Source organism: Centropristis striata, chromosome 9, assembly GCF_030273125.1.
Source record: "Centropristis striata isolate RG_2023a ecotype Rhode Island chromosome 9, C.striata_1.0, whole genome shotgun sequence".
Classification (NCBI taxonomy): Eukaryota; Metazoa; Chordata; class Actinopteri; order Perciformes; family Serranidae; genus Centropristis; species Centropristis striata.
In genome coordinates this window covers 33,391,980-33,536,158 of record NC_081525.1, presented here as the reverse complement: position 1 = coordinate 33,536,158, position 144,179 = coordinate 33,391,980, and the positions used below count along the sequence as shown (strand labels likewise).

The 144,179-nt window shown below is 39.9% G+C and overlaps 6 protein-coding genes across 10 annotated transcripts; 3 read left to right on the top strand and 3 right to left on the bottom strand.

The window, feature by feature from the left end:
• The first annotated feature begins 38,569 nt into the window (after positions 1–38,569).
• On the top strand, positions 38,570–54,219 carry ncln (nicalin). 5 transcript variants are annotated; one of them, XM_059341750.1, is made up of 15 exons: positions 38,570–38,837; positions 41,092–41,282; positions 42,230–42,371; positions 42,521–42,615; positions 45,283–45,363; positions 45,626–45,729; positions 46,574–46,662; positions 47,073–47,212; positions 47,403–47,629; positions 48,188–48,275; positions 48,366–48,404; positions 49,447–49,610; positions 50,002–50,055; positions 50,290–50,368; positions 51,456–54,219. In XM_059341750.1, exons 1-15 carry the CDS (start codon positions 38,663–38,665, stop codon positions 51,516–51,518), a joined length of 1,731 nt encoding a protein of 576 aa, XP_059197733.1. In that variant the 5' UTR covers positions 38,570–38,662; the 3' UTR covers positions 51,519–54,219. The 5 variants fall into 5 exon arrangements, with proteins under 5 accessions (XP_059197733.1, XP_059197735.1, XP_059197734.1 ...); XM_059341752.1 differs by having other exon boundaries at positions 42,227–42,371; positions 47,403–47,581; positions 49,450–49,610; XM_059341751.1 differs by having other exon boundaries at positions 42,227–42,371; positions 47,403–47,581.
• Positions 54,220–54,231: 12 nt separating this feature from the next.
• cers1 (ceramide synthase 1) lies at positions 54,232–88,905 on the bottom strand. Its single transcript, XM_059341754.1, has 7 exons — positions 87,661–88,905; positions 66,355–66,514; positions 62,902–63,082; positions 62,133–62,294; positions 61,854–62,001; positions 61,560–61,720; positions 54,232–59,509 (listed from the first exon to the last, which is right to left on the bottom strand). The coding sequence occupies exons 1-7, from the start codon at positions 87,907–87,909 to the stop codon at positions 59,467–59,469; spliced, it is 1,104 nt and encodes a 367-aa protein (XP_059197737.1). The 5' UTR covers positions 87,910–88,905; the 3' UTR covers positions 54,232–59,466.
• A 205-nt stretch (positions 88,906–89,110) lies between these two features.
• On the bottom strand, positions 89,111–97,312 carry cope (COPI coat complex subunit epsilon). The gene is made up of 10 exons (XM_059341755.1): positions 97,167–97,312; positions 96,933–96,995; positions 96,713–96,813; positions 95,807–95,959; positions 95,067–95,120; positions 93,934–94,015; positions 93,334–93,489; positions 91,840–91,908; positions 89,782–89,856; positions 89,111–89,399 (listed from the first exon to the last, which is right to left on the bottom strand). The coding sequence occupies exons 1-10, from the start codon at positions 97,266–97,268 to the stop codon at positions 89,346–89,348; spliced, it is 909 nt and encodes a 302-aa protein (XP_059197738.1). The 5' UTR covers positions 97,269–97,312; the 3' UTR covers positions 89,111–89,345.
• A 1,293-nt stretch (positions 97,313–98,605) lies between these two features.
• On the top strand, positions 98,606–116,143 carry tnfaip8l1 (tumor necrosis factor, alpha-induced protein 8-like 1). The gene is made up of 3 exons (XM_059341756.1): positions 98,606–99,293; positions 111,546–111,825; positions 113,633–116,143. The coding sequence occupies exons 2-3, from the start codon at positions 111,554–111,556 to the stop codon at positions 113,919–113,921; spliced, it is 561 nt and encodes a 186-aa protein (XP_059197739.1). The 5' UTR covers positions 98,606–99,293; positions 111,546–111,553; the 3' UTR covers positions 113,922–116,143.
• Positions 116,144–123,768: 7,625 nt separating this feature from the next.
• LOC131977189 (uncharacterized) lies at positions 123,769–140,294 on the top strand. Its single transcript, XM_059340389.1, has 3 exons — positions 123,769–124,863; positions 128,200–129,283; positions 137,204–140,294. The coding sequence occupies exons 1-2, from the start codon at positions 123,769–123,771 to the stop codon at positions 129,142–129,144; spliced, it is 2,040 nt and encodes a 679-aa protein (XP_059196372.1). The 3' UTR covers positions 129,145–129,283; positions 137,204–140,294.
• mydgf (myeloid-derived growth factor) lies at positions 132,997–143,577 on the bottom strand. The gene is made up of 6 exons (XM_059341312.1): positions 143,350–143,577; positions 140,822–140,872; positions 140,652–140,713; positions 140,302–140,383; positions 136,864–136,936; positions 132,997–135,225 (listed from the first exon to the last, which is right to left on the bottom strand). Exons 1-6 carry the CDS (start codon positions 143,509–143,511, stop codon positions 135,146–135,148), a joined length of 510 nt encoding a protein of 169 aa, XP_059197295.1. The 5' UTR covers positions 143,512–143,577; the 3' UTR covers positions 132,997–135,145.
• Between the last annotated feature and the right edge of the window lie 602 nt (positions 143,578–144,179).

The following is a 144,179-nucleotide window of genomic DNA, read 5'->3' as shown; positions in this document are numbered from 1 at the left end:
TCAGTCTGATGGGAATCGTCTGCTACAACACTGAAAATATACAAACCACTATCATCACAGTGGTGAGGATTTTTCACACTTAGAACATGAGTCCCTCGTCCCCCAGTACATTTCGACCAGACAGCATACTGTAAACAGTCTCTTTCTTCTATTGTTTGGATTAAAAATAAAATAAATCTACTCAGTAGCATAAGCTAAACACTAAAAAGTCTTGTTTTCAACCTTTGAGAAGGGAATTACTTTCTCAGCCCTTAAACAAACAATTCATCAACCTGCATTGATTCATGTAAGGGAGTAACTTATGCATATGTGAGAAAAAAAATTGTGTCAAATTATGTCACTCAAAAAATTCTAAAGGAAAAATATTTGGATTTTTAGAAAGAAGTGAGGCTGTAGTTTCTCATCTCTGTTTGAGGCTACATTAGGTGCTACTGGCACATCCTGACCTCTGAACTATCAGCAGTTGAGTGGCATTTTGGGTTATGTGGGCACTATTTTTTAACGAGTAAGAAACATTTGTGTAAAATGATGGTTACGCTGTCTGACAATATAAGTAATAATTTTATGAGACAATATTACGTTTATCTGAAAAATATCTCTCGTTTTCTCAAAAGATCACCCAAAATACCCAATTATCATAGAGAGGAACTCTAAAAACAGGCATCATCGTCAAAATTTGAACTTTCCAACAGTCTTTATATGGATGTTTTTCACAGAGCAGAGAGGAGAGGACTGGAGGTTGTAAAAATGCAAATAGTTCTTTACGTATAGGATGTGTAGACCGAAATCCCCTCCCTTATAACATGACACCTGTGGACACTTACTGTAAAAGTGCTGTTTATTTTGATTCCATTTTCTTTCCTATTTTTGTAAAATAAATTATCAATGAAAGCCAACTTGGGCTTTTTCTTTCTTTCTTTATGATGTATGGCAATACAACTGTGTAATTCTGCACAAAAGACATTTTTGAGTTGTTCCCACTTGATTGTGCTGATTACATAGAGCTGCAGGATTTATATATTACAGTGAAATAAAAGGCCACAGTGAGTAAAATGTGAAAAAGAGCAGAAAACAGCCTGAAACAGCTTGTTGAGGTTCAGAGGGTTAAACACCCAAATTGACCTCACGACCTCAGTTTCCTCAATGGCCACTTTGAACCTGACTGGTAAATCAACAGGTCCTCCATACGACCACAAACAGGAGGTCATTTGTTCCTCCCATCCATAAGACCCATAGGAGCATTCCTTAAATTAGTGACCCTACTGATGGCAGGTCAACACTCCCTCATACCTAAATGGTCCCAGTTTAAAGCATGTGGCTATCCTATTTACAGTCTGTGTATATTTTATTTTCTCTTTTATTCTTTTTTTTTTCTCTTTTCAAGTAAATATATTTTCTTTGTACCGTTGTCTATGAATGAAAGTTTATTTGTATATAATTTTGAAATTCCTTCTTTAATTTAGCTGTGGCTGTTTGATGTTGTCTGGGTCTCTGTACTGTTACTTGTTTTATTCATGACTGACAACTAATAAAAGCCCTTGGAAAGAAACACACAATTAACGTTGTGAAATGCTCACCAAAACCACTTGGATAGCTTTAGGAAAACCTTTGGATTTGGGCTAAAATAAGTCTGTTAAATCACTCTGCATTCATGCCAAAATATCTGATTCAAGTACACACGTGCTGTATAACGTAACATACTGAGGTGAGTTGTGTAGTTACATTAAGTAAAAAAAACCTCAGTGTTGACTTTTGGCTCCGCAGAGGACACAAACCTTGATATCCTGAGCGATAAGCTGCTTGTATGGAGTTGATTTTCAAAGGTCAGGCTCAGAATGACAAACCCAATCTAAACTATTCAGTTGAGTGGCATTGTGGGTAATGTAGGCGCCAGATTGTGACAAGGAAGGAAAAAGATCATTAAGTTCTCCAACATATTACATGATTATAGGAGACAATATAATGATAACCAGAAAAATATCCCCCCCAGCAACAAACGTAAACCTAAAACCCCCAAATTGACCTCATGACCTCCATTTTTTGCAATTAAAATGATTTATTTCATAATGTTTCAGCACTACCGAGAGAATTAGAAAGACAATTACACATGTACCTTCATTTCAGTGATTTGTTCCACCATGGCTTGTTGATGACCTTTTTATTCTTTGTTCTTCCCTGCTGCAACATGTTTCCCTCTCTGGGATGAATGATGTTATCATGTGTTAAATAATGAAACAAAACAATGCTAGAATTCTTTTTCGGGCTCATTTAAACTTTATTACATTAAATAACGGCTGGATTAGTCATGAAATTAAACATGGGAAGCACCTGTAAAATCAAAATAAATGAATGCTCCAAATGAAAGTAGTTAGAAACTTACTGACATTTAGAATAATGCACTTCATGCATCATTGTCGTCCACATTCAGGTAGATTAAATGCTTACACAAATCATAGCTAACTTGTCAGTGGTACCATTTGGCTGGAACAATGCCCTGCAGACAATATCACACCGCTGACACAATGAAAAAACAACTCGCTAACCTTTCTTTGGGTAATCTCCTCAAGGTTTAAATGAAACATTTATCTGCAGAAATTCATAGTTAACAGAAATATAATTTTATGGTGCCAACCACGATCAGTGGAGTTGCTGGATAAGAGCAGATTCATCACGCTCGCTAATGAGCTTTCATTTTCCCGTGGGTATGAAATCTTCGAGATGAAGCGCTTTTCCTCCGGTGGCTGCGAGTTATCTGGAAAGTGGGGAGGAAGCAGCATTGCACACATTCCCAATCACTGATAATGGGGACTGCTGGGTGACATCAATTACACAGACATAGCAGACATTTCACTGGGATTACCTGACAATGAACTCCAGTCTCAGTCTGGCCTTTGACAGCACAAAGACAGAAAAGAGAGAGAGTAAGAGAGAGAGAGAGAGAAAGAGAGAGAGACATGGGTGAAGAGTGAGACGTGTTTGCAGCTTTTTCAAGGGAAGAATGCTGAAATAAACATGAAGGCTGAGCAGAACAACAAGACGGCATCAGTATGTAACAGTATTCACACAGCGGCTCAGGACGCCAGGGCCTACCTATCAAGCAAAAAATGGTAAATTTGCTCATGAAACATTCATATTCTAGCAAAGAAAGGGACAGTCATCTAAAACTCTCGCTGCAGCGCCTTGCATACACTTCAGGGTTCAGTGCCGTCGTCTGACAGGTTGCAGGGCTCGGGTTTGATTTCATCAGGGCCAATGACTCGAGGCACACAACGCACCACAACGCACCACAACGCTCTGTGCTGGGTGTGGTCAGCTGAACACGAGAGCAGACATGTTGAATCTGGGCAGGGCGTTGTTGCTGCGTTGGCGAGGTAACACTGGGAAAAGATCCTGCTAGTAGGTGGACTTCACTCCTGTTCCTGCTGAACTGAGCCAGTTTTTAGGTCAAACACTGATACCAGTTCAGTAGGCACGGGAGGGCACAGCCCAAACATCGTTCCCTGTTGACAATGCAGTGTGCCTTTCTTTAAATCCAAGAAAAAGAATATAATTATATGCAACATGCAGTGTAGGAACAGTGACAATCAACATGAGCTGTAGCAGAATTTACTGTTCACTAACAGCTGCTACGGCTGTCAAGCTTTCCCTTTATCTTAGAATGATAGTTTGTAAACTTTATACGACAAGAGAGAAGTTAAAATTCAGCCTGCTTTCTCAGCTCCACACCTGAACAATTACTGTATGAAATGGGAGTTCCTGTTGGATTAACAGTTTTGGAAAGTAAAAGGGATAGTTCAGAATTTTGGACATTAAGTTGTATGAAATACTTACCAGAAGTGCAGTGGTTGCAAAGCTATTAGCTTACTTTCTAAGCTCCAGTATCGAAGTTCTGGCCGGTCAGATCGTAGAATACGCGTGCACTAAATGTGCATATCAGAAACCAACTTCCCTTGGCACTATTTTGTTTGTTGTTTTTACTTTTGTTTCTTGAAAATGCCAGTAAATTCAATGACAGCACTGCAGCCGGCCTGTACGCTGTACCAGCTGCAGCATTGTATATATTGTAGCATAGCTAATAGCTACCGGCAAGTATTTCATACAACTTAACGTCCAAAATCCTGACTATCCCTTCAGCCTGCCGACTGGAGATTTTGCTGGCTGAATTGAAAGAAATGTCATTGATAGATCACATCAAATACAGCTACCTTGTAAAAGGTCAGCTTATTAAAAGGTGCTGTGCACAACTTTTAGAACGAAAGTCAGCCCGAGCAGGGTGTAACAAGCAAACATGGAGGTGGCTGAGCCAAAATGGCTGACAGCTGACATGTGTCAAACACATTCAAAGCTTGACACTTGTGCCTTAGTTACAGCTGCAAAGCTCAGACGATCTCTGCTTGGAGAGGAGGGTATCAAAGGTGCATGCAGGTTTCTTCTCCAACACTTAAGTCCAGGCTTCTGTGTGGCACCAAAAACACTGGCACACTCAGCGGACTCAGTTGGACATGAACTGGGCATGCCCCAACGGGTCTGACATTTAGCACCGCATTCCTTAAATCACAGTTCAACCTGTGGTATTCTTAAATCCACATTAAATCTGGGTTAAACTTAAATGATGTCAAATGTATTTGCTATGCATGATGATTCTTGCCAGATGCAAAAGGTATGTTGGACAGTTGTTGCTTCAGGCAAACACAGTAAAATAAAACCAACTTGTCACACATTTGGATTGCATTGCACAATCAAGACCTGCATTTGATCCACAGCAACTTCATTAACACTGTATGACTCTTACATGGGACCACAATCTTTTGTCTTTATGTCTTCCCACCTCGCTCCCTCCCTTACCACCTAATTTCTCGTCACTCCTCTCCTCCTCCCTCCTCCTTTCTTCATATCCGAGATCATCAAGTTCTTTCCATTCACCGGAACAAATCCCCTCCGTCGAATCAACTATTTCACCTCAGGCACTGAACTTAGCCACTGTGAACAACACATAGCAGGGATCAATGCTCACCAATTAGCTAAGCTCTGTGCCTTTAGCAAGTGGGTGGCTGGCTTTTGAGGGAACAGAGACTCACGCAGACCTTTACGTGACTGCTCGGTGGTAAAGTTAGGCGGGTTTCAAAAGCCTGCAACCGTAATGAGGTTGAGGTTTGCTTTGCTTTCAACGGAGCTCAATCAGATTATGTTTCAGAGTGTGCTGCCAACGGAAGATCCTAGCCTTCATTTGATACATCAAAATCATCTCTTTGTTTATAAATCTAAAGTTCCAAGAGCTGAAACTTGATCAGCCTCCAAAAATGTGTTGGTCGTGTAAAGCTGTATGGCTCTCATATGCATTTACATCGACTTCCTGGCTGGTTTGAAAGTGGAGAAAAGTGAAGACAGTTTAAGTTTCAGACAGCTGCACATTTAACTGCAGCCTCATTTTGCAGATCTCCGTGTGAGAAACTGATTCCACAAGTTAACCTCTTGAAGTCCATTGAGAGAGCTGATCACAAGATCCATCTAAACCCCTCCAGTATTTATTGCTTCGACTCCATGGCAACATCCAGTGTCAGATAATAACGGAACAGCCGAGAAGACTACACAAAAGCGTCCCACTGTGGAAATGTAACACGGGCGGGTCACCTGCTGAGCTGTGAAGGAGTGGAAATCCCTGGCAATGTGATTTTTGTTTCTCTTTGTGCATCAAATCACGGTGCCAGGAACCCTCCCCACCACAGCCAGGGCAGAGGCTGGATCCACCCTGTGCATCTTCACCATCATCCTCCTGGGCTCCATGTGTCTTCAGTAGCTGTGGAGCACCTGTGAGCGGAAAGAAAGGAAAAGAGAGATGTGGAGAACGTTACTTGTCTGAACTGCTCTGAAAATAATCTATAGTTATGTTTCAATCAACAAATTTTTCTGTGCATTTTTGATGATTTGCATGAGAAAAAAGCTTGATGGAAAGACCAAAATTGGTTAGAAATATTTTATGCTTGCCTGAGGCGGTTTTTGTCTTTTTTGATTTAAAAAAATAATGTACTTAATGTGAGACAGAAAAGAAGAAGAAGTAGAAGCTGTTTCAGCTGTCAGCTTCTTTGGCCAATCACCGACCTTTTTTTTATTGTTTTTCTCTCGTGCACACAATTCAACTTCTTTTACTGTGTACTGATGGATTAGCCTACAGCAATAAATTACACTGCCATCTTCTGACCAAAGTACGTTCATGCAGCTTTGTTTATTTGCTCTAAACCAGTTAATGGAAACATCCCTAATTTGCAGTTTTCATTAATGCAACATTTTGCTCAAATTTTAATTGAAATATGGTACTTCAAACCCCACGCATAACCCTTGAAAGAAAGATGACACAACCTATTTTTAAATATTAAGTTCATGTGATGTGAGGAATGACTGTTAGATCAGCAGGATGCAGCAGATGTGGAGTCTGGTTGGAACATGCAGAACCAGTTACCTGGTCAGTTTGCAGCTCAGGGGCAAAATGAAAACAAGGCTTGTTTGAAATGGCGAGGGCAATGCAAACTGTCTGCTGGTGCTCCTGGATATCAAGACTGTCAGCCGAGGAGAACGTGCTCTATAAAGAGATCTGTGTCTTGTTTTTGGAAATTATAATTAAACTATGACAAATGGACATGGTTCTGTTTTGTCTCTGTTTCCCATTAAACCAGGCTGTTTAAGGTCAGAAAACTTTCTTTGATTTGTTTTCCTGTTGTAGTTGGTTTGACGTAGCTGGGTGGGTCCACAAGGGGAGACAGAAAAAAACTAACTCCTTTTACAACTTCCCTCTTGTAAAAATTGGAGCGCCACAGTGTATTATCATCTTTTGTTGTTGTTGTTTGTGCTGTTTTGCAGGGAAAATTCCAGGCCCACCCTGCTGGGGAAGGAATAATGACAGGATTGTTGAGCAGTGAGGAGGAGGTCAGGGCTGAGTCTCAACAGTCTCTCCTTTAACACTTTTCATACTTCGTCAGCATCTCCTCACACCTGATTTAACAGTTAAAATGGCTGCAGAACCACATCTGGATTTCCTTTTATTACAAAAAGGAAATCCAGATCAGTTTTCTTAATAAATATTAGAATCTGTGATTCTATTTGACGAGCAGTTGTTCTCATGCTACATGTAACCGTTCTCTTTAAAGTGGACCTATTATACTTTTCCTTATTCTCTGTCATATATATAATGTTACATGTTGTCGGATGTTCGTATTAGACTTGGCCACAGTTTCAAATACTGCAGTAAACTTTTTGTTTAAGTAAACCATGTGAGTAAAAACTCTTCTGACTGTTGGGAATGCTTCATTTCCAATAGTCTTTTCTGTTCTTGGCTCGAGCAAACGTGAAGCACTTCTTTATATGGTCATCTGTACCAGGCAAGTTACTGCAAATTTTAAACTAGATAAACTGCTATGTGTAGTTACATGCAATCTTCAGGGAAACCTGTAATTTTGGTTACAGATGTTGTTAATTTCTCCTCAATTTTGGATCACATTCCAGCTGGAACATGTTCGATAGGTGGTGATTTAGAAGCTTTTCTTGGTGATTTTACACGACAGAAAGTGCAGCTGCTTTACTCCCTTACAGTCATTCCCCTGGACAGTACAGATACGGGAGACAACTGATGGGGAAGACTCAGAAAAATTCCAACTCAGAATTGGCTTTATCGGGAGGAGGGCTTAAAGAAACAGGTGCTAAAACTGAGCATCTCAGACAGAGGGTGCATAGAAGTTCAGCAGTCATGGTCAGCACAGGAAAAAAAATATTTTCTAAACATTGAAACATGTTATAGCAGAAACCCCAAACCAAAGAATGAACCTGAAAAGGAGCACAATGGGTCTCCGAGTTCGTTAGGAACTGCTCAGGGCCAAAAAATATTCCATCTGTCAGATAAATCATCCCTCCTTTTTGATTTAATTATCAATTGTTGTGATTTAAAGCTTTTCTTTGTCCATGTTGGTTATAGAGTTCATGCCAATGATGAACAGATTACAGCAACAAATTGTGAGGAGTTGATGAACGAGATTGAGGCACCATCTATAATCAGCGCTGCAAGAGTACAGATTGCACCTGAAAGCACTATCATCAGTGCATTTTGAAATCTTGATAATTACAAAGAAATTTCACAAGACCGTAGAAGTCAAAGCACGACTCTTGTCTACACACGCAGGTGCATAATAAACATAACAATGTCTGCCGACAGGATCTGATGGCATGTGTACATCATTTCATGAAGGAACTCCGTGTCCTCCGCAGCCCTTCTGTTTATGTGCAGAGCCACAGTACATGTTGTACAACCTAACGGAGGCGTGCAAAATCCTTCCAGACAGAGAAATATGTCTGTCCTGTCAAGCAGCGTTAACAGTCCGTCCCTCCCTGCACAGGAATCATGAATAAATATGTTTGTCTACGTTGTGAGATGTGGAACGCAAAGTTGTGCTTCACTGAACAGTTGTAGGAAAGTGGAATGAGGGATTGCCTCTGTGTGTGTGTGTGTGTGTGTGTGTGTGTGTGTGTGTTGTTCATTTGCATGCATGAGCTGGAGTGTGTTGAGTGTGAAAGAAAGGAAGAAAAATGTTGAAAGAGTCAGTGAATCAAAGGGAGTGGTCATGCCCTCTGACATGTCTGTGAGTCAGTGTTTGTTTGCAGGGTGTGAAAACTCAATATGGGAAATAATTGGTCGCTGACATTATTGTGAGGCTTAAAATAATGATCTGATGATATGACAAGTTGTTGGCATGCTGGGTGAATTATAGGGTAGCAGACAGAGGTCGGATGTGGTAATGAGTAAAGGGACAGTTCACCCCAACGTCAAAAATCATATTTTTTCTCTTACCTGTAGTTGTATTTATCTATTTAGATTATTTTGGTGTAAGTCGCAGTGTTGGAGATATCGGCCGTAGAGATGTCTGCCTTTTTGAAATATAATGGAACTATACGCCACTCGGCTTGTGGTTCTCAAAAGGCAGAGAAATACATTTTATAAACTGAACAGCAATGCCTCTTTCAAGAAATGATGACCCAGTTACTGAAGATAATCCACAGACCTTATTGTGAGCAGTTTCATGCATGGCAGAAAGGAAACAGACGATGACTCGACACAAAAGCATCGAGATTGATAAATAGCACTACAGGTAAAAGGAAAAATGTCCCAATAAAATAAAATGTATCGAAACAAAAAATCATTAGGGCACAGAATCGATGACAACTTTTTTCTCCCTCAATGAATTGATTTATTGTTTAGGGTTGATGGAAAAATGAGTGGGTGAGAATTTGCCCTGGGCGCCACAAAAAACGCAGCTGGGTGGGCTGAAATTGTTCCAACTTGAACAAGAAAATTTGCGCCTATCCCAAGGCTCGATGCATGCGCTTCGGAAAAAGAAAAGGTGAGAGAGAGGTTTAAGGTGAAATCAGTTTGATTTCTATACATCCACAGCAACTAAACTTGACTTATGTCGTCATTTGTTTAGCGGTTTAGCATGTCTCGAGTTTGTGTGAGTCCAAATGAGCATAATTTACAGTCTGATGGAAGTTATTATTTTACACGAGGCTGAAGGTGTGAACAAGTCACCACATTTAGAAAGTGCGACGTTTGCACACTCAGCTGAACAAAATGACCTCATTCACGCAGCACTGGAGGAACTGCTTGACGGGCAAAAGGCCGAAGGAGAGAGGAAATAATACGAAGCTCAAGTGGCATTCAGTAACCGAACAAAATGCTAAATCAACTTAAACATTTATGTACAAATAATATCCAGAAATATCTCTTTGAGTTGCCTCTTCTTTCATTTTATGTCAGAGGTGACAAAGCCGCACCATTTGCTGGAAAGAAGTTTCTCATGTAACTTTACTCTGAGCAGTTGGCAGTGTTTACACTGGAGATGTTGTGATATATGTGGCGGTGACCACAGGCGTGAGATTCACATAAGAACCAGAGCTGACGTCACCCTGCATCTCGCACATTGGTGTTGCGGCCATTTGTCACCCCACTCTCACAAAACGTAGGCAAAGTGTTGAGAAGGAGAAACAAGAGACGAAGGGACGTATAAGTATGTGAGGATGTGTGTGTGTGTGTGTGTGTGTGTGAGAGAGAGAGAGAGAGAGAGAGAGAGAGAGAGAGAGAGAGAGAGAGAGAGAGAGAGAGAGAGAGAGCAAATACAAGTTGAAATGCATTAGAGAAGCCTTGATTTATGGATGCCACTCTGGTGCTCTGTGTGCAAAGCTCCTCTGAAACATGAAGCTGTGTTAGAGAGACAGACAACATTACACCGTTTTACCACAATTTCAATGTCTCTATATATGTATACCACCCCCATAAATGTAAGTATCCAGCATTCACGCCCTTGCAAAAAATTAGTGTGACACAAAAAGTCACATCTTGTCCCTCTGTTAGGGACAGCTTTGAAACACGTTTGTCTTGTGGCGCTAGTTTTTCCAAGCATACCTCTGCTTTAAATTCCCAGTGAGATGGAAGTTAGAGCGGCTTAAGGTTCTGTAATGTGAAGTATTCTCCCAGTGAAACGAATATTTGAGCCGTATGCAGTTACAAGAGGGATTTAAATCAAATTGCTTGGACTACTAAAAATGTTTAGTACAACAGAGAGCTATATAGGACTGTTGGCTACACATATGCACTGTAGATTCTTGGACTATGGTACTTTTTGCCCACTGATATTCAAACATGCATCTCTCTCCATATTACTGTTAGCTGCTACGATGACGACTGTGACCCACAAACTGTGAAGTGCAGTTTTTTATGACCGGTGTGGCTAGTTTGTTGCCCAAAGTCTCATTTGATTGGATTATTTTTTCAAACACACCGTTTTACTTGGTTCCATGAAAATTTATTTTTAAATTTCACTGGAATTTTAAAGAGGTCAGTATACTTCAAGCAGAGCAGTTATCGGACAAACAAACAGCATCTGAATCCTCCACTTAAAGGGATAGTGCAGGATATTGGACATTAAGTTGTATTTAAAAAATTCTTGCAAATAGTGTAGTGGATGCAAAGCTATTAGCTTACTTTTTGAGCTTGGTGTCAGATTTCTGTCCATTCCGATCGTAGAACAGCAGTTCCTGCAAACTACAAGGTTAAACTACGTGTACAGTAAAAGGTCACCCATTCCAACACAAAGCAATGATCCTCGTGCATATCAGAAACCAACTTCTCTTGGCACTATTTTGTTGCATGAAAAAGCCAGTAAATACAATGTACTGGCTGCAGCGTGTAGTAATATGTTCAGAACCGGACAGAACTCCGACACAAGAGCTTGGAAAGTTATTATATATAGTTATATCTTTGCATCCACTACGCTACTGGTAAGTATTTCATACAACTTAATGTGAAAAACCCTGAACTATCCCTTTAACTTTCCAAAACAACAAGAACTCCCATTTCATACAGTAATTGTTCAGGCGTGGAGCTGAGAAAGCAGGCTGAATTTTAACTTCTCTCTTATCATATAAAGTTTATAGAAATACACGTGGGTGCGAATTTGCCCATTTTGCCACAAAAAAAAATTGCAACTGTGTGGGCTGAAAATGTTTTTCACCTTGAGTGAAAAATGTGCACTTATCCCAGGGCTTAATGAATCTGCTTCAGAATCAGAAGGGAAAAGGTGAGCGTGGAGGGGAATAACAGAGAGAACTGGTGAGTAGGTGGTGAATTGATCAGTGAGATAAAACATGAGGCCCCTGTCTCAACCAATCACACCTCTGTAGGTAACTAAAGACCCCAGGAGCATTAAAAAGTCATTAGCAGAGCTTGTTGGGTCTGAGCTTCATTATTTAGCTCATTAGATCCCTCAGTCCTGATAAACCAGTGCTGCCATGTGACTGATGAAGGGAGCAGGCATAAAGCAGGAGCTTTTTCTCATGTCCCATTAACAATAATCCACTTTGCATTGCGTTAATGTAATTTTGACGGGGATGTAATTTCATGCGAAATCAATCACTACCAACCTTTTCTTAGAAATGAAAGAGAATAAGACACATGAGACTAACCAGATTTGGGAATTTCATGTCAAAAAAGGTACTTGATGCTAAATCATTTGAATGTTATCTTTATAGAGGCACTGACTCACCTCTTATAGGAACAATGGAGAAATGAAAAAATGATCTGGGCCTCTGCGCTGACAGGAACATGATCCATTATAATGCATGAGGGGAAATGGCACAGCTGCATTAAAGCTATCTCTGAATCTGATAGTAGTAGCTATCTCAGCTATTAGCTAATAGCCGTGGCCATGCTGATAACATTATGACTGGAAGGGAAAGACTCTCAGAGAAAACCTGGGAATAAAAGGAGGCGGTGTAGTAGAGGGAGGGACGAACAGCAGATGGTAAAAAAATGAAAGATATAGGAGATGACATGCAGTATTGGTGTTCGAGGGTGACGTAGCAGTGGAAGAAATAAACTCAGACACAAAAACATTTGACTGTCGGTTCATCTGAGGACACTGATGTACCAGTGCTGCTATTAGTTGAGCTAATAACTCATATGAGACACAACTAACAACCAACTGCCTTTTTATTTTATTTGTGACACACCCTGAAAGTTGCATTCTTGAACCTTTAAGGACAAAAACTCACTAGGAGTCCTGATTTTTTGATCTGTATTATTCCAAAAGTGGTCCCATAAAAGTTGTAAAATAAAAATGTAAAAAAAAAGAAGCAGCATCAGACTCTAGCGATAGGTCTTATTAAATTCAGATAAAGGTAAGGAGGAAGTGAAGGAAGTTCGGAGGAGATTCCTGACTGACTATTGAGATGCACCCGTCAGCATCGCGTGTGAGAAGGCCAGGAGGAGTTGGCGTGTTCGGATCGTGACCTCCGTGACCGGCAGGCTCCCTCCCACTCCAAGCATGCAATCTCTCCACAAACTGAGGCCTGTTTTTCCACCACACATGGCTTCAATTGGAGGCTGCTGCCGCTGCCGCTGCTGCTGTGTCTGCAGCTCCGAAAAACAAAAAAATAAAACAGCCAGGCGTAGCTCGCCAAACCTGATTATGAAATCAGAGACTGGCAAACAGATTGGCAGCGTCATTTAAATATTTCTGTGGTGTTCGCTGAATTGGCAAAAGAAGAGATGGCTGTAGGGTTTCTCACTTCTTGAAAAGTGTTTGTCTGTTTGTTTGCATGCATGTGTGTTTATGTGTATGTTTGTGCATGAACAGGCCTGTATTTAAAGTCTCGCTCCAGCGCCAACAAGGCAAGCTGTTTACTACTTGGTTGGTCGTAAAAAAGTAAATATGCATCAGTTGGGGCCTATCAAAGGCTTCCTTCATTTGGTCCCTGGCTAAGATGGCTTTGGATGTGTGCTGTAATTGCTTCGGCTCAGACAGAAATTCTCTGTGGTAGACGCATGACCGGCCTGAAAGAGCTGAGGGAAACCATGCTGTCCTGTGCACTTAAACACTCTGCAGCTGATCTGAGGGGAACCAGCGGACACACACAACCATGAGAGAGAGGAGAAGGCCGTGTGGCTGCACACAGGACACCGACAAACACACAGGAAACTACTGTAGAGTCACACAGGTGCACCTCTCCTCTTGCAGGAGAACACACACCGCACACACACATGTGCTCACACTCACATAAACTTGATTGATTAAATTAGCATCTAAACCCAAATCAGAAACATCTGTTCCCCAAGACAACGCCCTTGTCAGCATCTGCCACAGATAATGGGTATGCAATGCTTGGCCTATTCTGAAATAGAGATTAAAGCTGAATCAACTGATATTTGACCACTAGGGGGCAGAAAGACTGAAAACAGAAATACAGAGTTATCATTTTATCAAGTTTAATTAAAAACGATTTAACTGTTAACGGACAGAATTTTGATAAATTAATATGATCAGAATGAAACGATTTTTTAAAAGTGATATTACTCGTAGGGGCAAACCGCGTCTTTTATTGGAGAGCTAAAACATTTTCTACTAATTTAGTAGCACCAAGTTGCATTTTAAGCTTTTAGCTACACAGCCTAGTAGATTAACTAGCGGTAAAGATTTGAGGAAGTAGTTGCACGCAACATCGTGGCCACGGGGCCGATACAACTTCACTAATGTCTACGGACGTTAAAGGCAGAAAGATGTCCGAGCCAAAACCCTCCTGGGCGGGTTAAGTGGGACTCGGTTGCCTACTTGTTGTTTAGTTTTTAAAATAAAATCTAAATTAGCATCCCTATTGCTTTCTTCAACTTTGTAGCAGACACAGCAGCAACGTGGGTATCCCACTGGAGTCTTATTCTTGGCCACCTGACAAATCTAAGTGCATTATTCATCCACAGTATTCATTGTGTGCATGTTGGCTTTGGTTTGGAGGAGGAATTATCTAGGTCGTTAACTTGATAAATGTTCAACTTTCTTCAACAGTCACTTTGGCTTTAGCTCTTTGCCATTTTGTGTTTGCCGTGTGTCTAAGCCTGGTTCCTGTAATTACATTATATCTTAATGTGAGACTCCATAGAGAAACAGTATGTGTAAGCAGGGAAACCAAAAAATATTGGCAAAAAGGTGAAAAAAGAAGCTGAAAGATGAATATAGCTTCAGAGTTGGTTGTGAACTGTAGCTTTACTTATTTATGTTATATTACAGTAAGAAATTATTTATAACTATTTCTATTAAACCTTTATGTTCCAATGTTAAACATTATCTTGTCCATACTGCTGTGCTGGATATAAACACTGTGTATCCATAAATATAAAACGCCTCTTAGAGCACTAGCTTTGCCCTTAACATGTCTCTCACATGGGAACAGCACTCTGATTTAACAGACCCTGATAAAGCCTTGGAGCACGCTCAAATATTTGAACTATTTGTCCAAAAAATGTTCTGTGCACTTGACTTTAGGGTGAATTTATCAAACCAAACTCCTTTTCCAAACAGTGGCGAGATTATGTCGTTCTACAAAAACCCCCCACAGTCATGAGTTTGCTGAGAAAAAGTGCTGGTACAGCAGCCAGAAGTCATGCAGGTGTGTGTGTGTGTGTGTGTGTGTGTTTGTGGAATACTACTGCATCTGTTTTTCTGTTCACACGGATCAAAATCAAGTACAGGTTAATTTAACTTTTATAAGGTTTTTATTGATTTGGCATTACAAACCCCACTCTAAAGTAGCCTTGAGTAAATAAAGATTTTATTTTCTCATCAACCCTCACAAACAACAAGATAAATCCACCCGTGTGAAATGTCTTTGGTGAGCCAATGAGGGCTGTAAATCCGACTACTTGTTTGTCATACAAACAGATGCACTGTCTTCCCAAGTGCCATCACACAAAAGATCAAAGCTAAACTATGACAACTGCACAAACTCCATAACATCAGACCGAGGCTTTGATCCTATCTGTTGTCTTGTGCTGTCAGCTGCTAAAGCATGAAAAACAAAATAAAGGAGAGGCACACAACGGAGCAAAACTAATAAAATTTGGAAATGGAACACTACACCCACATAAGGAAAAGAGTCAAAGGAAAAAAATGTGTGTGAAAAAGCATGTGAGAGACATAGAGGGGTGTTTGCCACTCACCGTGCCCACAGGTCCGTTTTTGTTATTCGGTAAGTCTGAGTCACCTCAAGAGTTCAGATGAGGATATGCACAAAGTGGAAGAGTTGACCCTACGGGGAGGACCCCACTGACCGATTGACTGGCTGACTAACTAACCATCTGACTGACTAATGACTGACGAGACAACTGCACGCCTGCCTCGCCGTGCCAACTGTGCCATCTCAGATCCAAGAATCAGTCGGCACTGAAATCCTCAGAGTCTCCCGATCAGGTCTCGCTGCCAAAGCTGTCCGTGTCATGTCCCGCTCTGTCCAGGGCCACTTCCCAGAGAGGCAGAGAGGCAGAGAGAGAGAGAGAGAGAGAGAGAGAGAGAGACAGGGGAATCTGTCCCTCTTGTTCCCACAGCCTGCCAGGAGGAGAGGGGAGGAGTGGAGGCTGCTCTGTTCCCATAGAGGTCAGATGTGGAGTTAACACACCCAGCCGGCAGCAGGCTGGTAACTGCTGCCTGCCTGCTACCGGAGTTGTCCCCCCTCCTCTCTCTCCCTCTGTCTCTCCTCCCTGCAAACCTGACAAATCACTCTGGAGACACGGCAGACCCACTCAGCCAGGAGTAACAGTAGAGACAGAGAGAGACTTTCAACCAGTTGTCCCAAGAGATCCACTGTCCATATGAGAGTCTGGAGGCAGAGCTGCCAGTTCTCCTTCTTCCCTCCCTCCTGCTCTCTATCCCTCCCTCCATTCTTCCCTCCCTCCCTTCCCTGCCTCTCCTCTTTCATTCCCCTCTCTAGTTTTTTTTTTACAGCCTCCGCTGAGACACTCTTATTGTGGCAATTGCATTAGCCTTTAGCGAGCGAGGAATGGCTCTTAGTGCCTAATGCAATGTTGTGTCTCTCTGTCTTTGTCTCTCTTTCTCCTTATCTCTCTTTCCTCTCTTTCTCTCCCTCTCCCAAGTGTCTATCAGTTTGACATGTACACGTACACATACACACCTCCTCTCCTTCCTTCTTTGCAGCTTTTCTTCTTCCTCTGTGAGTTATCCCTTAAAGGGACACTGTCTCTCTTTTTTGCTCTTTGACGGAGGTGCTGAGGTACTTTGAAGGAGTCCAGGTGCAGGATCATATTTCTGGAGGCTGAGAGGCATCGATTGTGTTTCTCTGTTTGCCTCGCGATTGTCTCTAGTGTTTACCCGCTATTGCAGAACTAATGGTCTACTGTGCCTCTGCGGGAGATATGTATGTAGAATCAATAAAACAACAATGGGCACAGAACACATTTAACCTCTTAGTTTATGGCCATAATAACATAGTAAGAAGGATATTATTGCTATATATCATGATAGAAATGTAAGTTTCCAACCTGCAGCTTTTTAATTTTCATACATGTTACAGTGTCCCATTAAGCCATTATACTTTTATTTCTAAATAAGGAAGATTTGACAGCTCCCTGATACAGAGTCTGATCAGCATGCGAGGGTCCAACTGCTGTGTTGCATCGCGTATCGTGGGACACTCTCTGCACTTCAGCTACGGCATGTAAACAAATGGCCCACCTTCACCTGTGTGCTTGAGTTCAGACTGGATATCTAACCCACTTTCTTTTAATGTTTGTACAAGTTTTACACGGAAATTACATACAATATAGTCAACAGAAAGTAGGTTATTAGCGATAGATTTTTACCCTTATAAGGCAACTCCAGGTTGAAGAAGTATTGTACAAATAACTCCTCATTTAAACTTCCTGAATCAACTCTCGCTCATCCATTGTTTTGCTGCTTTTTACAGCTAGTGGCAGGAATAAATAGAAACAAGGTGTCCAACAAATGTTCAGCTCAAAGCGAAACGTCATGTGTACTCCTGGTTTGATTATAAAGCTTGACGACACAACCCCACAACTGAGGCCAAAACATCTCGATCGCCCCCTGGTGGCAGGCTGCAGTATAGGTCATAAATCCTGACGCTCTATGTTAGCGGATGGGACATGAGCCAAACTAAAAACTCATAGCTGTGTGAAATATCGCTTTTTATCAAAGAGGGTTTCTGTTATTTACTCATTCTGTCACGCTGATGTTCATTGAGTTTGACTTAAAATAGTTATTTAATTCATGATTGACTCACGATTGGTCGAACGGATGTTTGGGCGGGAACTCAATATCATTGTTTCAGGAATATTTTAGCTAGGAAGAGTAGATGTATCATCCATTTTTTATACAGAATATGATACATAGCACTACAGGTAAGAGGAAAAATGTATTATTTGATTTGGGTTGAGCTCTCCCTTTAAGATTTAACAATCTGTGTTCATTGGAGGCATTTAAGCAAACTGAAAACCACTTTAAGAAATTAAATTTATGGACCCAAAAGTGATGTGTCACATCCAAAAAGCATCTTGCAGCACAGAATGTGTGAAAAAGTAAATGTTAAGAGGTGACAGTCACATCCACTTGTGTCTCTAAAGCCCAGACATCAATATGTTCAACCCCGTAAATAAGTCTGTCAACAAAGCCAGCAGAGGGGTGACAGTGTTTCATCAGCAGGCTCGATGCAGCAGTTTTGGACTTGGCCTTAAAATCTGACACTGGAGAGTGACAGCAGGCCCAGCGGAGAGAGCGTCCCGGACGTCATGAATTTTATCCCCACAACAGTGTTGCCAAAAACTATTTATTCTGTCCTACTGAGGTGCAGTTAAAAACTATGCTGAAATCCTTGCACAAAGTCAGCCTGGGTGAAATAACTCATCTTTGTTAAAAAGTAGAATTGAGTGTAATTAATGCACAGTTGAACGTGTGAACAACAAGTAAAGAAAACACTCAGCAGGGACATCCTAATGATGTCCCTCCGAGGTAGAGGCATGGCCGCCGGTGGCTCCGACTGCTCCCTGCTGTAAATCTAAAATGATTAGAGGGCAGCAGCTAAGATTAGACTCTATTTCAAAGAGTATTACATGTCCAGACATAACATTCATTAATTAAACTCTTGTGTGCTGTTTGAAGTTAGATAATATCTTACAAAAGCAGTTTTGGGGACGAGAACTGCCGGCCCTGCAATGTTCTTGGAGCCGTCTGTCCATCTCATAACTCACAGTTACTTTATCAGTGCCATCTATCATTTCCACTGCACAAAATTAGACTTCAGTGTCTTTTTCCAGGCTGGCTTTTCTAACAGCAAAGGAGGCTACTGATGCATGGAGTCTCTCCGAAACATACGACCTGGGTGTGATAGGCACAACACCAGATTTACTTAAATTCAGAGCCAAAATTAAAGGAATGCCACAATGAAAATGTTGAAATCTAGGGTGAAAGGAATGCTATTTCTGAAAACAGAGTTGGAAATGTAGTTTTCAATGCTGTGAGAACCAAAAATAAAACTCCATTACCTTCATTGTGTTGGTGTCGAACCAGAAATCTCAGAGATGGATATCTCAAAACTCCAAGCAAATAAAACCTGACTGAAAGAAATTACTGCCCACTTTGGAAACTACAGAAAATTAATCAACGCTTATGAGGGAAAAGCTTCCCGGGATGAAAACAGACGCGTCACGACATCATTAATCACAGATCATGTAGCTGATGCCGCCTCAGCACAAAACAAGCCATCTTTCAAGGCGGTGATTGGGCGCTTGCTGCTGAAGCCGAGGTGCTGATGTTTGCCTGTGTTTCTCATATTTTCCCCCTTGGCTTATTTGTTTGTTTAAGCTAGTCCGAAGCATTCAGACTTTCCAGCAGAACGAGCCAGGATAGAGCAGAGCAGGCTGACCGACTGGGATCAGCCCCTCATTTTCAGTGACTGAAACCAAACATTTATCAAAACATAAAGCAGAGCGGCTTCACTGCATGCTATGAGTTCTGTTCCACATTACTATGTTACTGCACATAAATAGTGTCACTCATTGTTTGTGTGATGGAGAGTTGTTTGCAGAGAGAGAATGCTCCTTTGTTTATATTTACACCATAAACCATGTGCTGTTTCCAATGTGACTAAAATTGAGTGGCATCACCTTTGTACTGGAGGAGAGGTCTGCAGAGCTGGTTTTATCTTTCGGAGTCTTAAGTCCTGTCTCCTAAACCTGACCTGTCTCCAAGTCCAAGTTACAAGTTAACATTTTTAAAATGCTTGACAATTGACCCTTAATACTAACAGTAACATTTGTCACATTTTATATTTATTTTATATTTGTCACCCTTCTCTCTTTGCCCCCTTCCACTTGACTTAAACATATTTTACTGTATTTTTGCACGTCATTTGTATCTTTTCTTATATTTTCTTGTTTGTCTATGCTGCTAAGACAACTTCATTTTACTTCGGGGATTAATAAAGTCATCCATCCATCCTATCTATCCTTATTCTACGTCCCACTCCTTGAATGCAGACTGGCCAATCATCAACCAGCTCTGGTCTCGGTCAGACAACATGGCACAAAAATTTGATAATATTTCTTCAGTAAGTGCAGCTAGTGACAGATTGGGCTCCATGCTAGCTCCAAAAGTCAGATGGGTTGGCAGTGGCTAACAGCAAAGGTGTGGGGCTTGGCCAAGCCAAGGATCAACTGGATAGAAACACAACTATAGAGACAGAGCACACTGAAGCCCCGCCCCCATCGGAGGAAAAACAATCCCTCATTCTCCATTGACTTTGTATTAAAAGGTGCTGCCTCGTCAATTCTGTCGGTTAGCAAACAACAGAAAAATGTCTAAAAGCTGCTGTGTGGTGAAATGCACTACCAATACGGTGAAGAATGCATAAATATGTTTTAATAAGCTGACGAACCGAAAAAAAGGTGTTTAAAAGGACAAAATGTGAGATAAATCAGAAAGCTACAGCATTATGTCTCCATGTGCCTTAGCTTGCTAACACATAGCTAACATTAGCTTGCTAACAGTAAACTGGTCCTCTGGTAGACATAGAGTGCTAAAATAACTATTTGACATGCTTAAATCTCATGTTTTTAGCTAGCCACAGGCATTTTGTTTGCCTTTCAGCCCATGGTTGTGTATTGGGGCACCTATGGTTTTCCTCTCCAGTGGGCGTGGTCTTCAGAGTATGACGCGTGGCGCTCTGTCTCTGTCTCTGTTATGACTTCTTTAGTAAGATTTTTTTTTTTTTTACATTTTTTACCATTCATTACTAAACAGTTGTTTTTGTTTCATAGAAATATGACACTTGTAGGAGCCTGATTCATTGACCGGTTAGTGGTAAATATTTTACAGCATGTTGCTCATGTCCTAATCGTCTTCGTGTTTTGATATTTAACCACACACTGTCGGAGCGGAAAGATCGAGAGGTGAGGCTGATGACAGACTGAGGGAGTCAGACAGCCTGTCTGCCTGTCTTTGACTTTTCCAGGGTGGGCTGAAGACTGTGCCAGCGGGGATGCCATGCATGGTGCTGTGCCGGGAAAAGAAGCCTACGCAAGACTTGGGGGAGGGAACAAGCACATACACAGACACACATTTATGCACACACACACACACACACACACACACACACACACACACACTTCTTATATACAAGCATTTCACATAAGAGGGGGCATGGACCCAAAATTTACAAGTATACACATGCACAAACTGACAAAAGACAAATACGCAGACACACATGCGAGGATTTCATTGGACACCCGGCTACAAACCAAACACTTGTACAAACACACACACACACACACACACACACGTACATACATAACCTATGCAAATGAGCTCCAGAGGCTCCATGGCATGTGGCAGATGCCCAGTTCTCCTGCCCACATCCTGTTTCCAGACCAAACCAGAGCTCGCCTCTTCACACAGGGCAGCAGCACAGCCACAGATGAAAAATGACACTGATGAAAGAGAGTTTTTCAAATGTTTATCATTTCTGTTTCTCTCTCTCATTACAAAATTTAGATCGCTCCCAGTTGCTTGTAATTCAAGCGCGGGTCTCTACATGTGCACGTCTGCTTCCATGTGAATGAGGCTGTACAGGCTTACAGCCATATTAACAAAATCTTCATCTCCTTCGGGACTAAGTAATGCAGATAAACTGTACTGAGTCAAAAGCAAGACACAAAACATTTTGGCTCATTTGTACCCACTTTAAAAAATGGAATGCATATATACTTAATATTGAAAATGTTATGAATATTGGGAAATGCATGTTGCATGTTTATGACCTCTACCTGCATCCTCGTGTCCTCTCCTCTCTGCTCTGTGTAAACAGCCTGCAGTCATTTCTGATTGAATATTTGTCAGATGATCGTTCCTCTCAGAGAAATCAATCATGGCTTCCCAGTTGCACCGATGAGCACAGAATATCCTTAACGGTATCTAGTTATTCCAAACTTATTATCCTATTTTTAGGAGAATAAAGAGATTTTGGCAAAAATATCAAAATTTTAAGCTTCGTTTTGGGTACTTTTTCTTACGGAAACTTTCTTAACCTATAATCCGTTCAAGGAAAATTTCGACAATAATGCCTGTTAGTTTGTACGATAAATGGTTTTAAAAAAACATGGGATTCAGGGGGTTAAAAGTAAATTTTCATAAGTTCATCTTACATCCGCAAGGATTTCATTGGTCAAACATCTAATTCTGGAGGCAGAAATCTGCTGACATCGGAGTCCCAAAAAAGATCCCCAAAAATATTTTATACATTTTTGTGTGAATATATTGGGCAGAAAATCAATGCTTGGTCTGAAATTGCTTTGACCCTAAGCCTAGCCACAAGCAGTTCTCTTAACCCTAACCTTTACTCTAACAATGGACCCAAAAATCCAGCTTTTTCATAAGAGGGGTCACGCTTTTTGTTCAGAGTTGGACAAGGCGCCCCTAGTTAACTTGTTATTAGTCTGAAATGAATCCTCAAAGTTGTACAAAGTCAGGAACACACACACACACACACACAGACGCCTGCTAGATGACTCTTTTGAATGAAAATAGACACATATGTTCCCTAAAGCTCAGTGACTTTTTGCTGTAAGCCGTTAAAGAGAGGGATTGTGTGTGATGCATGCTGCCTGGAGGCTCTCTCCGTCAGAGTTCTCACTCTGTTCTTTCCCATACTTCTCAAGCATCAAGGCCATCTGTAGCTTGGCTTATAACAAACCGTACAGCCACATGTGTGATCATTTGGTTGGAATACACTCTCATTTCTCCACTCTCTGTCTAATGCAACAGATTACACACCTTATTTATATTTTATGAGATCCGTTTCAGATTCATTCAATCGTTTTTTTTCCTACAACAGAGATTTTGATTTGTCATAGCAGGAGAAGCACAGGTGTAACTAATAACATTACCGACGGCTCAGTTACATTTTAATGTCTCAGTGAGCCAGCACGCACAACACCAGGGCCCTGGGCATTATGTTTGTTATTAATTACACCTGTACTTTTTCTGCTACAACACAAAAAGTAAAAAGGGCAGCATTACGCACACAAAAAGACACACGTGTGGCTCTTCCCAGCGGCCCTGCCTGTGCTAGGGGCTCAGGGGGAAAATCCCCAAGGACTAACTGAACTCTTCAAACCTCTGCCGCCACATCTGGAAGACACACCACCGCCCTGCATCAAAGGAAGGGACGCAGCGGACGGTCGGACAGGTGGCAGGGCGGTACGCCTGGGACACACAAATACAGTGTATATACCTGCACAAACAAGATGTTAAACACATGCACAGAGGTATGCATGTGCATGTACACACATATTTACACACATTTACCTGACATGGTCGTGGCACGGCTCCAGGGATGCCAATGATTGTCTGTCAGTCGTTCCAAACTGAAATAACTCAACTATTTGATGGATTGCCTTGAAATTTCATTGAGGCATTTATGTTCCCCAGAGGATGAAGCCCACAGACATTAATCACTCTCCTAACAGTGCCACCAAAAGAGGTTGACATTTGTGTATTTGAGTGAAACAGCTGTTGGGTGGCTTGCCATGAAATCAAATGTGGTACAGACATTAAAGTCTCCCTGTGGATGGATTGCAATAACTTTGGGGATCTCTCAAAGCTGCAAAGTGTGTGATTTTTACATATAAATGAATGTCCATTACATTTAAGCCCCAAACTAATTCAAACAAAGCTGATTAAGCCTATTGCCACGATGGAAAGCCCTCTTTATTTTTGCAATATACCAGACTTGATGTGAACCAGCCAGGGATAAACCAGACAAGAAGAGACCGTAGCGACAGAGCAGCAGCTAGGTGTATTGCAGAGGCTATGCAATTCTTAAGGAGAGTTTCCTAAGAGAGACGTCCCAGTTACACAAAGTAACTCTAAAAATGCAGAAGCGCTGAGCCCTGCCATCTGCTTCCCTCTAAAGTACTGGCTTGAAACTTAATGCCAGTTTTTTTAATGATGTTAGGCCAAATAAAACCTTAGATAAAGTCAAATTTATTTAGTATAAAATAAATAAATATCGACAATGATCCCATATCAGTCAGGCTCCAGTAGAAAAAATGTAGCACTAGAAGTTACCCTCATTTTACCTCTTATATGTAACATTTGAAACCTGTGTGTGAACACAGGTTTCAACTTTTAAAATTCTTTATTGAGCATGATTCTGTTTTTTGAAATAATAAAAAAAACGCAAAAAACATGTTTTTAAAGTGACATATACAGGCAGAAAGAAAAGTATTCAAAAACAGAAAAAACAGCCCAATACTCTCAAAGGGGTTACAGAAAACTAAAGACATCCCCATCAAGATGTGGAATGAGGTCGACATTAAACCTGCTGAACATCAGCATGTTAATGTTTACAGGGTGAGCATGTTAGCATGATGCTGTTAGCGTTTAGCTCAAAGCACTACTCTGTCAAAGAACAGCCTCACAGAGTTACTGTTAGTGTTGCTCTCATTTTATGACAAGAATTACAATAAGTGTCCTCATGTTTTATTCTGACAGGATGAAATAGTCCTTATACATGAGAAGCCGCCACTGCCAAAATTGAATACATCAATCCTGACACATACACACACACACACACACACACACTCATATACATACTCACATGCACACACATGCATATTCACACTCATAAACCCACATATTGCCATGTTAATATGCATAGATATTGGCCACTGTATTCTTTCTCTTTCTCCTCCATCACTTCAAACATCTCTTCTCGTCTTGTGGGATCAAAAGTTCGATCATCAAAAGACAGAATCATATCCAGTAATCTCCTTCCTATAAAATGTAACCATACGATTCATGTCTCACACCTTGGATTCATATTACAGTGGCTCTTTCTGCTGGTGTGATGGCATTAATAGATATCCTGTAATACCAATCAATCACCTCAACACGCGGACATTGCACAGGCTGAACTAATCACTGCACTGCACTACAGGAAGCTCTCTGAAGCACACGCTGGACCGAGCACCCAGTTGGGCGCTTGGTAGCAGAGTGCTCCCTGTACGCTCCTGGGCTGTCACCCCGCCTCGTGCTCCTCCTCTGCCTGCCGCTGGTGATGGATGACCTGTGAGGAATGATGAATCGGCTCCTGTCAGGTCCCCAACACATCCTCATCTGGGATTCAGCCATAAGGAGAGAAGAGCGTTGCCATTTTTCTACATTGTACTTTAAAATACATGGCCCATATTCCCTGGGGCGAGATGATGATTAACACACAGTGCGATGTGTTTGAGATTATGTAGTCGCTCCTAACTTATATTGTACTGTTGTAGTAGTAGTAATAATAATAATAATAATAATAATAATAAGAGATGTTTTCAGACAAAATAACTTTTTCATAGTTCAACCCTTTTTCACCGCTTTTTATTGCATCCACACCGCATGAACTACTCCTATTTCCTATGAGGCGCGCAAGAGGAAGTTTCTTCACAATATATTAGATCGATTAATTGGACAACGATATGATATTTGCCAATATAAAAAAGCCCACCACTGTACGACTTTGATTCGGTTTGAGCCAGTTAGTGATATGAGAAGATATCATAGGCCATTTAACACAACCTGTTAATTTCCTCGTTTGTGATTAATAAAGTATATTAATCTATTTATATCAACTCACAAAAAACAACTGAAATATGATTTTACCATTTTATTTCTAAAGTTCTTCCAGACATTTGAATGAAAAACAATAGACTTTTCTGAATACAGAGAATAAAAAAGACCTGTTCACTATATAGTGACACATTGCATTTAAGTGCAAAGGTTTTTTTTGTTAACTTAAAGAGCCTGTGATGATCTTTCAATTAGGGAAACAACTTCTCAAAACAAAATGGGGAGATTGTCAAAATAAAAGCATATATTGAGACGAAATTATGCATCGATGCAGTTCGGTTGTTCACCGTTGAAACGATATTTATGGATCTTTATTGATGCATCGTCACCAGGAGGAGAGTGGACAGCTCTGAAGATGGCAGGCAGGCTAGTTAGCTAGATAGCTTGTCTGTCTTTGGAGCAGCCATCCAGTAGTTGTGTAGTCTCCTGGCAGTGGGGAGTGAGGTGCACTAGCACAACTAATTCTTGCCTAATTTTTGCTCTGACTAACATGAAATTCATTTCGTCATAAGGAAGTGGGCGTGGTTTCATCTGTGAAAACAACAGATAGACCTAAAGTGCTTTACAGTAGAGTGCACAGTAAGAATGTTACAATATTAATGTAGGATTAGTTTTTTCTTTGTGATGATGGTGGTATGGATAACAAATTACTTTAGAGTGAGTATCAAACCATAGATGCATTTTATGGCATTTTTAATTTCCCATCTGCCTACTGTACTGATTTATCTATAGTTTCTTTGTCATGTGTTGCACTTGTGTAGTTTCCTTTTTATTTGGATTTAAGTTACTACAACTGTGGATGGCATTTTCCATATGTACAAAGCAGCACGCTCTTGCTTATGAAATTGACTTTCGAAATAGTAATATTGAGAAACAGATGACAAGCCCCGTCATTTATCACTGAGCATTACGTTTGATGAGCATTACTTATTTCATGTTTTTGACATTCTTGTTTTCAGTTGCTGTGTCCCAAAGTCAAGGATCCTTCCTTCGGAGTCGGGTCCTCTGGAGGCGAGGCCAGAGTCCTTCCTTTCACTGGTGTAACACACAAATGGGACAGCCTTCAGCATGCAGCTGTGTGTCATTGCGTAATTGGATGTCCTGCTTAAATTCAGCACCGCAATTTCAAAATCAGTTCACGACATGGATGTGGCTTTGGCATTGGCACTCTGACACATATTTGTGAAAGATGCTTTAAGGTTGAATCTCCACGATTTAGCAAGTAAAAGCCACAAAGTGCATTAAGCCTGAATATTCAACTGATCCTGGCTGAATTTGGCCACTACTTACTTTCATAAAAGCAGCGGAGCATATTTATCATTTATTTTAGAGAACAATAACAGTTATTTATAAATAACAATAATGGATAATAGCAGACTTTCGGCCCCTGTAAACACAATAAAGAAATGTATAACTTTCTGAATGGCATAGCAGCTTATTAACTTTGCACATAGTATATCATCATCTGATGCATATATGAATTAACTTTTGCGACTGAGACAGCTGTAATTAACTTAACTGGCAGTTAATCAAGATGATATTTATTATCTTTTAGCTAAATATTGTGGCATTTGTTTGTGCATATGTTTTGCTTGACTTTGAAGACAAGTTTTGTAAGTTGTGTGATAACAAATATTCAGTGTAAACTAAAAATACTTATATATTTAAATTCATATTGCGCCGCCGCGTCGCTGTTTCTTCGCTCGCCATTTTTAAATCTCCGTGCGCAAGGCTTCATGGGTACTCGGGGCGCACAGAGGATACACACATGCATCCTTGGACTTTGGACAGAAGGAGGACTCTGTCCTCTGGAGGATCCTGGACATTGGGACAGTCATTCAGCGGATGTTGATGATGTAATATCCTTCAAATTCAGCAGTTTGAGGATCTTTCCTTGACATTGGGACACAGCTATTGTGTTGTGATATTTTTGTCTTGTTCATTTAGAAGAATAGAAGAAAAATACCTTAAAAGACAGTGGGGTAACTGACTCATCATCAGTTACAGAATAGAAACAAGAACATAATTTAATTGTTGTTTAGGTAGTGCTACACTTTGATATATTGTATTATATAAAATATAAGTCACTGCTCAGCCCACAGCTGGCAGTAAGCGCTGGTTTTACTGTTTGAACTTCACACTCATTGCTTTCCTCACTCATTTCATCACGTTTTCTTCATTTCCTGTGTGCAGCAAGCAGATGGATCTGAGTTTGAGTTAAGGCCTGAGTGTTATCTCTGCGGAGTGAGAAAGAGGCTTCCTGGTAGCTTCAAAGCCAGCACATTTTGAGCTCCTTCAGACCAAAAAAAAAAAAGAAGCCTATCTGCTATCGTGAACACAGTTTCTCACTGAGGCGGTCAGTTGGATTTATGAGAGTCAGCAGCACAGATGTTTTGTGTTTGTGCGGAGAGATCAGGTTAACGCCCCACGCTGATACGGTGCAAGCGGCGAGATCGATAAGCTGTGGGTCGGTACTTAGATATCCACAGAGAGAAGGAGAGTGAGACATGTGGCGAGGAAGTCTTACTTCACACAAATCTCAGTGCGAGTGCAAACAGAAGCAGACGGAAACCATTCCCTCTCTCCTGCGTGCCCCGGTCCAGATTACTTCCTGGAGGTTCACTAGAATTTCAATCATGCCCCCCCTCCTCTTTCCTCCCTCACTCTCGTGCATCTGGCAAACGCCAGTCGATATTTATATTCATAACAAACAATGAGTCCAAGCGGAAAAGAGGGAATGATATAGAATAAGTCAGGCAGCGCGGCTCAGGAGGCAGATACAACGCTGTAACAGCCACCCTGTGATGAGCTGCTGGCAAGATATCGGACTTCCCTCGTAAACCTCCTCCAGCAGGCTGAATGGAAGAAAGCCCCCCAACAGTCTGCTCAGCCCTCTGCATCATCCTTACAGCAGCACGGCCAATTACAAACCAGATGTGGAAAAAGCCCGGGGATCAGGCCTCCCTGATTGAAGCAGATCAGCATCTCACGTTTGATTCTGGCTCTGTTCTGCTCAGTGCATGTGAGGCCCACCATCCTGTCCTCAGGGTGCACTCTTTTAGTCAAAAACAAGTTACAATAGACATCAACAGATGAAAAAAAAAAAATGAGTCTGCTGAATGGGATGATCACCAAATTTAATGCCTATAATTTTAAACAAGCTGGCTGATTGTATATACTGTATAAAATATACTTATTTGCTTTTTACATTACTGTTCTTTTTATCTTTGTGCATATACATATGTTTTATTTAATATATTTTATTCTTTTTTCTGAATATTATGGGTATATAATTTATTTATGTTACATTTTAGTTTATTTTTAATGTTAAAGGGTTTTTTTCTTCCTCTTTTGCTGAGGGAGTTTTTTTTAATGTTTGTTTTGTCTGTTTGTTGAAAATGAGCAAAATTCCAATAAATAAACTAAAACAAAAATATTTTTTTGAGGGACAAAAAAAAATCAAACTCTCACCGCCTTGACTCCTGTTTCTCTCTCGCCACCTGAACAACTTAAACCTGGCTGGCAATCAGTCAGCAATCAGGCCAATCTGGCCGGCAAACAACCAAAACAAACAGCAGGAGGGTGAGCGATGGTCGCACAACGCTCCCGTAGGCCCGGTGTGACCTCCGAGCGAGGCGGCCTCATGACTGATTGGTGTTTAAGCCCAATCACAGTCAGCACACTTCCTACTCCTGTGGGCCAGCTAAATGGCTCTATTCTCTCTGTCAAACCCCCATTTCTCTCTCTCTCTCTCTCTCTCTCTCTCTCTCCCTTTTAGCTCTCTCTTTCTCTCTCCCCCTCCGGAGTCTCTGACACCCCCCCTTCAGTCTGTCTGTCTGGGCCGGAGGGAGGCACCGTGGGAGTTTAATTGCCTCGTATTTCCATGAAGCCAAGTTCATTACATTAACAGCTCCGGCCCACGCTGCATACTTCTAACCTGCTGCAATTTGTTTTTGTATTTATTAGGCTGGCAGTAGAGGCAGCTTCCCGCTCAGCTGGGTGAGGGAGAAGGTCAGGGGAGCTCGGCAGGCACAGGCATCCATTGTGATGCACCAGCCGGGCGGATGAAAACATGACAGGGAGGTGCAGGCGAGGAACGCAAGGCCTGCTCGCTCCAGGAGAAATCAGGGTCGCTCTGGTGAGGATGCATAACGCGAAGGAGCGATGAGGGGAAGGTCAGCGGCAGTGTTGACTCAAAAGTGTAAACATCGCCGTTGGAGGGAACTTTCAGAATACATTTTCACAGATATAAGGAGGTGAGCACAGGAGAGAAAACCTTCATCATAAACAAAAAACATTGGCTTCCTTTATATATTATCAGCCACAAAATGACTGTATTATTTGGTGTTTCATTCAGGATAAAGGGGTGTGCTGAATGTCTGATTTTACACAGCTTGCTTGGTTCCTTCCAGTAAATCATGATATATAATACTATACATATTTTGGTTTAAATATTAGCCAATTAATAATACCCTGCTGGTGAATATTGGCCCATTTCAGGCACTAGTGGTCAAAAACACGACTCCAAATGAAAGATAATGTCTGTGTGTCTGCTGGATGTTTAAATAAGCAGCTGTTTCCCAACAAGTTTGCCATTACAACTTTATAAGGTGATAATATGTCAGTGTTGTGTTAACAGCTTGAGCGGTTGCCCCCAAACGGCTCCAAATTTATTGGATATATAAAAATTAACACGTGTTGTGCCTCCTCTAAAAGTTTTTTTTTTTTTTGTCTAGCTGCTATAAAAACAGTAACAGGAAATGCCAAAAATAATACAAACCAGGGCAGAGAAATTTAGAAGAGCAGGTGCTCAAAGTAAAACAAAAAGGGCACATTGAATAATATTATAAAACTTTACAAAACTGTCAAACTCTTGTTTTAATAGTGAGACTACTTGTAGTTCTTGATAGTGTTTATAATTATGATTATTGTAAAAACTGAAAATCTCCAATTCAAGCCGATTCAACTCAGTTGATTATGAAAGTAACTAAACACGCCATGATATCATGAATGAACAGGTTACAGAATTAATATTGTGGATAAAAAGCATACAATTCTTTACCTCAACTCAAAACCAGCACATCCTGTTCGCTGGTCTGCCCTTTTGTGGCATAAAAGATACAGTATGCCAAATATGGGATAACCTAAAATATTAGTACCCAGCACCTGTTACAGTGACTGAATCATGTTGTGGTGTTCAGTCAGCTGTTGATCTGTGTGAGTGAACTCTAGTGAAGTTTAATAGGTCAGTATCTGTTATAAAACCATGCGTTTGATACATGAATCGATAGTTTTTAATCTGGACGGAACCTTAAATCTGCTTTTTGTGTTCAGTCTTTTCAGTATTTGTTACTGATTTGTACCTCTCAATCAATCAATCAGACTTTATTTGTACTGCACTATTCATACGAGAGATGTAACACAAAGTGCTTTACATAAGAATGGAGAAAGTAATAATAATAATAACAACAACAAAACATAGAAACAAGCAAACACCCTCCACCCTGACCATCCATCCCATTAAAACAAAGCACAATCTGAGGAAGCTCCATCTCAATGTCGAGCAGTGAGGAAACACTGGCAGGTTGGAAAATTTTTGGATTTCATTTAAATCAGTTATTGGATTACTCACTTTTGTATCAGTGCCTCTTTATCTGAGTTGAGTTTAGAGACTATTGATCTGGTGCAGGGAGGTAAATAAGTGTTACATTACCATATCAGCAGCAACACAACAACTTCAGCATTATACTAGCATCAACCGGTGCACAGCGAGGAGTTAAACTCAGGTGAGTGTCAGAAGAAGCAGCAGTCAGGACGAGATTATGTTGCATAATGCAGATCTGAAGGTGACGCTGAAACTATAAATAAAACGTCGTAATCAATAACACAAACTCACCATGTAAACGATCCCGCTGTGTGTCTGCAGCTGCACGTTAGCATAACGGAGGTCACGTCACATGATGACCTTTCACCTGCCGCAGGTCATCATGTGACGTAAACTAACCGACGGCGGTCAGGAGATTTTATTTACAGCTAAATTATTAATATATTTTTAAATGTCCTTAATTATGCGTGCCACCAGCAGGCCTAAAGTAAATTATTTTTAAAAATTTAAAAAAAACAAAACAAAAAAATCAAAAAATAAATAAACTTGATAAAAGAGCAGTAAAAGGCAGGTGCTCAGGCAGTCTCAGGCGCCCCCTCTGCATGCACCAGATACAAACTATATGCACAATGTGAACACAAGGTAAACTAAAATAATAAAGCTCTGGAAACTAAATTTTGACCCAGGTCCCCACTAAAAAACTGGACTACAAATGATCTGATATTATGCGACCCACTTCAATTTATATTGCAAATAAAACAGCATTTAATCAAACTACTGAAGAGCACATGACCTTCAGTGAACCCGGGACACTAAGGCCTCTCACAGTATGGGGAAATGGGAAGACAGACAGGAAAGCATTAGACAAGACCCTGCTTACATTCCCAGCATTATGTAGAAAGTGATTGCCACACACACACAAACAGGCACACCCTTGTCTCCATTCATGAATTTCTCTCTGTTCCGCCCACTAAATGTACAGTTCACACAGTACGAACATGTGTTCCTCTTTCACAAGGCCGGAGTTCCCAGTTTGCCCCACATGCTGCGGCGACATGTTTGTAAAGCATTAGAGAAAGTGCACAGATTCAAAAATAAACTGAGAAATTTTTGAATTGCAAAAGTGCGAATTTACCGCAAATCCCTCGTGTGCATCGATTCAGAGACAATATGTACTCTCTTACTCTTGTGCAACGACTGTGATGATACTGTCAGAAAACCACCAGCTAATCTAAAGCAGCAGCACAGAACTGGATCCACTCAAACCCTCCCAGGAGTCATGGAGAGGAGACAGAAAGAGAGGAGTGGAATATGAGTAGAAACTAAAGGATATACTGTAAGACGCCGAAGGAAGTGGACAGTAAGACAATAGAGGGAGAAAAGAGAGAGAGCTCCGCTGGCCAGCATGAGTGAGCGTCTCTGAAAGTGGATATGAAGGCGGATGAGCCACGCCAACCGCCTCTGACCGCATTAAACAAAACCTAATGGAACGGCTGGCTCCAAGAGGCCTCGTCATCCATTATCTGACTGTTGCCCCTCGCAACCAAATAGGCTCATGGTCTCGGTGGCTGCAGCTCAGCTGTCATACACTATGCTCTCCCCTTTTCTTTGTCTTATTTCCACTGGCCCTAATGAAAATGATTGGTAAATCAATTCCCTCGATACGTAAAGAAGCCAGGGTAATATTGCTTCTACCAGGCCTGTGGCCACAAATCAACTTTAAATCAGCAGGAGAGGAAAAAGAAAAGGAAAAGGATGGTCATATTTAACATTGAGAGGCATCCATCGTCTCAGATCCATCATTACCAGGTCCTGTTGAGAGAACAAACACAGCTCAGACTCTCACACAGTTCAAGCACTCACAAATACATGTTTTATCTTGCAGGTTTCTTTGAATTGACTCATAGAAAAGATTTGTAAAATGAATATATGTTATTATATAATGTCCAATATTAAGGGGAGACCATACAGGTGAATGTGTTTTTCTTTTTTACTTATAGATATCACCATGAAACTTCCCCAGTTTGTTACTTACATTATTAAATTTTTTCTCAGTACAAGTTTTCTGACATTTTACATTTAGGTATGCAAATTAGGTGTGAAATATGTGGTTAATTTGCATATATTTCCAGGACAGAAATCTGAACATACTGGTTATTTTATTCTATTAATATATTAGATTCAACGTTTTTTTACATAAGGAAATTGAAATATCCCCTTTTATCATTTTTATATATCAGAAAATACTGTCAAAAGACATTTTAAAAAAATCCATTTTCTACATGTTTTTAGGAACAAAATGTTAAATAAATCAGGGTATAAATGATATATAGACAAACAACTCTGTAAAAACCTTCAGAATAAAGTTAGGAATAAAACTGGTCTGTAAGTGTAGCTGAAGTTGGGATTTATGGCTCAGAGCATGAGAAAAAACTCATTTTGAGAAAACAGCCTTTAAAGATTTCATACATTCTTAATGGAAATGATTATTTGAAGACAAAATATTCTATCTAATTCATAGTAATAACAATATAGAACATCTAAAATACATAATTGTGCAGGAGAGAACAAAATATAGTTAAATATTCATCTAAATGTTTGTTTTGGAGGGTTTCTTTCCACTACTCTGAAAGAAGACATGTTATTGGAGAAAAATAGCCCAAAACCTCAAAATTGCCCAGTGCATGAAAAAACAGTTTTTACCTTAATCATCATATTGACCAAAGTGGTAAGAAACTCAATACATTTACCCAGGCCCTGTTTTAAAGTTCACATTTTAGGTATTAGTGCTTCACATGAGCCTTTCCCATTTATAATGCTCCACTACGTTTTATTTGGCAGCTGTAGTTCCTTGTTTCTTTACAGCAGTGCAGTCTGCTCCTGAAGAGCTACTGCCCTGCATGTTTTAGTAGTCTCCCTGCTCTAACACACCTGATTTGAATGATCTGCTCGTTATCAAAATCAGCTGAAGCCTGTCAAGGGCTTGGTAACGAGCTGGGAATTAGAATCAGGTGTGCTAGAGTAGGCAGAGATCTGAAACATGCAGGGCAGTCTCTCCAGAAGCATTACACATTCAGATTTTATACACAAAACAATAAGATGAGCTTATATAGACATGATCATTAACACAAAACTACCCCGACTAGATAAAATTAGCTCTAATTCAACCAGCTACAAAATGAAATATTAAAATATGAAACACTGCTTATACATAAATACATCATAAATAATAACCAAGTGATGTACTATATAAAAATATAACAATGTCCAGAATTAGTAATTTTCCTTTAGATGCTTTAAGTACATTTTGCTGATAACATTTGCACACTTTCAACCACAAAATGACTGCACTATCTGGTGCTGTTTCATGGCCATGAAACAAACGATCATTTCATTCAGGATATATGGGAGTGCTGAATGTCTGGTTTTACACAGCTTGCTTAAATACTTCCAATAAATCAGGATATATTCTGTTATAGATATTTTGGTTTAAATATCATCCTATTAAGAATACCGTGCTGGTGAATACTGGCCCATTTCCGTGAAACACGACACCTTTTTACTGAAGAAAAATTTAAATGTGTTTCTACATGATGATGTATTTTTAAGAAAGCAAAAGATCTGAATACTTCACCAATTCTACCAATCAATAATCAGTAAATTCTACCAATCAATAATCATTAAATTGTTTATTTTTCACAATTCTGTTGTTTGACATTTTTTTTTGTATTTTTATGTATTTATTTATTTAAGGCCTTACTGTATTTTTATTTGCTCAATCATATGCTTTTGTCTTTCTGATCTCTTATTTATCTTGATGTATGTTTTGATATTTCATGTTTATTAAAAAAAAAAAAAGCAAGCATCACCCTGTTCAGATACTTGTGTGAATAATGCTTGACAATAAATATATATGAAATAAAATAAACATGGTTTTAATTAGAGCAAACGTATAATGTCTTTCACAAAAAAAAGTAGTGAACTATTGTGAATTTACACTTTAACAACAGTCAGAGAGTCTCCTCTGATCGGCCTTCATATCAAGGACGCCCTCGCTCATTCTCAGATCTTTCCATTAGGCAGGACCTTGTTGTTTTCATGCTTCTGCTCATTAACAAGGGGATTAGAGCGGCTGGTGTTTTAAGGAGTGAATGACTCAGAAGACCTGCTCCATAGGTCTTGGTTAGAAAGACCGCCATTGTGTGCTGACAGTGGTGAAGTCTGCGAGGAGACTTCATGCCAGAAATCACTCCCTCTTACAGTATATGTTTGGTATTCTGTGATTATGACCTTGTCGTCGGGCGGTTTCTGCACTTCAGTGTGGCCAGTGTTTGAGCAACCTTCCAGTGTGGTGAGAAAATGACAGCATCCTCTGAGAATGGGAAGGGGAGCAATAAACCCGAGGGGGAGCTACTTACATAGGCATGCTACACAGAAATTGCTTACTTACTGCTAGGTAGCTAATCTCTCGTTAATCCACGGTACTTACCCACACACACACTGACTGCACCTTTTGTGTGGTCGTACAGAGAAGGTGTTTTTCTGTGGCCGGGGGTCAGGAGCAAAGGCTGGTCTGATTCAAGACATTCCCAGGGAGCACTGGAAAGAAATGAGGACACTGAACAGCTCATGCATTGTGTGTGTGTGTATGAGTGTGTAAGTCTGTGTGCCTTTGAGTCTTCACTGCAGTGTGCACACAGTCCATGTTTGGAAAAAAATGTTTTTTTGTTTTTGGACAAGGCGACATCAAGTTGAAAATGTGACCTCGTGCATTTTTGCTGAGCCACTGTGTCGGGTGATCCTGTGATAATAAGGATGTTTTGAGGAATTACATTCATATGACTCATGCCACCGTCCACACAAGAACGTTATTTTCCTCTTGAAACAATTGTTCTTTTCTACTCCTTCTTCTTCCGTCTTTATGTTCTGCAGTATGTTTCCCTTCGCCCAGACAGACGGCGGGTCATGTGAGCGGATCTCCAAATGATAATTCCTCTGTAATGTGAAATCATTACAATGAGTTTCAACGTCCACAGCAAATTGGTTTTGTGCTTTGTTTGCTGCTTGCCCTGCTCTCACCAGCCCGGGCATGGATTACTCATACAAGAGGAAATAATGACGCCAAGGTCCATTAAGTGGGATGGCAGGACATCATATCAGCATTAATCTGCCACTTAGCAGAGCAGCCTCAGGAGGGAGAAGAGAGAGAATATGATTTTCAGCTCCTCCCAGCTGGACTCAGGCTTTTAATTTTTATTACTGTTTTTTTTCTATTATATAAAACTTTGCTCAAAAGTTCTGGTTGAAATGAATTGATTTTGCTGACCCCATGACCAGGCCAAATTCTCTGTTTCTTTTTATAACCCCGTTACGTTTCCCTTAAAGTCACAGTGAAGGGTTTTAATCTGATTGGATGAATTTGTTCTGGTCTATAGGCCAAACAAGGACAAGTGAGTCATCAAAAATATTTGACTCACACAGGGAGAGAAAGAAATTGTCAAATGTGTGTCCACATATGTAACTTTATACTTCTACTCCACTACATTTTAGAGGTTAATATTGTACTTTTTTCTCCACTACATTTAGCCGACAGCTTTAGTTACTTTTCAGGTCAAGATTTAACATGGAAAAATAAGATCAATTTAAAATGGTCCATTCTGCATAACAAGTACTTTGACTTTTGATACTTTAAGTACATTTTGATGCTGATACATTTGCACTTTTACTGAAGTAAAAGTTGAATACTTTTTTATTTGAGGACTATTACTTGCAGTGGAGTAATTCTGCAGTGTTGTATTACTACGTAAAGGTAAAGGACGTGAATACCACATACTACCATGCAACGTACAGTACTGATGGAAAGCAGGTGTGGAAATAGTCCCCTAGGGTAATGATCGACTTATATTTCAAAATTTAGGCCTGGGCTCACTGTCAGATCATGTGATGGACAACAGTAGGACACAGAACAGGACAGCAGAACCACTTTAAGTGAAGTTAGCTACAAATGTCATTTATAGTTCATAAAATAAAAATAACCTAGCCATCAGTGTTGTTTCAAGCGCCCTTCTTTCTTCAGTGCACACTCTCCTTTTTGCAGCATTAACATTATACGAATGAGAAGTGCTTTGATATTGTGTGGAGAAAAAACATGACTTATTTGATGGATTTATCTCTGATACACTTAAGTTTACATTAGTGATGCTCAATTTATAGCCTGATAGGGCGCCAGTTCGCTTGCTGACCATTTCATTATTCACAATGAAAATAAATTGATTCACACTGGGTATGTGCATAGGGTGCCAGTGTGCATTGAAATAAAGCTGCATTGACATAAAGCTTGTGTATATTAAAGAAATAACAGGGGAAGATCCCCCAGACCCCCAACAGAGGTCCAGGCTAAAAATGTGTCTCATTCTGTCCTTGATAGGAGCAGTTTATGTTTTATGGTTTTTATGGTTTATTTATGTTTATGGTTCATAAATCATACCAACATTTGAGTGAATTCATGATGGAAGAGCTTCCAGCTAAGTTTAATGTTGTATAAAGTGTTTTTAAATGTAACCAAAGAATGCACAACAATAAAATGCCGTGGCAGCTACTGAATGCAGTAAAATGTCTTATTTAACTGTCACAATGGGCTAGTGTCAAGGAAATTTTGTTAATAAGTTGTGCTTATTCATTTCAGGCCTATCTTATAAATATTATTAAGGTTAACTGGGCCCTGGAATTTTGCAAAAGTAGCTACAAGGCAAATAAATTGAGTATCTCAGGTTTCATAATGAAAATTAAAATGATAAATGCAGCTAAAACTTTAACTAAGGTCTAAACCTTTATTGTAAACAGATATCAGTATATACAATATATAATAATATCATAATTCAGGTAATATAATTTAAAGGATTTCTACCATGGTAAGTTTCTTCTTTCCAATGTATTTTTATTAAATAATTAATCAATCAGAAATTAAACAGTTAAGTGCAGAAAATAAATCATTATTTTTTACAAAATAACACACACAACCTTGGTACAATCCATCCAACTACCCAGATGAAAACAAACATACAAACAACTACAGCTGAATCATGAAAGGCATTTCTAAATTATGGACAAACTTTAAATTATACACAGCAGTACAAAGAAAATATCTTAACCTTGAAAGAGCCAGGAAATCAAAAGAAGTTTCTATGGTGTACAGCGCCATCTAGTGTCTGCAATAATACAAAGCCCTTCGATTATAGCTGTCCTAAAAGTTGCTTGAAGGACCCTTGATCCAACACAGCTTGAAATATTTAATTATAAGATACCTTTTATACACAAACACGTACTTTGTAATACAATCACACTGTATTTCCCCGTTTCTAAATCTGACACTAATGTTGAATTTGTCCTTGCCTCAGTGTGTAGAGTACCTGGTCGTCCCGCTGAGTGCCTGATCACAATCACCTGTCAGTTGGTTAGCGGTTGGTTAGCTGGCTAGCTGAACTGGGTCCCCGGCTGTCACTACCTAATATATCACTTTATCCTTAGCTGTGTGCTCGATACAATCGCCAAGATGTTTGAGGAGGCCAGTGAAGTGTTCGATAACATGTTTAAATCATCGTTTCCCCTCACCTTCATCGTGTTTATCCCGGCGGTGTTGATCCTGGTGTCGCCGCTGCCGGCCGAGGCTGCTCATGAGTTCACGGTGTACCGCATGCAGCAGTATGACCTGCAGGGACAGCCCTACGGTGAGACAGCTCTCTATTCTATACAGTTTATACAGTACTTATTTTATAAGTAGTTACACATTAACTCAAGTTAGACCCGACGTCGCCTCCAGCTAACATTAAATTACCATAAGTAACATTTCAATGGGTAGTGCTAGCTAGCTAGCGAGCTGCTAATGTAGCTTAGCTTTGCTATAAGGAGAAGTCAAGCTAGCTCATTTCATAATCAGGATCATTTCTCCTGTAAAATGAAATCTGAGCGTCACTCTTTAAGTGTGTGTACCCTTAATTAACTATATCCTGCTCAGGTGACTGGCGAGTGAGTTACGCTTGTAAACATAACATTTGAAGAAACTGCTTTTAGTTTTTCTGCTGCACACAATTGAAACATTTTACAAAAACATTCACATTTATCCAGTATAAACCATATACAAACTATTCTGCTGTTATTGTTTTTGGTGTTTTTGGTGTTAGCTTCATTGCATGTTATGATTTATTTATATATATATATATATATATTTTTTTTATTTTTTTTAAGGGAACACTTAAACAACACAATGTAACTCCAAGTCAATCACACTTCTGTGAAATCAAACTGTCCACTTAAGAAGCAACACTGATTGAAAATCAATTTCACATGCTGTTGTGCAAATGGAATAGACAACAGGTGGAAAATATAGGCAAATAGCAAGGCACCCCCAATAAAGGAGTGGTTCTGCAGGTGGTGGTAGGAGGGCAACAACCCAGCAGCAGGACCGCTACCTCTGCCTTTGTGCAAGGAGGAACAGGAGGAGCACTGCCAAAGCCCTGCAAAATGACCTCCAGCAGGCCACAAATGTGCATGTGTCTGCTCAAACGGTCAGAAACAGACTCCATGAGGGTGGTATGAGGGCCAGACATCCACAGGTGGGGGTTGTGCTTACAGCCTAACACCGTGCAGGACTCATGGCATTTACCAGAGAACACAAAGATTGGCAAATTCGCCACTGGTGCCCTGTGCTCTTCACAGATGAAAGCAGGTTCACACTGAGCACATGTGACAGTCTGGAGATGCACGTGGAGGCCACACACACACACTACTGAGCCTCATTTTGAGTTGTTTTAAAGACATTACATCAAAGTTGGATCAGCCTGTAGTGTGTTTTTCCACTTTAATTTAGAGTGTGACTCCAAATCCAGACATCCATGGGTTAATAAATTTTATTTTCATTGATAATTTTTGTGATTTTTGTTGTCAACACACTCAACTATGTAAAGAACAAAATATTTAATAAGAATATGTCATTCATTCAGATCTAGGATGTGTTATTTTTAGTGTTCCCTTTTTATTTATTTATTTATTTATTTATTTATTTATTTATTTATTTTGAGCAGTGTATATATATATATATAGTATGTGTATATTGCAAAAATACAACAAACTCAAATGGGACAGAAATGAAAAATTAGAATTTTTAGAAAACCTCCTTTGTAATTTGTACTGTTTGTGGGCTATTTTTAAATCATCCATATCTTTGAGTAAATACAGAGCGAGCTGAAGTTTAGCCCAAGCTATGTGAGGAAACATTTTGACAAGGAGAAAGTTTACCATTAATCTCCTCAGCAATCCACATAGTGAAACAAGGGAAAGGAATTCCAATAGGAATGCAACTGCTTTCAAATGTTTTATACGTCTTAAATGAAGATTAATGAAAGCGGCCACATGTAACGAAGAGATTAACCAAACCCAGCCCTGTTGTTTTTGATCTGCGTCATGTAAGGGGTAGGTATGGGATTCAAGAACTGGCTTCAAAATGTCTGCTCTATCAGAATCCTATGCCTCCAAGCCTATCAATTCATCTTATCAATGCCAGCATCTTTTTCTCATAGTTGGACATTGCAAAAACAATGTCGTGAAACTTGTGTATCTACGTGGCTGGAAACTTGTAACAAGAAGTAGAGGAAGAAATGGCCCAAAGAGTGGCTTGCTTGGCAGACAAGGAGCTTTTTTACACTCTATGCTTACTTTTTCACCACAGAAAATTGATCAGGAATTGATAAAGATAATAAGCATCAAGCAAGAATAAGCATCAATAATGGAATTGATATAAATTACATCAAATCCATTTCTCTGCTTTAGCTTCAGCATCGGTTTGTCAGCATTTGACTTACCTACTTCTTTTATGCCAGTTCTTGTGCTTCAAGAGCAGGATAAGTCATTCTTGCCCCTTCCTGGTGATACAAAGACGGGAGATATTTTTTCATAATTGATGATCAGTGTGTCTCGTCTCCTCAGGTACCAGGAATGCCATCCTGAATACGGAGGCTCGTACTGTGGAAGCAGAGGTACTAAGTCGTCGCTGTGTTATCATGCGGCTGGCAGACTTCTCCTATGAAGAGTACCAAAAAGCCCTGCGCCAGTCAGCAGGAGCTGTGGTCATCATCCTGCCCAAGAACATGTCTGCTATGCCACAGGACATAGTACAGGTAATAACACACTGAAAAGCCACAAATACAAGAGTTGTGCTGTATCCTTTTTTTCCTAACCCTTCAACTGCTTTGATTATGTTCAAGTAAAACCCAAAAAGAAACCTCCAAAAGCGATCTTTAAGTCATGCATTTGGTATTGACACGTGTTAAGCTAAAACAAAAATTGTACAGAGGAAGGTGGTGATTTGAGATCGACAGATATACAACTAAAATTCAAAGTAATTTACATTGTTGTTCAGCCTTTATGCCTGGTACACGTCATGAATTGAACACCTTATTTATGCTTAATATAATTTGAGATAACCGAGCACTGCCTGTCATCTGCAAGCCTATCTGTTTTGAGTTGAATTTGTTTGGGTTAGTGCCTTGCTCAAGGGCATCCCAACAGAGAAAAGATCACAAGGGCAAGCAATGTCCCCATGCATGACTGATTTAACTCGACCTTCCTACTATTTTTGAAGGTTTTCAGCTCAACTTTTCAAAGCTTAGTCTCAAAAATAAAGAAAAAGGGGTTTGGAGGGGGAATTGTAGAAAAACCCTGAATTTGCAGTGTTCCTAATCCTTCACAGAGATTGGATGTTATCTCACTAAAGCACACTGTGACTAATTTTATGAGTGGGATATTACATTATTCTTTCTGGAAAGTAGAAGTCATAGGCATTTGATTTGTTACTCATTTGATTATGTAACTTATAATTCCATTTTAGGTGAATTATTGTCGGGACAAAAAGTCCATTTGTCATTCAGTTTCTCTCCTGTTTGCCACTGTAGCTCTCTCCCACCTTTAAATCACTCTAAAATGTGACTTACACTGAACTCGCTGGGTTGAAGGAATTAATCAGATTTAGGTCTTTCAGTTTTAATCCGGCAGCATTTCACACTAGCAAACAGAGCTGTGAGTCTTAGCTTGTTAAACACTCTCCTCTGTTTATCCTGGTTAGCAGTTCATGGAGCTGGAGCCAGAGATGTTGGCAACTGAGACCATCGTCCCTGTGTACTTTGCCATGGAGGACGATGAGCTCCTGTCCATCTACACCCAAACCCTGACCTCCTCCTCCTCACAGGGATCCTTATCGGCAGCGGAAGGTAGGAGGAACTGTCTGCATTAAACACTGAATTTCATGTACATTTATGAGAAAAAGTCATCCTATTTTATACAGATAAGATTGTAATGTTGGACGTGCCTCCTGCAAGTCACATAATTCTCATTTTCTATTTTCTGTTTATCTCTGTAGTGCTGCTTCATACAGCCACAGCCAACGGATTTCAGATGGTGACCAGTGGAGCTCAGAGTAAAGCTGTCAGTGACTGGGCCATCACCAGTTTAGAGGTGAGAGACCTAGGTCGCTTTCACATATAAAGTCTAGTGGACTCTCGGGGACAAATTTCCGCCCAAATCCAACTCAGAATGTGCTGTGTTTTGGTATGCTTCATTCCTTTGGTTCGGACTGTGTTCTCACCTGCACAGAACCGAACTCTGGCACACTTGGAAGTAGGGTTGCAAAGGGGCGGAAAATTTCCGGTAAATTTCCGGAAAATTTCGGGTAAATTTCCATGGGAAGTTAAGCTTGGGAATTTTGGAAATATTCCATATTGGAAGCTTTCCATGGGAATAATGGGAATTATGGGAATTAATGGGAATTTAGGAGAACTAATTGGGAATATATTATATATAAGCAGAAGTCATAAGAAAACATCCATAGAAAATGTTTTCAACAGATATTTCAACAGATTTATTTGTAAGTAGAGTAGAACACGTTCTAGTTACTTGTTTCATGGATGAACAAAAACAGGAGTGCACTCTTCCTGCTCCTCATCAACATCCAACAACATGTCCCCTTCCTCAACATCCAACTCTGAGTCTTCCTCTTCAGTGTCACTTTCCAGCCTTGTTGAGTCTTCTAGAAATCTTCTGTACATGTGATGGAGGCATGCACAGTGCCAGTAGGGGGTGTGGTCTCAATAGCCATGCAGTAAGCAGTGTGCTCTGTGCATGTGATTGAGGAATGGCATGGATATTCAAGTTTATTTGAATGGCATCTGTTTGTTTTAGTCAAGATTATGCTAAAATATACTTTCCTCAACTATATTTAAATTCCCTAAGAAGAGCCAACCTTCAATTTTGAAAATTCCCAGTTTATTCCCATAAATTCCCGTTAATTCCCATTAATTCCCGTTAATTCCCTTAAATTCCCATGGAAAGTTTCCGTTTTTGAAAATTCCGGAAATTTTGCAACCCTACTTGGAAGCGAACCGAAACCCCCCGTTTTTTAGAGGGCGGGTTCTTTTGTCCATACCAGAGTTCGTTTGAGCATTCACACCAGCAAAAATCAAATGGTCAATACAACAATACACACCAGAGTTCGTTCAAGCGGACCAAACGGCTCAGGTGTGAAAGTGCCCCCAATGTGAAGACTGCTGTATCTGAATGACACCAGTGAAATGTAGTGAAATGTCTTCAAACCAGACGAGTCATTTTACTACATTCAATCACTCTTCAGTGAGTAAAATGTCTTTCAAAGCTCTCAGTTTCAACTTGAATTGGAAAAGAAAAGTACTAGCAGTTTTCTGTGCACAGAAGTAAACCTCAGAAGCACCAGACAGCGGGTTGCCGTATAATGTTACAGTAACATCAGGCAGCACAGCGGCTTGCTGCTTAGGACTGTTGACTCACAGCAAGAATGCCCTGGATTTACCTCCGCCTTGGTCCTTTCTGTGTGCGGTTTAGTTGGCGTAGTTTTCCCTCTGGGTGCTTGATCCAGTTTCCTCCCACAGTCAGCAGGCCTGAAGCTCAGATACACTGAAAACTGAACTGAATGTCGACACGATTAACTGTTTGTTTGTATGCTGAGGTCGTAAGCATTTCCAAAATGTCTAAAACACTACTCATTGTTCGAAACTTGGTATGGTTCAGTATTAAATTATATTTCTTTATTTTTTCAAACAAAAGGCAGGATTTTTCGTACATAATGTCAATGAATGATTCTCTTAATCCTGAAAGACTGCCTAAAACACATTTGATAAAGACTTTCAATTCAAATCTCAAGTCGGCTGTTTGAGAATCAAGTTAAAAGGCTCTGTGACTTTAATGTGTTAGTGATGCATGAAGGCACAAACTGGGACGAGGTCTCCTGTTGTCAAGGCAAATAATATTAATTGGGGCATTGAAACTAGATCTGTAGGCTTTTTTTTTGTTGCTTTTTAGTCCAGTTAATATACTGATCATTACAAAAGGTTCTTTTTGAAGCATTTAAAGCAGATGTGCTTAAAAAAGTGTTTCACAAATGAGCTCAGTCTCCAAATTATGGAGGATCCACTTGTGAGGTGGACGGAAAGAGTCCTCCTGTACCGGTGACAGTCCGTCTGTGTTATTATACCAGAGTGTTTTTAAATGTGGGTGCCCATTAATCCTGGAACAAAGCCTTGAATTTTGAAATCTTGATGGATTTGAAATCATGTGCAGAATATGCAGTTTCAGTTCAAGTTGTCGTCAGACTTACCGGTATTTATATTCACACACAATTTCTAGCCTGGTTGCCTGGCAGGATTTAAACTTTCTTGATAAGATTTTTCTCTATTTTGCTCTCAAGCTCAAAAGAGAAGCGATTGTTAATGCTCAGTGTAAGGGCATATGAATTTAATTCTTCTCGACTAAGAATTGATTGTTGCTGTACTATTGTCACTTCATGTAATTTTTTGAAGCTTTTTGGATGGCTTTGAACATTGTTGAAGATATTTTTAGATCAAACAGTTTAAATCAGAACGGGAGCAAAACAAAGTAGCAGTAAAGTGTTAGTTCAGGACTTTCTAATCTGAGCTTTGCGTTAAAACCAGAAGAAAAAGTAGTTTAGTCACACTGCAGAGGATTAAGAGACTGTGTGGACAGGAGGTCGGCTGTGACTGTAACGCTACCAGGCTGACAGTTCAATTTGCACTGTGCCATTGGTTCAGCTGAATCTCATGCTTAAGATAATCTGTCTCTGTTTTTGTTCACCAGGGTCGTCTGGCTGGTGTTGGAGGAGAAGACCTGCCCACTATTGTCGTAGTCGCTCACTACGACTCCTTTGGTGTTGCTCCGGTATGTTCACTGCTTCTTTTCTATTATAAATAGCCTCAGATTTGTTCAATACACACAGGGAATTTGGCAGCTGAAGAAATATTTTGTCAGCAAATATCTGCAGGATTTTGTTAAATTTAGTCTGTAGGGTGATTAGTCAGCGTCTCTTTATAACTCTATACAGTAGTAGTTCAGGAAATGACACAGTAATGCAACACAATTATCAGTAAAAAGAGAACAGGCCAGGAAAGTAATCTGACGCTGTTTGTGTGTGTTTGTCCAGTGGCTTTCTTACGGAGCAGACTCAAACGGCAGTGGGGTGTCCATGTTACTAGAGCTGGCTCGTCTCTTCTCGAAACTTTACACCTACAAGAGGACACATGCAGGGTGAGTAATGATGACAGCACTCACATTGATTATTTGTTTATGGATCATTTTGTGTATCTACTGAAGCTACGCTCCCTATATGCACTGTGCATTCCTCCATCACATGTTCGATTATATGTTTACATGTTGAATTGGACTTTTTTTCATTTAACATTTTAAATGGGACTTTTTGGAGGGAGTCAATTTACTTAATTATTCAGTGGGTGGGGTCGGGCCAGACGAGTAATATTTAACTCAACGTTCATGTTTTTTTTCAATGAAAGAATTGATGTTCAATAAAAAAAGAACTTGATAAAGTCATACTTACAAATAAATCTGTTGAAATGTCATGTTTTACATTTTGAATATTTCCATAAATTCCCAAGCCTAACATCCCATGGAAAGTTTCTGGGAATTTACTGAACTTTTCCACCCCTTTCCAACCCTAATGATGAAACAATAGAAGTAATATTGATTTCTGACCCAGTGGTCCATCTGAACATAAGATGAAGTCTATTTGTCATGTTGATCACATTTTTTACTGTTAGTGTCCTGCCCCAAATGCTTCTTGAGAACTACATTGAACATTATCTGTGCACTCTGCCGGCAGTAAGAATCACAATGGACTGTGTTAAACACTTTAAGTGGTGAATAATGTGGGACAGGCTCATTCTTATGTCTAAATGTTCCGAGTGAAGGGCTCACTTCTTACAGAGAGTGCTTAGTAAAGGAGTAATGGACTTTACTGTAACATGCTTTGTGGAACACAAAGTTGTTTGTGTAGTTTCAAAATCAAGTATGTGTTACAGGAGTTTTCCATGAAAATTTGACTGCTTTGTAAATCATGTGTGTTATGTGTGTTTAGGTACAACCTGCTCTTCTTTGTATCTGGTGGGGGGAAGTTCAACTACCAGGGCACCAAACGTTGGCTGGAGGACAATCTGGACCATACAGGTACTAGACCCTAATGCTGACAGAAGGGAATAAAAGTGTTCATGCAGCTCGATTCGATTCAATGTACACTTTCTGGACTATGACTCAACTTCAGAACAATAGTCAAAATCTAAATGCAAACAATTCATGACCAGTTTATTCCCAAACCAGTCTGAAATTATAACTAAATAGATTAAGATGCGCTACATCTGTTAACCATACAAAATGTCTCACTAGAAACATGACATTACATTTTAGGACTTCTTGTTGAAGCAGATCGGGAAAAAATAACAACAATTACAGCTGGATAGAACCAGTTGCAGTTATATCTGTGTTTAAACATGTGCCCTTTTTATACCCCTCACCCTTTCAGTATTTTTAAATGTAATTATTAACTTTTCTTCCATACCTTCCCCTCCCTTTTTTCATAGACTCCAGTCTGCTGCAGGACAACGTAGCCTTTGTTTTGTGTCTGGACACTCTGGGAAATGGAGACTCTCTGCACCTCCATGTGTCCAAACCTCCTAAAGAGGGAACTCCTCAGTATTCTCTGCTCAAGGAGCTGGAGCTGGTAAGGCCCTCAAGACACAGGACATTCACAACATTAATATAGCAACAAGCAAGTATTTGCTCTATAAATATGTGGTGGAGTAAAATAGTTTAAACCTGCACCATTGACACAAAAAGAGATCATGTTGTGATGAAATGTCTGTATGTGTAAAGATTATAAGATATAATTATTGTATCTCTTTTCCTCTCAGGTGGTTGCGAGTCAGTACCCAGAGGTCAAGTTCTCCATGGTCCACAAGAAAATCAACCTGGCCGACGACATGCTGGCCTGGGAGCACGAGCGCTTTGGGATCCGCCGGCTGCCCGCCTTCACGCTGTCCCATCTGCCCTCCCACCGCCTGGCTCAGCGCTCCAGCATCATGGACGTGCGGTCAGTGTCCCTCTCCTCTCGCCATGGAGCGGGAGAGCCCCCTGCTGGGTGGGTTCATTACTGCAAGTCTCTGAATCACCCAAAAGAAGAGTTTCCATTATAGCTAATTTTTTTTAGTCATGTCACAGATTTTTGTTATAGACCCATCCCTCTCCACCTTTTCTGTCAGGTCCCTTTTGTACGTCTTCCATGGAAAGACTGAGGGTTGACGGCGTGACCCGTGCATATTTACATCATTCATGTATTTATGCACTTTAGTCAGATGTGGAATGAGCGTGTGAGGCTGTCTGAGTGTGTCAGTAAAGCCTGTCATTTTTTTCTTTTTCATCTCATACTTCCCCTGTTGCCATCCATCTCTCCGTCTGTTAGTAAACCTTTTATCGGTTCTGTGTTTCAATTTCACACTTGACCTTTCAGTTGATTTGATATTTGCTCTGTCTTTTCTCAAACTTTCTGCATTTCAGCCCACCTCTGTGGAAATGGATGCTCTGTTTCTTCTGGTTTCTCCTCTCTTCCTTGCTGCAGAGGTTTTCTGGTTTCTCTCCTTATGTTTTGGAGTTTTTCACCGTCTCTAACTGTCAGCCCACGTGTGTTTGTGTCTTACAGGCCTCATGTAGATGTGAAGAAACTCAGCAGGAACACCAAGCTGGTAGCAGAGGCACTGGCCAGGGTCATCTACAACCTCACCGAAAAGGTAAACAAACAGATGGAGATGTTTCTTTGCACTGTGTTTGTTCTCTGCCGGTGATGTGACATTTTGTTGTTTGTTTACTCTGCTGCACAGGGGGCTCCTGGGGACCTGCAGATCTTCACTGAACAGATGGTGAGTCATTAAACTGTGAGGGCTCGGTGGTAACAGATCTTTAAAAGAACCAGCAGTAGTAATAATTTTCCCTTTCTTTGTTTTTTTTATTTATTAGGAGATACTTTGTATTGAGATTCTAACCATTTACAATTGTATTTAGTAAAATTCCTTTTATTCTGAAAGCAAAACTGGTAAAGGTAATGGTTCCTTTAAAATATTATTTTCAGTTATATCTTTTTTTAGGCAATGCTGTGATATACAATATTCATCTTTTTTTTTTTTAAATAAAAACAGTTTGTTACTCGTGTGATCATTCTCATTTTGTTACTCGTGTGATCATTAAGATTCAACTAATCTTAATTTGTCTGTGGAAACACAGATCATTTGTCTTTTAGAGTTTAATTTTGAAACTCCACATCAGAATGTCCTCATTTTGTTTGAGTGACACTGAGATGTCTTGTTTTTTACAATAAATGTAATATTAATTTTATTTGTGTTTTAATATGTATTTATTTATTGATAATTGACAGCCTGACTGACTTGAAATTGCCTGTCATATTCACCAGAGGGACGTTTTTATTTTGAAGTCAATTCTTACATGCTCTTGCCTTAAGGCCTATTATATACACGTACAACAAAACAACAAGTCTGTCTTTTTTTAAATAGAGGCTGGGTGCAGTGTTTGTTTGACTGCGCTGGGTGGTTTTTTAAATGACAGAACACATTCGTGGTCCCGCTTCACTTCGGTCTCTCCAGAGTCTTTCCTTGTTCCCTGCTTCCTTTCAGACACTGAGTGGTTTAGATGGGCAGGGGAGTATTTGTCACTGGGGAGAGCAAGCGAAATGCCAAAGCGAGTCTCATGCTGGTGGCTACAAAATTATGTGACAATTTGTACTTGTACTTTATTGCATCCTGAGTAGACCAACCTGCAATACATCAAGTGACTGATATTTCCAATATACAGATTTAATATATCCTGTCCATCACAGACTATGGTGCTTTATTTTGTTTGCATTTCACACTGCACCCATCTGTTTACTTAATTCTCTGGTGTCGTCAGCAGGTGCAGGACGAGCAGCTGTCAGCAGTGGTTGACTGGCTCACAGCGCAGCCCCGGGCCGCTCAGCTGGTGGACAAAGACAGCAGCGTGGTGTCCACTTTAGAGTATCACCTCGGACACTACCTCAAGGATGTCAAGAGACACTATGTCAAAGCAGACAAAAGGTACAGAGCAAGGTGGAGGCGGGCCGAAAAGAGAAATGCACAGATGTTACAATAAGAATGAGCATACAAATAAAACAGTTACAACAGCTAACTTGGTGAAAATATTCATATTCCACCGATTTAAATGCAGCGCCTCTTTTGAAGATATTATTTTCACATATATGTGTAAAATCAACACTATCAATATGTTATTTTCTAAATATCAGTTATTGTCATTAACAGTGATGACGGAATTTAGATGTTTAAATGCCTAAAATATATCCTTACAAAATGTCACTCTGTTATATGTTTCCTGTATATTTCCAGAAACGACAGGTCTAATATATAGTGGACATTCTTTCTGTTACTCTGTCATGGTGTGAAAGTGACAGGCTTTAACTCTCGTCTTTAGGGATCCAGAGTTTGTTTTCTACGACCAGCTGAAGCAGACTATGAATGCCTACAGGTATGCTGTAATGAGCTCCTCTTCCTTCCTGCTGATTTACTGTCACTCTCTAAAAGCTCTCCCGCTCACAGCTGTCTGTAAAGTCAAGACAATATCCATCCTCAGATTGCTGTATTTCAGACTTTTATCTTTGAAAAATCCAGACATTTAAAATTGCCATAACATGTCAAAGACAATTCCTGACTGTTTCCCTTTTAAATAATCACCCTCTGTATCTTACTCTCTACCTCTCAGAGTGAAGCCTGCTATTTTTGACTTGCTGCTGGCTGTCTGCATTGCAGCTTACTTAGGGATGATGTATCTGGCTATCCAGGTAAGTCACTGTTCATGCAGCAGTCTGTAGCCTCTTCTAGACATGCACCTCATTACATACATGTTATTAGTTTTGCATGTTTAAACTGCTATAACCAATACTTTACAACAACATTTCTGTCGGGGTTGCTCATTTTGATGAATCTATAGAGAAATATCCCCTAAATGGCCAATTTCAGCTCATTGTTTTAGCTGTCCTGTCAGTAAAGGTTGTCTCTCTGCTCTCATAATGTTGATTTCGTCCGCATAACTCCATAACTGCTGGATATATGAATGAATAAATGAATGAATGAAGTATCTTTATTTCAAACATGTTTAAAAACAAAACAAAAAGATCAAAGCAAACGGGCCTTACCACTAAGTGCAATGATGTACATGAACAAAATGAACAAAAATGTATAAAACCTTGACGTAAGCCTCAATAAATAAATTTACCAGGTAATTTAACTTTCATGTTGGAAAAGGAGTAGGAAGAAGGATTTATTCCTACCCTTTTATATATACACATAAATATGAAATTGTTTATACTCTATACAATATAAGCAACTATCTCAGTTTTATATACAGTTTTGATCCAGGTCTCTGATATGGCTATAACATTGCATGGATATATAAATACTGGTAAGCAACTGTTTACTAACAAGTTTGCCATATGGTCTTAAAAGACGATGGTATGTTTTGTTATTTGATCTCAAAAATATCAGTAATGGTATCTTTTAACTGTTTTTTTTTTTTTTTTCAGAAGAAGACCTTGACAGTAGTCTAATAACATTTCAATCTTACATTTTTGTAACACACCAAACATGGCAAAAGTCTTATTGAAAGCAAAGTTACAAAAATGTTTGTTTATGCTATCAATGATAGTACTTAGAAAAAAAGAAAACTATAAACTGTGGAATCGGTAATACAGCTGAATTGACATTTTCCAAACTGAAACCTTAATTCAAAAGCCCAGAAAATATTACTCTAACTGATAGATAATGCCATGCCCAAAAGTTTTGTGAGTTCACATATGTTTTGTGGGTCTTGTCTGAAAACATGGAATTAACTTCTGTCTTGTGCTCTTTTTTTTTTTCTTCTTTTCATAGAACTTTGGAGTCCTGTACAGTGTTGTCCGTAGAATCACCCAACCCAAGGCGAAGGCTCATTAAGGTGCACTCCAACGCTTTTTTTCTCCCAACTTTTTTCCTCAAGTCAAAGAACTTTTAACAATAAGAACACAGAAGCTGGGCCGAGCTGCTGTTCTCATGATGGTTTTCAAACCAGCTGAGTCTTTTATCTCCTTCACCCTGATCCGCAAACTATGATGTCAGATCCTGTCCTGCTGCCAACCTAATCCATTTGGTCTCACGGACCAGAATAATCAGGAATCATTGTTCACTCTCCCTGCCTTCATGAACACAGATGTCTTTTCATTCATTTAAAATAATCCCCCTCTTCAGAAATATTTCATAATTTGACTCTTGTGAGGGATGTAAAGCATTTGTCCACACCTCTGAGATCGAGACGAGATTAAGAGCCTCTGATGTTGCTCTTCCATCGATCACTCCTCCTTCCTCCTCTCAGTATATTGTACGAGTGATCGCTCTGCCAAACTGACGTCATGTGTTGTCTCAGGCAGCTACAGGGAGAAACTGACCACACAGAGTTTAGCCCAGAATTTCTAAGAGAGATGTGTTCAACCGACCTGGTTATTAAAGGACAGATTCACGTTTTCATTCTGCTCAAACACAATACTCTCATTCCCATAAAGACGTTTGTGTTCTTTATCTCAATACTGACTGTGTAAATCCCCTTTCTGTGCAAAAACACCTTCTAAGGATCAGCTGGAGGTATTAAAAGTACTGAATGCACAGAAGGATTTTTTTAAATGGAGAGCTGCAACGATTCGTTGATTAATTGAAAACTCGATTGACAGTAAAAAGAATCACCAAGTATTTTTACAGTTAAAAGTAATTTTTCATGCAGAAATGGCAGATAATTACGTGTCCAGCCTCTCAAATATAAACATTTTCAGCTTCTGTCTGTTTTATATCATATTTAACTGAATACATTTGGTGTTTGGACTTCCAAAATAAGACATTTAAAGGCATCACCTTTGACTCTGAGAAACAGAATTGGACGTTTTTCACTATTTTACAACATTTTTATAGACCAAATGATTAATCGAGAAAATAATCATCAGATGAATGGGAACTGTAATGAATTGTTTGTTGCAGCTTTAATTTTGTCTTCCATCTCTTCAGGGCTGCAGCTAACCATTAGTTTCTTCATCAACGGATCTCTTGATTCTTTTTTCCTTTTATTAATCAATCGATCACTCAGACTATGAAATGTCAGAAAAAAAGTGAAAAAGACCCACTGCAGGTTGTCAAGATGGCATTTTCCAATTGCATTTTCTTTCATTAACAAAACAATAAAACATCTAGTTAATGATATGAAACACAGAAATCAGATTAAAATGTTTGGCATTTGGGCTTGATAAATGACTTGAGTAACTCACCTGCAACATGGCAATTTTAATTGAAATTACTCACCCTGTGCCACTTTGAATTCCACAGTGAATGAAGAATATGAAAACTGTAATATTCTTGATGAGTATATAAAAACATGGATTTAAAATCTTTCACACAGCTCATGTTGTGAAATCAAAGTCTCTACAATCCGATCATTTTGAGGATGAAGTGATTATCAAAATACCTGGCGAAAGATTTTCTGTTCATCATATCAGTTCATATATGGGCATATGAGTATTGTGTTGGGACAGACTTAAATAAAATCTGAATTTATCCTTTTAAAAGTGCAGTGAAAAGGTCTCCACAAATATTGTTTACGGATGAGACTAATTGTCTGAATAAAATGTGAAGTAGTGTTTAGGTTATCCTGATTGCCTTGGTAGTGAATTTAATAAAAGAAACATTCGACTGAATGAAGACAAATTCCTTGCCAAACAATTATTGTATGTATTAATCTCCCCGTTTAATATATAACGTAATAGAAATTTAAAGCAGATTCCAAGTTGAAATTTTCCTTCTTACATTTTTGTGCCACTTTTTCTGTAGTTGAGGTTTGTTTCCTGTTGCTGTGTGACTTGATGTGTCTTATTTTTTACTGCCAAGTCTTTTTTTTTTTTTTGATTGATTGATTGATTGAAGTCGTGCTGGTGATGTTACTTCATCTTAAAGCTCGTGTTGGACAAAGGTCACATGCAACAAACATGTTGTCTAATCAGAGCACATGTGTTAAGTGTGTAAAAGTACAATGCCAACACATCATGAAGAGATAAAACTCCCCCTTTAATCCTTTTTATCAGTAGAAAACATGTGCTGAATTTGACCTTTTGCTGACTGCAGCAATTATGTGATTTAACTTAATCAGATACTTTTAAAGCATTGTTAAGCTTTGGGTCAAGCCAGCACTGCAGTATTTGTACACTGGATGTCTTAAAATTGGCAATAACACAAAGGGTGTTGCATTAAATATCTTATATGCACCTATATTACTTTGATGAGATATTGTTGTGTGTAGAGCTGATACTGCAGTGTTTCCTCGACCTCTCCTCTGCCCTGGTCTTGCCTTGTTGTGGGTGAATGGTGTTTATTTTGTATTTTTCATGTGTTACTGCATGACCTGTGTCCCAGAACAATGACAGGATTTTTTATAATTTACCAACATGAGGGAAATACTGTGTGGTACACATGACTTTTTAATTTATTGAAGCGGTTGGTTTTCGTTTGTGCACTGAACTGAACTCTCCTCTGGTCTGAACTCTGTTTCATCCACAACACTTGATCTTTGCAATGAAAATGATATCAGTTGTGATTAAAATAAATAAAAAGGAATTTAAAGAAATCACAAGGAGCACTTGTTTACTGACGTTTTATTTTATGGGAAAAAAATGAAACAATAACATTGGCTGTATGGTATTAAAGTTGCATTACAAAAGAGCAAGTGTCTTTATTATAAGTGGTCAGATTCAGAAAGTGGTCAAATTGAGTTCCAAAAAACAAAACAAAAAGGGTCAATTTGTAGTAATTGGTGTATTAATGGTCCAGAAAACAATCATTAAAATCCACTTTAAATTAAGAGTTTTAGTTGCTAATCTTTCCAAGAAAGTCATAAAAATTCCCAAATTCTCCCTTCCCTTTTCTAATTTTGATCTAACAATGAACAATAAAAATAATACTAATAAATTACAGTGCAATTTATAAGAAATACCTGCAGGGCTTTTTCTGCCCGCCGTTCTCTACTAGCGCTCCTATTTGCTCATCACCAGTTCCCACAAACACTTGCCTCATAATTTGGGTGGACGATTTGGCACAATCAAAGCACTCGCGAAGATACTTTGTGTCATAATGGAGGCAAAGCCTGAGAGTCAGTTCAGGCCGACAACTCACGTCATATTCAGTGCAAAACATCCGACACAGCCTTTAACATTGCTCATTTTATCGTCACTCCCTGATCTTAAAGCAACTACAAGGAACTTTCAACTGGTTGTGAAACAGTCACAGTTTAATACTGATGTATAATAATTAATACTGAGGCCATTAGCAAGAATATTTTCTATAAAGTTATTCTTTTATAAGAAAAAGGCTTTCACTCACATCTAAAAGTAATGCGCAAGCCAGATCAAGATCTTAACGACACGAAGCAGTGGCGTCATGGAAACACTGAAGGCGCCAAAATGAACACAGTTGAAGCTTCTTTCAGTTGCTTTAATGATTGGAAACAGGGAGGGACAAAGTCAGACGAGCCACCTAATATTACACCATACTCTGCTCATTTCAACACTGCAGCCTTTGCAACTTTTTTGCTCATTCTATAAACACTGCTTCTTTTATCATCACTCCCTCAATTTGTCTTTGTTCATCCTAATGTTTGGAAAAAAGGAGTGACGAAGTGTTAATACAGGGACACCAAATATATCAAGTCTCTGTTACTGAGCCTTTTCAAACTGATCAGTAAAGCAGCAGCAGCAGACAGCTTTCCCTTACAGTGGAGTTAAACCAAATCTAGTTAACAGACTGAAAGATATGCCAGAACCCACGACAGTCCAATTTTCTCGGATTGGCAGTTTTCAACATGGCAGCCAGGTCAAAGTGCTGATTAGTACAAAAAATATGTTTCTGAAAACATTCAAGGCGAGAAATAGGCAATGCAGTTACAGAAATATTCATATTTTTTCAGCACTGCTTAGTTTAACAGTTTGATCTGAGTTTGCTGAGCCAAGTTCGTTGCAATGGACGGTGCTCATTTGCATAAAGCTGAGGTGGAGTCGTAACTGCAAGTTTAGATATGGGGAATGGCCCGTTGTCATCATCATCATCATCCATCATGCAAATTGCGGATGGATCTCCTGCTTTCAATAGAAATCGGATGGGTATCTGTCAATGGATCTAGTGTATCTCCATAACTGCCAACAGCTTCATCATTTTATCGTCGTTCCCTGATCACCATTGAGTCGATCTTAGTGTGTGCAAATGGGGAGTGACGAGGTCCGTTTCTATCAAGTGTGTGCATTAACAACTGAGTTGTCCTAACTGAACTGAGCTTCACGTTTCCATCATTTGACATTTAAATAAGAATTAGCCAATTTATGAAGAAAGAAAAATAAATTAACGATTAAAAATATTTTTTTCTTAATTTTTTTGATAGTTTTATCACATCTGGGTTGCAATTAGGGTGGGCGACATGGATTATTTCATATCATATTGACATACATAATAAACTTTCAGAAAAACCAATTGACTCTTATCTAATGTACGCCTGGTGGCTGCTGCAGCTGTTTCGGGGTAATCCATCAGAGTAAATACCTCAGAAAGGGAAATAGAAAATCCATAATATTTCCATAAAACAACTCACCGATTTACACAGACATCATATAATATCGTCTCGGTGCATTTTATCCTATCGCCCACCCCTAGTAGTAGTTACTCGTTCACACATCACATCACAGGACTGTTTGTAGTATGAAACAGCTGGGGAGAGATTGAAGATGTGCCTTTTGCACACAGTACCGTACCGGATTTAAGGGATGAGTCACACCTAATCCAGATCACAGGTCTTTGTGGGTATACTGGGAACTTCACCCATGTCATCTTAGTCTCACAGTTAAGCAATAAAGACCTCTGAGGTCACTTCCTGCCAGAACACCATGCTAGTAAAACCAGTCAGCCACGGAACGTCTGATATATTACACACAGCAACATGTGTGATAAAACATGTTACTTTACAGTACAGATGTTTAATGACTACAGTAAAATGAGTCTGAGCCAGCATTCAGATTAAAAGGAAGATACTAAATCCAGATGTTTGTAATGTGGATGAACAAAACAACTCCCTGTAAATATCTGATCTGAGCAGACTATCACTGACTCGTACACAGCAGAGAAAAAAAACAACAAAACTGGAATACCAACAGTGCTCTCAGAGAAGAAAAAAAACAGCAGCAATTCAAAAAAACAAAAACAAATTAACAATGATAACCTGAACTACAATAGTGATAGTTTAATATAAAATTAAAAGTTAGTTTGAACTCCCCAACATGTGGGGATTGTGGAAGACAAACAGATAAACTAAAACAGCACAACATCTGCGGCCTGCTCCAGCAGCACAAGCACGCTGTTCATCCAAACAAGAGCTTGAATTTGATCGAGAAGGTAGGAAGAGTAGAAATATCCCTTTTTTTTTTAAACAGGTGCAGCAGCTGTTTCCACTGACACATACAGTTAACCAGCGGGAAACCAGTCGAATGAAAGGAAACCTCTTCACTGTATTTTAAGTTAAAGGGGACCTATTATGCTTTTCCTTATTTTCATAATTGTCATATCTATATATTATAGTGTCGGATGTTTATGATAAACGTAATAAAAGTTTTAAAAAAAGGCATCTTATGCAGTGGTTACATTACATACACTGCTACATGCAGCTACATGCCAACAGCAACGCTGTAATGTTGGTAATGTTGTTAATTTCACCTCAATTACAAGTCACATTCTTGCTGGACAATGGCTGATTGTTTAGTTTTTAGTTTTGAAGCCTTTTTAGTGATTTACCAAGGTAGAAAGTGCTGCTCTTCTCCGTTAAAGTACCTCCTCTGACTGCAATAACAGTGGTAAAGAGGTTTTATTTACCCATCTAGTCACTGTGATACACTGATACACAACAACACTGCTGATGTTGGGCTCATTTCCTGTAACCAGTGTAGCATGAAAGCATGGTGGAATTAGCAGACTAGCCAACTGTCAACTAGTTAGCTAGTTAGATGATTCAACCATGCTTTCATGCTACAATGGTTACAGGAAACTGAGCCAAACAAATTTGTCACGCATCTGATTATAGCAATGTGTTTCTCTACTCTGTGACAAGTGTGTATGTGTAACACTGATTTGTTTCACTTAATCATTTGGCAGCTGGCTTTTTAGCTAACTAGCAAGCAGATTTCACAGTTGAGTACCAGCCAATCACAGCACAGTAGAGCGGGGTCTTAAAGAGACAGGCACTCAAACGGAGCAGCTCAAACCATGCCATGGGCAGTATGAGGGAAAATAAGAAGAACATTAAAGCACAATAAACCCAGAATGCTAGTATGAATCTGAAAAAGCACAATAGGTCCTCTTTAATTTGTGGGATTTCTGCGACAAAATAGATTTTAAATTCTCTATGTGTCTGAAAAATATGTTAAAATATTCACATTTAAATGCCACATGAAATTTTATCACATCGGTTGTATGCGTGTGTTCAGTGGTCACTGCTGCTTCAAAGAAAAATCTCTTTTAGGATGATTCTTAGACATTAATAAAGACATTATAATTACATAGCTAGAGGATTTTTTCTTCATTGTTTGTAAGACAATTTCATAGCATATTTCCAAAATCATTCGGTCATGCATTCCTGAATACCATAATGTGTGCATACATAATTGTTTTTTTTTCATCATACTGATCTTTATCTTTACACAAGTTCTGGGCTATTGTTCCAATTTTCTGTGAACGTGATAGCCGCCACCACCCACGAACTGGTTATAAATGTTAATTAAATCCATATTGTTTAAACAAATTAAATGATGAGGATGATACTGAAACCCAGTCAATCAATTCGAGCTATTTGCTGTCATTAAACCAGCAACCAGCTTGTATGCCTTCATGTCAGTGCAGCAACAGATGCTTTGCAACACACAAAGACAAACAAAAAAAGCTTCTATACAATTAAATATTTCCAATGCCTGTTGATCATCAGTACAAGAGATAAAATGTAATGTAATCAAACCGAGAGGTGAAATGTTGTGAAGGAGTTTAAAAGCTACATCCATCCTGAAACACCTAACACACACGCACATACCTACACACACCAATGTGGCTTTTCAATTCAAACTAATGGACGCCAGCGCTGTGTGGTCGCCACCACTGGCTTGTGCAATGATATGAAAATCAATACATGTGGTGAAACGGCTGTGGACGATGCCAGGCAGACTCTCCTGCATCACTGCAGCCATGAAAAACGATACGTTTCCCATTTAAATCATGATTTTTTTCTCTAGAAGATGGACGGAGGTTAAAGGAGGAAAAGTATTTATTATTTCACTGACGGCAAACACAGCTCATCCCTATAGAATTAGCATATTGCTTGTTTACAAGCTTGCTAAAGGTTACTGTCGGTCTACAGAACCACTAACAGGGCTATAAACCTGCTTCTTGTCAGGGTGCTGCGATGCTGTTCAAGGTGACGGTGATGATTGACACCCTGTTCTACGACTGTACGTGACGATCACAGTCCAACTCTCACTCCAACTGGTTTTTGTTTCTACTGAATCTATCAAATGTAAAGTTAGCAACAATAAGACAAAAAGTCACCTGAAATAACATTCACAGTGCTCTAATAAAAACAAAACAAAACGACAGCGATGAAATGAAATGTTCTAAAACAAATAAAAAGAGTAAAAACTCATTGCAGCCTAACTCGCTATTATCCTTCCTTTTTTTTTCTTTTTGTGACACTCTTCCCTTCAGCCACGTTTGTTGAGCGTGAGCCATCCAAGGAGGGCGTCTTGTCTTGCTTGTAGTTGTGGCCTGGTGCCAGGTGGTGGCGACAGAGAGCCTGTTATAGATGCTTCTCTTTGGTGACCCCGTTCTGCACGTGCTTCCTGCAAAGAGAGTCAGGATTACCACATGCACTTTCATGGACAAAATGTGAAAACTTTTCCATGACTAATGAAGGACCCACAATAAAATTCCCATTACCAAAACGATGCAGCAAAAAAAGAGTGTAGGCTTAGGAATAGGATAGTTGTATTCTTAATGACTTGTCAACTCAAAAAGGAGAGAGACACAATGTGGCAAAAAAATAACAGAGCAATGTGATACGTAAACATTGTCACACATTGACTCATATTAAAGCTACATTACTTTTTGACACACAACAAAACTTGACTGATATTGTTTTTTATGTTTGCTTTTATTTATTTTTACTAATTTGTGTCAAGTTTGAAACCAATCATTCAATCAAAATCAAAATTGCTGTAATCACATTTTAGATATTTCAGACATTCATCTTTGTTATTTGTTTCAGTTTGTTTGTTTGTTTGTGTTGTGTTTTATTCTAGTGTGTAAAGCTTCCTTGGGCCACGTGAAAGGTGCTAAAAAAATTGAAGATACTATTATTATTATTTATTATATCCACAAAAGTATGGTGGATATTAACTTATGGATATCTGAAATTGAAATTATGACTAGTAACAATTGGATTGTAGATATAACGATAGTATTTTTTTCTATTATGAATTCTGTTCATATCCAAAATATTTATTCCAGACATCAAAAATGCAATTGTGGAAATTGAAAACCCAATACACATAAATAGCAAAAGTGAGTGGATTTTGCGATGGAATTATTTTGACCAGGAAGAATTTAATTACAGATATCTGCACTACAAATCCAGTCGAGCTAATAAATGTTAAAACGGCTTGCCATCTGAGCGAAGGACAGGCCGGGGGACGAGTCAATAAGCTTGTCAGGTGAGGTGATCAGCAGGTGTGAGGCTTTAGCAGGCAGAGAGGATATCAGCGATGGTCAAGGCCAGGCTGATAAGGAGTGCCACATAATCACATCTCCATATGGTCTCAGGCTCTTTGATCCTATCTCCCTGTGAGGGACTCTAGTTACACAAGCTCAGGGGGAGATCTGCTCCCTCTGCATCTACACCTGGAGGAGACGAGCCTGCTTCATTTAAATGCTGCTTAATTAATGTTTGGATTGTAGCAAAACTCAACAGCTGAGACAGTGGCAGTGTTTTTCTTCTGTGAATATATGATTATATGTTTGCAGTTTCAGGGTCTTCTGGGTCTTTTGGTGGTCAAAGGCTGCTTATAATCAGCAGCAGATGATAGAGGCCTGGAGGTTGAAGGCAACTCCTCAGATAAAGACAGATGAATCGAATAGTTCAGATAAAGGCACAAACAGATAAACTTTAGAGTCAAGTAAGCACTTTTTTTGTTTCAAGCTCAAATTGTAAAATGCTACAGAGGTGCCTTTGAAAATATAATTACCAGGCCAAATAGAGCTGTTTTTTTCTAGCTTACATTAAAGGTGCGACATCTTAGAGACAGTATAGTTGACTGGATGTGTACATGTAAATAATCTAACAATTATTGGGGTGCCGGGCTGGTTGTTGTGGCTGCCTTTAGTTAAGTGTTTTGTTTTTTTCTTTGGTTATGATTTTTTATTTTCCCTTAACTGACTGTGACTTCTCTTACATCACATTAGTATCTGTTTGTTTTTTTATGAGGCTGATATGTTAAAATTAATGAAACAAAAAAAAAATCACAACAGAAGTGATCACCATTACATAATTCAATGGTGTATTCAGAATATTACAATGAACCTGACTCTGTGTTTTCTTAATGAAATATGTATTTTTGGTAAAGCCCAGTTCTCTGTCACTAGTACCAGAGCTGGTGTAAAAACACTGCAACAGACCTTCTCTTCACAGTTGTTCAAGTCTGCCTATTGAGCTGTATTAAAACTCATGATTTATTGATGTGGTAGTTCTACAAATAGCACCTTAAACTGCTGGTTTGGTTTCAAATTCAACATTTACAGTGTAAACCTGCTAGCAGCTGGCTGGTGGTATTTTTCCACTCGGAGCTGGTGGTATTTTCTCTGTGTGGGATTAAACAAACGACAGGGTCAGCTCACCCCTGGGCAGAGTTGTGATGTCCAGCATCATCATCGTTGTTTTCTGCCTGACGTTCTTTGAGCAGGCCGGCTGCTGCCCTACTGCCGTCCTCGTCCTCGTACTCCCTGACGTCGTTCACCTCCTTCACCTTTAGCACCTTCACTACGAAAACCACAATGAACTACACACAGAACAGGAAAGGAACAGGAAACACAAAAAGGTCAGATTGTGTCGCTCTGCTGTGGTTTAGACAGTTTAGACAAAACAAAAATTGACCATAAATCTGGGTTTGAATTAAACCTGTGTGTCCTTACCAAGAACCAGTAGATGTTCATGAGCAGCAGAGCAAGAAGAAGTGCGTTGAAGAAGAAGTAGAAGGGGATGTTGGGGACGGACTGGAGGCTGGACACACATGTGGCGTACAGCACTTTGAGAGGGAACCAGTAGAGACGGAACCAGAACCTGAGAGAACAAAACAGGACCCAGAAGAGAAATGTATGTCTATTCATCTTTGTGAGTGAATAAGAAACAGATGAAGCTGTCAAGACAGCAGGAATCAGTGTGTGTGTGTCTTTGTGTGTGTTGAGCCTCACCAGGTGATGCTGAAGCTGACGGAGCCCATGTTGGACAGCACGTCGTTGATCAGGTGGTAGCCTCCTCCTCTGGACTTCAGGTAGACGTTGAGCTTGGTGAACTCCAGCTGGATGTCGTTGATGTCGTGGAGGAACAACACAAGAATCCCCACGTTGTGGTATCTGAACAGACATACGGTACAGTATGTGTCATTTTCAGCTTATTTCTAATACAAGTCGCGTAAACAAGTAGTTTTATGCATTTATAGATGCATTTTTTAGAGTCATACCAGGACCCTTTCTAAAACATGCATAACAGCTTTCGTCATTTTAGACATTTTAATGCAGAAAAGTTACACATTATACCTTAAAGTCTGCAAAAGAGCTCAAATGTGATGCAGTTCATTTTGAAGCCATTTATTTCATTTTTATATTATCAAAAAGGAAGCCCATTCCTATTTCCCCTTTTCTGTAAAATCACTTTTTTCCAGACAGAAAGCTGAAAGCCTTAAGTGCATAAATATACTTTGTTCTGGTCCAACCAGAAAAAAATATAACAGCGTCACCCACATTATGTTTGGGATTTATTTTGGATGCTACTGGGTGCTAAAAGTGTGATAATGGACCACGATGACCAAGGTTTAATACATTAAATATGACTCACTGCATCTGTTCTCTGTTATGTGGCTTGATGTGGCAATATGACATTTTTGCTCACCCAAAAAGGGTCAAAAGTGGATATTTTCATACTTAGGCGAACAGGCAAACACATTAAACCAGACAGGTGTACCTGAAGGCGTAGGAGAAGCTAATGAGTGCCAGTGTGATGATGTGGTGCACCACCATGACAGCTGAGTCTTTCCTCCACGCGTCCATATAGACTGTAGCATAGATGGAGTGGCCGTAGAAACTGCCCTGGATCAGGTAGGCTATGGCGATGTCTGCAGGCACTGACATACCGCTCTTCCAGTCTGGACAAAGGCAGGAAATAGCACAGGATGTTAGCTTTTACTTTAAAAATCATCAGCTTCATTCAACTTTAGTCATGAACTGTCAAATGATGAAAGAAGGAGATAAATGGCACATTTGCTTTGTGCTGTTCGTATTTGCTTAAGTTGATATAAAAACCATGTGAATGAGCCTGCCCTGTCATTATTCTTTTATGTTGTAGCCATGACCTACTTCACATAAACTGAAAATAAATGTGATGACAATCTGTCTATAGGTGGCACTACAGCAACATGATATATTTAAATAGCTTAAAACTCAGTAACCACACTGACAGTATTTAAAACTGTACATAAGGCATCCATGCACTTTGACAGATGCAGATTAGAAATTAAAAGTGTTGTATTATGTCAAATTCATGAAGACAGATGTGCACTCTCTGAGAGCTTTCTCAAATGTATTGTAATTGCATTATCTTTCTTTTGTTGCTTCTGTTTTTTCGAGACTCTTCGCAGAAAGTGATGATTGTATCACAACTATCACAGAGCTTTAAACGGTTCTTTCCAACTGACATTATTACATCAGACTCACAGCTTATCAGTGAAGGCTCATGTGGACGAGACACTTGTCTGTCAGTAAGTGTTAAGACGACATGACAGTGCCATTGTGAATTAAAACAACAAGAATTGTATTCAAAGTAAAGAGTGATTGGCTCATCACTGCACCCCCAAACTATTTATTTAAATTACCATGAAATACAGCCTCTTACATAACACAACAAAAATTGCTGCATTAACACAACAAAAAGAAAATGGTGGATCTTCTGTTTTTTAATAAGTGTGAGTATATTAATTGCAATTGATGCAAAGTCTAATAAGTATTTAAATGAAAAAAAATTACTACACGCTTGGAAAGGGCACTGTCCATACATCCTTAACATAATTATGAGTAGCCATATATTTTTTAAATATATGCTGTTTAGGCTTTAATATCCACTGCTTATACACTCTATTGTAAGGCTTGATAAAATCCAAATGTCCAATTTCTAACAAATTCCATATTACAAATGACTGTGTAGGCTGGAGGGAAAAAAAAGTAAATTGTTAAACGCTAATCATATAATCTTTACGGTGAATTAATCTGCATTAAACTGATGCACTATGAACATACCTACTTAAAATGATGAACAGTCACATGTGCCAATTATTCCATTTCATTATTCTGTGTTTTAATGATGACTCAATACATTGTTGATATTTGCAACAAAAAAAAGATTTACCATTAACACTTTCAGGTTTGTCCAAAATGCAATCTAAATAATATGTTTAAATTTATCTATAATTTAAAAACATACAACTGAATTGCCACACTATAAAGGTCCATGTGTATTTTATATACAGCAAGTTTTCAGTAGGTTGTGGTCTAATTTATTATTATTCATTATTTGATTAATACTTTTTAAATGTATATTTATATTACATATGTTTTTATTTATTTATATATTGTTATTATTATTATTATTATTATTAATAATTTATTTTTTTCCTTTTTTTGAAATTATTATTCAATTTTCAGTTGATTTTTTTTCCATCTTGGAGCAGCACTACTATATAGAGTGACTTCCGGGCAGGATACCAGATGTGAAGGGTCAGCTGTGGTAGTTAGTATGTGAAGGAGACTGGAGGGATCAGGTTTAACCTCGGGGGAATTAGAGAGGGTTTCTAAAGTACCACAGGCAAAACAGGCCAAATGTACACTAAGGCTAGCTCGTGTCTCTGAAACCTATCAGATGTTGGACGGAAACTTTCTCCTCTGATGTTTGAGTAAGGTTTGTCTCTGGCAGGATGGGGTTACGTTCAGGCCGTGTGTAATGTTTATTGATTGGACCTTCCGTCATTAAACATTGAGGAGAAGGCTGCTAGATGGATCACAACAGAAGAGCTGCCAAGGGGAGGCATGGGAACCGGAGACTTTTATTTTCTCCAGGAGACTGAAGCTTTCATTTCCTAATTTCTCTAAAGAATACAGACCCCTCTGCTTTGATTTCTCCTAATTCTCAAAATAAATTCTTCTCTTTCAAGCCTTGTGTCTCTCTCTCTCTTGCTCTCCCTCCCTAACAGTCCAGCCACATTACAGTACACTGCTTCTGTACACATCTCAGGCTGACAGCTATTAGAGGTCTATTAAAGATGAACCTGGCACTGTCAACCAGCCTTAGCATGCTCCACTCAGAGTGATGGAGTTCGACCGGAGCTCTGACACCTCCATGTCTGATGGAGGAGGCAGAGAGACTGTAAGAGACATTGCTGGATTATAAGTGGAATCCTCCATTAGCAGTGATAGTCCTCCATTAGGTACAGTCATTCAGATAATAAGCGTTTGGGCAAAACTTAATGTATTCTATCATAAAGATTTGCTTTATGTTATCTGTTGTTATTTAATTTCTGTCCTTTTAATTACTATAAAAAAGCTTTTGGGTTTTTTGCATCAATAACAGCCAATCACTGATGATTAAATAACAAGGAATAGTGATCCATTTAATGCTCAGAATATGCAGGAACCAACAGGCTGCATATCCAGTCTACACTGCTATAAATATTTCTCTATTTGAATACTCAAAGTGGTGTTTTACCCCCACAGAGTCTCTATAGGATTAAGGCGTGCTGCCTGCTGTTTCATTAGATTAAAAAGACTTCAGCTCCATGAGAGGCTCAGTTACAGAAATATTAAACATGCTTTTTCTCTGATGTCAGTATTTATCTAATATGGTCTGGCTTCAAACACTGAAAAGTAAGGAACATTTCAATTCACTATGTTGAATACTGACAAATTATTTCAATTAGTTTTACGTGATAAACAGCTGAGTCAATTAAATCATTTAAATCACCTAGATGGATTGCCCCTGCTGCAAGGACACAAAGCCAAAACTGTAAAAAAAAATCACTTCCAATGAACCTGGAGTTTCATATTCAAGCTGCATGCAAAGTTTATGTGATGTTCATTCTGTTGATTTACATAAATGGAGTTCTTTTGCCTAAATAATTATTAATAGCACCAAATACTACTTTAAAGTGGTCAGAATGGGAACACATAAGTTCATGCATATGACCCTTGTTGCATTTAGTGTTGATTTAAATGTGACTGATGGGTTTTGACTGTAGCTAAATTACTAAATAACTAATACATTTCACGAGATTTCTGGCATACTGTGTGTGTCTGCTACAAGGACAGAACATTTTTGCTAAATGAAAGACTTTTAAATGATGTTATGTTTTCACACTGTTGTGTATCTTACTGTAGAAGACAGAGGGGGGGTCATGGAAAAAGGAGTAGGAGGTGAAGAAGAGCAGGTAGGTGCTGTATGACCACGACATGGTGTAGAAGACCAGCTTCCACGCGCTCTCCGGCATCTTGGCAGCATCTTTGGGCAGCAGCCTCCACCACTGTGCTAGGGGCTGCAGGGACAGAGTAGAGAGAGAACCGCAGTCAGACAGAGGACGCTACACTGAGAGTCCATTTAGCTGCTTCTTTGAGCTGCTGGGAGGTCCTTTAGACACAATAACTGATTAATTTAGAGGGTGTTCTTTTACTGAATTGAGACACTCAATACAAAGGCTCGTAGTTCAATATGTGTGGCGAAGAAAACGATTCACCACATACTCTGAACAGTCTCTTGTGGCTTCTCAGCTTAAATCATTTGGTTGTTTTTTTTATTGTACACAACTATTTATGTTGTTCCATGATATAAAAGCTGAGAGGGAAAAAAACACTGTCTTTGCACATTTTTTGGCTTGAACCACAGATGTTTTTCAAGGGATTCTAACTGTTGCAACAACCTTCGGCACATTTTTCTGAACTAATAAACACTGGCTGCAGAAAACAAATGGACCTAACAGGAAGCTGGAATAAGGACATTAACTCTCTGAACCCCATAACCCACTGACAAGTTTAAAAGGGATGTTTCAAAATTAAAAGGAAACAGAAAAAATTGTAGGATTTTCAATATTGCAAACTTGCATGAATCATGTGTCATGAAAGATGTCATCAGAAAAAGTGACTAAAGCTAAGCTTAAAATAGAGATGGTCATCAAAATCATGAATAACTGTAGCCTGGGTATACCCATACTGCCTTGCACGCTCAATTTCATTTAGAACCTGCAGACAGTCTGGTGTCAATGGCCATTTCTTAGCCCTGTTTTAGGGATCTAATCACAGAACGGGGAGGGACTGCAAGACGATGACGCGTACTACTTGACAGACGGAAGCTTGTAGTTTTCTTACGGATCCAACATGGCTGCAGCAGACAGGAAACTCTCTTTCGGACTAGCTGTAGACAGTTCTAGATAGTTTAGAGCCAAAGTTTATTTTAAAAGAAGAACAACATTTGACTTTACACTCCTGTTTCACTGCGAAAAAGGATGTTTTAGCCTTGCTTCCGACAGGATTTGGCAAAAGCCTAATCTACCAACTAGCCCCGCTACCGCTCACTGCTGTAACGCTGGTGATCTGGCTACAAGCCGGGGGACAGTGGAGCCGCCGAGAGACCCGCAGCAGCTCGTCTACTGCCCATAAGGTAGTGGATGCGTGTGGCTGAATAACATGAGGGGGGAATAAGGCGTAAAAATAAATAATCTTGCAGAAAGCGAGAACTGGAGAAGCAAAGCAGCAAGCAACACTCTCTCACAGACACACACACAGACAGACAGACACACACACATACACACACACACACACACACAAACACCGGTAGACTGTGAGCGGCCAGAGCCAGAACATTCTGCAGAAAAACGTTGCAGAAGCAGAATTGAGCATTTTAGTCTCAAAGTAGAGATGGGCTAGTCTGGCTATGTAAACATCAATTTATGTCGCTCTACATACATCATCTGATATAACTGATACGATATAGTCTGGTGTTAGCCAGGCTAGAATAACTGAGTCATGTTACAAAAATTTTGTGAAACTTTGACTGAATTGTAGGCTGTTTACACAGAGCAGAGAGGAGAGGAAATGCAAGCTTGAAAGTACAGATTGAAAAAAAAAAGTAAATAATTCAATATGAATACCCATTTTTTCCAATATTGGTAACATTTGTGGGTGGTTTAAAGATCTACATATAGATTCCATTTTATTCCATTTATGCATTCATTATCCTTAACGGTTTATCTGAACTCGGGGGAGAAATTGAACCTATGTTTCTACATTTTTTATCATTTACTACACAACACATTTTTGAGTTCTCCCCACTTTTAGTCATGATTGTGGTGCCAACATAGCCTTTGTTTTAGGTAACCTGTTGAACTGCTCTAATCTTATCAGCCAATCACATGGCAGCAACTCAATACATTTAGTCATGTAGACATGGTGAAGACGACCTGCTGAAGTTTAAAGCGAGCATCAGAATGAGGAGAAAGGTGATTTAAGTGACTGTGAACATGGCAAGGTTGTTGGTGCCAGACAGGCTGGTCTGAGTGTTTCACAAACTGCTGATCTACTGGGATTTTCACACACAACCATCTCTAGGGTTTACAGAGAATGGTCTGAAAAAGAGAAAATATCCAGTGAGCGGCAGTTTTCTGGGCCAAAATGCCTTGAGAAGAGGAGAATGGACAGACTGGTTTGATATGACAGAAAGGCAACAGTAACTCAAATAACCATTCGTTACAGCCAAGGTATGCAGAAAAGCATCTCTGAACGCACAACATGTCCAACCTTGAAGCAGACGGGCTACAGCAGCAGAAGACCACACCAACACTTTATTAGGTACACACTTCACCTAAATAAAGCGGCCGGAGAGTGTATATTGTAGTTAAAAACGTCACAGTGAGTAAAATGTGACAGGAGCAAAAACTCCCTGAAACTGCTTGGGGCTCAGAGGGTTAAGGAGACAGTGTGTATTTATCATAATAGTTGACCTACAATAAAAACATCACTTGAAATGCCTTTAACACTGTGCATAAAGTTCAAGCTAACAGTATATCAATTTCTCTACACATTAGAGGTATTAAAGAATAAACACATGATTGTTTATTTATTTATATAGTGGTTTATATATTAAAATGTCGATAGACAGTGTAGGATGACACTACTTAGACGTAAGATGACTACCGGCCTGTTGCCAGCACTACTGACAGTGTCAGGATGTTTTAATGCTATATTACAGATAGAGCAGATGTCGTTTTAGGCAGACTTTTACACATGAATATAACCCAAATAACACAGACATATGGCATACCTCAGAAAGCTATCGTACACCACCGGCATGTGACCGTCTGCCCACACAAACATGATTTCACAAGTCTGCTAGTCTGCTTTTCTATGCAAGCAGAAATAGAGGAAGTCAGAGAGAAGGCCTCTGACTTCCTGATGCAGTCTGATAAAAATGATGACCCCACCTACTCACTGGTGGGGCCGTGTTATTCTTCTCCGTCCCCTCCCCTAATCTTGATGCCGCCTCCTCACTCCCACCTTTTGCCCCCCCCCCCCTTTTCTCTCTCTCTTCATCCTCTGTGTCCTCTGAATCATAATCATGGCAGCACAAAGACGTGCAGAATGATAAAATAGGTAAGACAGGTATGAGCTGTAAGACAGGCAGGTGTTCAGTGTGTCTTTACTGTGCCAAGACAGGAAACCGAACCCAGCTCTCTGCCTCGTGCACAACACACATACACCACTTTGGAAGGCAATGAAATGTAACAGGAGGCAGGAAAGTGAAAGTTGCCGGTGTCAGTGATACAGTACATCTCAGTCAGTTGTTACCAAGCAGCTAGGCTACAGGACATGATACGACAGGGCTCAGTGACCGACTGCATGAGAAATTAATGGAGGGAGAGAGTCGCATGTGAGCCATGCGTCCTCAGACATTCATCAGGATTCATGAAACGGTTTACGTCTGATTCTTTTCCTGTCTGTGTGACAAAAAACATGATAGCGGTACAGTTTTAAATGTCTAATTTGTCATTTTCCTTTATTGTTTTCCTCTTTTTTATGTTTCTGTCTCTTCCTCTGCTGATTTCTGGATTTGATGGAGTTCCTGCGTCACACACAAGGGAGTCAAAACAAGACAGGGAAGGAAGCTGACAGGGCAACACTGATGTGAGATAAAACATAACGCCAACAGACTTTGTGGTCCTCACATGAGGAACACAGGCAGATGTAAGGGCGGGCACGTGCTCTTACCCGGGGCTGCTGGTTGGTTGAGACAGTGGTGACATGTGGTGCGTGTTTCGGTAAGTCATGACCGGAGCCCAGGACACTCACCACATTCTTTTAAGTCTCTCAGTACATCTGTATCAGTCTCTCTCTATCAGCCCTCCCTCCGTCCCCTGTTCTCTCCCCCTCCTTCCTCTTTATTTCTCTCTATTCCCAGCTCTCTCACTCTTTCTCTCTCTCCACCCCTGTGTCTCCCCCCTGCCTGCGACATTTATTTATAGAAGCCAGCTGTCAGCACACAGCATACCCCCCTTAGTCTTCCACCACATCACCCCCTCCGATACACAAAAACATAAGCCTACGCACTCTCATGCAGGCGGAAACGTACTAGTGGCTGATGCAGGTTACTGCAGACACCAGCCATGCCTCTGCAGCTCATGTCTTACTTGTTAATCACCATTACTGCTGTGTCACTGCTCATACATCTCTTACTAATGCCTATATGGCCACATCTGGTTTGTTCACCTCTTTATTCTTCTTTTATCCACTGTTTGACTATTTCCTGTTTGCACTGATGACAGCACTTCCATGCAACTTCCTCTGTGTGATTACTGGTGGCTACGTTTACAAAAAAACTTAGTAGTGACACAGTTTTCATATGAAACGGTGTTAGACGCATTTCTCAACCAAAGTGTTTATGTGGTTTCAGGTAAGTAGTGACAATGTGGTGTAATTCTGTCGGTCGTACTAGCAATATCATTTGTATTATACTTTAGAAAGTAGAGGAATAACAGTAGCAAAGAAGACAGGAGATCTAAACAATCACCACAGTTTCAAGGTGGACACATAAGATCAGTGTCAACATCTCAGTATCTGGCCAAATGTGAAATGTGGTCACAATCCCCGCCAAAAAATGACCAGAAATAATGATGTTGCAGTGAAGTTGACCTTTGACCTTTTGGATATAAAATATCACTACTGCATCATTTTATCCTATTAAACAAATGTATTTTCAAATAATTGTATGAGTTCCTCTGAGGTCCTTGACCTTTGACCAAACCTAATCAGTCCAAGTGGACATTTGTGCCAAATTAGAGAAATGAACCTGACAGATGGACAACTGGAAAATAAAAAAAGCCTCGGGCCACAGTGGTCACCAGGAGGCATGAAAACCATAGGCTAAAAATGGACAGCCTGGCAGCTCCTCATCTCGCTTGCTGCATAAAAAACAAACTAAAACCAAAAACAAGTACACACCAAATATATTTTTCCCAAAGATGGTTTCTGTCATTTAAGGTAATTCCCTGGCCTTTAAGCGATCAAAACAACACAGCAGGGACAAAATCTTTGTTTCAAATGCAGATCGTGAGAGATTATATAACAGCCTGCCAATGGCTCCATTATTGTCTCTCTGTGCCAGCCAGCCCACCATCACACTGGGTCCTATCCACCCACTATAACCATCTACCCTTTAGCTTTCTATGCCAGCCTACAAAGTGGGGGTATAGTGGGTCAAGGACACTGAGATAATTCACTCGTCCTCTGTCGGATAAATGACAAGGCCTTGAATTACACTCAGCTGGGACCTGCGACCATTCAACAGCTCCCCCCTCCCGTCCTGTCTCTCTCTCTGACAGACAGACTCTGGCTGAACTCGTTCTCGTGCTCACATCATCGCTGGGTTTTATTTCACTGTCTGCTTCCCCGTGCTAAAGAGAAGTACCTTTAAAACAGAAGGAGGAAAGGAAATTGAAGAAAAACGGCGAGTGTGTATGACAGGGAAAGAGTCGGTGTGAAAGAGACTTGATGACAAATAAGTGGTTTCCTTAGCAACCATGCAGGGATGCTGGCAAAGCCCTCCAGTGTGGCCTCCATCTCTCCTCCACTAGAGTCCTTCCTCGTGCGTCCTTTCCCCTGTTTCCATGCTCATCTGCAGCTGCACCCCATTGCCCTCCCTTTCAAACCCCCCCTCCCCCTTTTCTCGAAGTAAGTGATGAGAGAGGAGGAGGGTGAATGGACTCCACTGGCCTGTTGCGTAAGAAGATAAACTTGGCCAGTGAGTCAGGATGCTGGCTCATGTGTGGATCTGTTCAATAAGGCCCCCCTCTCTTTCACTCTCTTTCATTCCTTTGGCTCTCCCTCATTAATCTGACGTCTGACGTCACCTTGACCATTTCACTGTCACTTTTAAACTCAATTCTGTGCCGGATTCACTTTGTTCTCTTTAACTCTTTTTTCCACACTGGACCAAATGGGATTTACAAATCCAAATGGATGGCTGGAGTTTTGTACTATAATTACATATTCAAGTAAATACACATCTATTCATTTAACAATTACCTCATCCCTATAAAGAAATAATTATTTCACCCACCCCACCCCCACATTTCCCCCATAGCTCTTAACAAGGTGATGAGCTGTCACTGGGGATAAAGCTGTTGCCCCAGACGGAGGCAGAAGGATCAAGAGAGTCTTACCTTTGCTGAATTTCTACACTTTCAGAGGTAGTAAGAGAGGTACTGAATGGTGAGACTGTTCGAGGTGTGATCAATGTGAACCAGTGAAGCTGGCAAGACGGAAAATACATGATGTACGTAATTTGTGGGACCAACACCAGGTTAATAAGAAAAGAAGTGGACGGTATCATCAGAAACACACCTCTCACTTTAGTCCGACAGTAATGTTAAGTAAAGTCTCACCATGTTAAGTAAAATGCAGAACATATCTGCTTTAGTATGTACAACCTCTACAGCGAGAAAGAGCATTATGGGCAGTTTTTTCAGCATTATTGTTTTATATTCACTCGCTGCTGCTGTCACTTATTGTACACATACCTCAGATGCTCTGTTACATGCCACTAGCGTCTCCTCCCACTTCATTCCGCCATGCCAGATTGAAATGTGATTGGATGCCAATATTATGCTGTTGCACAATTAGTATGAATGTCAAAATGGCGTCTCATTATGCCACTTACGCAGAAACGCACTCTTATCTTTTTTTAATCATATGTTGGAGGTTTTAGGTTCAAAATATACAAGCTCATGTTGCCTGCATGTCTTATTACTTTATAAGTCCTTAAAGTTAAAAATTCACTAAACTAGCCAGTTTCAGAATTATTTTCCTTTCTCTGTTCATGCGAATGAGCCAGAGAGTGAGCAGCTGGGAGGCGGGGTTAAAATAAATGCCAGTGCACTTGCTCTATGGGCCCACAGATGCGGAAGATCCAAGTAATTTTATTAACCAAAGCTGAACTTTTTGGGCTTCATATGCTACTAAGTAAGCAGTAACTTTCATAGGAATGAACAGGACCCGGCCTCCAACGCTGAATCCAGTTCTGTTTAAACATCTATGATTAAATCACTGAATGTATATCAGAGGTCTGGAATTAGGTTTTATTAGCCGACATCACCAGTTAGTTTGCTAGTGGAAGCCTTTTAATTTGAAACAGTGACATAGAAGTCCTGGCAACATCCTAACCCAGCAACAGGCTGACCACAGTGAGGCTGCTTTCTGAATGACAAAAGTAACAACAATGTGGGAGTGAAGTCAAGAAGTGTTAAGTGTGAGACCTCACCCCTTTGTTACATGTCACACACCCCTTTCTCTCCACATTTCATGTACATGCTGGGACAAATGAGAAAATCTTCTGGCTGTCTTTTCCTAGTCTTCCTCTCTCTCTTTCCATCTGCTAACCTTTCCTGGAGCCTAATGTACACACAAAAACATTGCTTAACCTGTTTATCACGTACACACCACATGTATGAGAAATAAACTTGCTGTGAGAATGTGTCTTTTATGCTCTATTTAAAATGTGTTTCATATCAATTTGCAAATAAACTAAACATAACTAAAACTACATCCAACTGACATTGTGTTTACAGTTTACAGCTCCCTAACACTGGAGGAAAATGCTGTTTTTCCACACTGCATAACCAGTTCTAAATATGAGGTGGATGAATGATTAATATGGAGCCACAATATCAACCTAGTGAAACAAATAGATAACATGCCTTAATCACTGTGTCAAAGTCACGACCGCCGACTGTATATTTATTTTTAATTTTATTTTTAACATGGAGACGTTAACACTACAGGTGCACAGCAATCTATGACACACAGATCCCTCTCTCTCTGGAGAAAAAGCATAGTGTGGGTGGGCAAATGCATTCATAATAAGTCGGGTGTGGTGCATAATTGATCCTGTATATGATGATTAATTAGGGCAACATGTGTAGGCACCAAGGTGTTGGCCGCCCAGGGCACAGGGCGCAGTCAAGGTGGATGCAGCAGAACCTCACTGTTGTTGAGCTGCCAAGGAGTCGCTGTCACCTCCCTCTCTCTAATGTCCATCTTTAAGGGGTGAAAGCAAGAGATCTATGAGCACAACACATTGTCCAGGAGGATATGTGTACAGTGTATTACATGGATGCAAAACTTCTCTGAAATGGCCTGAACGTCGATGTTGCACAGTTGAATTCTATTTCCTGGCTGCAGGTTGATTTGCAATTGTTCTTTCGAAAGTCAGCGGACAAGCTGGTGTATTTTCAGTCATTTACATGTTATTTGCTTATTATTTGTTGTTGGCTCGTGCACATGCACTCAATTTCACCTTGACCATGAGGTATCAAGGTGAAAGTGGGCAGAACCTGACATGAGCACAGTTTGATACATGTGGAATTAAATTTGCATAGTTAATATTGTAGTTGCAGGAGTACATCATCTTTCAGTATGAGAGCTGCACAGTCTTTGATACACGAGGCCCCAGGTCGCTAAGAGCTTTTTCAGTCTTGACCTCTTCACATCTATATCCTGCCTTCTGATGAAATGAGTCAGCTGCTAATTTATATGTGACTCAAAAAAGGAGATGGACTACAGATGAAAGACATTTTGTGAGGGTTTCTTATCTAAATATAGATTAGAAAAATAGTCTGGTTGAGACAAAAATCCCAAGTGAAGAGTAACAAACAAATGTATAAGCCTTCATTCTATATTGTATCTTTAATCTAGTTATAAGCGTGTGTTTCACCACTGCAAAAGAATGCTTGGTTGGATGATATATATATAATGCATATCTTTGGGTTAAACGTTGAGAAAATCCCTACTATCCTACCTACTATTCATTCTCTTTTTATAGCGAGTGTTTTGCTCAACTTGTTTTTTAAACAGAAACTTAATGAAACAGATGTTGTGGTTTTCCAAGAACAAAAAGACATATTTTCTTTCAAGTAATAAGCTCGATCATATCCTTGATATGGACCTTGAGGGACAACAATTCTGTCCATTCCAACAACCGCAAACAGCTCATGAGATGTAATGAAGTTAATAGGCACATCTGGACGAAGAAAGCCTCCTAGACTATTTCAGAATCAAACAGCATGTGATGTTTTGTTTTGTCTTTCCATATGGATGTTGTTTAAACTTCAGGCCCACCAGACTCGCAGCCACAGATGTCCAGTCCAACACTGCTGGAATACTGATGCTCATGGAACATTTTAATCATATTTGACTAAAAACACACGATTACCAAGGCACTATCATCACTGAGCACACTCATTTGCATGCACATACGTGATTGGACAATTTATGTCTGTAGTGGCGGTTTAGAAACACATATTATGACCATTGCAGCTCCATGCTGACTTTGGCCAGTGTAAAAAAAGTAGCTGCTATGCAAAAAGTCCATGTTTGCAGGTCATATAAAAGTTTTATATGCTAAAATTTGATTACTTGAACTAAATTGCAAAACACATTCTGTACATTATGACCCAACATTTACACAAGCCTTTAAATCCATTGTAAGCTGATTGTTATGGCAACTGTTACACACACTTACATGACCTCATCTGACACTCGCAGCACAGAAACTATCAAGGTCTATCTAGAGTCAAAATGCAGTGGTTTCAGTTCCTGCTGTGGAAATGCTTGCGATATATTCAAATAAGGATTAGCTTTGAAGCCTTTCTGTCTCGTGTGTGAGCATGCATATGATTTCCCAGCATATATGTGTCACAATTTGTGTGTGACGAGAGCAGGTGCACCTGTTAGGAGAAAGCCCAGCCTATTAGTATATCCCTGTGGAGGCATTAACCCCCTACTTGCAAATTAACTCACAGCATAATACGTTCAGGGGATTAAGCTAAAACATATACTTACATACTATTACATATTTGTCTTAATAATATCACAGATTATCAACTTTGCTTACTGTGTCCCAGTTGTGGAAAAGATTATTCATACATTTTGTCTACAATTATCAAGACTAAAATAAGGCTTTTAGCTGCTAGTATTAAACATCATCAAACCTGCCTAAAAACAATGCAAACTGCCTATACTCTTAGTGTTGTGATAAGAGATATAACTTATTTTAGTTGTATTATTTCTTCATGCCTTTATCTTCGTTATCTGTGGTTACACATTTTTCTCACACACTGTAGAGAACAATCAGCAGCATCTTTTTATTCAGGAGTCTATGTTGTAGATTTGAATGGTTTAAGCCATAAGTGTCATCTACATTGGGGACACCGGAGCTGTACGATTCACTTTTTTGAAATGGCAGATTGTGTCACCACCAAAAGCATAATTTGTTTAAAATGTTCTGAAAAACTAACAACTAACTAACAAATGAGGATGCATCGAAAACAATTTGTCAGTATAATGAGAAAACATACAATGCAAAGTAAATAAAGTAGAAACCCATGTGCACTGATCCAAAATAGTAATAGCTACTTGTGCAGTCAGCCTTGTGTTTTATGCTATTAAGTATTTTCATGTTGTTGACACAGTAGTAGCCTACGCTATGCACTTCTGATGAACCGTTACGCAATTCTTTCCCCGTCTTGCTGTAATTATGTATTCTGACCTCATACCGATCCCCCTATTGCATTGCCTAAATTCACATCTGTTGAAAGCCACTTAAAAATGTTTTTTCATCTTAGCCCTCATGTCCTCACCACTTTCATCACAAAGTGAAGCCCTTGGCTAAAGCTAACCAACTCAGAGCAGGACAGACCATTCGAAGAAAATCTATCTGGGCAGATTTGAACCACCTCATTCACATCTATACTGCAAAAAAGTGTCTAAAAACAAGATAAAAACACTAAATCTGAGGGAAATTATCTTCCTGCATGGACGGATAATTTCACTTGACAAGATTTCTTAAATTATGACTGCTAAATCTGGAAACAACCATGTTGAACGCTTAAATTAAGAAATTAACTCTTAAAACAATACAAATTATGTAACACTTCTAAATCTAAAGTTGTTTTTTTTTATCTTGGTAAGAAACAAATACTTTGTATGGCACTCTGCTCAGGCCAGTTCATCGCTGCTTGCAGCTTTAATTTATCTTGTTTTAAGAGTTAATTTCTTATTTTAAGCATTCAACATGCTTATTTATAGATTTAATATTCTTAATTTAAGACATCTTGTCAAGTGAAATTATCTGTCGATGCAGCAAGATAATTTCCCTCAGATTTAGTGTTTTTATCTTGTTTTTAGACTCCCCGTTTTTGCAGCCTTACCACTGAACAGAACAGACGACAGGCAACGGCACTGCTGACAAAAATGTAAATAAAAATGAATGAGAAAATGTGTCACATTTTTAATCTTAGTCTAGAGTCATTTTACATGTATCAAGATCTACACAAACATTTATTCACCAACCACACTGTTACATTTTGGCTGAAGACATGGCTACATTTGCCTGATTCTGCAGGGAGAAAATGAGACTTTCCTACCCTATTACATTTACTAAACACACAACAGAAATAGTCATCAATGCAGACAACTCTGGCATTAAACTAACAAACAGTATGCTCTTTATTTGATGCTATGAGAACAGAACATTAAGCTTGTGATGGTCATATGGTTTTCATGTCTGATGACTTCCATACTGTAGAGTATATAATTATTATAATGCTGTCTCTGTCTTTGTCTCTTCCATTATGTATATGTGTTCCCACAATGCAGAAAGAACAACATGTTTATGTGAATACAGTACAAATCAGCATACTTCTGTAACGGTTAAAGCAGCACAGAGAGAATGGAAAGATAAGATAAAGGTCCAGTCTCAGTGAAGTGTTAAGATATTCACTCAAGCTGCTCCCTGCTCAAACTGACAGCTAGAAGACATATGGCTGTCATTTATAATGCATTAAACCAGGCCATCGGCAACACAGAGAGATGTATTAATGCATGTGTGTGTCTTCAACAAGCTGATCTATGTAAGCATCAACAGGCCGACAGTTCATGAGCTCACCATAATCATCCACTCACACACATTCGAAGACAGATAGCAATGTTGACTGTTAGAGATGGGAAAATCAATTTAATGATGTCGCATTACTTTTTATTAACAGACATTTATAGTGCACTAATGAAAGTGGAAAGTATCATGATACATGGGCCATACAAAGTGCAAGTTTTGGTGGTTTTTAAAGGTTTTAACTCAATTCAGAGTTTAACGATTTGAGTTTTTAGCCTTGCCATCGCAAAGTCACATATTCTGTAATAAAACCAACACGAAGACGCATCTTTCTTGACACCACGTGGAGCTGAATAATAAATATGAATCTAGTGAGCAGAGTCTATTCACTCAAAAATATAATATAACTAATAATGTATTATGGTATATACTACATAGTTAGGTTAAAAAAAGACAGACAATATGTATCAACTGTCCCACATAGACATGAGTTCAACAGAAATTACGAATAAAATTAGGAATTTAAAATCCAATATAGCATCGTTTTGAGAGATCCCTGCTGATGCTGCATGTGTGTTTTTGTACCCTGAACAGACCAGAATCTTCCATGAGCTACAGCGGCTTGTCTCAGTCTGATGATTATAGCTCAGGTTTTGCAGCTAGGCCTCATTACAGTAGCTTTCTAATGGAGTTAAAATGCTGGCAGGAAGTCTGGATTAAGCTTAGGTTATTGGTTCAGGTATGGATTACAGCGAGGGGTAAAGCACACTCACATTACTAGGTTCTGTGGTCTGCCTGCCACTACAGACCTGTGCAGTTAATCAAACAATGTGATGTTATAATAATAATAATACATTCTATTTTTATAGCGCTTTTAAAGGTACTCAAAGTTGCTTAACATAACAGGAATTAGACAGAAACAAACACAAATGCAGAAGAAAACAGAACTAAACAGAGATGAGAGATAAGAGTTCAGGTCTTGTAAGCTATTTTCAAAAGGTGGGTTTTGAGTAAATGTTTGAAGGCGTGGAGTGAGTCTGAATTGCAGATGTGAGTTGTATCTATCTAGCTAGCTTTTATTCAGTTTGAAAAATAAAAAAAACTGTATTCACTGTCATAGTTTAATATACACACCTATACAGGTATATGTAACATTTCTGCAATAAAATGTTTACATTTATTATAATAGCCTCAGATAATTCAAGTTCAGTTGCCTTGTTAGACTCTACATACTCTGAACAAACTTGTCAGAATTTTGCTTTCGACACTGTTCCATTATTTAGACATCTCCTCTGGAAGATATCTCCCTTTTTTTGACCAGGCTTCATGTCACTCAGGGGATTTTGGAGTATGACTAGACAGTATGGTCTGTGTAATCTTTCTGAGTCAAACCAAAGCTACAGTCATTCTGTTACAAGAACCTGTTTAATCACTGGCAGTAGCGGGTGAATTTCCCTGAAGGTCCCATTCTCAACCTTTGGGTCTGCGTTAACTAGCTATGTGGCTTCGCAAACATAATGGAACCAAACGTAGGTTGGGGACGAGACACAGAAGAAGAAATGCGAGGGCTTGATCAAGGCCTAAGACAGATACAGAAAAAAAGAAAGAAAGGTGACATGAGGAGAATTGAGAGAAGGTGAAAGACAAAGACGGAAACCACAGGAAACTATTCTGATCACAATCATCAGAGGAAAGTGCACCCTTTCTGATTGTGAGTCCATGCGGATGTACCAGTTTCTTCCACAGACAGCAGGAGACAGAGGCTGGGATGGAGAAACTGATCTAATTGCATTGGAGGAATGTTTCTGCGATCCAACCCATAACCACAGTAAAGGAAAGTATGTAATTAATTATAAACACCCTGTGGACTTCAATGAAACACACACAAATATGGCCTAAAAGTGCATGAAGATGATGACTAAAAGAAGTTTCCTCCAACCACTGAGCTCCCTCACACTTTTATAGCATGGCCTTGTTAGGGGAGAGACAGCTGCCAAGTGTGAAGTCTACAGTGACAGTGTGTTCTTGTCTAATGACAGCCTGTCCACTGTGTCTTCTATCTGCAGGCGGGTAAGAGGAAGAGGAAAAAGATTGAGAGGCTGGCCGCTGTAGCTCTGTAGCGGTCAAGGCCTCACGGCACATTCCAGCTGACCAGAGGAGAGTGGGACTGTCACAGTCAGCAAACACAGCTGATTCATGATCCTGCTTTGTAGCTGCTGTTACATATGGCTGCGTTGGCTGTGATTCACCATGTTGAAGAGTACACAAACACTCTACATTCAACCTTCAGTGAAATAGACAAGCAACAACACCTGGCTCTTAATAAAGTATGATGCACGAAAGAAAAAACATATTTCTTTAAATATGGATAGCAGCTAATATGGAGAAGTTCTGAACATGCCTGGAGGCTACACTCTCTTCCGTTCACCTGATAGACAGCATTAGAGTAGGAATGTAACTAACACTTGTTTTCATTATTGATTAATCAATAACGTCAAACAGTAGAGACGAAATGAAACAAGGCCTGTTGTAACTGAACAGGCATTATGTGACATCTTCAAATGATGATCTAAAACACAGGACAGAAGAAAGTCCTCACTCTTGAGAGGCAGCTAGAAAATAGTTTATGTTGCATTTTTCAGTTCCTGATTGTTTTTCAGCGGGTGAATTAATCAAGCTACTAACCATCATTAGGTCTACATTAAACCAGCATTAATGAGCAGGGTTCTGGGGGGTAGGGCCTGTGTGGGAACATGGTTGAGAGTTTGTTGTAATTTGCCAAACTTTAAAATTAAAATTTATATGTATCCTAGGAAATCTCAATATTTGCTGTTGCTTCAAATGACTGGCAGAAACAATTTGTATAATGGGTTGAAATGCTTAAAAAAGACAGTGATATGGAAAGCAGCTGCTAAACTCAATACGTCAATAGGAAATTTGAACTGGACAGTTTGATGCTGATTGCATTACAGGTTGGAACAATCCTGCAGGCAGCTAACCCTACAAGTGCACAAAGCTATTCCACGTTGACATTTTTTGCAGACACAGAAGCTTGGGAACACATTATGTCATGGATATTAGGAATGGTAGAATCAAAACAAACAAATGCTGTAAATGGGTAACAAAAATATGATATGATATTATAATTATGAATTACACAACTACATTTATCAGTGATTAATTGAAGCACAACCACTGTGTGGGAAACAGTGTGTCTGACAGTTCTGTGAACCCATAAGTGCTCTAAATTTATGATGTATGACACACTGAAGCACATAGAGCAATAGATCACGTGTCAGGTGATGGCGAAAGTGCTGCTCGTTTAAACGCTATGTGATGATGAATTAGATGGCTGAGTCACAAGAGGAGGGGAGAGGAGAGGAGAGGAGAGGAGAGGAGAGGAGAGGAGAGGAGAGGAGAGGAGAGGATGTAATAATAGCCAAACTTCCAAACAATTGCTTGCAATCAGTGTCAAAATTACAAGCAAGTTTCACCTGAGTGGGCACTTTTGGCTGAATGGATAGCACTTCCCCTTCACCACAAATCCGATATCAGGTTTCTCTCTGCGGCTCTAATGCACAACAACGGGCAGGGACTCAGTGGAAGGTGATCTGGGGTCTGTGGTTGGAGGATCTTGTCAAACCTCAGGCTATTTTCACATTTAGAAAAACAGCACGGGATGCAATGCTACTCGGCTCATAGCTTGGAGACAAGCTCTGCAACAAGGCTGGACCTGGCAAGCACACTGCTCTGCTCTCCTCTTTGAGTGACTGCTTCATTGTGTGTGTGTGTGTGTGTGTGTGTGTGTGTGTGTAAGGGGCTATGGGAGGCATTTATGAGAGCAGTTATAAACTGCTGCAGCTTGGAGGGTTTGCCCACTGGCTTCCTTGTTTGTCTACACTAGTGTGTTTCCTCTTTCAAAACACATCTTCTGATGCTGCTGGAAATAAAAGTTAGGTAGTCAGTTAAGCAAACGTTACATGTATGAGACAGCATATAATCTTTTTCCAGTGTACCAATGTGTGTTAATGATTGGCTGCTGCATGCTGAGTCAGCAGCTACACAAACCAGTTCTCCTCACCATCCCTTCCTTCCTCTAGTTTTCTCTTCCTTCTCTGTTTATTTATCTCCTCTGGTCACCTCTTCTCTAACCCAACATCATCATTTGCTACTGTTCTTTTTAAACTTTCTCCTCACTTCATTATTTTCCCACCTTCTTCTCCATCCACTCTCTCATCCACTGAGTATTTGCATTTACTGTATATAGGACAAGGTTGCACATGAATTCTTGTATGCAAACACAAACATAGGCATATGAAACTGCACACTCCTTAAGACAAACACACGTGTGTATTGGTAATGCACAACTCATAAACCACCATATAAACTCCTATTTAAATATTGCAAGCAAGCAAAGACCTGTGCAGGCTTTGACCGACGTGTGTGCAGAGTGAAGTTAAAAAAACAATGAGGAAGGAGTGCAGCTACTTTCACACTCTGTCACATGACATTTAGAAGATTACACAGTACATTTTCCTCAGAAGTCAGTTCATAAGAGTGGAGCAGAGTAGATTTCAACATTTCTCCATCCATTGCCCTGAAATAAATGGCAGGCTTTTCAACGCTAAACTTAAAGGACACATTTTGAAATGCCAGTGTCAGCAGTGCCTGGGTGAGTCAGGAAATTATGATGCAGAGTGGTGTTTTTATGTAACAACAGAGCTCAAGTGGCTTATCAACAAGTTGTGTTTAATTGCACCTGAATAGGTGCAGCTCAAACATGTACACTCGAGCATCAAACCAAAAGTGAAACATAATGAAAACAATTGAGTAAACCGCACAGTACTGACACAGGAGGCCCTCCCCACCCCCATCTCACTAACCCTATGCATGGTTAACACTACACAACTTGCTGTCTCGCAACTGAACAAGAAATTAATCTGTTTTCACACATCCTGTAATATTTATAGCCTGCTTACTTTAGGTGCTCCTACAACTTTGGTTAATTCTGTTAATACAATACACAAAGTTCCTACTGCCATGATCTTTTCTTAAACTTAACAAAGTAGTTTTGTTGCCTAAACATAACTGCAGCGTAGTGCTTCCAAGTGCATTAAAAAGTGACGCCAATGGGTCCTGTCCAAGTGTCAGTCTGGGTTGCGTCTGTGAGCCTCTTTGCTCGCGTCTTGATCAGTTCACAGACAAGGCTGACGTGTGGCCTAACGGGCACAGAGCCAACACTGATGTACCTGTGATCTGGGGCTTTGTTGGGAAGCTCCAAAAACTGTCAGTGAGTGGAAAATACTGGCTTAAGTTGTGTAGTGTGATCTTGGCAAATTCACCCAACAGCACGCTCACTGACATGAGGAGTGATGTTACCATGTGGAACCTGGTTTCCGTCGTTAAAATAAACACATCACCAGATCCATTCAACCTCAAGGTTTGAAGCCTTGTACATGGTGGAACGAGTTTAGTCACTGAAAACAAGGGTTTACCTCAGTCGGATGTCTAGCGGTGGAGGACACTGAAACCTTCACTGAATTCGTCAGCTATGAATATAAATCCTTCCAATTCAGATTATTGAATATCTCTTTAAAAAGTCCAGAGTGCACTCTGTTGACAGTGAGTGGGTTCCACCAGAAGGCATTCATCTCACAGTTGTTACAGATTGTAACAAGGTTTGGCTGCTGTCAATGCGGGTACCACTCACGCTCACTAGTACAGCAGGCTGAGCATGCAAAATCAAGTATTACTCTGCTGCTTTCATAATTGAAATCTGACTGTACAGTGGAAATTGCAGAAGAGAGTAATTGTGTATTTTAAGTGGGTCACCCTTCATTCTTCAAACATGACTGGGAGTGCTGTAAGTAACAAAACAGGAAACTAATTATTTTCATCCATCAACTCTGGCAGATGTGCTCTGAATTGCAACAGCAACTTCTGCAAATACAGCTTCATCGTAGATGGAAATTGCGGCTGCAACAACAATTATTTTCATAATGAATTCATCTGCTGATAATATTTTCTGTTAATCATTTGGTCTATAAAACATGAGACCAAAATATCAGTTTTGCCTGAGCACAAAAAACATTCACTTTACTTTAGTGTACGAAGAAGAGCAGTGGATTCTCACATTTGAGAACCTGGAGTCATCTTTGGTGTTTTTGCTTAAAACATTTTTTATAACTTTAATTTGTTGTTTTTGTCGAATATAAGATGATTTTTGGGTCTTTTTGCCTTTTAATTAAATAATAAAACGAAAGATAGGCAGGAAAGGAATGCAAGAGAGAGAAGGGTCGATAGGCCGCTGCTAAAGACTCAGCCTTCCTACTTAGGATGTACACTCTACCATGTTAGCCCCAATACACAAAAACTCCTCTCTCTCCGTTGCAGGACGGAGAGATTCAAAAGATCCTTCACTCCTACAGCCATCAGGCTGTCTCATTCTTCAAGAGATTCTACCAGACTAACTGAATTTCCCCTCGGGGATGAATAAAGTAATATTGATTGATTTTGATTTGATGATAAATTGTCTTTTGACTTTTGATGAATCAATGATTGTTCTTTTTGTGACAGCCCTGCAAGATTTACCTCCTATGAACAAATTCATGATGAACTAGAAGGGGACCACGCCCTAGATTGCAATGTTGAGGACATTAAAAAATAATTTCTGTATAACCCCTGTGAATCTGTCGCCCATGCTACACCCCTTCACCAATTTTCATGATAATCGCGCTGGTTGTTTTTCTAAAAACCCGTCTGACCAGCAAAGAAAATCTTACCAAAAACATAACCTCCATGGCAGAGGTAATGATTTTTTTTTACCATGACTTGAAAAGCAAATGTCCATGACAGTTATACTGATGCCTACATAATTTCTTTGACATCCATAAATGGCATTTTCATAGTATGTCAAAGGAACCAACATTCATTTCCCCATGTCAGATCAAATCCCAGTCCACACAATTACACAGTGCTTTGTCCACTGATGTTGAAGCAAACATTTAATGTCCATACGGTTTCAGGAGCTCTCAACCTAATTACTTTTGTGTACTGTGTTCTGTGCTGTCATTTATTCCACTCATAGTATGTACACATTAGAGCCCATAACTATTGTGTACTTCAACACTATGAAAGACCACAACTCAATCATTATTCACAATGTATTAAATGCGTTGTGGTTTACTTAACATCCAACTGACCGAGTGAGAAAACATCCTTTTGTGGAAATCAATGCAATTAGCTTTACTCAAATAAGACCTTTAATAATGGAGCTATTCTCTTCTGACAACCCACCTCAGCTGTTATGATGTATAACAGCAATATTCGTATTGCATTAGCTCAGCACGACTGACCTGACACTGAACCCAGCCTCTTCATCCCTAATGTAAGTACTGTAAAGGTGGTATTATGCATGCACTAAATAACCAAGGGGAATGCTGACTGATTCTTAATTTTCCTGACATTAAATATCTCACCTCATCTTCAACAGGTCTTTATAGTATCCAGCACTTAAACAAGATGCGTCCTATACAGTTCCACAAGGGTCAGTGAGTCACACACATACACTGTGAGGCGCATATACAAAATGTAAAGTGGAACAGGCCTCATTCTTTGCATTCTCAGGCCACATCTGGCTTCACACATGGGGCCCTGAGCTACAATCTACTGCTGAAGCATCGTCGTCGTAGCATCCACCACGTGCTGGCTCTCCACCCACCCCCACCCACAATCATGGCAGAATTACGAGCCACATCCTGGCTATCTGTGTAAAAGGGCCCCTCCCTGGGAACACCAACAGGGGAGGTACTCAGGACATGGATGGGTGATGGGAATGAAGTGGACCTAGGTCTGTCAAAGCACAGCCTGAGCATCTGGCTTCAGAGTGACATACTGTGGTAGGAAAACAGCGTTGTGATGCTGCCGTTTGCTACATTGTGGTTTTAAGTGTAAGTGCACATCCTCAGCTACCTTTAGAGTGCCACGACTTTTTTCTGACGTTTCACTGTTGTGGTCTAATTTCTGAAAATGTAGCCATTAATATAACGTAGTATTGTAATTCTGTCATACTATTTAAACCGAGAGTAGCACATTTTTTTTACATAGGGTGTATAAAGCTATGTTGCAAATCAAACAAAGCAAAATTTGATTCTTAGATAATTTTTGCATCAATCTAAAAAAATATTGTTGGGTATTTGATGTGCTGGATTAGCCAACACAGGTGGTTAGTGAATCAACTAATTGCATATTTTCCAATAAATGTATTATTTTTGATACTACTGACATTGTGCGATAAAATGAAAACATTTTCTACACTGTATCCACATTCCCCGCCTTTTGTTTCGCCGTGTGTGAAAGAGAGAAAAAGACAGAGGGGGAGGGACAGCGATGGTAGGAAGTCTGCATCACTTGCAATTTGACATAATTGCAATTAATGACCTTGCTGCCATGTTCCAAAAAGTACCTAAAAGCACTAATAGAAATCTAATAGCTTCAGGATGATATTGACTGTTACAAATGGATGACATAGAAAAGTATGTTTGGATTGTATTCAGCAGGCACAGGCAGAGAAAAGGCTGTAGTGTAATGTTTACTTCATACTTTTAATGTGTAAAATATGTGGCTTTGACACCAAAATATTTGCAGTCTGTTACCAATTTGGAAAAATAAGATACAAGATGAAGTTGCAGCTCTCTAGTTTAACATGGGACTTTATTGGCTGAGGTTGTATTATTAGTATTAGCATTTTTTAAAGTATATTACCTCGATAATATCGTTATTGCGAATTTCTTTGGCCACAATGATCATAATCGCAGTGAAAATCTGATATTTCGACACCCCTAATATGTGCCAATATAGAGGAAAAATATGATATAAATATATATTTATTTTATACTTTGTTTATTACACCTGTTCAGCTCAAATGTTTGCCAAACAGAAGTACAGATAAGGGTGTTTACTACTCCTGACTTTACTCCTTTATCTCAAACCCACCACTGGATCTGATATTTGTTAACGTGTTAAACACACTCTCACCTGCTGCCTCACTTTCAGACTGAGCTCAGAGCATGTGCTTTCAGTCTCAACTCCTGAGAGATGGGAAGCACCAAGGCCACAATTCTGCAGTGCTGGGGCTCTAATTAGAGGAATGAGCTACTAAGCCCATTAATTAAGGGTGTCAGTAGATTAACCTTGGGGAGCTGGTGGGTGGGGTGGGATAGGTGTGTGTTGTGGTTGTGTGTCACCCACCTGAAACAGACTTTCTGTCAGTCCCCGCCTGACCTGCGTCCACAAAAAGGCGCAAAAGAAGAACAGGGCGATTTCGGTAAGGGTAATGTACGCGTTATCCAGGAGAGTCCGTTTGGAGAGCTCTAGACCGCAGGAGCTACAGTCTCTCCATGCACCCAGCATTACAGTGGAGGCTCTGGTGATGAGGTCCAAGTATCCCGGCATGGGCTCCACTTCCACCGGCCCGGCTTCCCCGCTATGACTGCTCATTGTGGAGCGGCGCAGAGAGAACAAAAATGTGGAAAAAATTACTCCAATTGAGGGGAAGAGGAGGCGCAGGGAGCAGAACTGTCCAGACTGTGCGTCTAATCCGTGAACCAGCTTGCTAGCTCACCTAAAAACGCTAAAACAAGCTTAACCAGCTTACCCTCTTCAGTAGCCTAATTCTTTGTTTTCCAAATTAAGACATGGGCCCATTCTTCGTGTCCAGGACAGTTTTATGAATGATAGCAGGGCCCACCAGGTCTGAACAAGACACACCGGCTGTGAGGCTATATTCAATAATCACCGAAACCAATTAACAAAGATGGTTTTGACAATTAATGTGAGCCATTAGGACCTAACTGTCTGCTGGAGGGTTTCTTCTGCTCATCATTCCGCTACGCACACGGGCTCATCAGCGGCGGCGGCGCGTCCTGGTTAGCCGCCTAGCTAAGTTAAATCAAACGCACACAATAGTGAATGGACCAGCATTGGCTGCCGCTTCCGAGCTAAGCTAGCTAATTGAATAAATTAACCCCAAAAAACGTGATGGAGCTCACGCACATGAGCGAATTCAGTCTGAGGTTCGTGTCGCCTTTCAGGCAGCGAGCCCCGCCAGCACATGCGATCACTGAGCCGCTCCGCTGTAACGGCTCATCTCTGTCCGTTATTCGCCTTATGTAACGTCTCTGTACCGCTTCATGAGTTAGAACAGCAGATTCCCGACGAACCGGCACACGGAGCCAAGTTATCCAGCGAAAAGAAAAGGATAAAAAGGAAGAATATTATCCTATGAAGAGGCTGCTGCTGCCGTCGCTTCTTCTTCTCCTCCTCCTTCGTCTTCACTGCCGCCGCTTCTGCCGCTGCTGCCGCTCCGCTCCGGTCAACGTGTCCGACGGGGCTTGCGTTTTTGACAAACCGCGCTTCGCTTTCAATGGAAATCAACTGGTCCGTTGAAAAGAGGACAGCGTGCGTTTATGCGAAAAGAAGAGGAGGAAAAAAAGCCGAGGGGGAGGGACGTAATTAGGGGCCGCTATCTTCTTGTTGAACCCTCTGCTTGAGGATTAAAAAGGATGACTTAAAGAGACAGTGCAGACAATGCTTCATACAAGAATGCACTCAAGACCCATCATACAAAAGGTGACACACTTTAAATTGCATTAAATTCATGGTGGTGTGCATGTTCACACAAAGCCATACTTTAAGCAGAAATCGGGTATTAAACATTTATTATCATGTCAAAGGAATGCTTACATTATAACAGGTGTGTTCATTTCCATAATTAAAATAAAGAATAAAATTGTGGACATGTTTCATCTGCACCAAGAGGAAATTATGACTTCTGGATTGGTTAAAACAAAACAGCAAACTTTGTAATTTGACTTATGTAAAACAAAAAGAATATACATGAATGCAAGTTAAGTAGAGAACTTCATGGTGAAGTCTTATGCTGTAGCGGTGGGAGCGTACTGCATCACTAGTCTGTCAAACTCATTCTCCTGCAGGGAAAAACAAGAGCAGAGGAAACAGTTAAACACCAGGAAAAACATCTGAGCAGCTGTGCATCACATGGTTTGTTTGTTCATGGTATAACCCAGTTTTAGGATGTTTATGTACATCTGAGTAATTACAACATACTGTTACAAAGGCTAAAGATTCAGAGTTTAATGCTCCTGGTGACTTTGCTATAAGGACAGCCAGTGCCCAAGATTCAAAACAACCAAGTAAGGTAATTTGAGGTACAGAGTAAAGGTTGTGATGGCTTGTCAACAACTGTGAGTGTAGGCAACCACATTAGCCCTGGCCACAGATCAGAGGGATCCCTCCGAAAAAAACAAAAAACTAATGTTAAATTAAAAAATGAAGACACAATCAAGTTACCTTGGCTAAGTAGTCTTTGAGGAATGGGTGGGCTCTGTGTGCATCTTTCAGCTGAGAGAGGTACCGATTGGTTACCTGAGGGCAGATGTAACAGATGACGCAAGTTATAAAATGACAACAGTAGATGACTGTGAACCTGTGAAGTAAATCTTATGAACTTTGAAGCACAATTTTCTGCAGAAATTAGAGCTCTTATGTTTAGTTTCTTTATAAAACAAGTCTGGATCTGTGTGGCTGTCTGTGCTCTTACTAGTTTGATGTGGGTGAGGCTCAGTTAAAAAGTTGATGTTTCACTAAATATCTGATGACAGTTTTTTTCTGTATGATATCAGGCCACCTTTTATTCATGGACATTTGATATTATGGGAAAAATGCCAGTGGATACTATATTTTTGTAAAGTGTTGTTCAACGTGGTAACATATTTTTGCTCTTGTGAGATTTTGATATACCCGATTTGATAAAAGATAAGAGCGAGGGAAGACAGAAAACAAAAGCTATTCACAGAGCACAGAAGCAGCTGACTCAGGCTTAGACCACAAGTACACGGGCATTTTAGGTCATTGAAGCTGATTTTTCAATGTTGACGTATAAGACAGGGAAATTAACATTTGTTGCTTGTAACATCAGAGTGTGCATTGTTATCTGTTAGCCTTTGTGAGGCGTTACAAACGAGGCGACATTTCATGCAATGGCAGCAAGCCCCCTGGAACAGTGTTGGACTTTAAAGTCAATTGCACAAAGTTGCCAAACTGTGGAATTACAACTTCTCGGTCTTTCATGTGATGCCAAAAGGCTCAAAAAGACTTATCCCCATAGACTTCTGTTGTGAAAGTGAGATCTGATATCAGGCACACTGCTGTCTAGTACAAATACATATTTAATGATTCATTATGTACTAAAAGTTGCAAAATTCACTATTCATCAAAGTGATTTTCTTTCCTCCGTTCATGTAAATGAGCACAGATGTGGTATTTTATTCCCAGAAATTTAACTTTTTTGGCTTCATGCACCACCGAGTACCTTTCACAGGACCACACCACCAACGTTCTCAATGTCAGATGTGGCAAAATACTATTGGTTTGAACTTTGCTAACAGGACTTGTGTACATGTTTACACCTATTTTATCCAGACTATGGTTTACACATACATTTACAGTTCCTCTTCGACTATATTGAGGAACAGAGGAGTCAAAATGTGCCTGGTCGTTCGCTGCTACACAATCCAGTTCTGCACACAACACAGACCGTGGGGCCAGCATCATGGGTGAGACCTGGTCGGACTTCTCACAACTTTGAGAAGGAAGTGGTTTTTAAGGCTTCTGAAGGGTTAATGTCTTTGTTTTTGCATTTTAATTTGAACGTAGAATTGTTTTTAAAAAGTGCTTGTGTGGACAGGATTATTTATATTTATATAATGTGAAAGCAAAAAAAAAAAAAAAAAAAGGTATCAAAAACACCTGTGTATGTGTGGACTAGCAAACATCTTTCATTTGTGAAGTAGCCATAAAGCACAATAACTGACTTAGATATGATTAAGACAAAAAGAAAAGAGTAAATTCTCAGAAATTGCCATAGCTGAGGATTAGGCACATTCACTACATAATTCAAGTTAACCTTGAGTGATTAGAGCTAATCAGGGGTTATCACTGATCGAAACTTGTTAGTGATGACTTTAACTCAACACACAGCATTCTATCGCCTTACTATCAAGTCCATCAAACCTAAGATAATCAAGTCTTTATCTTATGAACTCTGAGCTCCAGGGTGCATTACTCACACAGCACTAAACCAGTGGAAATGCTTAGATGACACTTTTCATGATAGAGCACAAATGCAATCAAGAAATTGCTTGGTTGAATGCTTTTGCTGCTTCAGTCAAAGCAAACACACATAAAATTGCTGAGAAGAGCATCTTGCGCTCTAAGCACAGAGTGTTATTGGACAAAGATATTTCAAGTCCTCAGTTCGACTGAAGACAAGTTTGTCTGAAGGAAACTGCTAAACAGATGGCTGTTAAAGCGTTCCCCTCGTTAACAGCGCTGGGTCCAAAGTCTCACCTCGGGAGCTTTGCCCAGGTGCTGGGTCAGCACTATGAGGTTGATCAACGTCTCAGGATGGCTGCTGTCCTAATAGGGGGAAGAGAGAGACAGAGATGGACAGAAAGTCAACGACTCATTTCTCACAAAGCAAACAGGAAAACAGAAACACAAATGTGGACAGTCAAAAAGAAAAGTACCTCATGTTTGGCAAGTGTTACTCACAGAGACAAATAACTGAATTACTTTAATTTCCTACAACCCTGATTAAAAAAAAAGTTGAGATGTTGAAATGTAAATAAAATGAAAGCGAAAGATATGAATGGAAGTATTCACCAAATGTGATTATTTCTACATTCATGTGGAAAACACTTCAACTTCTGTTGATTTTTTCTTATTATTCATTACTATAAAAAATAAACATTTGTCTGGTTTTGCTTGGCAGAACATTCATGTCAAGTCACATAATACTCTTACTAACCGTTATGTTCTGTCTGTTTAGTGACAGATAACATAAATGGATAACCTTAACTTCGTTATAATTTAACCAGTAAAAAAGAGAAAAAGAGGGAAAGCTTAGAAAAATCTGGACATTTTTGAAAAGCTTTACTAAGCTTTTCCTCTTTTTCTCTTCTTCTCTTTCTCACTCTTCTCTTCTTCTCTTCAGCCGTCTTGGTGATAGTTTTTGGGTTTGTGTGATAGTTTTAAGCCATGACAGAAAAGTTCTAACAATAGTCAACATAATGGAGCTGTCACAATGTTAAAATCAAAACCAAACCTGACATGTTCATCACTAATTATATCCATTCACATGCATTTGGACAGAGCTTTACTATTCTCAAAGGTGAGACAGAGCAGAACTAATTTATATTTATAAAGCATGAAAAAATAAAACTTTAACTATCTTAATAAAAACAAAACTAAAACTGTGAAGTGAATATTTTATTGCATCTTCTGGATAAACAGGGCCTACTGGTCAAACCCCATCTTGTTATGGATAACATACAAAAAGTGTAAACCACAAACGGCTCAGTGGCGCCATCTAGTGTTACAATGTGAACAGTTCAAGATGTTTAAATTGTATTATGTTGTTGAGGGCAGCATCAACAGAACAGGAAATATTTGGCCTTTTTTTCTGAGATGTCTGATATTAGCTCTTACTAGAAATATGTATGCTGCTGTGTGTCTACAAAACACTTGCATAAAAAACATTTCTAATGGCAAAATAAGAAAAATAAGTCTTTGCTTATTTTAAAATTATTTGAATGCATCTTGGAATGAGGTTTAACGCTGTATGAATATTATAAAACACTTCAAGGGCAGCTCCTCTCATTAAGGATTTAATCATTACGGAAATTAATCTGATACAAGCCTCAGAAACAAGCAACTGAGAGGTTTAGCTGAATAAACTGTGCTTGTGTGCACACCAAACTGTGTCTAGTATGTCAGTAAATGTGTGATGAAGAGACAAAATAAGACGGACAAAAAAAAGAGAAGTAATTCTTGTCATGATACCTTGTCGAGTGCCTCCTGTAGCACTCCCTCAGCCTCCTCCCACTTGTTTTGAGCCATGTAACAGGCGGCCTGCCCGTTGAGGAGCAGCAGTGTAGATGAGTACTTGTCCGACATCTCCTGAAAAATGTAGTAGGCATCCTGCAGCTTCTCTCCTCCCTGGAACAAGCAGAATGTAATAAAATGTAGGCAAGAATAAATCTGAGTGTTCAGCAGTGATCATGCTGAAAAGCCAATGATTTATGCACAGTGCAGTTTTTCTTTTGTTTTGTTTTTAATTGTGTCAGTAGTACTCACTGCTCTTGGACAGTGGGAAAACTATAATGTGCAATATGAGCAAATTAAAAGGAACGCAATACTCCGGTTAGATTAGCTTTATACTGCACCAGAAATTGCTACATAATACACTGCCTGCTAATTATTTCAAACCTGATAGCAGCTTCATTCGATCACAATACAATAATATATTAATGTGATGAATAGGAATTCAATATACTTGGTATATAATATTATTACCAGTACGGAGAGATTAAAGATTATTAATGAATGAGAGCTTTTACTGTTAAATTGAATATGTGTATCTTAGTGATGTTGATATCTCACCACAGCAATATTAACCCAGGCTGTGGCCAGCTGGGTCAGAGTAGCATCCTCATCTTGCTCCTGCATCTTCTTCAGCTCTTTCCTGTTAAGAATTGTATAATGTTAATTACCATATTCTGGGTGAAGCCTAAATTCTGATTGGCTGCAGGGTGTCCATCAGTTCCTAACAGAGGACACCTACTAGGCACTTCAGGTTCTAAATGAATGTGCTGACTGATAGTAACCATGGCAAAGCCTCGGCTTACAATTTATTGCAATTATTTTCAGCACTGAATGTTTCAAGAGGTACACTGCCCCTCTGATCTTGATGTGGTCAATACTTTTAAAAGCATACTTTACATTAATGATCGTCTCAAATCCCATTTTCTATGCAACTCGCTACTTTAGGCTGCAAACCTTTGTTTGTGAAAATCTTGATATTGATTTGGGGACAATAACAGGGCTGGACAGCTCATTAGTCTTGTTGTTTCACACATGGTCGACTTATATTTACTGTTTGTCAACCATACGCGATGTTATTGACTTAGAATCATGTTAGCATAATGTTAGCTTTCTGGCTAACAGCTGAGCCAAAGGGTTCTATTAACTGAGCGGACTAGAAATATCTCCTGCTGTCAAGACATGTCCAAGGTTCTTCCTATTTACTGGAGTAGTGAATGTTTTTATTGCATAATATCCTTATGGGGTGGGAATGGTTGTTCCAAGCATTGGACAAACCCTAAGGTATTACCAAAGAAACTGAGTTGTGATTTGTGAAAACTTAAGATTTTTATTGCATGAAAATATGATTGATTTCAATTTTTTCCTTTGGCAAGTGACCATGGTATTAGTAGATTAATGCCCTTCAAGATGTCAATAATCAAGAATTATTGGCCTGCTTATGAACACCTTGTCGGTCAATAACCTTAGATAGTTAGATAGAGGAACACAGTCTCATTTTAAAAGAGACAGTAAATACTTTTGTGTGTGCAAAATCTTAATCATTTGTTGTTCATTTCTGGCTAATCCAGACCTAATGTCAAATTACATTAATGAACACATACTACAATCACCTGGATGTTATCCATGAGTCTTCACATAACAAAGACCCAACAATTTATTGCAAACCGTCCTCCGTTTGTGTTTTTTCATACCTTGCCAGGTCAACACGATCCAGACTCAGCAACACCTGAATGGTCATGGCCATGCTGGAAAAAAAAAAGATGTTCAGGTCAGTTTGGTTAGCTTCAGTTTGTTGTCTTCAAACTTAAATCAACCTCATAAACCTAGTGACCCCTCTGGAATCATAGCCAAAACTTTTATCCAACTCAAATGGTCTGTCTGTCTTTCGATTCCTGCGACAACCTTTCATTCAATCGACTTCACACTTGGCAGGTGTGTTGCTGAGGAAGTGTAATGTCAAGTGCAAGCTCTGGAGATTTACTGGACATATTTATTAGGTGTGCAATATGTACACACTGTAGCATATTGAGAGAGGACCCCTATTAACTGTTACACTGCTGGATGGCATGCTGGGAACAACTAGCTCTCAGTTGGCCACTACAGTACATTCAAGAACAGATGAAGAGAAACAGACCGGAAATGTTACATTGTAGCAAACTCAAACATTTTAAATATCAGCAAATTACCTTTTGTAATTTTTTGATTTTCTTCCTGGAAATAGCCTGGTCCCAAATGCAACCCTTTATACCAAAAAGTTGGCGGCTGTTTTATTTATGTTTAAGACAAGGCCCAACTATTTCAGAATCATGATTTGTATATGTACTACTAGTAGGCTGAAAAAAACAAAACCTGGACAATTTTCATAAAATGCTTTTTGTCAAAATAAGTTTAAGACTTTTTTTTTTTAAGTAAAACCTTGATCCATTCTTACCACTCGAGGCTTTCTCCTTGGTGCAGAGTCCTGAGAGCAGCATCAGTGTTCATCTCATGGTAGTAGATGGAGGCAGCCATGAGGAGGAAGGTGGTGTTGGCAGCATCCACGCTCTTGGCCATCTTCTTGTCTAGATCAGCAACAATAGCATCCCTGCCAGAGAGAAAAAATAGCAGAGGGGAAACTATTTAAACAATGGAGCACACAGTTGCATTTTGAAAACTAAAGGAGATAGACAAACTTGGCAGCACAGTTTAAGTTTATATCATGGTCTGGGTGATTACTCAATTCCAACTGGCATTAATTGCCAACCTTGGACACCTAATTAGAAGTTTGAGTTGTTACCATTTCAAATGAATGCACTAGCTAGTATACTAGTGTATTCCTTCAGTGCCTCATCCTCTGAATACACAAGATAGAAACTGTAACATGCTAAAAGAAGTACACTACCCCTCTGAACTTTCTGACAAAAGATACTTTTAAAAGTATACTTAAGATTTCAGGTTACCTGCACATCTGACTGTTCTGGCCTTGCTGTTATCCATTAATTCCAGATAACGGACACCTCATCAGACATTAATCCTTACTTGTATATGTATTTATTAATTATAAATTGATTGTTTTATTTGTTGAGCTTTTTTAACATTAATTTGTTTTTCTGTTTAACTATTTAAAGCTCAAGAAAATCAAAGTCCAAGAGATGCATGATGTTTCTAAAGTCAATGAGTTATCGTGTTAAATAATTTTGATCTCGATATACCAAAATAATTATGATGCCATAATCAAGCAGGCCTGCTATAAATGTTCCTGCATAGATTGTATTATTCTATACACAGCATTAACAAAGAGCCATATCAGCCCCAGGCTTCTTCTATGATGACCTCGCAGTCAAATGAAAACTCTTACCTCTTGCTTTCAGTGGACCGATACTCAGCAAACATCTTGACAGCCTGAAGCTCCGGTGCAGAGCTGCCTTTGATGTCATCCAGGACAACAGCATACTTCCTCTACAGCAGCACAAAACACAACAAGCTTAGATAAGTCCACCAACAACAGTAACAGCAATGAATGTAAAGTAGCTATCGGCTAATGATACACAACATTTCTAACTGAGAAAAAAGTATACCTGGGCAATGTATGCTCTGTACAAAAACATGTCCCTTTCAGTCTCCTTCTCTGGCGTGGACGGCTTTAAAGAAAAGACAGAGACAGTATTTTATAGACAATTATAGACGATTGCTAACATGTTTAGCATTGAAGCTCGAAAAAGCCGTTGACAGCAGTTAGGCAGCAGATAGATAATTAACGGACGAAACAGTTTGTTTTAAAACGTTCAACTGATACCGTGGTATACACTTACCTTCACCTTCTGAGCCTCATTAATACACTGTTGATAACTGCCGATATAATAGGCATTTTTAACATCGAAGAGCTCATCAACATCACCCTGCTGCGCCGCCATGTTTGACTACGGAGCTTCCTGACACGTCTCAAATTTACGTCACTTTCCTGCTTTTCACCGAGGATTGTGGGAAGTTGAGTTCAACAACACAAGCACAGGAGATTGGAAAAGACCACAGTCTGTGGTGAAGACATGTATTTGGTTAATTAATAGTGTAGATACAATGAAAGATATATCAAATATAATCTATATTTTTTGCCCTAAAAAAACACACAATTTATTAGTTTTAATAGTCTACTAACTAGGCTATATACAACAATATTGATTAAGGCTGTTGTCTATATATTATTTAAAATGATGAAATAAAGACTTACTATGTTCATTTAATATTATGCATATAGTGTATACGTCATTTAAAAAACAACCATTTAAATAAATATGGAAATTATTTAATGATCAAACAATATTATCATATAAACAATACTCATGTAAGTATGAAACAGATTTTTTTCCATCTTCTTTATTTATCTGAGAATACAATAAGCTACATATCGGTATTTGTTTTTATACTGGTCATAAAGACAGGCTGATTTGACACTGAGACTACTTTTTTGCACATTAAATTTCTTTTATCCCTTTAGTAGTCAGATTTTAAATTCCCTGTAGGTGCTTTACGCCTGTATACTGTTATATCACTGTTATATTGTGCATTATATCAACTACTGGCACTTAATTCTTTATTAGCACTTTATTCCAGTCACTTGGCTCCTGGCACACTTGCCTGGTTGCATGTTATGAATGCTACTATGTGTTGTTGTTATTGTTGTTTTTGTGCAATGTATTTGTCTTGTTGTCTTTTAACATGCTGCTCTTAATTAATTGCCAACATTGGGACTAGTAAAGTTGTCTGAATTGAATTGAATTGAATTGAATTGAATTGAATTGAATACTCCTACCATTGAGTCTTTCCCTACTAATCACATTATACCACTAGGGGGCGCGCCAGATCAATTCCACCACTGCAGGTGTCCTGTGTTTTTATTATGACTTGCAGCACTACACTACACTATACTTACAGTACAGGATATAAATATTGATAGGCTGAGTTTATGTGGTAGTTTAAATAACACTTTCTTTAATAACACTGTCTGAGGTATGACCCGAGGCTTCTGGCAATATGGGGCTCAAACTCACAGTGGTGATATCAATACTACATTACCTCAGCGTTGAAATAACAATGCAAGACAGCTATTTTGACCTCGGGAATTCCTGTTTCCTCATTATACAGATGACAAACTTCCTGTATCCTAAAAACATCCGCTGACAAAATATATTTGTGTGTGTGTGTGTGTGTGTGTGTGTGTGTTCTCATTACTAATTAAATGTTATACCACTGTGCACTCTAAAAGAAACGTGTTTTAAGAAGAAAATAAGGACATTAATGTGTAACTTAACAGGGCAGTATATCATTTAGATCACGACAGAAAAAAACTGCCCACAGTTCCTGCTCATTGTTCCCTTTACACCATTTCCTCTGGGAACTTTTCAGCCTTGGGACTGGGGACTGGACAAGGATAATTACTGGAAACCCCGATGGGGGCAGGGAATGTTCTGGCTGTAAATGGTGCTCTCTGTCGGCCTGATTGGGCTGCTCCACTCCCCCTTGTTGCTCTTCCATTGGCCCAATCCGACATCAATCTGTTGATTTCCAGGTCCCCCTCAAGTTTGAAACTTTTTTTTCACTAGGAGGAGGAGTACTCGGGTTACAACTAACTCTTGTAACCGATCTCACAGCAACCGAAAGAAGAAAACAGTCTTTCAATAATTTACACATCTGTGCCTGATACACATAAGAAGGAGCAGCTGCGAGGAGGAGAGGACGAGCTTCTTTTACCGCGGAGCTCCAACTAAACAAGCGAACAAACACAAACATGCTGTGAAGACACTTTTCTCCCTGCGCTGCCAGGATGAAGACTTGAGAGATTTGAGTTCAGATTAACTTGTCATCTTGTCGGCTGACCACTCCTGAGTCCCGCTGAGGTGAGGGAGAGAAAGAAAAAGAAAGAAAGAAAGGAAGGAAGGAAGGTGAGTGCATGTCGCCGCTGACCCCACCGCTCATCTTTTTAATGAAACATCCCATAAACAAACAATAACGGTCACCTATTACCACAGGCCTGTGGTCAGATCACACCCGAGTTATTAGGCCGTTAAAATGTCCACTTGTCAGCGTGGAGCTGCTTTTTCACGGTCAGAGGACTCATATAAACTTAATAAGCCTCAGTTTTGTTTGTTAGGTAACTTGTTTATATTTGACAGGCTGCATTTTACCACGAAGTTACCGGAAGTAACGGTCAAGCTTATCAGTTAGGACGTGATTCAAATATAGCATTTTCACAATTAAGCTAGCAGCAACAACAGAAATGGCTTCAACTTACTAAGTTAACGTCATTATGTTAGTAATTCCACTAATTTTTTTTATTTGTATCAAACAGCAAAACAATGCACAGTTACAAAGAGGAAGAAACGAGTTACAGAAAGATAAACAATGCAAAAAATAATATAGAAGTAAATCATGTTTAAAAAATAAAATAGAAGGATAATTAAATGGAAAAGAATGAAACACAAATAAATAAATAAATAATCAAATAAACAGACGCAAGATTACATGTTTTGTAGACAGGAGAGAGTTTAGATATACTGTTCAAACTCAGACTTCAACAAAAAGACATTTGGTTTTTTACTTGAAAACTTACATTTGTGTATGTGGTGAAATTAAATTTATAAGAAAATATGCATCATCATCCTTCTTTTTGTGATCAAAACAGCCAAATATGACATTTTTATAATGCAAAGTAAAACCAGTAAAAATATTGGGGCAATGTCCTTCCAGAGTTTTATGTGAATTCAAAAGACCAAAATAAATGTGAGCTCGTTTCAGGGTGCAGATCACAAAATTCCAGTGATTTATAAGTAATCTAATGTGATTGACAGTGTCAGAGTGCATTGGCTGACAGTTTTGACCAGGCTAACTTATTGAAAGAAACAAAAATAGGAGCATATCTAGGTTCACATGGTACTATGTTCCCCACATCAATATCCTCTTAATTTGACCTTTCAAAGGATTTTATGTTCTCAAAGTTTATCCCTTTGTCAAATGTTCAATATGTGTTTAAATGGGTCAATTATGTCTCATGTTGATGTCATCCACCTACAAAATCTTATCATGTTATACTATTTTAATACCTACACTTAGGGATATGGTCAGAATATTTTATCCTGTTACCGTCATCTCATACCACTATATTTGTTTTCAGGCAGTTCCTGACAAAGTATGTTTCCATACTTTGTCAAAATTATGTAAATATTGCAGGTCAGCTGCAGTTTTTTTCCAGTATGGCAATAGAAAGTATTGAGAGTTTCATTTTATAGTGTTTTGGTGATATAGACCCTACCTTCATATTTGTGGGCAAGACAGTTTTCCTGGCTTTGATGTCTCTCACATTTAAAAAGTTTATATCCCTTTGTTCTTTTGCAATTTCGACTGCAAAGCTAGCCCATGCCAATCTCTATCAAAGTTGGTTTATATCTGGAGATCTAGGACCCTGGGAACTTAGTGATGACCCCAACAGAATGTCATTTATGAGCAAATACCATGCATATTATTAGAAGACAAAATAAGGGACTTTGTCACTCAGTTCATGAATTAATCAAGAATCAGAATCGGCTTTATTGGCCAAGTACAAGGAATATGACTCTGGTTTTACAATGCTCTTAGAGGTACTTCTGTGAATTTGGATTGAAGAATATTGTCAGATTTTCTACCTAGTTTGCTGAATTATAGAAGAAACTACTTTTTAAAAATTTTCACATGCTTTGGTTGGCATACTAATTTCTCCATTGTTCCGTAGAAAGACAATCTGCACCATACCGTACATAGAATATGTATATAACGTGGCCAAATGAAAATGTTGCAAAAATGTTATATTTTACATTCATGGTGAGTGTACATGGTTTACCATCCCACAAAATAGTTTTTCTGAATGTGGAGGAACAAGGGAAAAAAGAGATAAAGAAAATGCTTTCATCCCTGCTGGGTGAAACACCTATTAAGCCTCTTTGTAGTTCCGGTGTAATCCACAGCGTTTCCAGGCCGAGACTGAAAAGGGTGAAGACATATGTTTTGCAAACACTGATATGTTTTGTAACACATTGCTGTGTTTACATTGTAAAGCTTCGCTCCAGAACAAGGTCTGATTGTGGATGAATAGCTTCACTGTGCAGTTGGGGCTCTGGCAGGTAGCAGCACACATTATCATGCACAGCCTCAACAGACATGTCAAATGAATTATGGCCTTGGATCAGGACATGGAGTTGCCTCTCTCCTTGCATTAGCTGTGTCAGTGGTGAAATGATCTAGCGTTTTTCAACCTTCTCTGTTTTAGTTGCTCAGGCGTCTTTTGTGTCTTTGTTGTTGGTAGCAATAGCTGACAACCGGTGAGCTGAGGCAAGGCCAAAATCATTATCACAGATTAACTGCAGGGCCTTATTTCAACATGTTCTGTACAATTATATCAGTCAGATGAAGTCGAAATAACCTGTAAAATAAACCAAATGTAGCAATTATTTTGATTAAATAATTTTTCAAGCAAAAATGCCAAACCTTTCCTAGTTCCTGCTTCTCTGTTGAAAGGATTCTCGTGCTTTGCATATAACTGTTGATTAGATAATTGGCAGTTTGAAGGTGTCTTCTTGGGCTCTTGGAAATTGCATTTTTACACTATTTTCTGACATTTTTTGGTTTAAGCAGTGGTTTCCAAACACTGAGGCATGTTCACCCTTTAAAAGAAGAACTATCTTATTTGTAAATTGATTATATTTGGGTTTTGGGCTGCAACTTAAGCATTACAGAATCATGGTGGGCATTTTCTTTGTATTTTGTGACATTTTGTTATATAAAATATGAATCTGTTAATTAATATGATAATCAATAATGAAAATAATCATTAGTTACAGCTCTAAAATAATCAAATTGATGTCCATTGCCTTGGAAGGAATAAACATATAAAGAAAATGAAATACAGCACAATAGAAGTACAATTAAAGTCCCTTTGTTTTAGATTTCATCCATGAGTGGTTTTAATGAGTATTTGCTTTTCATCATTAATCATAGCTTTGTGCTTCACAACAGCTTTAATATTGTTTCAGCACAATGTGATTCTGAAAGACAAGAAATAATAATAATGATATACGATAATTGCCAGTCAATAGCAGGATTAAGCAAATGGTGGTGAGCCTGGTCTATGTATATTTCAGTGTAACTGTATCTGTGCAGATCCCCTCCTCCGAGTGTCTTTTAGAATAGGACAATACAGTCACGTTGCCAGACATCCCCCCATGCAGTGCTTTTAAAGACAGAGCTTGAAATTGCAGTGAAATGCTAGAAACACTGTTGCTCCTGCTGAGGAGAATCCATGGTAACTCTCAGACGGGAGAGGTGTTTGACCTGCTTTTACTAGGCTGCAAAGTTCAGCCCAGCACGCAGGTGGCCTCCAGTTTCCCTGGAAACCTGAAACACTCAAAGCATGTGGCCTTGTCTGAAAGAGCAGAGCCGCATGACCTGCAGATATCATGGCATTGTTTGAAATGGAGCGAGTGAGGGACGGCGATGTCTGCCAATGGACCAGACTCGCCTGAGATCCCACTTGAGTCATCTATTAGTCACAGTCATGTCCTCTCATATTGGTCCCCCTCTGTTTTCACTGATCTCCATCCCTGCTGTTCTTACAGCCAAGCCCTCTGGTATTTGCCACTCCATTGACGTACCACGTTAACAAATTATGCTCTCTTGAGGTGAAGGAAATTACTCATAATATGCCCTGCTCTTATGGTGGCCTTAATTAAGATGTCAAAGGCCCAGACATCAGTCACAACCGAAGCACCAGTTAGCACCCTGACCGTGACTTGCTTTACGTACATTAGGATGCTAATTATATTCCAAACAAATGTCATTCAAACTTGGACTAGGCGGTTAAAGTGAAGCCATGTGATAGTGGACTTCGCTTTAATTAATTTTTCTTTTTCCTTTCCAAATCAGCTCATTTGTAACCATAAAACAACTTCCCGCTTCTGAATTTTAATGCTAGAACAAATGTTGTCAGTGAGTGTTGTGTTGGCCCTCGGGCAGCGCAGCAGCTACTGTATTCCCAGCCTGATTATACATGCGTAACACTGACTGATGTTCCTAAATTAACGCCATCAGCTCACAGTCACTGCCTCTTACTGTATGTGTGGGCAGTCCAGCCTTTATCCCCCGTCCCTCATCTCTGCCCCGACCTGTTGCACTGCAGCAGACTCCTCTTAGCCTCCGGTCTATTTTAGTCCAAATCGGCAGGCTGAATTATTAATCCCCGATCCATTATATGCCGATGTGTTAATTATTAATTGTTCAGCAGGCTCTGGCAGATCTGAGAAAACTCTTAAGAAAGGCTAGGATGGGGCATAGTGTCTGAGCGAAAGGCACTGATTGCCTCCTTTCTCAAAAGATCTGCACAGATGATGGCTGTGTGGGAGGATGAGGATGTGACAGCACATAACCTATTATCCATTTTATTCCAGAGCATGTATGTTCACATATGTGCATCTGTTTGGATGTAATTACGGCTCTCATGTCAGAGCTGCTGAACCAGATGAGTGTGTGTGTGTGTGTACAAAGAGGCCATTACGCAGACACACACACGCCTGCCATATACAATTGTTAATACACAGCTCCGGCTCTCTTATCAGCAGTCAGCACCTCCTCTGTTATGCAACATCTCAAGAGAAGAGTGAGACAAACACTACAAAAGTTGATGAAAGATGATATTGCAGCGTTCACTTGTCCTGAATCCTGCTGTTGATTCCCTAACAGTGGAGTGGTAGCACAGCTCATTTGAGTGGTTACTTGTCCTCTCTGAACACAAAGCACGGATGTACCTTATATAACAACCAGGATTGTCTATTGTTTCTCAAAGTGGAGACAGATTATATCATACAGCTGGGGAGAATCTGTGGAGAAAGAAGTTTTGTGATTCTGATAAGAATTAGTTTTAATGACATCCGTAATACTTTTGGTCATGATCAAGAGGATTGTTTTGTTTTTTTCAAACTTTCTCCCAGGGTTTCACAGTTTTCTTGTTATTTTGTGAAGTGTTGTGAGGCTTTTATTTAAACTAGTTTAGGAGTAGATGGGGTAATGCATGGCTCTATAGACTTCACACGTTTGCTGTTTTTTATTCACCCTTTGCTCGTGGGAGTTCTACCAAAAGGCAGCAAAGCAAATACAAATGTTCAGAGAGTGTACACAAAAAAATCATCCAACCCTCTTCAACATCCCTGCAATAAATACTACCTTTATGGTGCTTATCATGTCTATCATGAGAGGTGTTGATTGAATAGTTCCTTGTGTTGGAGCTGAAATGATAGTTAATTGACAGGAAAGTGATCAGTAACTCCATATTTTAATCGTCAATTAATAGTTACTCATAAAGTGACCGTGAACTGATTATCATTTGAACCATTGCTCCGATAAGAGGCCCGTGGAGGCATGCGAGAAAAACAGCCTTCAAGCTGTTCTTTTAATTAAATCGGAACTGAGACAATCAGCTGAATTTTTTTTTTAGGCAAAAATGCTCAGACATATGAATATTTGCTGGTTTTTTAATTTTCTTTGAACAGCATGTCTTTGGGTTTGGGACAAACAAGTAATTTAAATTTGGCTTTTCACTATTTTATAGACCAAACAATGAAGCGATTTAATTCTAAGGAAATCAACAGATAATAAATAAGGAATAAAAATTTTAGCTGCAGGCTTAAATTGATTATGTTTGTGCTAGTTATATTATTTATTTGGATTTATTACTAGTTTTAGGCATTTTTTTTGGTATTTTACATATATTGAACATTCGACAGCAGCAGGAAACAGCAGGGCAGAGGAGTTGGGGAGGGCTGGAGGGGGGGATGGCATATGGTAAAGGTCACTGACTGGACTCAAACTGGGGATGCTCTCCTCACACGCTATCTGTCTTGGACCTCTTGATCACCAAGACAAGCTTTTATAAATGTGAGGACTAAAAACTCTAGAATATGACCATAGCTTCTGATTGTTGATGTGATATGTTAAGTACACAACAGAGAAAAAGAGCCACTGTCACATCAGAGAGGTATTCATGGACACACATTAAGCTGAGGGCAGATTATAGGTTGTTTTGTTCGGTGAGTCATGATGTGCTGTGATTTATGTCTGTTCAGAAAGTTGGAGAGCAGTAAATCCATACTAATACAGAGCTCCTCTCGGTGATCGTTTCCATCCTATAGCAGTGTAGATTTCCTCTGCTGATGGAGTCGTCTCTGTCAGGGTCACAGTGCCCCCAATCCATGTGACTACTCATCCCTGAAGAATATGAAAGTCGTGACATTTTCTGCTGCCATCAACCAATCACTTGTGAGGCGAAGTGTCATGGAAAAGTTCTGCTATCTCTGCCAAAGCTTTTTTAGCAACTTGAGGTGGCCAAGCAGTGTAGAAACACGTCCTTTATGGTTTTCCTCTTTATACTGGCTGTTATCAGCACCCACCAAGCTGTCTAGATTGGCAGCAGGTATTAGAGCGGTGGTATTTTGGGTTCTGTGGCCTCTTCTTCCTCATGAGGCACGGTGGCATGCGTTAGAGTGGGCGGGAGCTACAGGTGTATCCAATTTCTGGCTTTTTCTCACCTGTCACACCTCAGTATGGTTTGACTGACAAGTGAGTGCAGTGGATCCAGAGGCTGCATGCTGGATGCTGCTCAATACCCCAGTTTGGTAAACCAATGCCATGCTTACATCGTGTTGGATTTACTCTAAATATGAGCAGCCAAAATGCAACAAAATGGTCATGTCATGGAATTTTTATGTGCTTAATGCAGATATTTACTTATGAGTTGTATTAATTGGTCAATGAGTCAACACAGGCGACAAATACTGCAGCTAGTTCAGTCAAACATTCACTGTTTTTGTCTGTCCTCTGTTTTATATCCTTATAATTTGTATATCCACAACCAAACAAGCGATTTGAAGTCTTCTTGGGTGATTTGAAATTATGTGGAACATTTTTTTTTAACACATCTTTCTTCCATTTTAAAGGATTAAACAATGATTCATTTCTATTATGACCACATTAAAAGAAGCAATGTCTTCTCTAGACCCCTAATGCCAACTTTTAGTTTCGGTATGAGCACTTCAGCCAAAGTATTTCTTTGCTTTTTGGATTGTTCAGGATTAAAGGATCCAGTATTTACAGTTTTATTTGTTCTGACAGATGTGTGTGGTCCCTCTCCCATTCAGACATATTTCCAACCATCCTGGCACTGGATTGGCTAATCACAACCATTTGTTTAATAGGGCGGGTTTGATAGAATTATAGTGACTGTTTAGCTTTAGTTGAATAAGGTTGCGACAAGACCAGCATTTCTTTCCTGCATGAAAACAAGGCAAGCTGCCCCAACTTTAATGTGTCACTTAGGGCTACATCATACACTTTGCTGCTATGACTGACTGTAGGTCTATTTAGAGGCATTTGCTCTGGACTAGTTGATAACACCCTTTGGAAATCTGACATTTGGCGCAGTTGAGGCCCTAATAATCATAACGCAGCCAACTCCTGGAGGCTCAAATAAGTTAAAGAGTCTTTCAAAGTTGAAGCACCAAGATGTAGAAGTCGTTCTTTACAGCCCTTGTTCACTGTGTCAGTCTCAAAGGTCTGCACAACGGCCACACTGTGACAACGCTAAATGAACACGACAGCCAGTAGGAGTTGTCATCCCACTTATTCCCCTTCCCCCCAAATGAATTGGGAAGAGGTGTTGGCTGAAATGTCCCCAATGCAGACATCAGCTTTACCTGCCCTGAAACTCAAAGAGGCAAAGCAAATTAAAGGCAGATAATAAAGGGCCTATGCAGCTTCACCTGACCCAGCTTCAATAATCCTCCAAGGACTAGAAAGAGGACAGTTGGGGTTATTTCTTCATCATCACAGCCTCTTTTTTCTTTTTTTTTTTTTTTACCTCTGATCCTTCAGACAAGGCTGTCTGCACCTGCTGGAGGGTGTGAACGTCCCTGAGTGCATTACCCAGAATCCCTCACTGTCACGAGACATCCACCCAACACTGTGTGTAGGGTCCGGTTTCATTTCCATGAGTCATGTTTGCTTAGCTCTCGCCTGCATGTCTTTGTGAGTGTGCAGGCTTGTTCTTTGTGAGTTGATGATTTTGTAGCTTGTCTAACTGCTATAATTATGCTGGGGAGTTGATAGCTGCTGCAATCTGTCTTTGTTTTTCATTTCATTTTCAGCTGCTCGCACCAGACCTATCAGTAATGTGTATGCATACATGCAGATGTTTGTTTGTGTGATTCCTGCAGGCAGCGATGGCTGTGGCTTGTATATTTTTGCAACAACACTCCACAGTTTATTCTGCTGTCATGTCTCGTTCAGCCTTAAATCCTTTAAGATTTTTGCCTCTATAAATACTATGAAGGCGCTGTGTCAGTGTTGGCCAGGCTGTCCCCTGGGCACCGGACTTCACAGGCCATTTAGATCTGGCACTAACCACTCTTGTGCTGCAAAGTCACCAAAAAAAAAAGATTCCTTGATCTAAAACCGTTTTCATCACTCCAAGCACTTTTCCCCTGAGGAGCTTTTTTCATGAGGCCTTTAGTTTTCTCATTCAGGGGAAATGGAAGGGGAAAGTGAGGAGTGAGGATCTCCCTCCATCCTAAAGATAAGAGCGCCAGGGGTCTGTTATGTCACTCTTCATCTTTGAGTGAAACCTCAGACAGACATTCCCAAGTGCCAGAAGTGTTTGTATTCACGGGTATGAAAGACAAACACTCCTCCCTTTCTCATTCTTTTTCTGTCGTTCGTCAGCAGGCTACACAGAGTTGTGATTGGCTCTCTCCCCGACCTGAGTGGAATTTAATGAGCAATATGAAACAACCCTCCAATCTGACAAAGAGGTTACTTTTCTTAATGTGCCCATTATCCAGCCGCACTTTTCTAAACTCTTAAACGTCCATCAGCAAGGGCGCAGAAAGGAAGAGAGGGAGGTAAATGCATAAGTACTCTAAGTGTTGCGATAAGCGATCGTCCTCTTGAGGCTCACCGTCGTGATTAGAGGGTGACAGCAGGACTAAGTGATTGTTTTCAATCGCTGCTTGCATAGGTACACAGCTCTCAAGTTTCTTTTTTTGGGGGGTGGTGAGGGGCTTTTCAGCTTCATCATTAGTGTCTTTCTCCTTGTTATCCATTTCACACACATTGCATCAGAGCAGGATTTTCTGTAACAAGTGCAGCCTGGCAAGTTTAGAGTTACAATCCTGGTGAAACGGTCGATGGGGATCTGCCAGTGATCCTTGATCAGCACAGCCAGAGGCCCGATTAAAAGTCCAGCACCTGCAAAGAGAGAGGGAGTAAAACTAGATTCAGCAAGAGACCGTATATAAATGACCTCTCATTCAACACCTACATTTCCCCCAATGTTTCAGGATTGATATATAACACACCCCCGCCCCCTTTTCCCTTCCATCTCTCCGCCTCTGTCTTTGCTCTCCCTCTCCTCATGTGTCTCCTCCCTGGGAAGCATCCTGCTGACACTCTCTCCAAGGAGTCTTATTGATATTCTTGGAGAGGCATTGCAGAGAGAGAGAGCTAGCGAGGGGAATGAAAGTCACACACTGTAGCACGTAGACGCACTGCCTTCTAGTACCAACAATAAAAATCACAAGTCACCCAGCAGGGATGTGTCACCGTTCATTTTGTCTGCTGCACTAATAGAAAAACTCCTGCTTTGGATTTTTATTATTCTCCAGCACGTGGAAAGGCAATTTGCCAATCATGCAGATTTTTAGTTGAGCTTTAGGGTTACTTCCATGTGGAGGAGATTAGACCCCTATTGTGATATGAATTTGCTTAAATATAATTATTTTCACACACCAATTAGGCTACATTTAGCATGTCAGTGACAGGGAGATATTAAGTAAATAACATCTGACTGTTTTTCCCCCTGAGGTGAAGAAATGGGTTAGTTAATTGCATGAATATTTCCTTGATTCCTGAGAGGCAACACAATGGGGCCTGGTATTGTTTATTTAAAATGTTTTTATACTGCTGTTTATTCAACACTTGAGTCTTGGTACTGATACAAAAACACTACAGTATACGGAACATAAGCATGTCGTGTCCATAGAGCAGAAATGATTAGTTTGTTAACTGATCAGTCAGTCGGCAGAAAATTAAGCTGCAACTGTTTTGTTAATTGTTTGAGTCATTTTAAAAGTAAATGCTCCAATTAATCTCTTATGTAGGTTCTCTAATGTGAAGATTTTTTTCTGTTGTTACCTCATAATAAACTTTATGTTCTGGTGTTTTGGATTGTTAGTCTCACAAAAGACATTTGTAGATGTCACCTTGGCATCGAGGAAACTGACACTCATATCTTTCACTTATTTTTTTACATTTCAGGTTCAAAACAACATGCCACTTAATTAAGAAAGTAATTGGCAGGTTAGTGGATAATGGAAATAGTCAAGTTTTTCCTCCAAAAGAATCCGAACTTTTCACCTTAGTCTAAAACATGAGGTGCAATACCTCCTCATAATATGGTAGATCAGAATACATATTTATGTAAATCTGTAGTGTTTTGTCCTGCCAGACTGTATCGACTTTGATTGCTCTCTCGTTATATTTATGAATTTATTTATTTATTTATTTTTAACCTCTTGATACAGAGAGACCCAATCAGCAGGGGCTATGCATTACATGCCTCAGAAATATCCATGTATAATCATCCTCTGTTCATAGAAGTTATGGATGTTCTACTGTTTGAAACATGAGATCTCCAGCTGTGTATGTTGTCCAAACTGTGTCTTATTAAGAAATATTTATGTGTATGTGGGGGTGTTTGTTTACTGTCTGTTCATTGGCCTTGCTTTATAATTTTACGAGTATTAATTATAAAGACATTGCAGCTCTGTAGTGAAGGAGATGTTTTATTACCATCATTACCTATTAGTCAATTAAAATTGATAATAAGTGTCAAAAGGTCAATTATAAAGCAAAAATGCGAAACATTCTCTGGTACAAGCTTCAGGAAGGTTTAGCTGTTTTTTTTTTCTTTTTTTGTGTCATTTTTAAATAATTTAAAATATCAAAATATCTTTTGAGTTTTAAACTAGTTGTTGAACAAACCAAGACATTTGAAGACATTACCTTGATCTCTGGAAAACTGTAACAGGGTTTTTGACATTTTTTATAATCAGTGGCAATGAAAATAATTGGTAGTTGCAGCCCCTTTTCAAGATTCCTAAAATTATGTCTAGGGAGTTGTTTAATGATAAAACTAATTCGTTTTTAGTTCTTTTTGCATAATTCTGAGAAAATATTTTTTAAGGGTGGCCATGTCTTATCAACATTAAGCTCCTGTCCTCCTCTTCATCCTCATTCACTGCCTGCACTGGAGCTGGAGGATAGTTGTGGTAAATGTTTTTTTTGTTGTCTGTTTACTCTCGTGTTCCAAGGTTATCCTTTTGAGATCGACAAAGGTTAGAGAGGGAGTGTACTGGAAAATAGAAAGATAGATTTATTATTATTTTTTAAACTCTATGTACAAACCTGGAGAAGTGACCCGCGGAAGGCACTGAGACGCGGCTGCTGAAATGACGAGGCGTGCTGTGGACCTGCCTCATTTGATGGGAGAGATTGGAGGGGTGTGAAAGCCGACGGCCCCCGTAACCCCCCGCTATTCATGAGCCTCCATTGTGGGGGCAGCCTTTCACTCTGCTTCGGCACACAAACACGCACTCAGAATCAACATCATACACAAGTCAAACAACACGCGTGCAGTGAATAAGTCGTGTCTCCTGTTCACCTTCACACACTCATGCACAATTGTTTTCTCTGGCTGGCGTGGTCGTGCTGTACCTGAGTCTGACTTTACTGCTGCACACGTAATGACACATTCTTCTCTAACTACCTTGTAGGCTCCGAGCCAGAGGGTTGCTGGGACTAATTTGACAGCTGCCACGGCTCATTATCTGATAAAGGGGACAGTTCATGGCCCTGCAGTTTAAACAGTGTTAATGTAGATGTTATTTGCAATAACCTCAAACATTGCAGGCTGTCAATGTGTTATGTTTTCACTTCGAGGAGAGAACGTCTGAACTGCTATCTAAGAAACTGTTTCACATCACCTGGAAAAAGAAAAGGATATCCACTCATTAGGTGCATAACCATTTAACTAAACTGTATTTTTTTTTCTCACCTTGACCCAGGTTTGACCATGGACTCCTTCAGCACCAAGAGCTTAGCCCTGCAGGCTCAGAAAAAGCTGATGAGCAAGATGGCCACCAAGAGCATGGCCAACCTCTTCATCGATGACACCAGCAGCGAGGTGCTGGACGAACTGTACCGCGTCACCAAGGAGTACACCCGCAACCGCAAAGAGTCCCAAAAGATCATCAAGAACTTGATCAAGATGGTGGTGAAGCTGGGAGTGCTCTACAGAAACAACCAGTTCAACGGCGAGGAGCTGATACTGGTGGACAACTTCAGGTAGGTAGCAAGGAATATTTTAACGCTATGGGATATGCAGGAAATGCGAGTTAGATGAGAAGAATGATAACTCTCTTACTGTCTTGCAAGATCTGGCTGCACCCATTATCATTTTGCTGTAGGGGAAAATGCTCCAGCTTGTTTGTATTTCTTTAAACCAATCACGATCGACTTGCACAGGATGCAGCGATGGTGCCCTGCAGAAAAGATAGCGGAGATAGCAGAATGGTAATTCTGAGAGGTTGGAGAACTAAACCTGGAGGTAGTCATTGAAAGCATCAAGATGACGAAGCTGATGAGACCTGGGTTTAGACTGAGACCAAGGTCTGAGAGCTTTTCACCCGAAACCTCAAACTGAATACAGCCATATCACCCTGCACAATATTAGGCCGGATCATATGGCTAAGTCTTCCATCGCAAATTTGTTAGATGCAAGATAAGTGTTTTGCAAATCAAACCCCATCGTGAATGAAGAATTGTGAATTCTGCAGAGATGCCCACAAATCGTTTTCTACAGACTGAAGAAAAAGTCTTTAATTGGTAGAGATCCTTACACCACGCTCATTTTAATTAATGAATTTTAATTTCAATGAAAATCAGAACGATGATCAAACATGATCAATAACCCCAATATCATTATTCATAACGAAATTGTCGGGGGGGAAAAAATGCTATTTTATTATCTTTTCCCCAAGTCTTGCAGCCCTAATTATTAATGTTTGTTCATTAACTGGCCCCTGGCCTCGTTTTACAAAAGTGGCTCTAGAGCAAACCAAGTTGAGTAACTATGACTTAGAATGTCGTAAATCGTCACGAAAATTGCCATAATGCAAATCACCCGATGTTTTTTTTTATTTTTTATATCTCAATAGATGATTATGTCCTAATAGAGATGGAGTGTGGGCACTGCAGTGTAAGATTTAGCGGTGATGCTGGGAAGCCACAGTGGGAGTTAAGCTTTTATGCTTTCAAGACTACAATAGACTACCGACTCATGTCAGAGCGTTAAGTACAGAGTAAGAGCCAGGGAGCGATTACCTTAAATCACTTTACCGCCCTGTGTGACAGCCAGACAGCACGGAGTGGACGCCTGGCCAATCCTAGCGCTTAAATTTTCTTGACATGAAAAGCTGTGGGATTCAAAATAACGTGAAAGCAACAGCTGTCCAACGTTAAGAAATGTGCCTCCCAACACCAAAGCTTATCTTGTCTGTTTTATCTGTACACAAACCATAAAAATGACAAAATGTGGTTTAAGGAAGTTACAAACTGGAACTACTTCTCGATGGAAAACATTTCTGTGCAGTGTCTAGCATGAGGGAAGCCTCAACCTTCTGATCTTGTAATCACAAAGAAAATGTATTCAGGAACTTTTATCACATCCTACATATATTTAAATACCGTTATAGTGTGTCAGAAGGTGGCAAACCTTGAGAAAACAACAATGAGCTGATTCTGGTTGAGAGCTCTTCAAGTGGAGAGAACTGCAGTTCAAGTGCATTTTTTGTGTGCTGATGGAAGCAAATTAAGGAAATTGACTTTTACATCAGTTTATATATTTTCCACTAAAATAGAATAACTCAGCTTGGAGGCATGTGAAGCCGACACAAGTGCACAGTATGGAGAATGGAGATTATATTAGCATGGAGATGCATCGCAGCGAAGGACAACACTGTAACTGATAGAGGGGAGTTGTGAAACTTTTCTGAAGAAAATCACAAGACAGCAGTTTCTATTTTTACTTCCTTCTGCTGCTCCAGTCAGAATTAGGAACTGACAGCCTCTCTTGTCTCTCCTCGTCTCACAGGAAGAAAGTCCACACCCTGGCCATGACGGCGGTCAGTTTCCACCAGATTGAGTTCACCTTTGACCGCCGCGTCATGAGCGCCATTTTGAATGATTGCCGCGAGCTGCTGCACCAGGCCATCAAACGCCACCTGACAGCCAAGAGCCACTCGCGAGTAAACCACGTCTTCAATCATTTTGCCGACTGTGACTTCCTGGCGGCTCTCTACGGGCCCTCGGAGGTTTACCGCACTCACCTGCAGAGGATCTGTAACGGGGTCAACAAGATGCTCGACGAGGGGAACCTCTGACCTCTGCTGGCCTCCTCATCAGGCACCTTTTACCTCCAGTCACCTCATGTACCATCTTGCAAGATTCCTTTTTTTTAAGGTGACAATAATGAACATTTTTATTTTTAATTTGTAGCTTTGTGTTTATGTGTGCCTTTCAGCCGTTACTGTAACACTGAAATGATCTCGGCTAGTTAGTCCAAAGTCTGTTTCTTCTCCAGCCTCCACAGTAAACAAAACCCAGCAGCTGTTTTTTTTTTGTTTTTTTTTAATGAATGTAAAAACTTCATGCTCTTATCAGTATATTCAGGGATAGGAGCCTTGACAACTGTGCCTTGAAAAAAACATATTTTTGTCTTCATTCCAAGGGCACTTTGCTTGCTCTCTTACTTAATCAAAAAGACATGAATCAGGCACAAGCCTTCAGTCATATCTCTGTGAGGAGCTTTTAATGGACCAAAATCATTTTTGGGGAGCACCAGGAGAGGACAGAAAGTGAATTTCCATCTTTTCCAAATACCCAAGGACATAAAGAAGTGATTTTTTTTGTGTGTTTGTTTTTTCTAAAAGTAGTATTGCACTCGATCCTGAACAAGCGCTGTACTGTACTTTCCTGCAATAATGAAACCATGTGAAACCCAGCAGAGTAATCCTGCTTAGCCTGCATTTTACAGCTTTCGCCATCATGCACTGAACTCCACTTTGTAGAGAGGCCAGGCCTTTTGTTTCAGAGGCACCTATAAACCCAGTTTTTGCTTTTTAATAGTCTGTTTTATGGCCGCCACAACAAAGATGAAGTATTTAGGTCATAGGGGAACCATAAACATGAAGGAATTCTGTTTTGCTGTGTAGTGTTGAATGTGCTGCTGGCTGTACGCTCATCAGAAAACTGAAAAACTTTGTCCATAAATGTCAAAATCGCAGCAGGGAAGCAGCACAATGTGGCTCAAAGGTTGCTCTGGCATTTTGTCAGAGAGGAATAAAGAGCAATCACAGTCGAGCTGCTTGTCATAATAGATGTTAGAGCCGAGGGTCAGCTGTGTTTCAGATTTATCGGCGTTGCCTCTGGTTTATCTAAAAAGCACTGAAACTGTGGTTTGAATCCTGACAGAATCGAACTAAAAAGACTCCCCATGAGCAGTCAGATGAAAGGATGGACGAAAAACCTGCGATTCCCTGTCTATAAAAGAGGGCCAGGTAGGGTATAGAGATTAGAGCAGAGACAAACACAGTAACTGATTGTACTCTCCCACTGCAATTACAGCTCCCCACTCTGAGGTGGTATAATGGCCTGGAGCCTGCCTCTGTCGAGCAGCCACTCCATTTCACCACACAGCAGCCTCATGTATAGTGATGGAGATAACCATCTCTGTTTGCGCAATGCAAGTCCTTTTAATGGAGTGAGAGATGTTGTTGTGTTTCTTCCTTATAAAGGAGAATATGAATAGTTACTACTATCCCTCCCGAACCTCATATAATAGCTGTCTTCCCCTTTTTGTCTATGTGTTTTTGTATCACTGAGCCTGTCTGGGAGATTGTTTTGTGCTGCGGCCTCATTTTGTATTCTGTGTGTGAGTGTGTGTTTGTGTGCGTACCTGTGAGAGAATTGGAAATTGAGCCGTGTAATAAGCGCTGTGCTTTTCCAGATAGGATTGCTGAAACTTTAACTTCATCCACAGCAGCTCTGCCAAAGAAACGAAGACTGATGTTCCTCAAAATGCAGTCTTTTTTCCCCCCAGAGAACATTTCAGAAAACACTATGCACTTGATAATTAAACGCCTGATCACGGTGATAATGAAGACAAAGATGGTGGCTGTTGTGGTTTTGACCCTTTTTTATAAATTCTGTTTAGTTCTTTGATGACTTCCCTGATTCTCGTTTGCTAGACCCATTCGACTCTCGCTGCATCATTTTGGGAGGCTTTGAAGTAAATCCTTTATCCTAAGTCCCCAAAAACAGTTGACTTTAATTGTCTTTGGGTGCCATTTTCTCCAATCCCTCCACATCTCAGGGTAAGTTTAAATCTCCCTCTGTTTAAAACCCATGACACACTAAGTAGAAATCACCAGGAACATCTGCAACAGCCCCACTTATTTTACTAAAGCCCTCAAACTAAGCATACTTATCATGTTGCATTTTTACTATGTGAATTGTTTTTATTTTCACTCATGTACATATGATTGTTATTGTGTCTCTGTATCCAAACACAACAAATATAATACAATTTACTTTTTTAAAAGAATACATTTCTTGTCTTTTTTTCTCTCTCCCAATCAAGCAAGAGCTTCTTCCCATTAGTATGTTGGATGTTGGAATTTTCCGTGCCAGATCAAGGGGTAATCTGACTATGTCTGACCTGGATTTGGTCAGCCAAATCCCTTTCCTCCTGCTCCCAGTATTGTTAGGAAGCCATGAAAGCAAACACAAATTTATCTGACTGACAAACAATTCAGCTTCTGGGTCGTTTTTTTCCACTTCCTGCAGGGCAACGCCACGGTCAAAGATAAAACAGGAAATTAGTAAGATGGAAAGACTCCTTGCTTCTGTTTTTAGAAATGTAAACAGTGAGCTGCAGTGTAATTTCAAGTGCAGCATGAATAGCACTCAGTGAATTCATTCTGAGTTTAATCCATCATTGACTTTGCTGCTTTTCAGACTTTGCAATGATAATTTGGCCTGTAGCATGTCTGCAGCTCCTCCCTGCAGCACACTTGAAAGGCTACTGCAGTATAAAGTGCCCAATTATCATCTAATGGTCATGCATAATGTTTTCTCTTTTTTGGGGGAATGCACCCTCGAGTTCAGAGAGCACTGTTATGACTGAACTGGGATGTGAGTGCAGTCACGTCTCATTGTGTCTCTGAGTACTTTGTTCTCTTCTTATTTGACTTAACTATGATGTCAAAGCAAAATCATCTCGACATCTTCTTCAGTGATTCATTTCTGCCCCTCTTCTGTTTAAGGGAAATTGTGTAAGAGGTTAAAGAAGAATAACAAGTTTTTTGGGCCTCCGCGTCGGCAATGTGTGATGATGTGTTTTTCAGTTTTTTGTCTATTCATATGTATATTTGACCATCCATCCAGACGTCTGTCTCCTTTTTGTGGCGATATCTCAGGAAAGCCTGGAGGGAAATTCTTCAGATTTAGCACAAATGTCCACGTGGACTCAAGGATGAACTGGTTAGATTTTGGTGGTCAAAGGTCAAGGTCACTGTGACATCACAAAATACATTTTTGGCCATAAATCAAGATTTCATTCACTGACAAAATGTCACACTAATGCGATAGAATCATGTATGTAAAAAGAGAACAAGATAAAGCGTTGGAGGCGGTGCCCCATGAAAGTTCACCAGTGGCAGATGAAGCCAAAAACAATTAAACATCAGGTTGAAAATGTGTGTGGAGCATTCCATTTTCAATAATTTGTAGCTTCTTTACAGCAACACCCATACTGTTGTCTACTGTCACAAGAGTCTGAACAAACCTCAAGGTTGTTAAAAAGTCTTTAAAGTTTGGAAAATGCTTAATTTTAACTGTTCAAGGTTAGGAATATGCCTGAAATTAAATGTTCTATTTGAGTAATGCTTAATATTCAACATATGGTGTTTCATTTACACAATCACTCATGTAAAACAAAAATATTTTAATATTTGAAATGAAACAATCCCATTGTCCTATTTTGGCACCTTGTAAAATGCTTGAATTCTACTCGATGTAAACTGCAACTTGGCTGGTTGGTGGAGTCACACAACCGTGATGCAGTAGTTCCAGTTTTGGGAGAGGCAGGGGGAAAAAGGTTGAGGAGAATTTCCGTTTGCTTATTTTTTTTGTCCTTTCTAATGTCTGTGTGCCTCGCTCAAACACTTCCTGAAAATTAAAAATTTGGAAATGACAGTCACGATGTGATTATCAGTGGATGTGACTGAGGGCTCTAATACATTTTGGTGAAGCTTCCACTGGGGCATAATTATCATTTCTACATAATGAAGTGACTACAAAGGAGCTGTCCTGCATCCTAAGGAGGAGAGAGCTGAGAAGAGGAGGCGTGCAGAGGACCCATTACTCTCTCCACTTGTGTTCAAGCACAAATTACTGAGTTATGATTTGTGCTGCAGACTCCTAACCTGCACTAAACAAAGTTGAGATGAGCGTCATATTTAACTCCAGTATCAATTACGACAAAGGGATGATTCGCCTGCTTGCTTGGCTGTGCACACGTACAAGGACAAACTGAGCTGGACTTTCATCCCTGCAAGGATACAGGCAGTTGGTTTTGGCGTAACTCTGCAAAGCCTGGCTGTCTGTCAATACGGGCGCAAACACCCTAATGTTTGAGTTCTGGGTGGTGCTACAAAACAAACCACAGGGCATTGTGTTCAAACAGCAGGCAATGCACTGCACTCATACAACATCACACAGTCATATTTCTCGATTTTCTTTTATCATCAATGCCAGCAGAAATGCCTTTCAGGCCTAATGAGTGAAAAAGCACTGGGAATGCAGTCAAAAGATGAGTGGCGCTGAAGAAGAAGAAATGATTCAGCTATTTCAACAATGATCGCTTTATTGTACTTTTCAAACAAAAAAAACAGCCGAGAGATATGCATTTGTTGATTTATGCAGCGGCAAAAAGAAGCAGGTTTATGTCCTGAAGCAGCAGATAATAAGTGAGTTATTGCACGAGAATAACCCAGGTTACCTACAGTATGTAAAACATTTTGTCACGTTTTGATTCTGTGGCCACATTGTCTGTTTTTGTTCCTCATTTCTATGGAAATCTACGTGTCAAGGCCGACATCCCAATCTAACAGCTGCGTCCATGCTTTCTAAATCTTATTACAGCGTGTGCAGAGTGTTAAAGGAGAAGCCCCTTTTACACGAGGCCTTTGCTGACCTTTCAAGCACTTCCAAATTTTCTCTCAACACCAATCTCATGTAGGTTAGCTGGCAGAGGAGCAGAGCAGAGCGAGCGCTGCTTATTATGTATTACTTTGCTTTTGTAGTCCCTCCACATCGTTACTCATCCAGTATGCTTAAAGGTGCTCTCCCCTCTGGCAAGCACAGCTATGACAGTCAGCTTGGAAGTTAGAAGTCTTTCAAAACTCTTTTTCCCCTGTCTTCCTCCCCTTTTCTCTGTCTCTCTTTTACTCTTTCTTGGTGTCCCCACGTCTCTCTCTCTTCCTCTCTCGCTCCAGTCCTCAGAGAGCACCTGACTGACGTGTTGTTCAAGGATGAAAAGCACGGCGGAGGGGAATCCAAAAGCAAACAACACAAAAATATACATGAGAGGACGGGAAAGACACTGCTGCACACACACACGCACACACACACACTCAGTGCTGAAGCCCTGAGGATTATCACCAGCGCGACACTGGACACTTCAGGGAAGACAGCATCTGCTCACTTCCATATTTAATACTGCAAAACAGAACGCTGTGTTCTCAGGAAACTTCTCATTTTCACTTTGTGGAAATACACAGCAAGATACAGTGGTGCGAACACATCTCATCCTCCAAAACTACACATTTGTGCTGTCCAGGTGGCTATAGAAAGTTCCCAAGTGCCCAGACGCATTCACACTGTGACTAAAAGCCATTTTGCACAGGAAATTTTGACAGACACGGGGTGCTTCGCCTTTTCAAAGCACCACTTTTACATCTATCTTTTCCACCAAGTTATGTAAGGTGTTCAGCGGTGTGCTCTCTCTCTCTCTCTCACTGTCTCTGCTCGAAGAAATTCTACCAGGAAACTGTATCTGCAGTGGCAGTAAAGTTCAGCAGACACACATGCCGAAGTGTCCCAGCACACTCGCTCTGCTGCTTCTCGATGGGCAGTCGGCCTGTTACAGGACTCAAAACAAGTGAGGGAGCGCTACAGGAGGCGGCAGACAAGGTTACAATAAGGCCATATGCTGTGTCTGTCATCCCCCTACTCCCAACTGCTCCACTGATATTGAAAACGACATGATGGTCACAAAAGTCCTCCTGTTTCAGAGTTTTCACAGAAGTGGAGGACATGTTGCAGCAAAGTGAAAAAGGAGATTTTTCTTCTCTCCCCACAGCTTTGGACCAGTTTCTGTCTGTTTTGTCCTTCAATCACACACAGCACATTAATATAATGGATGGAGTAACGACAACCGGACTCGAGAGGCTGCGCAGCCAGACTGCAAATGGACAGCAACTGTGACAGCTACTTATTATTCCACATTGACTTTAAAATGAGCGATGATTGTGTGTATCGCTACCATGTTATTTATGGACCTCACAACGTGGGTGGCTGATTGGAGGGGAACTTAGACTTTTAAAAGGCATGAATTTAAGGTCTTTAGCACACACACACACACAAACAAAGAAATATATTCAGGGCTATTTGTTTTGTCACATACTTTGCGATTGTCATCTTAGTGGGAGGTTGTTTAATGTGATATGAGGTACCTCTCAATACTTTTGAAAGAAACAAAAATGAACAAGGAACATTTTCATCATTGATTTGTAAAGCATGTAGCCACAGCTTTTCAGGAGCTAAGAAAACCAACCATGCTTTTAGCTTTGCAACAATCATGGATTAACTGGCACAGGCCCAGAGGCCCAGAGTGTCAGGGCCTTCACAGACGAAATGTCCTTCAAAGAGTCACGTAGCAACAAGGAAGAGAATCAAAATGACCACAAAGAGGCAAAAAGGAACTCGCAATGACTGTTAAAAAGGTGCAAAACAACCACAACAAGACACCGAGCAAATATAAAGAGACACGAAACCTCAGAGAGAGGAATAACGACTACAAAGAGTCACAAAACAACAACATAAATAGGCTAAACAACTATAAAGTCTGCTGCTCTTATATAGGAGAGGTGATGGGGCCGAATGGGATTTTAAATGGGTTCAATGGGTATATTGACTTTATAGCGACTACAAGGAGCCTTTAACTGGTTATGAAACAGTCTCAATTATTAATACTGATGAATCTATATGACCCACATAAGCAAACAAACCATCAGCGATAAGACTGGCCTTTTCTATGTAGTTATTCTTAATGTCTGTCAGATGAAACGGTTTACAGCAGTGGGTATGTTAGCAAGGGGAGAATTACATTTTTACATTATATTTTGCAGTTTCGGCTGATACTGGTGCAGGATCAGCAAAGAGAAAAAGGAATGAATTGACTGAAGAAGACAAAAAAATCTAAAAGAGACTGAGATAGAGCACAAGTTAACCTTGGTCGCTCATTCAGCAGAAAATTGTGGATTTGAAAGGATTCAAAAACCAATCCTGAAATGGCCCTCCTATTTTATTTCCGAAAATACATTGTTAGATACATATTGATTTATGTTGGTGGCTAAAACTTAGTTTCACCATCATCTATTACAGTTATTAATCTCACATAGCCACAAAAAGATACACACTCAATGACCTACATGATTTACACAATCAGGTTTGGAACGACACTGGTTAAACACAGAGATCTGTGAAGTTTAGCTTTCATTTAGCCTTTACATGTGTGTGTCTTATCTTATATATATATTATATACTATATACTATATTTTAATCTTATTTTTTTATTTTATGTTCTGCACAGTGAAAAAAATCAGATTATATTCAATAATATTATGTTACATCTGTATGAGACTGTGCTCTTGAAATAAATTTAAAGATGCAGTATGAAACATTAAGAGCTTATTTATGGTTCAGAGTCTAAATCAGGATTGCATCCGCACGTCTTTCGATCTTATTCCTAACTTCTGACAAACAGAAGCTTGTTGTTGTCCCTTGGTGTCACGTTTTAACACACTGGTAACTTACATGCACTAATATACCATCAAAGCTCGGATTTTGCCTCACTTTTTGAGCACTTGAACACTTTGTCCATTTTTTTCATAGCTATATGCCAAAATAGTGATGCCCACAAACATCCCGAACACAGCGAAATTTAAAGAAAAGAGAAAATTCAGGCAGAGCCAGGGCCTCTGCTGGGTCATAGGTGATCATTGAGAGGGATTACTTTTATATAAGCCTATGCATTGTCCTGCATAGTATCCCTTTAAACACACTCATACAGATATACATTAAGAGTTAAATCCTTGTATGCAAAAGCAAGCCCACCATAGCATAGAAACAGACGCTGTGTGCACCAGCATGCCGTGAGGAAAAAGGATTAATAGTCGCCGCCCCTCCACTTTCACTCTTTATTGTTTTTTTATATCCAGGCTAGTGGTCATTACTGGCTGACAGCAGTCTGTCGACATGTAGGCAGGAATCTTCTTAGCCTGCAGATTACACCAAGCCTGTGTCTGTTTTCTCTCTCTGCGTACCTATATAGTGGGATATGTCAGTGAATGAAGTCATTTTTTAACAGGGCACTACCAGAGGAATAGATTGCTATGCTGACTAACAGAATGACAGATGCTTTGAGTGCTTCACTGCTGAGTGACAGCAAACTGTCAGGGCTTTTTTAGTGGCTGTGCTGCCGTCTTTTCATTTCAGATGCTGCCAGAGAGGGAGGGACCCATCCATGCAGCCGCAGTTGAGTGAAAAGGCACCTAGGAGGCATCTTTGGGCTTGTCAGACACAAGAAATCTAATCCAGACAGCCAAGAATGGGAATTTGAATGAGAAAACCGAAAATAGCAGCTGTCTCTGCATAATTGGAACAAATGGAAGTTGGATATGCGGCGGAAAATAAAACAAGAAAACAACTGGGATGTAACGTGACACTATTTGCTGACAGTAACGATAAACTGGGGGGGGAAGCCATGCCACAGGCAGGCTGTTGTTTGTAGCCAGGCAGCTTATAGTTTCTGTCAATGTGATGCTGATCTCTGATCTTGAGGGTTGCAATTATGCGCCCCCCTACTATTCCTCCTCCATCCCTTCCTGCTGCCATCCTCCCCTACTCCTTTAAACCCCCTCTGGTATCCTAAGCACCATTTAATTGTGAAGGGCTGAGCCGGGGAAGGAGTAATCAGATGAGAACAGAGGCAGGGGGAATCACGTGGGTATATACTGGCTAACGGAGGATTAATAACAGTGGCGTCTTGATTGAAGTTCAGCTGCTCTCCCTGGCAAATGGGAGGTGGGGAGAGAGTGACAAAAAGGGGAGGGAAAGAGAGTAAAAGAGAGTTGCAAAGACAGAGGACGTACCGGGTTTTTAGATGAGAGCAGGGAGTAACAGGGAGAAGAGACAGAAATGGGGAGAGAAGAGGGAAATAGAGAAAGGGAGTTAGAGCAGTGAGAGGGAGTGGGAGGAAGAAAGAGCGAGGATAGGAGGCAGCGCAGCGCAGTGTGTGTGTGTGTGTGTGTGTGTGTGTGTGTGTGTGTGTGTGAGTGAGTGTGTGTGTGTGTGTGTGTGTGTGTGTATGTGTGTGTGGAGGGAGGGTGAGAGAGAGAGAGAGAGATGTAGAGACAGGAAGCCTCCACTGCTACTGAGCCAGTGAGACGCAGGCAGGCAGAGAGAGAAGACGGAGAGAGAGGGGCCCGTGGCATCTCCAAGGCCGGCCCAGTGAGGGGGTGAGGGGCTCAAGAGCAATACAACAGGGAGGATAGTGGGAGGAGAAGCAGAAACGGAGGGAAAAGAAGAGGGAGAAAGGCAGGGCGATAAAATCAGAAACAGGCTTCAGCAGGAAAAGGGGAGTGGGTGGGTGGGATCTGAGATGAGGAGGGAAAAAAGCAGATAAAAGTTTTGGAGTCGGAGCGAGAGAGGGAGAGAGGGAAGGGGAAAAGAGACTGAAGATAGAGAGGATTTAGTCTTGTTAATGGCAAAGGTAGGAGGGGATTCATGGAAAAAGAGGAGGAAGCTCTCTGTGTCTCAGGAGTCCTCCTGTTCCTCTTCTGCTTCTTCTTCTTCCTTTGAGGCTGCTGGACATCATCCATCACCATGTTCTCTGACAGCAGGACTCCAGCGCCGGGGGAGCAGAAAGGCTTCAAGCCGCACGCCCCTCACTTCATCCCCTGGCTGCGCAATAGTCTGAAGCCCCACCACAGCAGTGACCTGGGGCTCAATGGACCGTACAAATCCAGCTCAGAGGCCCGCAACAACCTGACCCCGCTGGAGAAAGCCAAAGGGATCGGCTTCTTCTCCATCCAGGGAAAGGAGCGGGCAAAGAAGGGGGAGGTTCGGTGTAATGGCGTGGGGATGGCGAGGATGCTGCCAGTGGTGCTGCGGGGGCATCACATCCTGCCAGGGAGTCTGGGGAAGCAGAGGGAGGACAGTCCTGCCAGGTGGAACCAGTCTCCAGAGCTGGAGCCACTCCCCAAAGCACAGAGCAGTCCCGGGGACGGCCCGCAGGGTCTGAGCAGCAGCTCCACATCTGCACAGGACAACCACACCTTTGTTAGGAACCACAGCAGCCACCAGAGTGACGGGACTAGCACCTCAGTCAGGAAATACGGGCCGCTAGTGAGACCCCCTCCTGTTTCCGTCCCTGCACTGCTCATTGAGGAGCCAAACTGTAAGGTGCCTGTTGTGGTGGACCTGGAGGACAGGAGGGGGAAGGTGTGGGACTACGCAAGCAGCACCACCTACCGCAAGAGAGACCTCCATTCATCCAGCTGGGTGAGCTCAGACACTAAGGGGCTGATAGAAAGGCAGCAGGGCTTCACCTCCAGCTTCAGCTACATCAAACAACAGAGCAGGAACTCCCAGAGCCAGAGAGACCTGAGGGAACCACCTGTGGAGGGTTTCAACGGGCCGCTCAATGGAGTCATCTTCTCCACTGAGGTTCCTCCGAGAGGCCTGGGCTGCACCACGACTCTGCGAGGCCCCAGGAAACCCAGACCAAACTCAGAGCATATCGCGGCCCCGGGCCAGAACCAGACGTGGGTCCAATTCAGGCCGACTAATGCAGGGGAGTCACAGAGGAAAGAATCAGGCTGCAGCAGGAAAGTGGTTCGAAACCAGATTAAACGGGTGGTGAACAACCTGGAGCAGGTTCTTACAGCGCTGAGGGATGTTCACCAGGAAATGAAAGAGGTATGGTTTTCGTTGATTCTGCATAACATTTCACCTCCACAATCATTTATTTCCTGGACTCTGAGAGAAAAACTAATTCAGAATAGGTGCAGAGAAGTTACTGCATCCTCTCACATTAATTTAAGTATTCCCTGATGCAGGAAATGTTCATGCTTGTGCTATAAAACCTTTAGGGCTCTTCCAGATAACAATGCAGCCTACAAATACACATCCTCAGCAGAATTTAACATGCATTAAAAAAAGTCAGCAGCAGGGTTTGATGAATCCACCACAGTCTGCAAACTGTTTCTGCAACTCTCTTCTGTCATCTGTCTGCAAACATGTACATTCATGCGTACATCTTCATAGAGGTGAATGAGACAATAGTTATGCTCCATTTGCATGATGCATTCAGACACTGCTGAGATGTGACATTAGGCAAAGCAGGCGCCGTCCTCTCTGCATCTTCCCTTTCTGTCTTTCCTCTCCTTTCCTCTCTCATCTCTTCCACCACTCTCCCTTCTCATAGACAGATGCTGCTCCAGGCACAGCTGGATAGCATTTTATAATCCATTTATGCCTGAATATCTCTGCCTCGTATTCCTCATCCAGTAAAAGTGACACGTAAATCTCGCCTCTTGGCATTTGATCTGCATCTGTGGGGTCGCGGCTAAACCCGAGGTAGTAACCTCATCATCCTGGCTGCGAGGTTTTGTGCGACAGTGTTAATGTAACGCTGATGAAAGAGCGTAGGCTACACAAAAAGAGTGGAAAGGGAGGAGGAGGGGAACAAGCAGACACTGTAATAGAAAATCCCAAATTTTCACAACAGAGGCGACAGATCAAAGGAAGATAAGGCACCAGAGAAGACTTTGGTCCCATATTTATTTCACAACCCTGTTTTATCATTCTGTTGCATGAAAGCAACCCTCAGTCGTATTTAATAATCAATCACTGTTATAAAAAAAGGAACTGGAGTGCGCCTTTAAAGCGTTTTAGACAGATACTATACAAATATTAAAGCAACACTAAAGAGAGGGAGAAAAAAAATCACGTCTTCAAGCACGCATGTCTTCTGCTGAGGCTTTCTGACAGATCAAAAACTGCTCCATGACTCAGAACTTAAAGCAAAACAGCAACTGTTTTTGTGAGTTAATCTGAAGGAGTTTAGTTACACTGACTCTACAACAAACGTCTCTGAGCACTGTATGTGCAGACCTGAGGGGTCAAAAAAGCATAGTTTTTAATAAACACTCTCGGGAGGAGCAGATGAAAACCCGGGTCCTCTGCTCTTTTATCTCGTCTGATTTCTGACATTAACAAGCAGCACCTGCCCAGAGTCACTTGATGTGCATATACACGCTGCACTTCAAAGTAATATGAAATGCCTCGCCCCAAAAAGCTTCAGCATGAAAAAAAAAAGAGGACAAAACAGGTCATCTTTTGACATCAGCAAGGATGTTGTTGAACACAGAGAACAAAACAATAATTCATCTGTTCCAGCAGGGGCCGAGGATTTATCTGTGCACATCGAGCAGGTGGAGAGATAGGTCAAACATTTTCCCCAGTGTAATTTTCTGCAATCTCTCCTGCCTCCATCATTGTGCATGTGTGTTTGTGTGTGTGTCTTTGTGTTAAGCATGTATGTGTGTGTATGCGTGCTACTGCCTCTGCACTCATTTAAATATATGCATCCAGACATGTATGCCTGTATATGATATATTGTACATTGTGCTTTTCACTACAAGTATTAAAAGGGAAACCCACCTAAATTTAGCTTACATATTTCCCATAATATCGTCGTTTCTAGGCTGGAGTAAATATTTTTTGTACTCGGTTGGAGCATGTGTGACATACTTACAGATTTAGAGCTGTACACCTGGTGAGAGTCCACTGCTGTGAGAGTGTGAAATCAAGTTAAACACAAGTGCAGAGATACAAAAGCAGAGATATTTATTATAAAGAGGCCACAGTGACTGGTTTTGTTTTTTATTAATCATTTATTAGAAGAAGCTTCTTAGAAAAGCCTTTCAAAAGAAACAAGAAGAGATGTTTCTGCTGCTGATCTTGGTTCAAATCTGGCTGAAGATCTTTGTGGCAAGTGTGATCGCTCGTCTATTTCCCCTCATTTTCTGTCACCTCTGTACCACCATCCAAATAAATGGCCAAAAAGTACTTGAAGTGTTGAAATGATTAGTCACTCAGTTGATGAAACGGTCAAGTCAAGATGAATTGAGTTATTTTAAACTTTATTTGGCAAGATGGTAAAACTCTCTGGTTTCCGCTTCTCAATTGTGAGGATTTAATATAGGTGTAATATTTTGGGTTTTTGAAATGTTGGTGGGACAAGAAAAAAACAATTTGTCTCTTGGAAATTGTGAACAAACACTTTTCACTATTTTTCTTTACACTACAAGTATCATAACTTTCAGGTTTTCATTAGGGGAACTCCAGTGATTCAGTGGTCAAACACGGCCACGTCCATTTTATATGAGCAAAGAGATAAAAGAAAAAAATGTTCACTGGTGGTGGCAAAGCAAATTTGCATAATGTCAGGCTCAACTTTGGCACAGTAGCAGCCTCACCAAAGACTCAACAACCACAAACACAGCAGAAATAGCGGCCTGACAGGTGACGGTCGGAGTCTGCATTTCCCTTATAAAGTTGGGGGTCGAGACATCCTGACTTTTAGTCCCTAATGCGAGCGAACTCCAAAAACACTGGACCCCACATATAGGGTCTTTCTCTCGACACACCTCTGGTTTTATAACTACAGCTTTCAGTTAAAAAATCTCGTACTTTAAACTGAGATGACCCCGATGACATCACTATGACGTCATCTTCTCAAACTGGAAAGCTCCATTCAGATCCAAAAGAGACATCATATTAATTGTTTCACAGGTTCAAAGTACTCCTCGTGTTTAATTATAAAAATGTTGGACTCGGACTTCGATTTAAATAAGATCTTCTGAACGCAACTACTGGATGAGTTTATGTAGGTGATAATATAACATACATATGAAGGTTCATTTAAAATTGAACACTGTATTTTTTGACTCATCCATCCACCCTGACCTTCTAAGTTCATGAGCTTTATAGGTCTTTATACTGCATCGCCTCATTTCCTCCTTTGCTCCCATCAAAATGACTATGGCTAGAGGTCACTGCCTAACAACAAATGTTAATGTGGGTCGTAATAAGCGGCGCCTCCTGGCTCACAATTACGTGGGTTATCTATAAATTATAGTGCATTACTTCTCCTAATGAGAACAGCCTGCCTCATGAGTACCAGATCTCCATGTGTAAAATCAGTGTAGTGCCCCTTTTTATTCATCAGTATGTATTTATCCGTCATAGGTGGTGCAGCAGATTGACTATCTTACCTCATCCATTGATCTGAATGCGGAGGAGCAGCAGGGGACTGAAAGAGGCGATAGCAGCTCCAGTTCTGCTTCCAGCTCCAGCGAAGTGACAATAGGCAGCATCCATCGGAGGCCCTCAGAGCCTGAGGACCAGCCAGGAACCACAGACTCATCTGGCAGCCTCAGGAGAGGTCAGCACAACAGGAGCCAGTCTCCAACAAATGTGCTGCTGTGCCCGGTAAACTCTGATTTTTCATCAGAGAGGAGTCGAACTCTTCGGTTCAGCTGCAGTCCGGGGTCTTCTGCCAGACAAGGAGGGCCGCTGCAGAACAACAATAATCTTCCTTCATCAAATCCTTCTCAGAACCTCACCTCCCATGATATTTCTTTGTCTCCCCAAAGAAGCCTCCCAGTCCGGCCTCCCACTCCTGGTCTATCTCCACTAACAGTAAACCTCCATCACCCCAACAGCCCTGGTTCTCAGCCTCACTCCCCTGGGCCATCCTCCTCCATCAGGGTCAGCCCTGTTTCCCCTCTGTCTCCAAAGCCTCACCCGCCCCCCACTCTCAGCCCGTCTGTCATCATTGAGAACAGGCTTGGGTCTTATCAGACCCCACAAAGCGACCACCCATCTGCCGGTCTCCTCTCCCCATCGTCAGCCCAGCCTCCGTCTGCCAGCTGCCCACCCACTGACTCAGAAACTGTGTCCAACACTGACCGAGAGAGGCGAGCATCCTCAGCGGGACCTGTTCACAGACCTTCACAGGTGTGCTCTGCCCCCGCAGCCACAGCTAAAGCACCAACAGCGCAGGGCCGCAGAGGTCGTAAGCCTCCTCCGTACCCCCACAACGGACCCTTTGAGCACACAAAGAAGGCGAAGGAGCCCCGCAAAGCTCCTCCGTATCCTGAGAAAAGAAGGCTGCTCTCGACCACAGTGTGAGACAATGCAGCAGGAGGGGAGGCTGATCGAACAGAGCCGCATTCACAGCACCAGCCGCAAGAGTGGAGAGTGATTTAAGGCTCGCCAAGTTGAGCTGAGACCAAGTTTCCAAGGTGACAGGACGCAAAAGCAACTTGGGGTGAGTATGTGAGGATGAACAGCTTGGCTCTGCAGACGTCCTTTTCCCGATCTCTTGAGAATATAAGCTGAACATACACAGGGCATCATAACATCTGTCTGGGTTAACGCTCTGGTAACAAGAGCTTCTATGCAGATGCTCAGTTTGCTCTCAGACTCCCACAGATTGCACAGTTAAAGGGCAAAGGAGAAGGCCTAATTAGAAAGAAATATGAAGGAAGTTGTAATTACTGCAAGATGACAAGACAAAGTAAGAACTGATTACTTTAGTGCACTTCAACCCAAGCAGCCAGACACATCCACTCACATGTATCAGCATTGTCTGGGTTAGATAATTGCTGTCAAGAGTCTTGATGGTATAACGAGAACTCAGTGCAGCTCAGGGTACTTTAGCTCAGCGGTGTGAAAAGCACACGCTGGGGAAGAAAGGCTGGAGATCTGTGATAGATCTGCAGACAGAAAAGGTCTGGTGATGTGGGGAACTTAGCAGGGCCAGAGAGGAAGAGCTGACTGGGTCACCGGCCTGGCGCCTGGGTGCGCTTCAGGGGAGACAGGGGGCAGCTGGCCATTCGTTGTACCCTTCACCGAGCCCCCGGTGTTAGAAAAATCCCATCTCCTTTGCTGCCTCTGGCTTGACCGACCCGACCACAATCTCCATCTGTTCCCCTCCAAATGTCAGGAGATGCAAAGAGAGAGAAATAGGGGGCAGGTGTGTGTGAGAGGAAATAGAGGGAAACACACACTGAAATGTCTGTTGGATTGATTACATAAATACAGTGCAGCAAATCGATTGATATTCCTTTAAGTCATCTGATATTGCACTCTCTGAAACGTAATGCCTTTCTGTGGCTCTATTTTAAAAAAGAATACAGCTAGGGGTATTCTATATTTTCTCTTATTGTCAATGGATGAAATGAAAAAAACTCTAAAGTGTTAGTCCTCCTCTTAATGCTTCTTGACTTCCCAACCTGGCACTCTGCACCAAGCCATGAAATAATGCATTTCTTGGGGAATATTTTCTGCCACAGATTAATAAACATTTGGTGCTCTTGTGAGTATTTACAGCAGCAGGGATGTGTATGTGGGAGTGACTCAACATGAACTACATGCTGTCTATGGCACTCAGCACCAAGCCCATTTGTTCCCACTGAATAAGTCAATCTTGAAGAATTTTCCACAAATATGTAGCTTGATCACAGCTCAGTAGTTTCCTAAACTAGCTGGGAACTGTAGTTTATTTTAAGCAAACATTACCCAAGCAGGAGGTGTGTATTTATACACATTTGGTGCTCTAATGAGTATTTAGAGCAGCAGGACGGTGTTTGTGGGACAGACTCAGAATAAACTGCAGTGTCCACATTCATGCTAATGAAGGAACATGTCAGTCCGTGCAGCGGCCTGGCTCACTGATGTGTTTTTAATAGTTTTTGGGCAACAATGCAGGTCTGCAGCACAGAGAAACAAATGATATCAGGCTTTGGATGACCAGAAAATGCTTGTTTGTGACATGAACTGATTGTTGGTTTTGGGCTTTTCATGTGATGTGAAAGAAAAAAATATATATCAGAAGATAGGAGACAACGAGTGTACAGCTCAGTGAGGTACTAAGGTGCAGCATTGCTTCAAGCTAACATCAGCATGCTCGCATCACAGCAAGTGAGATATGTACAATAATGGGCCATCTTCGAGTGTCAGCATGGTGACAGACACTGGTTAGCACAAAACACAGCTGTTTAGTGCAAGTACAGTGCTGATGAGATGGTGATGATAAAATGTCATTAGTTTTGCATGGATTTTTGGTTATAAACCAAACTCACATTCTTACCTGATGATACTGCAGACTTTTTAGACCCTCAAAAAGGTTTGGGTCAAAACTTACTGAAGTAAAACTATCAGCATCAAAATGTACTTAAAGTATCAAAAGTAAAAGTATGCATTCAGATTGTTATATATATTCTAAATATATTATATTATTTGTATTGATGCATTTATGCAAGAATTATTTTACTGTTGTCAAAGCAGGGCTCATTTTAATTACTTAAGATACTGTTATGTTCTTAAATAATAGCAACAAAAAAACATTCTAATTACTTTGATTTAATGTTTTTCCATGTTAAATCTTAACCTAAAAGCACAATATTTACCTCTAAAATATAGTGGAGTAGAGGTATAAAGTTACATAAAATGGAAAATACTTGAGTAAATGTACCTAGTTACGTCAGACCACTGCCAGCAACGTCACGATGACTGCATCCGCTATTATTACACAGTCAGTTATAGATGCACACTGTCTTCTGCTTGGATCCATTGTAGTTACTATTAATCCTGAGGAGAACAGGATTTTCTGCACAACATTTTATGGAAATCCTTCCAATAGTTGTTGAGACATTTCACTCAGAGCCAGAAATGTGGTTTGGTCTGCTGGTGGTGCTAAAATAATAATCACCAAAGTGAGCAGGATTCATCCTCTCGGGAGAATGAATGTTTGCATAAAATCCCATTGCAATCCACTGAATAGCCGTTGAGATGTTTTAGTGTGGATTGAAGCATTGGACTGACTCATCCCTGGAGCCACTTTGCTTGCGTGGCTAAAAATGTTTCAGATTTGTCTTTCATGTACGTCATCGTAATGTAAGCCAGTTTTTGGCAGCATCAAGTGTATATATATTCCTGATGGCCGTACTGTAGGGGGGAAAAGTTGAAAGTAAACATCTCTACTGGTACCAGATGGTAAACAGTAGTGATATGTGTTCTGTGTTAGGATGACAGCATAGAGGCAGCTTTGAGTCTCACAGACACAGCGATCCAGCAGTAAACAAAGAGATATTGTTCAACAGAGACTTATTACTGAATGGAACAACCACCATGAGAACAAAGTGTCACATTTTTTATCAGCAAAACTGGAAATCGCAGTCTGAAATGGTCACGACTTTGCTATAGGATGCTTTAATTACAAGTAGGGGACTCTGTGGGAGTTTTTTGTTGCAGCTCTGCCAAAGTGTTACTACACAAAAGATTTTCTCTGCATGAAATTTAGATGTTTTATAGTTAGATCTTAAATTAGAGCTGCTAAATAGCGTGCAGTATAAACGTGTAATATTTCTATCACAGGATTCAAACTTACTGATGCCAATTTAGCGACAATCAAGACGACTGATTTTCTCATGGCTTAACATAAAATGAATAAATCCCTCCTGACTCTATATCTCTATAAGCCCACAAAGATCAACGCTCTATACATTCCCATATGTGCCTTTGGATTTAGTAGATCCTCCCCGCAAAGCCGTTTCCCCCAGAAATTAACAAGAAACAATGGAAGCTCTTTATCTCGTGGAAACATTTATCCGAGGACAATGTATGTTAATTGAGTACACTTACAGAATACATTTTTCATAATGCTTATTTTAAATAAAGTCTCATACGAACTCTCATTTGTATGCTGAAAACCTGTTTGCTGCAGCATACAAACTGAGTTTAAATTAGGAATACATTAGTGCTGGTACCAAAATTACTGTTATTTTTAGGCAGATATGACGGGGGCATAAAACCGCTCTCCGCCATGTTTCATGGTGGCCCGGCTCTGACAGTGCTCAGAATATTTAATGCTTCCATGCTGGCACTCAAATTTCTCCTCTCTTTTCATGTTTACCCTCTAACGAGGCTGTGGGAGGTTCAATCAGATCCTGACTGACATAACAAGACAAAAACATTGAATTATCTCCAGAAGAGTGACAACACGTCTTTATTCAAACATCCATCACATTTCATCATGAATCAGAACAATCCAGAAGTAGCAAAAAAAGGGAAAACATGTACAAAGTAACATCTTTTATATGTATGTGTGTTTTTTTCAGCACATGGATGTGGTTACTTCCTGTAGACGGTGACACACAAACATCCCCAGCTGTTTCCTCAGCTCCAGAGGATCACCTCGAAACCAAACCAAACAAGGTACGAATCTCAGTAAAATAAGTAATCTAACCAAAGAATCAAATCATCACAATCCTCAAAATCTGAAATCAATCCCCAGAACTCATCCTGTGCACACTTGCATGGATCTAAGAAGATTTAATCAATGTAAAGAAGATAAAGGAAATCCTACTCACTACATAAGAGAACATGTACTTCTGAAACCTGCACAATACCCTCGCTGATCCACACATGTGCCGCTGAAGGATCAAAGCAGAAAGTTCAAGAGCGGCTCAGGAATATGTGATGCCACATACTCCATATGAACTGTAATCCAGATTAAGGATGTAAGAAAATATTTACACTCGAGTATCAAGATATTATGTTTTGTGATACTTTATCATTTTCCAAAAACACTGGATCGATTTTGAAAGAATAGTTTCAAATGCAAAGATTTGCAGCAGACAAATTGCACAAAAAGTAGTCTCAAGATGTCAAAGGGACTATTCTGATTGCATAACATGTATTTTATTTGTGCATATGATGGTGTGTTCTTTGTACTATGACAGTTTTCCTAAAATTAGAATGCTTACACTATTGCAATATATTGAATCAGAAATCTTACATAAACCCTGTATCGTATCGCCAGATTCTTGCCAATAAACAGTCCTAATCCAAATTTCTTTGCATGCCTTATATTTAAGTTATTTTGGGTTAAACTTAAAACGGTGTAATGTGAAGACATTGAAGTATATTTAAATTACAAATTAGGGGGGAAAAGGTTATTTCTTCAGCTGCAGGTGTCAAATCAAAAAAATTTTAGGTAATTATTCATTTTTTCCAAAATGATCAGGTAATTTCAAGTAAAATAATATTTATTTCTTTTTCCTTCTTTCATATTTTCTCAATGATGAATTCACATAAGGGCTGCATGATTTATCAAAATCACACTGTGTACCACTCTGAGTTAAGTATTTTGTTGCTGCAGAGATGTCCCGGCAATATAAATTGTATTCTAAAGACTTTAAAATAACAGTTATCATTTGAATTTATTGTTCTATGGAAATGAGAATTATTATGCAAAAATTATCATTCCGATCCATTCAAATATCATCATATCGCGATTACAGTATCAGTCAAAATAATTGTGATTAGATCTATTTTCCAAGACCTTATTCAAATGCGCTGATGCACTGATCATCTGTGTATTGTGTTTATCCGTCTCTGAATATCATGTTATGAAGCTGCTATCTGCTCTATGACAAGTACCCCTTCTGGCCAAAACCACAAACATAACACAATGTGATCACAAGAGGTACCGATTGGTGATTTAGGGGATAAATGTGTGCTCGCAGTTATCTAGAACAGATGAATATAAACAGACAGCGAGCGAGAGGAGCTCAGCTCAGAACGGAACAGAAGATTGAGGAAAATGTAATTGTTTATGTGTGTGCGATGACGCTATTGGAGATTATTCACTTTCCTTTTAGGATTACACGGGATGGATAAATCCCTCCCTACTCTAAATGTGTTATCTACACTCTACAAGCCCCCAGACACCAATCCTCCATACATTCACATACGTCCACAGTGGATCAGAACAGATTTGCTCGCAGTAAATCTTATAGCTTCCGAAACTAAGAAACAACTATGGAAGCACTTTATTTAATGGCAGAATTTTAACTAGGACATTATGTTGTAAAAAAAAAATGCAATACTCAACTGATGGCTCGCTGTATTTTTTTGTCGATAGCAGCATTTTCAAATCCACTGTAAAAACATACCGGGTAATTAATGCACTGACACGCAAAGTGCTGCAAAAGCAACATCAGTATCATCCCTCTTTAATTTTTGGTTGTTACTCTCGCAAATCCATCCTTCATTGACTACTGAGCTGAAACAGAGAGGCTCAGAGCTCAAAACACGGCAGAAGCCGAGTCAGACTTCTGACCAATCACAGCTCATCGTGGCGTGTCTGTCCAATGGCGGTCAGTTTGGAGAGTTGAGCGCTGAACTTCCCCTGCCTGTGGGTCACTGCAGGTCAGAAAAAAGAAATGAGTGTCACAGATGAAGGTAAAACAAAAACAAGGACGCACAGCATCACTGATGCAAAGCACCTGAAACCGGCCGGTATCACCTGACTGCAGAGCCAGCAGTCTGAGACCTGCAGGTCGAGTCCAACCTGCACTGCCTGTTGGCAAGGAAACTAACAGCAGGAAACTAATAGCTGCTGCATTTTTCACACTAATGCCCCCTGCAAACAATGAGTTCAATTTCTTCTTTTTACTCTACGAGCTGCTTGTGCTTGTGGTGTTATATTTGACAAATCGAACCGTAAAAATGTCATAGTTTTGTTCACTGAAGCATATTTTCTACAGAGGTGGGATACGAGAATAAAAGGAAACAAGAAAGGAAATTGTTGGAACTTGAGTTTAACTGACGACGCGATGGCTACATACACTTCTTATTGCCTGTAAATGTTGCTACCTACAGGCAGAAAAGTTATTTTGCAATTGGTTCATTTGTGCCACCTGCAAAGTGGTGCAAAGTGGTGGTATACGTTTTTAATGTGAAAAGTCCCTAAAATACATGTGTGGTAAAACCTCAAACACAAAGCTATCAGCAGCTTAAAAAACGCAGTTGTTTGCAGGAGGCACAAATTAACCAATTGTAAGATAAGCCAAAAGAAGTGGGTCAGTCATGGGTTTGTGGATTACTGTTCTGAAGCCTCGAGTTTGGCTTTTTGGCCGTCACCATCTTGTTTTATTCGAGACAGAAGTGATTATATTCGTAAGAGAGGGTGGATTGAGGGAGTTACCAGCTTGGTGTGGCTCAATACTGTTAGCATAGCGAATGCTGTGGTAGCGACTTGTTAATCATAAGGTAGCCCGCCCTTAAGTATACCCTGCTTTATAGTGTATTTTACCCCTAAACCAGACCATAATTTAAAAAAAAAACGTTTACCGACGTAATAAATCAAGTGAGAAGTAGGGTCATTTTCTCATAGACTTCTACACAATTGGACTACCTTTTGCCAGTGGAGTCGCTTCCTCCTGGCTCTTATGGAAGCTTCACTTTCCACCTTTGACCTTTTTATACAGTCTGTGGCACCTGCAGGTCTCAGCTATAGTGACTTTTCTGTCCTGTAGCTGGTGCAGGACGGCACATGTAGAACTGGTCTGACAGTGACTGAACAGTTCGCCCTTGTGGTGAATCTGCAGCCTGTTGTTATTGATATATTTTGCATCTAAAAAAGCTAATTACCTCCTGTGCTTCTGTTTAGGAGTTTATCCCTCGAAATCATGTCTGGAAGTGTTTCCCAGAGGTTTCACAGAGACGAGATTATCCTAAAAGTCTGTGATAGTTCCTGCAGTCTATAAGCCTCTGTACTGTCGTGTCTAATCTGCTGTTACAGTAAATTGCTGTGTGACTTGTCAAATCCTGCTAATCACAGTCCGGAACTGGAGCCACAGTGGGGATTTGTGCAGAAACTGAATAACAACAAATAATGCTACAGGGACAAATGGCAACCCACTCACAGCTGGAGCATATGCTTTAGAGGGAAACCAGCAGGAAACTCACAACGTGATGGAGGGGAGGGTGGGAGCGAGAGATTGACGTGACAAGCAGAGGGAGTTGATTGAACACTTGGAAATACAATCAATTTCTCACCTGTTGAGTCTCCTATGACAAATTCCTCGGGCTTCAACCGCACGTCACTGTGTCCTGCAGCCGCTGTCTGAGACTGAGACAAGTACAGCAGCAGTGAGGAGGAGGAGGAGGAGGAAAGGGAGGAAAAGAAAGACAAATAAAAAAAAATAAACAAAAACAGGATGAGAGGCTGCACAGGAGACAATTTCTTTGCAACAGACGGGCCGGGAGAGTAGGAGGATGTGGCGACAAGGTCAAGGAGATGCTGCGCGGGGGTGGCAGGTGTGTTTGTTTGTGTGTGTGGGGTTATTTTTGTCCCATCATTTTAGTTATTTTCTGTGTGTTTGTCTTCTGCTTGCAGGGCACGGAGCCAGAGCAGGAGGAGGAAACATGTGCTCTCACTAATGACAGAGTGTCAGGACTGCCCTTGCTGGGGGAAGGAGGCGTGTCAAGGTGTGCTTCACTTCAGCGGCGACCACATCAGACACGGCAGACCTCCGCTAAGTGACTGAGCTCGGGACGAGTCCAGACATTAACCTTCCAGCAGACATTACGTGCACAGATACGGCAAGTCTGACTTCCAGGGGAAATAAAGGCTTTTCTGTTTCTTTGACTGCCTGTGTTTGTTGGAGTTTGTCAGAGTTGGTTTGAGCTGCTGGGATGAAACTCAAACCACCTCTAAAGGACAACGGATCTAAAAATGTACATGGACACATGGAGCACGTGATGGGTTTCCATGGATACACAAGTATTAGTTGAAGGGATGTGCAGTAAAGCAAAAGACAGGTCCAAAGTGCAAGTAAAAGCGTGTATTATTAAATTCTACTCAGGACTGAGTGGTCAGGTACATTCAGCAAGGCTCTGGCTCTCAGATGATGCAAGGTGACATTTAATCTTATGCAGCCAGACTATTTTTTATCTGACTGGAGAAATAATTAGGAGGGAAAAAAGGTACTGTAAGGTAGGTACTTCAAAGTACTAAAACTGCAAACAGTCAATGCTTTTCTAATTGTGGTTTAATTGATTAAACGTTTAAACTACAAATTTATTAATTGAACATGCAAAACATTCTTTTGTTCCAGCTGAGCAATCTGAAACTAATTTGGCGCCATTTTTTTTTTTTTTTTACAAACAATTAATCCATAAATTAAGGGATCACCAGGTTAAAAATTGCACAGGACAAAAATTGAAGCACTTTTGCGGAAACTTAACCAAAACTTTTCCAGACTCTCAAAGCCTTTATCATTGTATTTGAATTATTATAAATGCAAAAATAAAGTTTACAGAATTTATTTATACACACAGCAATAAATGTATGTTGTCACTTTATTTTACCAGCTCTTCAGACCAACTTTGTGTGGTTTGATCATGATTATTTAACGTTGGGTTAGGGTCAAGTTTAAGATGCCAGGAGAAAAATACCAAACAAAATGAGGTGGGTAATTTAGCTAATCCTGCTCATAAATGATGAATTTAAAGGCATACTATGCAGAAATTGTTGCTTAATGTCTGTAAATACAACATTCATGCTCTTCGACTCAACAAAAATGAAAGCAAATCCCAGATTCACTAGTTTTCGAACTTGCTTTGTCCACTATGTGTTTTGCAACATTATATTTCCATTTCTTCAGCGCCCTATCTGCCATTTCCATAACTTTATGACCAAAGTGTGACACCCAGAAATGAATGGTAAAAAGGAAATACAGCCAGAGAAAGGAAAATCCTGCATATCGTACTTTTAAGACTTCTCTTAACACCATTTATGCAGAAATGTTACATGCATTTCACATAAATATGCATAAAGATAATGCAGGATAGAGGCACCCTATGGCAAAATAACAAATCATGTCTTTACATGTGACAATGATCTTTTCACAGAAGATCAAAAGTGTAGGTGTGGACAGCTACCAGCTTTGCGGTAAAGCAAAGTAAAGAAAAACAAACTGCAAGACCAAAAAAAAGAAAAAGTCCAGCCTTAATCTCCTCCCTGAGCCTGACAAATGTGTTGCTGTAGTGCTGGTGCATAGGTGGGTGCTTTATTATTTTCAGGCTACGCAAAACTGTTCATCAACTGTGTTTTGCCTTGATTTTCTGACATTTGTGCAGACACTGTAAATTCTGTGCTCCAAAATTGTTTTGGGGCAAAATGGAATGAAAAGCTTTAATCTCCACACTGACAGGATGCATTAAAAGTGTGCAGTAACATTGAGGAAAAGGTTTTTACTTCACTTTGTCTCTGTTAGGCTGTAAAGTCCTGGGAGCTTCTAGCTGCCCACCATAAGCTTGACTCCAACTAATCACTCAGTGGGGGGAAAGCTGAGGAGCTCAAACTGAGGAGCACCTCCAGCACCTTAACTACACTCTGCAGGATGTGGTGCAACTTACAAATTACAACACTGAGAAGAACAAAGAATGTGCAGAACGTTTAAGATAAAACACGTAGTTTGTTGTTACTTTGGTAAGAACCTGCATTGAAATTGGGGTTTTGAGTCTGAGTCAGAATAAAGACAAATGCAAAAGGTCTATTTCTTCCATTGTTGTGTTTAAGTTTTATAGTCTGACTGGGACTGCACAATGTTAGGAGGATATGCAATATACTACTATTGTTGAATATCAAGATAACAATATTACTACTGCCTTTCTGTTGCGTTCATTCTTTTATTGAACAAATTTAACATTAAACTAAACAGAAATGGCACAAAAAAAATGTCAGTAACAGTTTAAGATGCAGTTTTCTGCTGTTATTCTCATTAACTATCTAAAAAAATCCCTAAGTTCAATATTGCAGTCTTTTGAGATGTGTTTATTGCACAAGTTGACCTTGCAAGGACGGTTAAAAAAAACAATATTTATGATGCAGCTCTCAGTTTGACTTGTTTTATGATCTGACTGATTAAGAGCTGCACAACAAACTGACGATGTCATGAATATCAAGCTGTAACAGACTGATATAGAAGCCATGTTGTATATTGTTACCTTAATTCTCATAATACATGGCTGGATGACAATTATGGATTTTATTACAATAAACTCAGCAGAAGTTCAATTCAGCCGTTATCCCTGTTGAGGATTAGTTGACTGAAAGGCTGCAACTGACATTTATTTTATATTATTGATAAATCTGCCAAAATAGTTTGGTCTGTAAAAAACTGGGAGGGATATTTTTCACTTTTTTCTGACACTTTAAAGTCTAAATGTTTTGTTTATTCGCCAAAACCCAAATATATTCTCTTTAATATGATGTAAAAGAGAAAAAAAAGCAGGAAATCTCTGTATTTCAGAGGCTGAAAACAGCATTTTCTGCCATTTTCACATGAAAAAAATAAGCAAACAAAATAATTGATGTGGTGTTTATCTTTCAAGCAACCTTTTAATTAGTCAACTAATCATTGCAGCTCTAGTTGACGACATAAAGATGAGTTCAAGTAAACAGGACAGTTGCGTTTCTTTTATACTTACATATGCTTCGGCGTATTCAATTTTGGTTCCCTTCAATTCGGCTTTGAACTCAGTGAAAAACAGGTAGGATTTCCCCTGAGGCCTGGTGAAATGAAGAAGAAGAAATATTTGTTACCAACATTAACTCATTTGCATTCGCTCGCTTATTAAGTGAAAGCCTGACAGGAATACATTGAAACCACAAGGTTAGAAAACTCTGTTGTATTGTTTCTGCTCTCTACTGGGGCTGTCACGATTAACTACAATCAAATAGTGACTCAGTGGAAAGAGACACTGAAGACATGCTGAACATCAGGGTCACTGAGGTGTGTGTGTGTGTGTGTGTGTGTGTGTGTGTGTCAGTGTCTCACCTCCACACAGAGCAGGAAAACAGTCTGTCGTCGTCACTCAGACCCACACTCATCAGCCATTCCTGTTTGGCACAAAACCAGAAGATTATTTAAATATTTGTGCATAAAACCTGCTTTAATTAAAAGTCCGTAACATGATGCTGCAGACGGACAGCGAGACAGAGACTCACCTCGTTGGTTCCCCCTTGTGAAGCATAAGTGAATGAGCATTCATACTCCCTCTGAAATAACAAAGTGCTAGTTAGTGCATTGTTAAATCTGCATATTAGTTTCATTATTGATCTATTATTTACTTTTAAGGGGAGACACTACAGGTTAATGCAGTATTTTATTAACTTATAGATATCACCATAAAACTTCCCCAGTTTGTTATTTAATTTTTTTTTGCACTACAAGATTTCTAAAATGTTATGTTTGGCTATACAAATGAGGTGTGGGCTTATTAAATATGCACTAATTTGCATATATTTCCACAATGTAAATCTGAATATTGGATAAAGCAAATTTCAAAGTAATCATTAAGTTTTTTTACAGAAGGAAATTGAGATATCTCCTTTTAAAATTTCATAAATCACAAAATACTTTCAAAAACCATAAAAAAAATATTTTCATCATATTTTTAGGACATGTTGTAGAACATGTTATAGACGTCACAGTATGAATGATATATAGATAAACCTCTCTGATAAAACCTTCAGAATATAGTCAAGAATAAAACTGGAAAGTTTGGTGTATGTAAGTGGAGATGAAGTTGAGATTTATGGCTCAGTATTAGAAAAAACTCATTTTGATAAAACAATCTTTAAATATTTCATACATTCTTAATTGAAAGGACTATTTGAAGAAAAAATATTGAATCTTATTCACAGCAACAACAGTATAGAACATTTAAAACACATAATGTTGTGCAGAAGAGTGGGAGTTTTCTAATGATGCCTGTGATGTCGAGGTTTCGACCATGTTTACGGTACTACACGACGCAATAGAACACTAGCTTTTAGTGAATTTAGGAGAAATCTATAGGGACACGAATGTTTCAAATATAGTACAATATACATCTAAACTTTTGTTTTGGAGTGTTTTTTATTCTGAAAGAAGGCATCTTATGGGAGACAAAATAACCCCAAACCTTAAAATTAACAGGTCCATGAACAGGCATTTCTGAACCAGAGGGAAAAATAATAAATTCATAGTTTTTGTTCAGCAAACATACGAAAAACATTAATTTCTGCAGCTTTTCAGTATTTCTTTTCATAATGAATTCAATGGTCTGTTCTGGCTGCTGGTGTGATAACAGTGTTTTGGAGACATCAATCTGTCCTCTGTTAAAGACGTTTCTCACAGCAGACATTTTGACATGTTGTGAATGTTACACCTGATACTATGCATGAGGAATCACAACTAAACTAGGGCAGAGCGATAAATCAATATTATCTCCTCTTTCAGCAACTTCACATCCTGATGGAATATTATCAGAGTAAAGACTTTTCCAAAACTGTGAGACACTTAAAAACTGTTATTGACTAAACATATACGGCATTGATTTCAACATCAGTTTGATCATTTTATATCCAATTTTGCAAAGATCTGCCATATTAAAATACATATCAATAAAACACCCCTTTTGCAGGGAAATATTGTGAAAATAAACCACCATGTTATTTATTTATTTGTGTATTTAGTTATTTTTATTATTAAATTTCTTTATAATAAAAAACTAAATACAAAACTGAATAAAAAATAGAATGTCTTGCAACAATAAAGATAAACAAAACAATAAAGCAAAAAAGTTAAAATAGTTTTCATGTATTGCTTGGTCTCATTTTCAAATATAATAAATGAGGGTTAAGAGCTATTGTATTTGCTTCTGTGGATATGAGATTTTCCTAAAACACTGATTAGGTTAATAATATAATATTTTATTTTATTGCCATTACATTGATTAAAACTAAAATAAAATAAACATTCTCTGGGCATAAAGTCATTTTTTAAAAAGTAAAATCAGACTCAATATTAATAAATTGGTAAGATAGCCTTTCAGTACTGGAGCCACCATGTTATTAGTAACACCTGTGCTTTTCCAGCCATGTCATGTCAAAATGTCTGCTGTGAAAGAGCTTACTGTTATTTTAGACCATTTTCATGGACAAATAATTAAGCAATAAATAAACAAATAAAATTAATAATTTACAATTAAAAAGCAAGTAAATGGTTGCAGATCTCGTGGTAGGCATCTGTATTTAAACTTTAATAACTATTATATATGAAAGTAAATCAATTTCCAAAATTAAAACTGTGAGCCAATCAATGGAGCCGTTGTGTCACTGAGGCAGCGACGTGTCAGCCTCTCACAGGCTGTGTCGTCATCACGCTACGACGTCGGCTAACCATCGGAATGTAGTTTTTCCACTTATGTAGTGAAAAGTACCAAATTTATTGAATTTTACTCACTCTTAATGAGAGAAACGCAGCTCTAATGCACACAGTGCAGTCCATGATATGTTCAATCCTGTCATGAGGCTGTCAGCGACTTAATAATCAATAACAATGGAGCTAATTACAATAAGTACACGGTGAATTAGCTTGTATTTAAACTTGCAGGCTTAGATTAAACATAGCTGGTGCTTTCTATCAGGTTTTGTTGAAAAACGGAGGCTAATTGTGTAAAATAAAGAGAATATTTAATGCAGTGACTTACAACCGCCTCAGTGAAAGTGTGCACCACTCCTCCCGGTTTGACGTTAAACTGCACCGTCTTGGACCGGTCAGCAGAAGCGTCCACCAGGACGACAGCTGCAGTCAACACGAAGACAAGCAGAAACGCCAAATTCACAGAACAAAAGTTATTTTTGGAGGCCATGTCTTCCTTCTTCTGATGATGAGTGGCGAGTGGTGTTTCGCTGTAATTGGTTCTCCTCCCCGCCGGGTATCCCGTCGATTGTGGATGTCGTCACATCAGACGTCACAAACCAAGGAAATGAAATATGATTTTTTTTAAATAAAAAAATACTTTCTGGGTTCTGCCCATTGTGTGAAACTAATCAGAACATTAATATGGACTCTTAAAGTCTCATATTAGATATTTTTTTTAACACAATACATTTAACATTGCCTTCATTCTAAATCTCCTGATTTTACATGGTAAGTTTTAATTCAAAAGTACCCCAAATTTAATTGGATTTATATGCGAGTCTAATTTTTTAAATAAATACTAAAAAAAAACTATGACAAATTGTATAGCGTTTTTTTAACAGAGGAATAATGTGTTTCTTTTTTGTTGTTGGGTAATTTAATCTATGTACTCCATTTATATTGCTTATATATGTTGTTATTCATTTGTCTGTAAAGTAATTTTCTTGTTTATCTGTGTAATTATATTGAGCCCATGCCTGCATCGTTTGTAAATTTGAATTTTGTATTCAATGTAACTTTAAAAAAAAAAGAAAGAATAAATACATTTTAAAAAGCAAACATAGCCTAAAACATACTAACATTAAAAAAAACGTATCTCTCGACAACGTAGCAATA

Excerpts from the sequence above, each read along its gene's own strand:
- ncln (XM_059341748.1), top strand. The coding sequence starts at position 38,663 with ATGTTTGAGGAGGCCAGTGAAGTGTTCGATAACATGTTTAAATCATCG. Across the intron at positions 45,364-45,625 it reads ACTCCTTTGGTGTTGCTCCG|TGGCTTTCTTACGGAGCAGA; the intron begins GTATGTTCACTG and ends GTGTTTGTCCAG. Across the intron at positions 50,369-51,455 it reads TGATGTATCTGGCTATCCAG|AACTTTGGAGTCCTGTACAG; the intron begins GTAAGTCACTGT and ends TTCTTTTCATAG.
- cers1 (XM_059341754.1), bottom strand. The coding sequence starts at position 87,909 with ATGAGCAGTCATAGCGGGGAAGCCGGGCCGGTGGAAGTGGAGCCCATG. Across the intron at positions 66,515-87,660 it reads TGACAGAAAGTCTGTTTCAG|CCCCTAGCACAGTGGTGGAG; the intron begins GTGGGTGACACA and ends CTGTCCCTGCAG. Across the intron at positions 62,295-62,901 it reads AGCTTCTCCTACGCCTTCAG|ATACCACAACGTGGGGATTC; the intron begins GTACACCTGTCT and ends ATGTCTGTTCAG.
- cope (XM_059341755.1), bottom strand. The coding sequence starts at position 97,268 with ATGGCGGCGCAGCAGGGTGATGTTGATGAGCTCTTCGATGTTAAAAAT. Across the intron at positions 96,996-97,166 it reads ATGAGGCTCAGAAGGTGAAG|CCGTCCACGCCAGAGAAGGA; the intron begins GTAAGTGTATAC and ends TTTTCTTTAAAG. Across the intron at positions 89,857-91,839 it reads ACCTGGGCAAAGCTCCCGAG|GTAACCAATCGGTACCTCTC; the intron begins GTGAGACTTTGG and ends ATCTGCCCTCAG.
- tnfaip8l1 (XM_059341756.1), top strand. The coding sequence starts at position 111,554 with ATGGACTCCTTCAGCACCAAGAGCTTAGCCCTGCAGGCTCAGAAAAAG. Across the intron at positions 111,826-113,632 it reads ATACTGGTGGACAACTTCAG|GAAGAAAGTCCACACCCTGG; the intron begins GTAGGTAGCAAG and ends CTCGTCTCACAG.
- LOC131977189 (XM_059340389.1), top strand. The coding sequence starts at position 123,769 with ATGTTCTCTGACAGCAGGACTCCAGCGCCGGGGGAGCAGAAAGGCTTC. Across the intron at positions 124,864-128,199 it reads TTCACCAGGAAATGAAAGAG|GTGGTGCAGCAGATTGACTA; the intron begins GTATGGTTTTCG and ends TATCCGTCATAG.
- mydgf (XM_059341312.1), bottom strand. The coding sequence starts at position 143,511 with ATGGCCTCCAAAAATAACTTTTGTTCTGTGAATTTGGCGTTTCTGCTT. Across the intron at positions 140,873-143,349 it reads ACACTTTCACTGAGGCGGTT|AGGGAGTATGAATGCTCATT; the intron begins GTAAGTCACTGC and ends TTGTTATTTCAG. Across the intron at positions 140,714-140,821 it reads CACAAGGGGGAACCAACGAG|GAATGGCTGATGAGTGTGGG; the intron begins GTGAGTCTCTGT and ends TGTGCCAAACAG.